Source organism: Musa acuminata, chromosome BXJ3-11 (genome assembly GCF_036884655.1).
Source record: "Musa acuminata AAA Group cultivar baxijiao chromosome BXJ3-11, Cavendish_Baxijiao_AAA, whole genome shotgun sequence".
NCBI classification, from domain to species: Eukaryota; Viridiplantae; Streptophyta; class Magnoliopsida; order Zingiberales; family Musaceae; genus Musa; species Musa acuminata.
Window position 1 is genome coordinate 19,823,593 of NC_088359.1, and position 144,179 is coordinate 19,967,771.

Sequence of the window (144,179 nt, forward strand, 5' to 3'; positions counted from 1 at the left end):
ACCGGTTCAGAACCATGTCCTAAAGATGATTGAGTGAATAGAGAAACTCATAGGTCTAGGAATTGTACTAGAGGATAACTTGTGTGTGGACATTGTGCTTCAGTCCCTACCAGATTCCTTTTCATAGTTCATAATGAATTTTAATATGAACAAGCTTGAGGTGACTCTCCCAGAGCTCCTCAATATGTTGAGGGAGGTAGAGAGTACTATTAAGAAAAAGAAGCCAGTTCTCTACACTAGTGAGACCAGAAAGAAAAGGAAAGCAGGAAAGTCCCGTAAGAAGGGAAAGGGCAAGGGCAGACCAGGTAAAGCAAAGGTTGCTAAGAAAGACCCAGCAAAGGACAAAGGCCAGTGCTTCCACTGTGGTAAAGATGGGCACTGGAAGAGGAACTGCAAATAGTACCTTGCAGAAAGGGTGAAACAAAAGCTTGATGAAGCTTTAGGTACATTTATGATCAGTCTCCCTTTGTCAGACTCATATGATAACACATGGGTATTGGATATCGGTAGTGCTTATCATATATGCAATTCGTTGCAGGTTCTGGCAAGGCCTAGGAGACTAGAGAGAGGCGAGATGGACCTCAAGATGGGTAATGGAGCAAAAGTTGTTGTAGTAGTTGTTGGCGAGGTCACCCTACATCTACTTAGTGGAGCTTTTATTGCATTAGATGCATGTTATTTTGTTCCTTCTATTATCAAAAATATTATCTTCATTTCATGACAGTTAGTGGATATAAATTAGTTTTTGAGAACAATGGTTATTCGATATTATTAGATGATAAGATCATCACGAAAGGAACATTGCATAATGGTTTATTTATATTAGACATTACTCCACATATCATGAATGTAAATATGTCCAAGAGGAAACGAGATGAGATGAACAGTGCATACCTGTGGCATTGTAGGCTAGGTCACATCCATGAAAGAATGATTCAAAAGTTGCTAAATGATGGATATCTAGATCCATTCGACTATGTCATATGCAATTTGCGAGCCTTGCCTTCGTGGAAAACTGACCAACTCTCCATTTAGTGAAACTGGAGAGAGAGCCACTGAGCTGTTGGAACTCATACATAGTGATGTATGTGGACCCATGTCAACTCATGCCATTGGTGGTTACTCCTACTTCATTACCTTTACTAATGATTTCTCAATGTATGGATATGTGTACTTAATGAAGTACAAGTCCAAGGCCTTCTAGAAATTCAAAGAGTATAAGAATGAGGTGGAGAACCAGACTGGAAAGAGTATCAAAACTCTTTGATCAGATCGAGGAGGTGAGTACTTAAGTACAGAGTTTACTCAGTTCCTTAAGGACCATGAGATATTATCCCAATGGACACCTCCTTATACACCTCAGCTCAATGGTGTCTCTGAAAGGAGAAATCGTACGCTATTCGACATGGTGCGGTCCATGATGAGTTTCGCTGACCTACCCATCTCATTCTGGGGATATGCCCTAAAAACCGCAGCTTACCTTCTGAACAGAGTTCCAACTAAGTCAATAGTGTCTACACCATATGAGATATAGAAAGAGAAGAAGCTTGATCTTAAGGTTGTTAAGATTTGGGGCTACCCTGCCCACGTTAAAAGACACAACCCCGATAAGTTAGAATCAAGGACAGAGCGATGCAAATTTGTGGGATACCCCAAGGAAACTTATGGGTATTTATTTCTATCATCTCGAGGACCAAAAGGTCTTTGTAGCTAAGAGAGCAGTGTTCCTTGAGAAGGAACACATTCTTAGCGGAGATAGTGGGAAAATGATAGAGTTGAGCGAGGTTGGAGAACCAAGCTCAAGCACCACTCTACAGCCCGAGTCTGTTCAGGTACCTAATACACAAGTTTCAACTTTACGTAGGTCTGATAGAGTATCTCATCCTCCTGAGAGATATGTGGGACATATTAGAGGAGATGATGTTGAGGATATTGATCCTCAGACCTATGAGGAGGCTATTATGAGTATAGACTCCAGAAAGTGGCAAGAAGCCATGAATTCTGAGATGGATTCTATGTACTCCAACAAGGTTTAGAACCTAGTTGATGCGCCCGAAGGTATTGTACTCATCGGTTGCAAGTGGATTTTTAAGAAAAAGATTGGAGTAGATGGAAAGGTAGAGACCTATAAAGCAAGACTAGTGGCTAAGGGGTATCGTCAAAGGCAAGGTGTTGACTACGATAAAACCTTCTCACCCATAGCAATACTAAAATCCATCAGAATTCTATTGGCTGTTGCAGCACACTATAATTATTAGATCTGACAGATGGATGTGAAAACTGCATTCCTCAATGGGAACCTCGATGAGGAGGTGTATATGATGCAACCTGAGAGATTCGTGTCCAAGAACTGCCCAGATAAGGTGTAGGTTGCTTAGATTCATTTATGGACTAAAGCAAGCTTCCCAAAGTTGGAACATAAGATTTGATGAGGCAATCAGATCTTATGACTTCGTTAAGAACAAAGATGAGCCTTGTGTGTACAGGAAGGTAAGTGGGAGTGCTATCACCTTTTTGGTGTTATATGTAGATGACATCCTGATCATTGGGAATGACGTCGGAATGCTATCCACAGTAAAGGCTTAGTTATCTAGACACTTCTCCATGAAGGACTTAGGGGAAGCATCCTATATCTTGGGGATTAGAATCTATAGAGATAGATCCAAGAGGATGCTTGGCTTGTCCCAGTCCAGGTACATAGAAACCATTATCAAAAGGTTTGGCATGAAAAATTCCAAGAGAGTTCTCATACCGATGAGACATGGGATATCACTTTCTACAAGTATGTCCCCAAAGACTCCAAAAGAAAGGGCGAACATGGATATGATACCTTATGCCTCATCAATAGGGTCTATCATTTATACCATGCTATGTACTAGGCCTGATATAGCGCATGCTCTGAGTGTCACGAGCAGGTATCAAGCGGATCCAGGCTTGGAGCATTAGAAAGCAGTAAAGTGTATCCTGAAGTACTTAAGAAGGACTAAGGATCTTTTACTAGTATATGGAGGTAATAGCCTTAAGGTTGAAGGTTACACAGACTCAAGTTTTCAGTCTGATGTCGATGATAGCAAGTCAAATTCGGGGTACGTGTACACCTTGAATGGAGGAGCAGTGTGCTGGAAGAGTTCCAAGTAAGATACTATTGCTGACTCGACCACAGAGGCAGAGTACATTACTGAATTAGATGCAGCAAAGGAGGGAGTCTGGTTGAAGAAGTTCATCATAGATTTGGGAGTCGTGCCGGGTAGCGAGGAGCCAATCTCCTTATATTGCGACAACAATTGGGCGATTACTTAAGCGAAGGAACCTAGGTCTCATCAGAAATCTAAGCATGTTCTGAGGAGGTTCCACCATATCAGAGAGATCATAACCCGAAGAGATGTAGTAGTGGAAAGAGTTCCATCCGAAGATAATATTGTAGTTCCACTGACAAAGTCGTTGTCTCATATTGTCTTTAAGTGTCACAGGGGTCTGATGGGGATCAGACATATACGTGATTGGCTTTTGGTCAAGTGGGAGATTGCTAGTCATAGGTGCCCAGCAAGCCAATCATGTGAGTGATGGTACGTGTGACTTAATACAGAATCTTTTTTACTTATTATATTTTAGCATATATTACTTTATAACTATTGCATATATGCATATATATATATTGTGATGTCCTTGGACTTGTGCAATGAGAATCGGAACATGATGAGATCACAAAAATAAGATCGATTCACCTTTAAACACATATCCTAAATAATCCCGGTCATAGGTTACTCGAGAGGGACATCATGATAACCAGACAGACTGGTATGTTGTATACCCGTCCATATGATGGATGCAGCTGGTCTCATAGCTGCTTGTATAGAGACACTAGGGATATAGTACAAGTGCTCATTGGAGAATGAGTTCACTGATTGATCCGCTTACGGAATGCTGGATGGTTGATGATGCCTAATTGTCAGACAGCGATTCCGTAGTCCTAGTGGTATATCTGGTCCTTAGACTTGAGACACCAAGGATGTCCTATATGAGTGCTCCACTCTTTGATACCAGACTTATAGGTTTGGCTGTCCCAGATCTAGTACAACTGGTCAATGGGAGTGGTAGTCGACCTTACGAGGGCTATTGTCAATAGAGGATCATCCACTCTCGGTGTCATGAGAGGAATATCCCATGTGTTCTTGCTCAGACAAATCCCTGTCCAGGGTCATTCGGGTTGAGAGAGAAAGAGTTCTCTAGGAGAATCCGATTAGAGTGAAACTCGAGTAGAAACCGTATGGGTCTGACAGCACCATGCTCGATATACGATCTCTGGGATATTAGATGGATGAGGGACTATACGTACACAGTAATTGAGGATAGACAGGTCTAACGGATTGGATTCCCCTATATCGTCTAGGGACTACGGCGTAGTGGCCTAGTACGTCCGTAGTCGATGAGTCAAGTGAATTATTATAGAGATAATAATTCACTGAGTTAGAAGGAGTTCTGATAGGTATGACTCATGGCTAGCTCGATATTGGGCCTAAAGGGTCACACACATATGGTAGGCATTGCGATGAGTAGAGGTTCGGATATGAGATATCCGACGGAGCCCTTGTCTTATTAGATATCCAATAAGCCCCTGAATTATTGGATCCCATGGACGAGATCCAATAAGATTCCATGAGAGATTATTGGATAGAGATCCACTAATCTAAATGGCTTGGGTTATTGGATGCAAATCCAATACCAAATAGGCGAGGATCCATTAGGGTTTGATAGGGGACCTCTATAAATATGAGGGATTCAGAGCCTCATAGGCTAGAGCCTTTGCTTGCCTCTCCTATTGTCCTTCCCCTCTCCACTTGAGAACAGGCATGGAGTTTTGAGGAGCGTCGTCGCAGCCCTGCTTTGTGGATCACCGCTAGAGAGGAGGACGCTTGACCTCCTTCACCCTCTCCTAAGGATCTACAAGGAAACAGGGATATACGATCTCCCTAGGTAACATAATCTATTCTATACGTAGTTTTTCAGTTTCGTGGATTTTACGCACTAATCTTCGCACGACGATGTACATCTCTTTGGGAATCGGGGATTTTGTTTTTCTTATTCTTCCGCTGTGCATGTGATGTCGCCCCCAAAGATTTTCCCAACACGACGAACCCTCGACGATGCTCCAGCGGACTTCCGGCAAACTCCTGGACTTGTGATGATCCACTTGGCGAGTTCCGACGAGCTTTTTTGGCAAGCTCCTGGACTTCTCGGATTTGTTCCCGTAGAACCTCCAACGATCGTTCGGACTTCCGTCGAACTCTCAAACCCCCAATGTGATCATGGTCTTGACTCTGGCGTAACTCCTACTGCATGTGTTACTGCCATCGTAGTTAATCCTACACATATAAAACAAACTTCAATCTAGACAATTAATACTAAGCATTAATCAAGTTGTCTGGCATGTCATTGGTCCCTCAACACTTCGTTTGATTCTTCGACGCATCATCATCTCCTGCGGCCTATTGCCCAATCGACCAGTTGACTCCGTAACTCCGATATCCTTGGCGCAATATCCGCTCTTCTTAGCCCGATGCCCGAATTCACGGCCCCAAGCCTTCTGTCGATACATCGACCGATCCACCGACCCAACGTCCAATCTTCTGACATGTTCCTCCGGCACAACATGATTTTCCTGCTTTAATTGTCTCATCCTGATCGAAGCATCCTGCGTCACTCAAAATACAGATTAAAACATAAATATATATTAATTGGTTTCATCATCAAAATACGAGATTCAACAAAAGAATCAAAAATTAATCTTTTGATACATAGTTTTGAATTATTTTAAACAGAACCAAGCGAAATCATTAGAGACATGTACACCCATTTTACGGATGTTATTAATGGTTTGAAAGCACTTGATAAAAGTTTTTTTAATTTTGAACTTGTTAACAAAATATAAGTTCCCTTCTAAAAAATTGGGATTCGAAAGTGACGACAATACAAATGACAAAGGACTTGAATAATTTCCATCTTTAATAACTTATCAGGTCTTTAATGACCTATGAAATGACTTGTATCGAATATGATAAACTTGAGAACAATCTTCCAAAGAACAGAAAAGATTCAACACTTAGAATAAATGAAGACCACTGGAGCGAAATCTCAAGTGATGATGACTTTGAACTCTTAATAATAAAGCTTAAAAAGTTCTTAAAATAAGAATCAAAGAATAAAAACTAACTTAAAAAGAAGAAGCTGTCAAAGAGAAGAAGAAAGCACTCAATATGACTTGGGATGAAACGAGTGCATCAAAAGACGAGGAGTAAAATAATAAATACAAAGTGGCGAACTACTCCTTAGTGGCTTGCGACAACAAGGTAAGTGACTCAACCAAAACCCCTTTTTTTTACTATGAAATTACTTGATGCATTTCATGAGTTGTTTTTAAATTAGTTAGTAAGAAATTAAAAAAATATTAAAAAATCATTCTTTTCTTTCTAGTGATTTTGAAAAATTAAAACTAAGCATAACAATTGCATGTTAACTCCTTATACTAAATGCAATGAGTTAAATTCACTGAAAAAGGAAAATGTATTACTACAACAAATAATAATAAAAGAAAGATCATTGGAATTAAAACGATTTTTAACAAATCGAATCTTTTGTTTGAAGATGCTATGTTAGTAGAAATAACTCTTTAAGTATTTATGAAATAAGTGATATAAATTTAAATCTAATGCTTGCATACCAAATAAAATTAATTCTATGAATGCTTAAATGTTTATCTTAATGATTTTCATGATGAAGCTTGTTTTTCGAGTTTAAACGATAATGCATGGTTTTGGCTTAGAAAACAATGGTATGCTTGTATGAAATCAATCACATAGAGGAATGCATTATTTTTCTTGAAAATGATTCTATCCCTAAAAACTTATTAAATTTTTCAATAAGTAGTTGATAAATCTATTTATGTCATTTTGGATTTCTTGAAAGTGATTTTCATGATTTGATGATTTAAATTTGAATGAGTTTTATCTATATCATGATCTTCAATTCTCGAAATTATAACTTGAGATTTTCTTTTATGAATCAAGATCTTTTACTTTTTATTCTCATATGATTCTTGGATTTTATTTAAGATTTTATATGAATCATGATTTTTCTCATAATTTCTCAAAATTCATGACTTAAAATTTCCTTTAAAGATTGTCTAGTATTTGATCTTCTATGTTTCTTTTTGCTATTTACAAAAGAAGTGATTTGTCAAAATGAATCATATCTCTTGGTATTCAAATAATCTTTGTTATTATATCTTTCATGTCATGATTTATTTATGATACTTCCTTGTATTCATAAAGTGTATACCTCATCATATTTGATTTAAATTTATCTTTATTATGATGTGAAAATTGATGTAAAGGAAAAATAATTACAAAATTATATTCTTCCCATCATTTTGACAATAACAAAGGGTGAGAAAGTAGTACTAGCTTACACATTTCAAGGAGAAAAACTTGTTAACTTGCACATTTCAAGGAGAAGAATTTGCTAGCTTGCTCATCTAAAAAAGGAAGCAAAGATTGCAAACTTGCACATCGTAAAGAGAGGAAAAACTTGCTAGCTTGCTCATCTCAAAAGAGAAGCAAGAAGTGCTATCTCGATCCACCGAAGGATTGAATCGAGGGATACACTAAAGGATCGTCAATGCAGTGAAAGCTCGCTAGAAGTTCATCGAGAGTTTGCCGAAAGCTCACCGGGAGTTTGCTGAAAGCTCGCCGGAAGATCGTCGGAAGTTCATTGAGAGTTCGGATAAACAATTGACATGCCGGACAACTAGGATTGCTTGCATTGTAATTGTCTAGCCTTAATTGTCGTAGTTAGGGTTTCAATTGTTGAATCTCGGATTTTGATGATGAAGTCAATTGATGGGTTAATTGATCTAATCCATATTATTGAGTTAAGTGTGCAGGATTAACTATAATTAATTGGCCATAGTTAGGTCATAATTGAGTTAGTTTTTGGTGTAACCATACTAACTCAATTAGGGGCTCATTGGGCCTGAGTTGGGATTGTTTTGGGCCAAGTGGAAGGCTCATTCGGTGACTCAAGGTTTGGAACCACCTGTGAGCTGGAAAAGTTAAGAGTACACTTTTTCATACTATCAGGCGATGGTACCACCAGACTGGGCTGTGGTACCGCCCAGTGTCAACGTGTCAGGCAATGGTACCGCCCAATGTTAGTGCTGCATGTAGTGGTACCGCCAATACCCGGGAAACCCTGGATGAAACCTTTTTTTGCTCTATTTTTTAAGTCATTTGGGGTCTATAAATACCCTAGTTATTTCTGCTTGGAAAAGTATAAAATTGAATAGAAAAGGGGGAAAATATACTTAAGAAAAAAGTATTGTAATCTCTTTAAAGTTAGTGAGTCTCTTCCTCCTAGAGTTAAAAGCTTTTTAAGGGATGAATGAGGTCTAAAAGAGAGAGGTGTAAAGGTTCTCTCGTGAGCTTGTGAAAAGGAGAAAGAGTTATAAGGGTAGTTGATCTTCGCCCGTTGGAAAGAAGATCGGTAGTGAAAGCTAGTGGCCTTGAGTAAAGAGGAATCGAGAGTGGACGTAGGTTGAGACGACCGAACCACTATAAAATATGGTTTGTATTTATTTTACGCTTTTTATTTACATTGCAAACTGATTTCTTACTCTTACTGCACTCGTTACACTTTCGTACATTTTTTAAGTTAAACATCTTTCCGATACAATTTTATTGAATGAAGTTTTACGAAAGCACTAATTCCCCCCTCCCCCCACTCTTAGTACCAATTTCGGTCCTAACAAAGGAAGCATCGACGATGAAGGCAATAGCTACGCTAGGGTTTATGGATTGAGGTCACACACGAGGTTACTTTGTTTGAACCAAGCGCTCAGCCGAGGTATCTAGTGCTTGGGTTCAAGCAAGCGCTTATGCGATGCTTCACTAAAGCGCGTCGCTTGGTCAAGCCTGAGACGCTCGAGCCTCTCCTTGCCTCACCCGAGCACCTAGGCGAGTACTCGAACACCTATTTAAACCCCTAGCAAGAACAACAAACAATCATCTTCTTCCAATTACAAAATTCATATGTTGAATCCAAAAGAAAAACTTATACTTTCCGATGATTGTGTTCAAAAATACAAGTATAATGTTTGTCTCGGCAAAAATCAAAATTTCAGCACCATTTCATGTAACAATATGTGTCAATATTGTGAAGGTTTAAGAGACAAGATCAGAGACAAAATTCGGCACCTTCTGGGCAATTACAGGAAGAATTAGTTAAATTGCCGGGGTGAACTGAATAATGAACCTGATTGATGGTCCCATTAGAGAATAAAATTGCTGGAGCATCTGGGACACTATTCGAGTGTTTGACGAGCTTTTCAACAGCAAACATGGCCCATCATCCTGCTGCATCACCATCTATGAGGGCATGGAACCATATGTCATGAAGAAGCAAGAGAAGAGTACTTCAAGACAAAATCTAACGATACAAAAGCAACAATATAACAAAACATCTTTCAGTCATATAAATTCCTGCTTGTGTGGGATTAACCACTCTGGAAACCTTACCTTGTTTCCCTTTTCACATCGACCAAAGATAGTGAGGAAGCTACCATGATATATTTGTTAGTTTATAAATTTAATAGATACCAACGGCAAAGTTCGTGTCATGCTCGTAAATCTTGTTCCATGCCCTTTGCGCAATAATTTTCAGTAATCACCAAGAGTCAACCACTTTGCAGAGGACCAATGTGACGGAACATGCATGTATATACTTCAAAAGCATTATCTACATGATATCAAAGTTCATCAAATTTGTCAGCTTCAGATCACACAGCTGTAAAAGATCTAATCAGATGGATTACCCTTGTCATCATCAACTTGGCAGTTCAAGTTGCCCTCCTTTATCTCAGGAACATACTGATCCAAAAACAACTGGATTGTTCTCCAGTATCTATCTCCACCAGAGAACCATGTATCCATATGCATGCCATTTGGAAATTCTACAAATCTGCAATCCCAATTATTTTCTACAGTTTTAGAATACAGCATCTGCATGTGTGAAGGGGGAACCAACTCATCTTGCAAACCAGATAGAAATAGAATCGGCCGCTTAATCTGCATCACAGAACAGAACAAGTAAGTAAATTCTGCAAGAGCCATGTATTAAAACAAGCACCTAGGTAAAAAATGGAAGTCCGATTTTTAAACATGAAAATATATGATCCAAAGACGAAGCTCTTTCTTGAAGGTGATGGAAACTATGGAGAGCTCTGGAATTGTTATAGATGATCACCAGGTTCCTGATTGAGAAGGATGGTTCATGTTCAGGAGGTCCCATAAATTTGATCTGAGAGATGTTGAACACTGGTGTCATGATGCAGGACAACTCGCAGCCAAGTCTTTGCCAGTTCAGTCTGTTTAAGTCTAAGATTATATCAAATTGTGTTCAGCTCAATTTTTCCTTTACTCAGGTAGATATTCATCCAATTATTGAGTTGTCATAAATATGTTGAGATTCATTGTCTGGGACAATCTCGCGAAGGTGCCTTATTGTGCAGTTTTTTAATTAGGACAATTTCTATTGAGAGTTCTTTATTAAGATTAGTCCTTAGGCTATGATTCTTACCTATTTGTAATACGTTTTGGATTAGATTAGAATTTGTTAATAAGATTATCCTTCAAATGATGAGTTTTGTTTAGGTTAGTTATTTCTTCCTGTATTTCTGTTCTCATCTCTTCCCTAACACCTTCCTATTCATCTGCTCGCTGAGATGCTGATCATGGTCTTATATAGAAAAATAAAGCCTCGATTGCTGATCATGGCTGGATTTACCAATCCAACAGTCAAATGGGACGTGGATCAGAAGATTTCATCTGGTTCAGTTTGATATGTGTTGTACTATTCAGTAAGCTCACCAGGCCAGGTTTACTAGACAGGTACCATACTGTACCAGATGATAAGATCACCATCCACTGCCAGTACCTTTTTCCTAATGTCCAACAGTTGTCACAACTTTCTTCATTTTTTTCCCCTTTTTTTTCCTTATTCTCTCGTCACAACTTTCTTTGTTTTTTTTTTTTTCTTTTTTCCCTTGTTCTCTCTCTGTCTCTCTCTCTCTCTCTCTCTCTCTTTATCTTGAGCATTTTCGCTCTCCTCCTCCTCATCCTTCCAACCTGTGGCATCATGGCAGCCGCCTCCTTCCTACTGTGTTTCCAACTACTTCAATGCCTCCTACTGTTCTTCCCCTTCTTTTCCACCGCCTCCTCCTATTTTTTCACTCCTTCCCAACCTCTCTCTAGAATTGACACCGCCCATATCAAAGGTTGAAATGTGAACCATACTAGCTAGTACCATATAGGTCTGGCCACTAGCAAGTATTCGTACGAGATTGAGATTTGAATCAATGATTGTTTTATTAAGTCATAAAAAGCTCATATTACTCTTTTTAATGGCAAAAGAAAATTTTTGCTAATATTAACAAAGTTCAATAAAGACTATTTTGTTATGGCTCTGTTCTTAATCTAGTGTCCTTGGAGCTGCATGCTGTTGCAGATCATGTGAACTCAAATGGTAACTTATTACAAATAACCAGTAAAATACAAATCATGAGATAATGGCAGTGTTATATCCAACACAGATAATCTCAATCCTTTCCAATTGATTACATCTTATTAACACATGAACATGTCGATATGGATATCAATGCAGCCAAACTTCACAGGTTCATATCTCGCAATAAGTAATATACACTACACTTCTAAACTGTATGATATCATGGCTGTCAAATAGTTATTAAAAGAGTTGCATTGAAAAACTGGTCCACTTGAGTTTAGATTTACTATTACTCCATTAGAAACATACAATTATTTCACAACATAGCTCCCAAATTATGGTCGGCACAAGATGAAGCAGTTTCTATCAGCTAATTGATTCCACATAAGGAGATAATGTGGTGAATATACCAAATTGAAATGGGTAAATTAGTGTATCAAGACCCTTGCAATATTACTTGCATTGCATCTGAAGGGTTACAAGAAGTAACACTTGGTTCTTATCTTCCAAATGGTACTTTTTCTTTTATGAAAAATGAAATGGATATAATTCTTTCATATGACTGCTTTCCTGTTGCTAAAATCTGCACTTTCTCAGCTTCTTTATCTGCTTCAATCTAAACCGGTTTTGAAGAATGAAACGTTATATTCTAACATATTGATAAACTACAATTTTAAATAAACAAAAGAAAAAATCTGTTATGATCAACTAAGACATCACAAAAAGCGAGTTATATTCAAACTAAATTAACATTCCAGGTATTAAGAAATTATGATTACTAACTCTAAGGACATATCACAAAAAGCAAGTTACATATAAATTAAATTAACATCCCAGATATTAAGAAAAACTCTTATTGCTGTTTTTATGCATAAAGCAATTTACATTTTCATATGGAAAGAAAAGTTAATCAGTTCAAGCTGATATAAGATGTTAACTAGTCTGCAATATGAATGGAATTTCTGAATGCTTAATCTACTATAAACACTCCCAGAGAAAGTGACAGTTTAAAACAAGATCCATGACCTAGCTCAGCAGAGTTTCCCATGGATATGGATACTTACCTTGCCGATGATATCAATGGTTCTCCATGGTGAGCGTACAATACAATTGAGAATCTTTGGACCTTTTGACCCACTGCAGCCAATAAACCATCTTAGGAAAGGGAACATAATGCCAGCCATGTCCAAGATAGACGTGAAAGTATTCTCCAATAGAAGAGAAGAAACCTGGAACGAGCATTAAATATTCAGACCATTATAGTCGAAAGCATACAATTTGCAAAACTACCAATAAATTCCATCAGAATATGTTCACAAAAAAAAAACATTTACAGACCATGTGCAGGCAATGAAGAGCTAAAAGGCATCTTAATGTGGTATTAAGGCATACATTTAGTGTAAAACCACTCTAAACTTTACAGAAACGATAACAAAAAAAAATGTTGAATAAGTCATCAATCTAGTCAAATACTACAGGATACACCATTAATAATCTTCTTTTTTTTTTCTCAATGATCAACAAAAGTTGGTCTTGCAAATCCTTTGTTATTAGATAAAGGTTCAAAAGAAAAACAGGACTATTAGTGTTAAAATTCGCCAGCATATTATCACGGACAAAACTGTAAACGGGGTGTTTAATGTAATGCTAATGTATGTCTGTGTCTCTTGGTTTGTTCATGCTAGGCATAGCATGTAGAGGGACAGTCGAAGGTTTAACAACCCCATTTTAGTTGAGTTTGGTGGTCGTCCTAGGCTTACAAACAAAAGTTATGTCATGTGAGCACTTATGGGAATTTCGATCTGTAGTGGACCATTTTGGATTATTTGTTGTGCAATCGTTCAGAGCTTGTGAAGTCTGTTTATAATTTGAATTGGTTATAAAGTATTTCCTGAAATAATTGTTTGTGGATCCTAAGTGAGGCACTTTCTCTAATCCGTTTTCTCTTTCGTAGGTCCTAAGGGACAATACGAGGTTTCAGAGATGTTGACCTTTGCGGACGGACATGCAAGGGTGTCGCACAGCTTAGGCAAAACCAGCTAAGTCCGTGACAGATGGTCTCAGAGCGAGACAAGCACTCATAAAAACACTTGGCATACAAACGTAGGGGACCTAGCGGGGCTGCGTTGAGGGCAGCTAGCACGGGCCACCGTTTAGGGGAAAGTGGGCATGGAGATGTAGGGAAAAGGAGTCGCTCAGAGAAGCGGGCATCTAAGATTGGCATTTAGAGGAATGGTCAACCCTTCACGCAAGAGGCATCACGAGGACCAGTAAGCTGGGAAGAATGTATAACGCACAAAGGTTGGGATGGCTGAGTTTGAGCTACAGCTCAGCGTTGGCAACCATACTTGATGGTGCTCAAGGCAAGCTAGGCGCTTGGTAAAGGATGAAACCATGTAAGGTGGCATAGGTTGTTCAGCGATTGAAAGAGTTGTGCAAAGCTCACAGAGGTGAGGGGAATTGCTAACTCGAAGAATTCAATACTCATGCAAAGGCTTGTATACGAACGATGGAGTGTTTGTGGCCATCCCAAGGCGACCGAAACTCGGCGCCATGGAGCATTGAAACTTTCTCTTTAGCATTAGAAGGATACGTCCGTAGGAGGCTGAAGTGTGCAGCGAGTTCAGCATGTTGCTAGGCCTTGAGGGGTGCAGCAGGGGCTATATTGACGTGGAGTCACAATCTAGCAAGTACGTTTGCGGGAGGCAGAACAATACACAATTTGTTTAGCAAGGCGGAGTAGTCCAAGGGGATGGTGGTCTCCGAAACTTTCAGAGAGAAGGAAGCGGAGAGAAAAGTTGCTCCAATGAGACAGATATCCAGGAGGGATAAGTCCCGACTCTCCAGAGGGAGAACCATGTGCAACGGACCGCACATGTTGAGGAGTACCTCAAAATAACTTCACAAAGATCAACGGACCGAACGAGAGACGAGCAGTCGTCGCATGATCTCGCTTGAGATAATGCATTAGGGAATGCATTGCGAGATCAAATGGGGGAGCGACCCAAGGCAACACAAGATGAAGGTACACTCAGAGTCGATATAGAGATCGGACTCAACGAAGGACTGACCCGTGGAATGGTGGGCACGAGGGCCACCATCAACCCAATGCAAATCGAGGAGCAGAGCAACTTGGGTGTAACTTGGCGAAGTACCTAAGCCGCATAAAGGGAGCCGGCATAGAAGATGGAACACAGAGCGGAGGCACAGAGCTTTCCTTGGATATAGGTCAAGGACATGAACTCTTGCAGAGGCAAGAGCAGGATCATGTCGTTTCATGGGTCCCTCATTCTGATGGAGCGGGCTCATCCTGCATTGTGCTAAAGACGAAGTGAGCTTCGAGGCACATGTACCTTTCCTCGAAGAAACAATTTGACAGAGGAACTAAGGCGACTTAACTTGCGAAGGCGAAGTTGGGTTCAGAAGGCCTTGGCACGGGGCAAGAGGACACGGAGGTGGGTACTCTTGAAGAATATGTCACGGTGCTGCCAATCAAGTTGCTATGAAGGAAATGGTGCGCAACAAAGATTATGCTGGTAGGGGCAAGGGCCTAGGATCCAGACAATGGTGCACCAATTTCAACGAAGTCGGTAGACTTCGAGAGTTACTATGCGACGAACTGTCCTAGAGCTGTGCTTCGTCTGAGTGTGACCCGAGAGCGGATGGACGAAGGTCGATTGCCAAAGGAGCGAACACAATCGAAGATGGAAGAGGCCACACATTGAGGGATCACAATCCGAATTCATCCCACAAGTATCAGAATGCAATGGAGATGTCACCAGGAAGTGACATGGTGCAGCGAATCATGGTGGAACAGTTTGTGGCAATGTGATACACACGAATCTAGTCCCGTGAGGGACTATATCATACGAAGGTATAATCGGGAGTTACTAGGAGCTCCACATCGGTGAACAATACGACGGCAAGAATGGCTATGAATTCAAGGAGTGAAAGCCATGGTACCACAAAGGCGAGTCTTCCGTGTGTGCATCGGATGAAAGCCTTGGTCATCAGCATATAAGGGCTGTGTACCACTGAGAGAAAAGTTCAAATGGAAGTACCAGTGAGTCCCATAGGAGGGACTTGATCATGCAATGGTATGATCGAGCGGCTGGAGAGTTGGACTGCTCCAAAGCCCATATTCGCTTAAGAGAGCCAGCCAAGTCAGAGGATAAAGCCAAGTAAGCGAACGTTGCTACCAAGGAAGCTAAGGAGAACAGAATCGATGCGAACCCTGCAACATGATGGTAGAGGCCATGCATGGGAGTTGTAGTCTATCTTACCATCGACCAAGGGGAACTACTTAGAGAACACAGAGGTATTGAAGCAGGGGGTCAAAAGGGGCGAAGAAATGACGACGAGTCCAGAGGAACTTAGCTACCCAAAACCAAGCATCGGTTAGAATGGAGGTGGACTCAGAGGAGTGCCACAAAGACAGATCTATTGATCGCGAAGAAATGGATGTAGATGTGAGGCGACGGATAGTAGGGCCATGGGCATGGCAGTGCCATGGTATCATAGAGACGGGATTTCCATGAAGTCATCGACCCCTTGCTCTCATGAGGGGAAAGGCTTGGTCATGAAAGAGGCCGAGGAAGTGGAGAATGCAAAGGCAAACTCCAAGTACCAAGATAAGGCTGAAGGGCAGAGGCCAGGGAACTTCGTAAGACCGGTGTCAACGAGCTTCTCGTCAAGATAGCTAAAAGTTGAGAACTTCGGGTCGATGCAAGAGTGTACGACCAAGGAACGAAGCAGGCAGTACGCGGTGTTGTACATTTGATACTCAGTGGAGTAGGCGACTGGGTTGATGGAGAAGACATTATAATCTCAGAGGCGACCAAAGCTATCAGAGACTTACTCTAAGTTGCGGTGAAAACTTCTTGCATTTCAAAAGTTCGATGGCATTGGAGAAGATGAATCACAGTAACTAACTAAACGCAAGGAGTGCAAACACTTCAAGTACTTCAGAAATGTGAGCAAAGAGTAGGCGAAGGCCAGTACAACCCTCGAGGAGGCGGGCGAAGTCAAGTAACCATTGTCTTCTTAACTCTTAAAAGAATGGGTGAAACTGAGTACCCCAAATCTCTTATCTATCCAGTAGAGGGGCTTTAAACATGTTCAAAGACCCTTCGAAGAAATCAAATTGAAGACAATAGTTGTCAAATCCTCACCAATTGTGATCAGTGCTACTGAGAGTAGATTATTCGCTTCATTTCTAAATAGAATGTCAATCAAAAGTGAAAGTGATACGAACCTACTTGAAAGTGACAACTAAGTGAAAGAAGAGTCGATAGGCAAATTTTATGGAGAAAGGACTCAAAAACTTCAAAAGTTTGCGAGGCGATGCTCGTTAAAGCTCCAACAAGCATCCACTCAGTTCAAGTAGCATGAGGCATTTGAGAGACTGGCACATGGTAAGGATGGTCTTTTCCTTCATCTAAATGATCCGCAGGAACCAACAGGGATCGACACAACTCAGCCAACCCTATACTAGAGTCAGAGTCATTGGCGAGTTGAAGCAGCATGGCGGATCAAAAGTTCGACCACTCAACAACAGCGGCGGAGAACAGCTGGGAGCCAGGAGGTGCATTGTAGCTGGAGCAGAAGATTGAAGATTCAGCAAAGGTGAGGAGTTACAACGTCGGCAAAGGCTTCGACGAGGACGTTGAAAAAATAAGTGAGGGAGAATGTCACGGACAAAACTGTAAACGAGGTGTTTAATGTAATGCTCATTTATGTCTGTGTCTCTTGGTTTGTTCATGCTCGGTACAGCATGTAGAGGGACGGTCGAAGGCTTAACAGCCCCATTTTAGTTGGGTTTGGTGGTCGTCCTAAGCTTACAAACAAAGGTTGTCATGTAGGCACTTGTGGGGATTTCGGTCTGTAGTGGACTATTTTGGATCCTTTGTTGTGCGACCGTTCAGAACTTGTGAAGTCTATTTGTAATTTGCATTGGTTATAAAGTGTTTCCTGAAATGATTTCTTGTGGATCCCGAGTGAGGCGCTTTCTCTAACCCGTTTTCTCTTTTGTAGGTCATAAGAGACCATAGGAGATTTCGAGGAGCCTAACCTTTGCGGACGGACACGCAAGGGTGCCGCACAACTTAGGCAAAACCAGCTAAGTCTGTGACAGTATGTCAGAATCCAGATGCTATATGAGCAATACAACCAAGGCAAGGACACATTTCCAAGTAAGGAAACTTACCTTATATTCTATGCATTTAAAACTCATACAAGCGAAAAAAGCAAACTAGACATCAAAAAAGAAAAAGGAGAAGATTTCAGGCATAACAGACAACAAATGGTAATTGTTGAACAATCATTCAAGAAGAACAATGACTTGATACTACAGTTCAATATTACAACTATAGCATCTAAAGCAACAACTACATAGCTTGCAGAAACAAATAGCTGGTTTTAAATATATACCTTATCAGGATTATTTTTTACAATCACTGCTCCAACTGCACCTCCTAAAGATCTCCCAAAGACAACTATTCTTGATGTGTCAATATCTTTTCTCTGTGTTAGATGATTTAATGCTGCCTAATAAGAAATAGAACCCCAGTTATCATAAATAATCCAATAACATGAGAAAACAAAACACACATCAACAAACCTGAGCATCCATGATAATGCCATGCTGTGATGGGTGACCATCACTTTCTCCATACCTGTTGTATCATGCATACATTTTTCATGGTTACACAAACACAAACATAAATGGCATACACTGTATTAATTGCCAAAATTCAGATAGCAACAATCAAGACACTGGTAAATCATGGGGCAAAAGAATACCCTCTGTATGAAAGCATGAATACATTGCATTGCAGCCTCTGCATCATTATCCGGACAAATTCAAGACGGTGAGCAATATCTAAGCAACTGGGTTTAAGGCCTCCAATATTGCAAAATCCAACAACAACTGAATTACAAGATATATCCTCCTAGAGATAAAAATTTTCAGGATACTGCCAGCATTTTCTTGGAAGAAGAGTATCGTTGGACCTGCAGAACAAGGATATGATAATCACAAAAGGGGAAGAGGTAATTGAAGTGCCAAAAGAATATATATGTCTTCTTGTTACACTGACTGAACTGCTGAGGGAAAAAAATTCAACAGGTTATTAACCTATTCATGAAGCCAAAACAAAAACCTATACTGAATAGGGCTCGAGCACAAGTTACTGCAGTGCCTCCACCATAGCAGGCGAAGTTTACACAGTGAGGATCCAACTAAGCTTATGCCAAAAAAGCAGCAATCTTATCCATCATTCTAGGTAGGTCATAGATACTATCCCAGTAATCATTACCAGGGAAAAGTCAAAATTGCAATCAAATGAAACTTGTTTGTATCATAAGTCATAACTCATAAAAATTAATATTTCACTCTTGAACTATGAGGCCAGTTAGTCAGAATAAAGAAAGACCGTAATTTCATGCATATAACTATCCCATGCAGCTTCACCTATAACACCTAATTTCTCAACCACTGCATAAGATGGCAGAGTCGCTAATGGATTAATCTTTCGATATCTACATCTCTGATATCTAATTAGTTGTTCTTTATATTTTGTTGTCTTCTTGATGCATATCAGGTCTTTCTCCAGCCATTTCAAGTAAAATTCTTCAATCAAGTGCTGATGCACAATGCTCAAGATAAATTTCATTCAGTCTTCCTGAAATACTTCCTGAGGCGATCTCCACACCATTCCACTCCTTTGTTCTTCATTTTCATCCACTATCAAACTTTTTTCTCTTAAACCAATACCTGTATTAAGTTGTTGTGATTGCACAAACCATTTTAATTTATCATAAAACAATATATGGTACAACAATTGATGTTCTTACAGCAGGCAATTATTAATGAAATCCTACATATCTATGCTACTCCAGTTGCATAACTAACATGTTAACTCTTTATCAGGTTACATGTTAAAATGAAACCATATTAATTGTTTATCATGGTACAACAACTGATGTTCTCCTTCATCATGTTAACTGTTTTAACACCAACAAACAAAAATTAAGTTTTTGATAAGATAATTCAACCATTGTTACGAAAAATCAACATAGCTGCAACGGTAATGTGAAAGAAAGTCATTCATTGCATTTCAAGATAATGGAAGTGATGGGACACAATTCAAATATATAGCAAAAAGTATTGTGGAAATTTGAAGAAGGCAATAAGCTTCATGCCCTCGTCAACAATAGTTGGACACTGGAATGGAGAGAAAGAACGGCGGTTCGTCACCAGATTCGGATATTAGTTAACAGAAAGCATAAACTATACGAATAATTACAACCTAAATATAGGTTAAACCCGAGAACATCATGTATGATACCCTGATCTTAACTTGCAAGACGCTGAACTACAAAAGAAAATTACCCAAGACATACAAGAAAGCAAGGGACTAATACTAATAAAAATTCTTCTCTTTTTTCCTCCTCGTTAAGATCAAGCACACAAGGAGACTCGGCGATCACAAGGAAACATAGAAATGAAGCAGGCACCTCCAAGGAACCTTACTAAAACTAGATCCGTCCGCCGAACAGTAGAAAACCCTGTTTTTTTTTTCGTTTCCTCGAAGATAAAAATTAAATTTCAGCATTGTTGAAGAGAAATCGTGCAATTCAAAAGGGGATCCACCGGTGTCCCAAGAAAAGAACAGCAAGAATCCTGATAGAGATCTGTAGAGAGATCAAGAAGGTTCCGGCACCCACCTGGCTTCGGAGGGGAGTGCTTGATGAACCAGGCGTGGAGGCGGACGCCGTCCGAGGCCCGGAGAAAGACGTCCTCGTAGTCAAGCCGGAGTCGGGCCGGGGTGAAGGGGTAGGCGCGGGCGAGTCCGGGGACCACCGGGACGTACACCAGTCGCTCCTGGAACGCCACCAGCGCCACCATCCCCACCACCGCCACGCCCCCCGCCCCGTAAACCAGCGCCTTCAGGAACGAAACCATCGTTGCTTCCGGGGAATTCCGTCGAACGGGTGGCCGGCAACAAGGAACGCGGTCCCAGGTCCGGAGACGCCGTCCTAGGGGATAGCGAAAGCGAGATTAACTCGCACGTGCGGGGGCGTCCAGTTTGACGGTAAAGATGCTCTGTCGCAAGCACATGCGAGCCTCTCTTTTGACCTCTCACCTTGCGCCACGAAACGGTTCGACTACTCCTGTCTAAGGCGTAGCAGGGAACAGGGTCATTCTTCGATAGCAAATGGTGGGCTCATGCATCGACTCAACGACACGGTTCGACCACTCCTGTCTCCTGTTTTTGGACTCGTTCAGGACAAGTGAGGTCCGCCTGTCTCTCCTTACCAGTAATCTTTCGCCACGTCAGTGAAAGAGGTGTCATGCCCTCTCGTTTTCCTATGGAGCTTACCTGTCTGGGACGATGCAGAAAACAGGGTCCTCCTTCGGTTCACGAAAGAAACCGACGGGGCCCACGAAATGACCCACCGGAAAGGTCGAGTCTCTCCAATTGGATGTTGAATTGAACGACAAATTCTGCGTCGAGTAAGACAGGTGATCCGCACCCGTTCCTACTGAAAGTCTTGACGGAGGAGGGTCATGGCCTCTAAAAAAACATCTGCTCCATCTGGATTGGTTTAGAAACTGTCATGGTGCAGGATTCTGAAGATCTACATTTCTGGTCTCAGACTACTTATCCAATTGTCTTCGATCTTCTCACGTGGAAGTTAAAATGAATTATTACAAGTAATATATATATATATATATATATATAAAGATTAATGATAAATTGTCAAGATGTTTATCGATTGCACTACCTAACACTTTCTTACCACTAATCTTTCTCATATAAGTTAAAATGAATTATTATAAGTAAACCATCATTACATCATCATTTTCTTTTATTCTTTTTTAGAGTAATAGTAGGTGTGATTTTGACAAAGAAAATTAAAATTTATTTAAGATAAATAAATATTAAAATTTAAAATTTAAAAAAATAATAAAGGCACAAAATATTGTTTTTAAAACAATATCTCATAGGAATTGATCAAAATTTTAGTCTCAAAATTCAACCGGTATCAACCATCTTGTCTTGTGAGTAGTGATTTAATATAAATCCTTTTTAGTGAACCGAATGGCAAGATAAAATTATATATTTGATTTTTAAAAAATTAAAAAAAAAAAAAGTGGAATTTATACTCATATTTAAATATTTGAACTGAGAATGTCTAGGAAAAATGATCAAAAGGTGCCTTGGAAGGGTATTGTTGCAAAGAATATATCCTTTTATTATGGGTGGTCATTATAACTATCCTAATTAATTAATTAATTAATTAAAATTTTCTGAGATTGAAAAGAACTCCAACAAAGACTGTGACAGCAATCTAATTAGATGAAGATTCAACATCAACAGAATGAATGATGGTTGGTGCAGAGTTCTACTTCCTTTAAGGTAGGTCTAGAACATGATGGACATGGGAAAGGGCTTTGTTGGATAACTTTTTCTGCAGGTGGTACTGAATCCTACAATCTCAAGCTATCTGCGGACAGAAGAACATGGGTCTCTGTCGTCTCTCTCTAATTGTTTGAGGTTGAAACATTGTAGCAGAGCTTTTTTTTGCAGTTGGTACCGAGTTCCACCATCCTCCGGTAGCTGTAGACATGCTGCTAGCTGTGGATAGAACTTGGATCTCAGTTGTCTCTATTTGGTTGTATGAGATTAGACTTTGTAACAGAGCTTTTTCTGTCGTTGGTACTGAGTTCTACATTCTTAGGAAGGTGTAGATATGTTTGTCTTTGAAAAGAACCCGGATCTCAGCAACTCTCTCTCTCTCTCTCTCTCTCTCTCTCTCTCTCGTCCTTTGAGATCGAGTGACACTGTAAGTGAGCTCCTTTACAACTTGCCGTGGAGAGTGACTGTCACATGCACTGCAGAAGAGTGGCCACCACATGTACCGAAGCAACCTTGTTCTTTCTTCTGCTTATCAAGATCTTGGTTGCTTACCCATTAATGAAGCAATCGTCAGCTTAATACTATGGAGTCGGTCCGACTGTTTATCCTAACATCTTCACGCTTGAAGTTAAGATGAAATTTACTTTAGGGTGAATTTTAGGCCGAAGCCATAAGATAGATGCTACTATCTATATTGAGTAAAACGATGAACTTGTACAAGTAGAAATAGTAACATCACAGATCATATTATTTTCATAATATAGAGAATAAAAAATAATTTACCAGTACCATTAATATAATATAAACTAGAGGAGTTTGACTTTCTACTTCCACCAGGATGGTTCTTGCAAAATTTGCATCGAGGATACATTGGGAAAGCTCCATCCGATATTCAAATTAGTTCTAAATAGAAAATAAAAATATACAAATAGTTTGAGAGTTCTAAATATAAAATATGCCTATAGATGTCCTCCTTTTATAGTACTCATTATACAATTATCAAAGGTTATAGAATAGTATATATATATATATATATATATATATATATATATATATATATATATATATATATATATATATATATATATATATATATATATATATATATATATATATATATATAACCTTAGTTGAATTTATGTTATTCGAAGAATAGGTACTTGGAGAATAAGATGAAAATATTTGTGATAGAAGGAAAGAAATTATTAAAAACTGAAGATTGATCATTCTATAAACATCTTATTTTCCTAAATGTTTTTGTATAAATTTGGAAGAAAATTACTATGTGTGTTCCTAAAATTTTCTCTGGTATATTTTTAAAAATTTAATTTGTTTAGATTTTATGCAAGAAAATATAAAAGGAGTTTTGAACTCAATTTGGATTAACTAAAGTGAATTCTCTTTCCTAAAATTTATTATTCTATTCTAGTAAGTAATTTTTTTGTGGACGTAGGCAAAAGAAATTAAACTATATAAATATTTTTGTCAATTATTTATTAATTTATATTTTAGTACTAATTTTTTTTATTTTAATTTTATCATCAAAGAAATTAATATATATATATATATATATATATATATATATACATTTATATAGTCATGAATTTTTAGTTTCGGAATCGATAGTTTCAGTTTTTTTAAATCAGGAATTGATGATTATAGTTCGATTTTGGTCATATTTTTTATATTTCTAATTAATTTTTTTAAAATATAAAAATTAAAGTTATTTTAAAAAAAATAATAATAAAATTATGGAAGCAACGATTTTGATTTTTAAAACCTAGGTACTAGAATCGAAATTTTTAGGGCCAATTTCGATTCAGTTCTAGTTTGATTCTGATTCGAAAAGAATTATGCTTAAACCTATATATGTGGACGAGAAATATATATATATATACATATATATATATATATATATACACATATATATATATATACATACACATACATATATATATATATACACATATATATATATATATACACATATATATATATATATATATATATATATACATATATATATATATATACATATATATATATATATATATACATATATATATATTTATATATATATGATAAAAGGATTGGCTATCAAGAACTTAGAGGAGGTAGGATGGACAGTTGGCCAGATCTAGTATGGATCGTACATGGACGATAGTTGGAGTCGACGGTTCTCCTAAGGTTCCCTCATCTGGGATCCTTGGGGAAGAGGATCAAGTTGACCCTTACGAATAGCTTGATGCACTATCTCCCTTCAATCCTTTAAACGAAATGTGGCAAAAAGAAGGAAAATCCATGGACCAACCCCATCGTCTCTATCCTGTAGGAACTACAAGATCATCGCAAGGACGCCTTCGGCATCCAAGGGTCACGGACCGACCATAAACCCTGTTCAATAATCAATAAGTAGAACACATTAGCTGTCCGCTCTCCGATTGGGCGGTAATATATATATATATATATATATATATATATATATATATATATATATATATATATATATATATATATATATATATATATATATATATGAGCTAAGTTTACTTTGATTCTTACATTGTATCAAGAATTTGAAACCTATATGCATCACCAATTTTTACTTGATCTAATCATGAAAAATATGCAAGTGGATGGCCTGAAATTACTTATGCTCAATCTAGAAATTGATTTAATAGCCATGATTTGTTTTGAATTTAAAAGGAGAATGTATTGATCGTTTAACTGCACATATAATGCAATAATTACTGAAATATGTACATAAAGTCCTTTTTATGTTGATATTATGCATATATAAGGAAGGAAATAAATGTCACAACCTTTAGAATTATGTACATGGAATGGGAACAGTTAAAGATGAATTATGATACCAGTTGACTTGCTCAAAGGCATACAAATTGAATCATTCGTGGCGCTTGTTCAACTACTGTTCATGATTCATCCAAGTTGATGTGGTACACATATCTTATTAGTTAACTTGTCTCCATCAGCACCTACACAACTTCTTCATCAAGCCACGTCCGATGGACCAGTTAGGTCTTGAGAACATGATACAACCCATTAACATATTAAATGTATAGATTAGGGTTGCACCTCATGTTATAGAATACGTCACCGACAAAGTTTTCAAGTGATGGGAAATTTTTAATTGGTTTCTTATCTTATTTTGTACAAATGACATCCACATATGAAGAAGAGTTTACTTGAATTGTGGTCGTTAAGGGGGGAAAAAAAGAAGGATTGACTTGTAAGATGAATAGAGTTGATATGAGAAGATTCTTGATTTTATAGAAAAAAAAAGAAGGGAAGAAAAAGATATAACCAATGGATGAAACGATTGTATTATATTATTATTATTATTATTATTAATTTATCTTTGTTGAGATGATCATTCAATTCAAGATATAAGGAGAAATCATATCGAATCCATCATTGTATATTTCTTTATTTTTTTCATGTTATCATTCTTTTGTAACACTCTGATGAGTAATATATTGTCATTTGAATTCGAACCAAAAAAAAAAAAAATCATAATGAAGGAATTTAGTTTTAAAAGTCATTAATGTATACTCTAATATGCCAAAGCCATAATCTTTGCGGAGTTCTACGAGAATAACTATTCCCATGCTATGGAAGATGGCGTGGAGTGATCTTGTGTAGATAGAGCACAGGAACCCTACAAGGGACCATGGAGCTAGCCTGTCGTGTGTGTACCTTTGTCCCCTTGCATGTCTCATCAAAAGCAATTCCACTCAAAATTAGTCATTCTTTCCTTCTTTATCGTCGTCTTCACCCATACAATTTAGTCATGATCTCATGAGTGTGGTGCAGAAAATTAACTTCAGCCTTTTCCTACACCCCACCATGTAAGGGTAAACACTCAACTTGTATCCTTTTTCCCCTTTTTCTTTTTCTTGCTTCCTTATCTTAAGGGGTCGTAATTACTGACCAAAATTTGATGATTATAAGCAAAATATACACATGTTGTTAAAGTCCCTCCCTAGCTATGTTCTTAACCATCGTATATACAAGGAAGGAGATTCGATTGAATAATTGGATGGCTAATCATGCTCGAAATGATAAAATAATAATAATAATAATAATAATAATAGTATTTTGGAAACAGAATTCCTTAGCTTTATAAATGTATTTTACTTGTTCATTTCGATACAAGGGGTGATTTTTGTATTCATTTATATTAGCAATGTTTATTTATTTATTTATGCCTTAGTGTGTATATTTTAATAAATATTTATTTTAATAAAGAAAAAAAATGAGTTGGACGGAGATTTAATAGTGTAACACAATTTACTAGATTGAATACATATTAAGAGTTTTATGATGGTATACGCAGCTCAATGTGTATGAAGTACATGTCAAGTAGCTGTTCCTGTACATGCGCGGTTTGCATGTGATAAGGTATACTTTGAGTCAAGAACACGTCACAATCGATGTCACGCCGCGCTATAGTCGGGTCAGCAAGGGGAGCACCCTCACACGCTCAGTTAGAATCCGTACCGAGGCACTGTTTAGCATGTCCCATCCCGGAAGCTCGAGGCGGTGCCGTCTGACATCGTCCCATACGCCCTGGAACAACAGCCGCACAGTACCGTCTCATCCCTCGAGGATCAGTCGCCACGCCAAACCCGTATGCGACCAACTCTCGTACAATAATATAAAAGCCTTAGCCGACATCCGGCTAGAGGAGGAGGAAAAAAAGGAAAGAGAAACACAACTATTGACTTGTTCGTCGGAGGGGCCAAAGTCGGGAATCATTAGATGAAGACCATTTTACATGCAAATGGCTACCCCCAAGCCACGAGCGTCTCGACCTGGGAATCACCGTTTGTTGAACGAAGGCGAGTTGCCAACCAGCTCGAGAACGGAGAGAGGCTGCTCAACGCAGACAGTGCCCGGATCGAGAAACGCTGATCAACACCCCGTCGCGAGGGCCCGACCTACCTCGGTATCCAATTCAGCCGACAGAAGACTCCCAACATCGACCCGTGGACCGATCTTGAGTCACCAACCACGATACATTTGTTCACCAACACGGTGAACACGTGACAAGCATACAAAATCTAAGGAGATAATAGAGAGAATCTAAGTCACCGACCGCTGTGATCTACCAATTAAACTATGGGATGAATCCTTGGATCCAATTAGTTTACCTGTCGGGTGGAACATGAAACCAACGGCCGTTTGTAGGTGGGGGTTGGGGTGGGGGTTCTCGAGCATGCAAGCCAGGCGAGCAGTGGGCATGAGTCATCGGCGAAATGCTTCGTGTGGTTGCTCTGGGGCAAGACGTTCGAGTGAGAGTGATACCGATGATATAGCACCAGTCTTGGGTAATTAGCCAAGGGCAAGATGACATTGGGTAGTCTTGGAAAGGAAGGGGCAGAGAAAGAGAGAGAGAGAGAGGGGGAGGCGGCTAAGTGTCTGGCGTTGGAAGTGGAGAAAGATTTGTTTATATCTTTACTGTTTTGAAGGATAAAGAAAGGTTGATAACGAGGCAGATGCTTTTGTATATTTGGCAAGTGAAAGCTTTACAGCATCCATAGGGGGTGAGAGAGAGAGAGAGAGAGAGAGAGAGAGGGGAGGCAGAAGGAGGAACGGGCATCAGGAAAGGGGACATGTTCCCTTCCTGAAGGTTACGCTCTTGACCCGATGACTTTGTTGTGACTTTTTTTTCTTCTTTTGATCATTCAGCCTCGACTCAGATGCCTTCATGACTGGAGGTGTCGCTTGTCAGCTGAAATTGTTTGATTTCTAAGGGCCTGTTCTTGACTCTGTTTGTGTACTGCTTTTTGGCGTTGGGATGTTTTGGAGAAGAGGTTTGTTTTGTAGCGGATATTTCAAAAGACTTTAGTTTTTATATGTATTTTTGTTTCATTGTAGAAAGAAGGAGATTGGTTTTCTGAAACCTGTTGGATTTGGGGTTGCATGTTCTTAGTAGGTGATTGTGGTGGGTGTATTTTGGTCTTATGGTGTTTGTTCTTTGGGAATCATTCATTACTTGGATTCTTGTTCTTTTCTTGTCAGAAGGAGATTATTTTTCTGAGACCTGTTGGGTTTAGGGGTGCATGCTATTAGGTTGTGGGTTCTTGGATGAGAGGTGATGTGGTTGGTATTTTTTGGTCTTCTGATGGTGTTTGTTCATTTGGAGTAGTTGACTTGGTTTCTTGTTCTTCTCTTGTTAGATGAAGACTATTCCTTCTGAAACCTGAAACCTGTTGGGTTTGAGAGTGCATGCAATTTGGTTGTTCCTGCTTGGATGAGAGGTGATGTGGTTAGTATTTTCTGGTCTTCTGATAGTGTTTGTTCATTTGGAAATTTTGATTAGTACGTTTCTTGTTCTTCTCTTGTTAGATGGAGAAGATTTCTTCTGAAACCTGTTAGGTTTAGGAGTACATGCCATTAGGTTGTGGGTTCTTGGACGAGAGGTGATTCGTGGGAAATCTTTTTGGTCTTCTTATGGTGTTTGTTCTTTCAGAAGTGTCGATTGCTGAATTTCTTTTTCTTTCTTGTCAGAAGGAGATTATTTTTCTGAAGCCTGTTGGGTTTGAGAGTGCATTCCATTAGGTTGTGGATTCTTGAATGGTAGGTGATGTGGTTGGTATCCTTTTCGGTCTGATGGTGATGTTTTTTCTTCTTAAATTGTTGATTACTCGGTTTCTTGTTCCTCTCTTTTCAAAATGAGTTTATCCCTTCTGAAACCTGTTTATTTTGGGGGTACACGCCATTTATTCGTGGGTTCGTGGTTGAGAGGTGATATATTGGTGTTTTTTTGGTCTTCTTATGGTGTTTGTCCATTTGGGGGTGTTGGTTGCTTGGTTTCTTGTTCTTTTCTTGTTGGAAGGAGATTCATTTTGTGAAACGTGTTGGGTTTGGAGCTGCATACGATTAGTTCGCTGGTTCTTGGATGAGAGGTGATGTGGTTGGTATTCTTGTGGTCATATGATGATGTTTGTTGTTTTAGGATCATTGATTGCATCGTTTCTTGTTCATTTCATGTCGAGAGGAGAATATTTCTTCTGAAACCTGTTGGTTTTGAGACGCATGCCATTAAATTATGGGTTCTTGGAAGAGAGGTGATAAGTTAGTATTCTTTTGGTCTTGTTATGGTGTTTGTTATTTGAAATCATTGATTACTTGGTTTCTTCTTCTTTTCTTGGTGAAAGTGAATATTTCTTCTGAAACCTGTTAGGTTTTGGGAGTGCATGCCATTAGGTTGTAGGTTCTTGGATGAGAAGCGGTGTTAGAAATCTTTTGATCTTTTGATGGTGTTTGTTCTTTATGGAGTTGTTGATTACTTGTTTACTTGGCATTACTTTTGTGATCTATTGATGAGGAAAATTATACAATTTTGTTATATGGATATGACATGATATTTTCTTTTCTTTGTCTCAAAAACCTGTCTAAGTAGTATTTTCTTCAATGATCCATTGTTGAAACGTTTAGTTTTGTGGTCTGGCTTGCATATTTTGAAGGCACACTTTTTCAGATGCTTGAATTGCATATATAGACAGATTATCCATTTTATTATAGCTGATTGATACTGTAGAGGTTCAACTCATGATTACGATCACCTTTTTAGTGATCAAGACCCTTCCACCTATGAAGAACAAATTGTCTGTAAATGGAAATAGGCATGCCAAATTCTTGGGCAAAGTGGGAGAAATAGATGCATTTAGTACTCATTCCCTCTTTTTGGGTGGACAAAATGTTCACCAAGATGTGAGTAAACTACACTATATTGATTTTCCAAATACTTATGGCTCTAAAACTCATCCTTTTGAATACTGTTGAATCTGGAGAACAGCAAGCCTTTCTTCCTACTAAGAGAATCTCGTCTATGTTAAATGCTTGCTCTTCTTCTGTTTATTCCTTTTATGTTATGACTGACATGAAAAGATTTGGGGGCTTGCTTCTGAATCTCGATGAATGAATATTCTTTAGAATGAACAAGTGAAGTTGATTGTAGTGGCAGATCAGTTGATTTTTGCACATTTACTGCTTTGCCAAAAATGAGAATCTCTGGCTTTCATGTAATTGTGAAGTGAAAAATTAGGGATCTAAAAGTTCTTTATTCTCTGTTTGTTTTGTTTTGTTTTTTTTTGACAGTTTTGTTTGTGTTTGAGTGACCTCAGATTGATTAAGAAATGCATATATTTTTTGTTTGCTGCAAGTGAAAGGAGGTAGTATAGATAAATGCATCTATCTTCATCTCGAAATGGCATGGAACCATTTTGACCAATGATGGAAGAACACCACACTTCATACTACATTTTGATGAATCTTAAGGTGAAAAATAAAGCTGAAGAAGATTTTGATCTTTATAGTTTTATTATAAAGCTGAACACCACATTTTATAGTTTTATTTTGTTACTAGATGGATTTTTCTAATCTTTTGTAAAAAGTATAAGAAGAAATCTGTGGAGTGGGGTGACTTTGAGTCTAGAAGATTGTGCAACATATTTAGTTGATATTCAAATAAGTTCTTTTTTCAATCCTTCTTTTTGTTTTTTGAATGTGGGATGGGGTTGGGAAAGTTGTTTAAGCAACCATAGATTTATCAAATAATGAACAAATATCTTGTATGACTAATGTGCAGCAAATGACGGACATTGTTTCCATCTTAGAATCATTATAATCATTGTTCAGATGTCATCATAAAATAGTGTGCCCTTGGAACTTGAGTTTCTATTTTTACAATGGTCCTAAATGCACACTTGTCACTTTTCTGGTAGATGATCATGTATGGTGCCAGGTCCCTGCATGAAGTGTATGTCATTAAAATTCATAACTATTTGCTATGGAGGCTGTGATTTTGATTGATCGAGGGCTATGCTGGAGAATATTACACTTTTTTTTTTCTGGAAGATGATGTTTGCTGCTAGATAATCTGAGAAAACTAATCAAGATGCATGGATATGTCAAAAGATACTTGTTCTTGGAAATTATAATGGACTTATTTGACATCCTCTGGTGATTGTTATTGGATGCTTAATGCTTTTCTAATTCGAACATGTTAAAGATCCTTGCTGTTGGTGCTTTATTTTAATGGAGATATGTATATTTTACTTAGCAATAATATTGTAGAAATGGATTAATGTGTAATTTACCTTGCTAGATCATCAACTAACCAGATTATAGTATTTCTTTAAACAGAATGCACATAAATGTAGGAATGAGTTTTCTACCTTCTAATCTGATACTATTTAGGGTATGTTTTGAAACATATTTGAAATGTGCATTGATAGCCCAATGCACATTTTAAATGTGAATTGGTGTTTGATAATTTTTTTAAATCGTATTTGGCCTGAGTGCTACATTATAAATGCTCAAATGTTGATTCTACGTTAGGGTAGCATTATCATTTCAACATTTGTGGGATGTTAATATTTTTTTAAAATTTTCCAAAGTACCCTATGACATTCTTAAAATTACAAGATTATCTCTCTATAATAGAAACCCCAACCCTCATTTTCCTCTCCCCTTCTCTCGATTTCTATCGTCGTTTACTCCTCTCACTTATTCGTCGTACCACTTGCTTGGTTGGGCGCTTGCTCTGCCAAGTCCAAGATTTACATCCAAACGTTGATTACAAAAGATCTAGCAATTTTATTTATTTATTTTAAATTTTTTTTACATTTATTTATTTATTATATATTTGGGCCATCAATTTTTTTTGTAAGATTACATAAATTTATTTATTATATATTTATTAATTTAAATAAGATATATTCACTTTTGAATAAATATTAAAAATGTTAGAAGAGTAAATTTGTCACATAATATTCAATGGACTTTTGAAATATAATCTTACCAAACAACACTCACGTCAATGCACATTTAAAAAACAACGTTAATCTATTGTTTATCAAGCACTCAAAACATTCCATAACTGCACATTCACTCAAACTTTTTTCTCCAAATGCACATTAAGATGCAAATATGTTCCCAAACCTATCCTTAGTTGTCACCTATTTATTTAATAACTTGGTAACTAGAAAACTTGCATATGTGCTGCATATTTTTTATAAGTTTTTTTCTATTGGTATCTACTGCTGCTTATGCGAAGATGTAAAGACTTGTTCCCTAGGTGTAAGAATGTCGGCAATAAGTACATTTAGTTAATTGTATAAAGCTACCTCAATATGACTAGGTGAATGAGCTTTTAATGTTAATTATAAAGAAGTTGGTAAGAGCTTGATGACATTTACCAAAGGGTACACACTAAATTTAGATACTACTACAAAACATGCACATGTTGGAATTAGAATTTACCACCACAAACTAGGAGGAAACTATTATAATATTTCACATGGTATGTAGTTCAAGAACACATTTCAAGGTTCTTCATAAGAGTTTGTGCTGGACATGGAAGCTGACCTCTGTCCTTAAGAGGAAGCATTCTATGGAATTGTATAAAGGCCTTTGGTGCTTGATCCATCTCTTAGTAAATTTAGATTGATATATGGGACTGCAAGTTTTTTTCTCATGTATTGTGAAGTTGCTTTCTCCAGAAGTTTGATGCACATGATGAATGGCATGTCTTTTCATAGTTTCTAGTAGATATTAAAATGTGAGAACCAAATATAGAATTAGATGAATCATGTCCTTTTGAACATTCAACTTGGTAGAAAGAAAATGCTATCTGTGACCATTGAGATTTCTCATATTTGATATGCTTGTAGTCACTAAAGTATTTTAAGAGCTCATAAATAAATATAAGATGCTTTGCTCTAGTCATTGGACATTCTTATGCTTGGGATATTCTTGAAGTTATAGATTCCGAAGCTATTAAAGAATATTGTAATTGAAGTAAAATTCTTAATTGTGCTTATTCATGGGATTGTTAGGTATGGACAACCTAAAATGCTTCATTTTTTAAGAGTTCGGAATAAACTTAAAATACCAAAGGTCCATAAAGGTTTCAAGAAAAGCAACTCTTCTATATTACAAAACTATCTTTTCTCAACCTGCTTCAAAAATTTTTCGTAACACTTGTAAAATGAAGGTTTTGGCAATCTATGTAGTGGTGATTAATGAAGTGCTGATCATATCCACATCAGCTATTATCATATTATGACGATGGGTATAATTGAGGAAGTCAACTACGATTAGAATGACTTGATATCTGGGGTATATCACTCAATTTGGTGGAAAATATGATATGCTTTTCATCCAAAATCTGATAGAAGCAAATTATTGGCATGGATCCAGTGTTGATCCTTTTGGATGCTTACCAGGGTAGCCAACACGTAATATGAATAAAATTATTGAAGGTTTCTGTAGATACTAACATCTCACTGCCTGTATGCTACTGTATGATCTGGCTTAGCTTTTGGGCTTAGATTGCCACCTACAGTCTTGTATCAGATATTCACAAATTGCTAGTGGTTTTCTTTTTTATTATTTTTATGTTCTCAGATTGTAGAATTAGCTCAACTTCAATCCTTTTGCCGTGTTAAACTTAATTTACACTTCAACCTATAAATATCAACCTTTTTTCTGACATGTGCAGCTATGCCAAGATGCGATGAAGTGCATGGTGATCATGTTCATGCAATCTACCATAAATACAGATTTGATGGAAAACATGACTTTATGTGAACTTAAAGTCAATTTTAAAAAGCTGGGTGCATTACATGGTTTTCGATGTGTACATAATGGTTATAGTTGTTTAAATATAATGTATACAGTGCATTATGGACGCTTGTCAATGACATGATAATGGAGTACAATAACTCCACAAGTCATGTATAAACTTTATACAACAAATTATTATTGTTACAACCAGTAATATCTCATTGTTATGCTTTCTTCTTTTATCCTTAAAATTGCTATGAGATAATTTTGAGAATTATTTACATGGTATATGCTTTGCTTTCAGGTGCTCCCATCTCTCTTTCAGCACATCGATAGCGATTATTGTTATTAGTCAATGTTAGCTAGGTCTTATAACTAGAAAGAGATTGTACTTGCTCCAGACTTGGTTATCTATGGAATTGAGATATGTATCTTGATGCAAATTCATCTGAAATGCAAGAATTGGCATTAAAAGTTCACAGAATAGTTCACTCTATTCAACATCTACTTGTGAGTTCGATCCTACTTGTTGGAATTCTAGTAGTGCAATTACTCCACAGTCTTCTTGTTCCAAGAACTTGAATATGAACATGGGTTTCTTGGCGAAAGATGGCAACCAAGTAAAGCAATTAAGCCATCCAATATCTGACCATGATTCATCAACTCAGTCCACTGGTCAATCCTGTCAAGAAGCATCAGGAACGAGTGAAGACAATGTTCATGAGCAACATATTTCAGTAAACTCTGGTATAAATTAAAATAATTTGAAGTCATTTTTTTACCATTAAAACATGCTATTTTGGGTAGTGTGAAAATCATATTATCAACATCAATTTAAGTTTGCTTTCCTTTGAGTTAATATTTTTATTTTGTTGCTGCATTATGTTACTTTAGAAAATCTTATTCGTTATGCCTTTCAAGGGATTCTCTTAAATGACCATATTGTTCTATAATTTATATTGAGCATTGGACTTGATGATTGTCTAATTTGTCAAAATAATCTAGAGGAAAAAAAACCTTTTCTTTGTGAAATGAGCTTGACCTTCTATGTTGCCAATGATTCATATGCTTATTCTGCCAGATTGAGTAGTTGCCTGATGGGTTCACTTTCATTTCTTTCCTGATGCAAATGTTTGACTCAGTTGCTAATGGTTCCTCTAGTCCACTATGGACATTCAGAGTCTAGATAGGGAGCTTGATAGTTGCCATTGACAGAGGTCTACTTGAGCTCTATAATGTTTTTGTGATTCAAAAGTGCTTCCCAACAGGTTTAACTGATCATAACTTTTACAAAATTTTAATATTGTTTTAATTATTGAATGTCTTATTTTCTTACTATAAGATTCTCTTCTACAGTTGGTATGTGTCTGTTTTATACACTTGAAAGAAATCAAAATGCTAACTGTAAACAGCTGAAAATTCCTGTGAAGTCAAAAATATCAAATGCAATATGATGCAGTATAATTCTTGGAAAACTGGTGTAGGAGGCATGTATATTATTACTATTTTCTTATAAGTTCGTTCTTGAATTTTGGTTGATTTTGTTATTAATTCGTTTCTTCTTTTTATCAAAGTGGTAGAGCTTTATGGGATAAAGTCTGGATTTCCAATTGAATGAAATTGTTACTACTTTTTCTTTATTATCATAAAAGAATTAGACAAGGTGAAGTCCATGAATATCCTACACATACTTTTGCATACTTATAGATGCCATATAAACTTCGGTTGTGCCACACTAGAGGTTGCTGCTGGACGCTAAAATAAAAAAACTATTTTCTAGTTATTGACAATGATTTTTATTGTGTCTATGTTACTTTGTATTATAAAAAGGTAGCAAAGCTAGTGAAGAAGATCCTTCCAATGCAAAGTCTAGAGAGAGTTGATATACATCGACGTAACTCTATAAATAGAAGACTATTTTCATAACTTGAATTTTGTTTACACAGGATGGAAATGAACAACCTTCCTGTTTCTCATTTTGAATGCATGTGTATATAACTATAAAAATAGATATATTTGCAATCTTAATGAGAGGGTTCTTTTTTCTTGATATGAATGCTTTTCAAATAGACACGTTACTATTTAACCTTCTAACATAGTTGTCCTTCATTAGGTGTTGGTAATACATACAAGAATTTGGTTGATGGTCATATGAAGCCCATTTTATCTCTGGGAACTTCAGAAACTGCATTTTCATTTCCAAAACTGGATTATAGCCAGTCTTTTGTAAGTTCCTATTCATAGTCTCGGAGCTCTTAGTGCAATATGGTACTTCAAACACTTTGTAATTGCATGTTTATTTGATCAATATGCTTCTGAGAAGTCCTCTTTCATGTGCAGGCTCATGTGCCTTACCCTTGTGCTGACCCATACTTTGGTGGTATCCTTGCGTTGTGCGGACCACATGCTATGGTAAATTCACCAATGGTATTTCTAGTTACATATTTGTTAATGTCTTGTTACCTTTATCTGCATTGCAGTTGAACATTCATGTGATTGCTCAACCATTTTGAACCTCAACTGTTTGGTTCATACCTGTTTCTGTATGCATTCAAAAGGGACTGTTTCTGTTTTAGCTAAAGTATTGGAATTTTGATAAAGAAATAAAATAAAGTGAAAGAAAAACAAGAGATAAATTAAAAACTATTGCACATTTTTTGTGGAGAATTTGTACCTATGTAGTAGAAATTTAGTAGTTACAAGTTGAGAGTCTTGAGATTATTATTGTGCATAGAATTCCTACATCATCCTGTGATCTATATTAAAATGTTTTTTGTATTCCTAGTTATTTCTCATAATTATATCATGTTTGGTTGCTGATTGAGGTTTTTTGTGGCATGGATTACACAAGTTTAATCCTGAAATGAAGGAATTATTGAAGTTGATATCTGCCCTCCATTACAATATATATTTTGTCTTGGTATGCTTAATTGTGGTTAGTTTTTTATTTTTTTCTTTTATTTTTTATTTTTTCTAGTAATTGTTTATCTTTTTTTTTCTTTCTATTATACAATGGTTATGTTAACTGGATTATATATTTGATAAAAGGTCTTATGTAGTTCAATATTCCTACAAATTTCTGAAATTTTTTGTTTCTTCTAAATTGTCCTGCATTTACTATATGATCTTGCAATTTTATTATTTTTGTTTTACTGTTAATTTTAGAAAGTCTATATTTCTTTATTATCTCCATGTTTCACTTACTTAAAAGGAATCTTTTTTTTCTTTGGACTGTTTTAAATAGTATCTCCAAATGTTACTTATATGCTTTTTTGTTATCTGAAAAGATTAAAATGTTATCAATGTAAAAAACAAATAAAGTTTCTGAACTTATTAAATATTTTATACTTGCTAGAATATTTTTAATTTAAAAAATATGATTGTCCATTCATATAGTGCTAAAAGTATATACTGAATGATTGTCTATTCATGCATTCTTATTTGCCTACATTCACTTTTTAAATCAAAATCTTAAAATATTTTAGCTCCACTTGTCATGTTTAATAGGTATTAGGTATATATCATTTTTTGCATTGTCATTCAACATTTTTATAAATTATTATCATTTTAAATTTTTAACATTTTATTTCTAAGTGATTTCTTGCTTTAGAGGTTATAAATTATTATCATTTTAACTTTACCACATTTTATTTCTGAGTGATTTCTCACCATAAAAAGTTGCTGATCTATGTCAACCTTTTATGGTGAGAAATCACTCAGAAATAAAAGATGAAAAAAGAGAATGATAATAAATTATGAAAAGTTAAATATAAAATATTTAGCAAAGCTACTATAATGCAAAGGTACTGATTATACATACATAATGCCTATTATACATACCTGTTACCTAACAAAGATACTATGATGATACATAAAAGGCTGATTGATACATACCTAAAACATGACAAGATACTATGATCCAAAGGACAAATAAGGCTGAAATATTTCGTAAATTTGATTTAGAAAAAGATTTTGGTAAGAAGAAATGGAAGATGGTACAGAATCAACGACATTTTGTACACTTTTACGACTATATGAATGAATAGTCATGCTTTTTATTAAAAAATATACCTGCAGAATTTTAATGAAAAGATGGATAAAATATTTAATAAATTCATAAATATTATTTGTGTTTAAATGTTCATTTAAATGTCAAAGACATTTAAATATTTAGAAGTACTAGATTATATAGTCAAAAAGATAATAGAAACGTTGGACAATTTAGAAAGAAATAGAAAACTTGTAGAAGTCAGTCAACATAAGCCTTATATAAAAAATTTAAAAAAATCAAGATAAAAGTATTTTAATTTAGAAGATAAAAAATTAATAAAATGTAAAAAAAATCTTACCACAATTAAGCATATCAAGACAATAATATATAAAAATTATAGAAACATACACTTTTGAAACTAAATAAAGAGCAATATTACTAAAAATAGAATATAGTGAAGAAATTTGTAGATGTAGCAGTAGGAAATAAAATACTAAAAATACTAACTTCAATAGATGCTGAAATCAGAGTCATACTAATTGTAATAAATACGTTTAAATATACTTATGAACTTTATAATAAGAACTGAATGTCATAAAATAGTGACATATTATAGTAAGAGTTGACTGTCATAACATTGATGGAGATAAGTGAAGGATAAAGATATACATGTGATATTATAATAAGAATTGACTGCCATATCATAATGACATATTATAGTAAGAGTTGATTGTCATAACATTGATGGAGATAAGTGAAGGATAAAGATATACATGTGAAAGTCAATAAATTTGGAATCCAAATATACAAACTAAAAGGAATAAGTTTTTTCTATTTTATATTAGAAATAACAAGTGAAAACATATTTTATGAGAGTCAAGAGAATGAAGAATAATATTTATATATAATGGACCTAGACATCAAAAAGAAAATAACCTTCAAATATGACAGAACAGAGAACAAAATACAAAATAATATAAATAATCAATATTATGCTTGTAGCAAAGAAGTCAGGGAGATAAAAGAAGTACATATATGACTAAAAACAAAAAAAATTAAAGACAAAATATCTTCAACGATAATGAAAATGGTATTTTGCAATAATAACAAATTAATAGCATCATATCAATGAAAAAACAATGAATTTTGCTATAATTATATCTTTCAGGAAATCATAATTATAGATGAAATTTAAGCGGTTCAAACTATTTAATCTCGAGAGTTTATAATCAAGATTAAGTTGTTTATTCATAAAGAAATTCCAAATAGATAATACTTTTTCAATTAGGAATCCTGGTCTCATCATCTCTAGTTCCAAGGTTATTGAACCAGTTCCTTTTTGCATTTTTTTTAATCCTGGGTTTAGGGTTTAGGTTTTTACAAGTTTAGTTAGTTAGGTCTAGGTTTTTAGGGTTTAGATTTTTACAAGTTTAGTTAGTTAGGTCTAGGTTTGGGGTTTAGGGTTTAGGTTTTTATAGGTTTAGTTAGTTAGGTCAAGGTTTTTAGGGTCTAGACTCTAGCTCCACACCTTGATGTGTCCCTGAGTAATCCTTTCCTACTCAAACTTTTCACCATGCCCAATATTAGGTCTGATATCAATTGTCATGACCTAACCTAATGTGATAACTAATCTACTAACTTCATTGAGTTTGAACCATTGACCCAAAATGCTTAAGCCAAATGTAACAGTAGTGCACCTATCAACCTCTTATAAGCCAATCTAATTCTTAATTTAGTTTTGATTTGAGACCAAATTAGGGTGTTACACTTCTTATATCTCATCCTTGCCACTAGAAATGGCAGCCTCACCAAGTTTACTAGTGTGAAGATAGAATTTTGTATGTTATTTATACTTTATTTAGTCTTTGGGAACCTTTTCATACAAAAAAATCAATTTTGTAGTTCAAGCTTACTAAGTAGATATTGGTTTCAAACCTCAGAATTTTCTCTCTTCTATTGTGCTGATTTTGTTTTTCTTTCTATTAACATATACTTCATACCTCCAGTAATTTCTTTAATGTAAGATATGAATTCATAGTGTCTTGTGTTACTCTAACTGCAGATTCATCCACAAATGGTGGGAATAGCGTCCTCTGGTAGAGTTCCACTGCCTCTTCAACCTGCAGCAGAAGAGCCACTTTATGTCAATGCGAAACAATATAATGCAATACTTCGAAGGAGGCAACTGCGAGCAAAGTTGGAGGCTCAAAATAAACTCATAAAGGCTAGAAAGGTATGCAGTTCTGTAATGAACATATCTTATAATTTCTTGTCCTTTTGGATTCAGATGGTGTGGTCTATTTGAAAATATCTTCGTTTTTGTTACACAAATAAGAAAATTTATATTGCACAAACAAGTTGATAGAAAGCTTAACTCTACATGGTTATATGACTAACAACCCTCACTAGCTATCAACAGGAACAATTTGGAAGCTTTCCACTCCACAGAAATGGAGCACAATATATTGAACTCTTAAACGCAAGCTATATCCTAGTCCAAACTTTCTCAGCATAATTGTAGGAAGGCACCGAGAACCAAAAATCCTTGTTGAACTTGGTGTCATCATCAACATACTGTCTTCAAAGTAAATATAGATTGCATCTATGCCATTCGACACTATGCTTTCACCAGCTACTTGCTAATCCCTGGCACCTCTAATTTCTTTTGGTCCGGAAAATGTATGCTACAGCTGCTGAAACCAATTGAACAGTTTGACAGTGTAGTGCTCTACATTTATCATTAAATCGATGCAAATTTTGTTCATGATTGTAGTTTTTCTGTGTTTTACAAACTTGTAATCATTCCAAACCTTGTGTTAGAAGCAATCAAAACATTAGCTTTTACTAATTTCATTGGCACAGTACTGACCAGTTCCTTTAAAAGCTAATCTGCCCGTATTTAGTAATAGTTTAAAGACAAAATCGATCTTACCTTCAAATAGAAGTGTTTTTGCTCATAAGCATAAGACCTCCTAAGTCCTAACAAGAAAGAAGAGGTGCTCTCCTCTCTTTTCATTTGGAAAGTGGCACATAGACAAAGCAGCCCTAAGCTGACAGGACTCTACCAAGTGTATTAGAAAACTTTCTTCCAATATGAAGTGTAGTTCCCTGAGCTAGGGGACCATCATTTGGGGCAGGGCGAAAACAAAGAGAACATAGGGTCATCTCTTGTTTCTTTTGTTTGTTTGTGTCCAATTCATTAAGTGTGATTGTTTTTAGGCTTATCTCATCTTCTGATCTTAAGTATGAACGAAAAGCTCGACTGAGAGGGATCCAGGGCAGGAAAATATTTTGGAAGTGAGCAAGATTCTTCTCTCTACTGTAGTCACATCAGTATTAAACCAGCGGTCAATTCTTGGTCCAGTTCGATGAAGAAGCAGAACTCCAGCAAACCCAGCAAACGGCAAACAAAGGCATCAAAGAAAAACAACCTAATTAGAGCTAGCAAATGGAGGCTGAAAAGCTGTACTGCAAATACATGCCCTGTAGTTTTGAAGCTTGCCTTCATTTCAATTTTATGACTCAGTGAAGGCAGAAGAGAAGAGTAGTGAGAAGATGACGTCTACTCTGTTCCGAGGGAAGAAAGTCAACATGATTGCATGTCTAGGAATTCTTATATTGAACTGCTTTACCTTAATCCATCAAGCCATAGATTCTCTATATCCTAATTTCAGTTGCCTCATTAATGCTGAATCCTTTAGCTTAATTTGGTATACAGAACTCCTGATCAGTGGTGTAATGTCTAATATTTCTTATCTCATCCTACAATGGTTCAGTAGCCACTGTATAGTTGGCAAGAACCATCTTTTGCTTGTAATGGAATCAGCAGCTTTAGATTGTACAGGAATATAATTTTCCACTATATGTTCCGCATCTCTGAGTATTAATGGGCCACCTGGATAACCGGTTGCCAACCAGATCACACATAGCTTTGCATGTTTAAGAATACGTTCTCTTATTTGCCTGATTTAGTGGTAATGGACGATAGAAACACAAGGTTGTTTTACTTCCAAGCAGCAGTTTTATATTTCTTCTCTTCAAATGCTGTGTTGCTTGTCATTAGTGACTTAAGTTTTTTATCTGGCTTTCAGAATACAAGCTGTAATCGTTATTCGCTTAACTAAGCAAAAAAAATGTTTTGCTACTTGCTTATGGCTTGCCCAAATCACCCATCTGCCTGGTGATGAAAAGGGCCATGTGAGACCCACATGTGGTGCAATTGCTTTCTCTCGTCACCGGGTTGGTATGTGGGATGGGTAAGCCATAAATCGGTATGAAAATTGTTGTTGTTCCAATCGGTAAATTTACAGCACAACAATTTTCAAGATATGAAATATTTATCAAGATTCTTCATGAATTTTTACATTCATTGTTCTTGTAATTCATGATCTAGGTCAAGCATGGTTTGTTTGTATGCAAACATTTGAATTAAATGTCGTCACTTTCATGATTGTATATCTGGATAATTGTACGTGCTTGGATGGCAAATTTTTTTCTTAAAGAATAAACAAAATCTGTTTTATTTGATGTACATCTGAGTAAATTGATGGTTGTTGACTTAGCTGAAATTTCAATTTTTTTCTATCAAGTGTTCTCTTTTTTACTCCAACTTTCTCTCAAGTGTTTGCTCTCTTTGACTCCAAACTTGTGTCTAATCTTATCTGTATCTTTCCAGCCATATCTTCATGAGTCTCGCCACCTTCATGCAATGAAGAGGGCAAGAGGATCTGGCGGACGGTTCCTCAACACAAAGCAGCTCCAGCAGCAGAAGCAGACCCAGACTTCGGCAATATCAGGTTGCCAGGATCACTCTGGCTCAAAGCTCTGCTCAGGAAGCGGCTCGATTGGTTCATCTGCCCCTTCGATCAACTCCAACATCAGAACTGCTTCTACGAACGGAAGCATGTTAACACAGCAGGATCACTTGAGCTTTCCATTTCCCGATTTCCATTCAAACGTCGGAGTGGGCACACAAGGCGGACATACCATGATGGGTGGTGTGGTTCAGAGCTTCAAGTCTTAGCGATGAGATAAAACTTGGGGCATGAACTGGCAAAATTCATCATGGTGGTTCCCTGGCAATTCATCCTTGGCTTTTGGTATCTCATCTCATTCGATACGGAATCGAACTTTAGTAGGAGTGTATCAGACCTTTGTTTAAATTGCATGAGTGGAAGAGATAACGGTGTGCATCAGATCATGATCTCAGCTGCTCAAACAAATGCATGGATCCTACCCTCGTTGTAACTTTATGGAGTGTTGACAATTTATTGGAAATCTTGTTCTTATCTTGACAGTTGAAAACATATCAGATTGCCATCAGAATGCATGTGTATATGTATCATAGGCGTTTATTTTCCATGTGTTGTGATAATCTTGCTAGAAATGGTGCAAGATGATTTGCTATTTCAACAGTTGTAGTGACGCAAACAGACGGAGATGAGTTTTGTTCGGCAGGATTATTTGTGGGCACTGCCCATCTCCATGGTAGAGTTTGATGCACTCAGGCACGTAGAAGGTGACATCGTAGCGGAGCCCTGCACCGGGCATCAGTCGGCAGTTGCCTTGGCCGCCATCTCATCTGCAAGATTTACCACAGTCACCTGTATCGGATGACAGTGTTGTAAGTTGGCAGGTGATACTCGTCTTAGCTCCTTGTGTTATGAAGGCAAAGATGAGAGGGGAGAGAGAGAGAGAGAGGAGGGAAGGAGATTGCACTACCATAGAAGAGGAGGAGGAGGAGGAGGAGCAAGACAAAGCAGGAAAACTTGGTCATTGTGTCCACTGTCTTCCTCAGTTTCAGTTCTCTATTGCCTCTTGGCTCAGTTGATCTCGAGGTTCTATGTTTTATACATGGATCAGAAGGGGCGTGAACACTGGCTTTTATGATGGTTTGGGTTCTCCATCACGCAAATGATGGTGCAAAATTACTGTATATCCCGTGTGTCTTTGATACCATATGACGAATCATGAGCTTGTCTCTTTATTATTATTATTATTATTATTATTATTATTATTATTATTATTATTATTATTATTATTATTATTATTTATATATATATTCAAATCGATCGAGTTGAATTCGAGTTTGATGAGCTACAAGCTTATGTAAATTATGAATTTTCACGAGCTAATTTTCAATTTTTTTTATTATTGCACTAGACATTGACGAGAGAGAGAGAGAGGCTTATGTAAATTATGAATTTTCACGAGCTAATTTTCAATTTTTTTTTTATTATTGCACTAGACATTGACGAGAGAGAGAGAGAGAGAGAGAGAGTCGGTCACCTGGAATAACAGGTGATTTTGGACATGTCAAATCACCCATAGTATGTTTGAGACAAAAGTATTTATTAGCTACGTATAGCCATTAACAGTTGCTACTTTTTACTTTCTATATGGCTCAAATTTGGTAATGTTTCGACTATTTAGATTGGATGAATGCTTTATCTTAAGTTGTTGTCTTATTAATATTAATTAAAAATTTATCGATAGTTAACACATGATCGTCATTCTAGAGAAACATAAATTTTCTTTTCATTCACTTCGGTAAGAAAGAGAAATATAATCTTTCTTTTGTTTATTTTTATAAGAAAGAGAAATACAAACTTCTTTAAGGATAATCATAAACTCTTTTACGATAAAAAGGATAATCTTATATCTCATTCTCCTTTTTTATTTTATGATAAAAAAAAGACAATCAGATACTTTCTTTCCCTCATTTAAAGGTATAAAGATATATTCTAAATAGGAAGAAAGATAACTCCATGAGCAAAGAGAACTACTCTATCTCACATTTCCATTTTAGATATATCCCAAAATCATCTTAAAATATGATATTTTTAATATTAGAGACACCTTAGGTATTTTTTTTACGTATATGAGTTTGGATCAATCAAGACATCAATCATATTTTTCCTAATAAATATCGATGAGGTTTATCATTGTGAAAGATAAATATAAATTTTGTATAGTGTATTAATATCCAAAATATCACCTCTAAAATATGTGAGATGATAAAGGAATTATCGGCTATCAGAAAATACAATATCTTAGAAAATTGGTGAAAAAATCTTGAAATTGATTCTTAAGATAGGGCAGTACTATAGAGTTCATTCTTTTAGTTACAATTTAAAAGGGCTGTAAATAAGAAAATAATGACTATTTAATATTAAAATAAAGAAATATCATCTATTCATTTAGATATATAAGATAAATAATATCTAAACAATTCTTTGAATGATCGATGACAAGGGATGATTTGATTTGAGTATCACTAGGTTTCAATTTATTACGTATTAAGTATAGATGAAAATTTGATATAAGTTTTTATTCTCATTTAAAGAATAAGATATTTAATTATTAATAAAATATGTATAGAAACATAAAATATATTTATTAAAATATTTATGAACATAAAATATAATTTTTCTCAAATATAAAATTTGGGGGTAATTATATATTATCCCATATAGTTAACTATGATTAGTATTCCGATCCCTATATTTTAAAAAGTAGTATTGGGATCCATATACTTATGAAGGTGAAACATTTAATTCAAATGCTCCTTACATCATTAACTTTGTCGATGGAAAAAATCATACGTGTTGTCACGTGCAAAAAAAAAAAAATGAATGGAAAGAATAAAAATATAATTTTTTATTTTTTTAAATTATTAATTTTATATAAACTTTACTGATTTTTTATTCTCCTCGTTCTAAAATGCTCTCCCGTAGCCTGCTTGCTGCACCTTCTTGCTTGCCCGTTGCACTTGCCGATCGTCAGTCGTCGCTCACCCACTATACCTGCTCGCCCGCTTAATAATAGTATAGCATGCAAATAAAGCAGGTGCGACGAGTGAGTAGGTGCAGTGAACAGGTGCGACGAGTGAGCAAGTGTGACGGACGAGCAACTGCGACGGGCAAATGGTGAGCAATAGGTGTGACGAGTGAGTAAAAGGTGAGACAAGTTACGGGCGAACAGTTTGGAAAGAGGAGGAGAAGAGGAAATAGGTAAAGTTTCTATAACATTAATAATTTAAAAGATAATAAAATTAAAATTTTATCCATGTAAATTTTTTACACTTGACAACACATGTAATTTTTTTTCATCAACGAAATGTTTTACCTTCGTAAGAATAAGGATCGAATGTTATTTTTTAAAGTATAAAAACGAAGGTAATCTATAATTTATCCCTCGAATTTGATATATGATCAAAACATCTATTATTTACGTGCAGATTAAATTCCAGCTGAAGCTTTATTTTGCTAGATTTCCTACATCGAGAGTTGGATTATGATTAGAAAATTGTTGAGGACAAGTCAAAGATTCACCTACCTAACTGTGTACAGGATTTTGCAAATATCGATGAGGGCATTTCAAACTTTCACCTACCAAACTGTACATAGAACTATGCAAAACATTTCACCTACTAAATCAAACACCGGAGAGGACAAAACACCATCTACATGCCTTTCATTTCACTGTTCTGAGATATGGAAATGTCTACTATCAATGGCACCAAGCTAATTAAGGTTGCTTTCTTTCTTTCTTTCTTTTCAATAACAAGTTAAAATAGTTGTTCGATAGCAAGGTTTCTTTTCAACCTTATGGACATAATATTTAATCTCAATTGTTAAGATTTGGTTTGATCGAATAATTATCCATTAAATTGATAAGCTTGACCGTTGATATTAACAATAGTACAAATCTAAGTAGGATGCGTGTGACGTTCTCTCAATAGTAGTAGCTCTATCCCTATTATCCTTTTTCTGAGACCTAACTCAATAGTACGATTGATATATTTACTTGATATATGTGAATCGATGATCTACGATGCTTAAGCCAGGAGGGCTAATGATGATAGTACAATTAATTTGATCTACTAAACTTAACTCAATTAATCTTACATATTTAATATGAGACTAAAAATGAGTGCCGTATAATCTCGATTCTGATTTACACAGTCAGATATGGTGGTAAACAACACAAGAGTAAAAGTCAGATTCTGATTTAAACAAGCAATCTATACATGTAGGTGCATCTTTCACAGTGGTATCGGAGACTGTCCAAAGTCAGATCATAACTCAGGTGTCAGGTCATGTCAACCTCATACGATGAGAGGAAGTCTATGGGGGCAGCAGATCCCCACACAAGCTGCATATAGGAGACCTAATTGTATCGAAGCTCCCCACGCAAGCATTCCCAGCGCACGGGGGAAGAAACACTGCATTACTCCCTCAGCTTCTTCTGGTCTCATGGACATGATCTTGGAGATGCCCTCTCGGCAGTGTAAATGAGATTGGATCTCTTCTCCAATAGTACTATCAGTTATATATGTTCCTTAGAGCATAACTAATGTCTGCAACATATATAACCATAAACTTTACGGTGAGGATAGATTTAGATGGTCCATCCGTCTAGCTAACGTGATTGAATTGTCGACGACTGGAGAAGTACTAAGGTATGCTTCTGAGGTGAGGCGAGTTGAGGTGGTGACAACTCACCAAGAAGAGCGCCTAAGCTTAAAGGATATAAGAAACATAGAAGGGACATAGAAAGATATATATAAGATGAAGAATTTAGGCACAGAAATTAATGAGAAGATTTCTTTTAACTTGTAAGGAAGGAGGTTGAAACCATAATGATTGTAACGTTAGTAAGACATTCTAAATTCTAATTATTATAATATATATATATATATATATTTATTTATTTATTTTTAAAGAAATTATTTTGTTTCGATTTGATAGAAATATAATAGATAAAATTTTTGAGAATGCGAACTAACATAATAGAAAATCTCATAAGGAAGTCTCCCTTAAGTATTAATAAAACAGTAATAATCACACGATTCAGGAAGACATTCTAAATCACAATGGTTGAAGATTCCTTTTAGATATTGATCATTTTGTATTGATTTGATAATAATAATAATAATAATAATAATAATAATAATACAATAATTGAGTTCAAAATCACATCCGATAAACTTTGAGGATGTCTAATCACCCGATCATTTTGTAAAGACTTTAATAGTCGATAACAATTTTTAGTGATTAAACAATTTTGTTCTTTACTTGTAGTGATCGATATGATTAATGGAGACACACATGATTACAACCCATTCGATGATGCCGTATGGTTTCTTGTCATCAACTTTAGTTGGTAGAGTTAGAAGAGAGGACGGTATCAATGAATGAATGAGACAGAGTATAGAGAAGAGCGAACACATAATTGACTGATTGGACTTGGCCTTCAAGCATCAAACAAACGTGATAGTCGTTTCACAGAAATGAAGTATATAAAGCAGATGGTATTCGCCGCATGTTTCCTATCCATGTACTCCACCGTAGGAGGTAACAATATAAAGAAGGAGGAGACGAGGAGTCACGTTCCCGGTACTGCTCCAGCCATTGAAGAAGCATCCAGTTTTAAGTACGAAGAACTAATCGCTTATAGCCTTAATCTGGTTGATAGATAGAAAGTCCGACATGATCTAACTTTTAATGGAAGTACGATAAGTTGGCACTCTAACACTGTAAAGATATCGCTTGCATTACGGACAACAGACTAATGCAAGGGTTTAAGGGTGTGTTATGGAAGAGAGATGTCATATTTTAGTGACTCAAGCAGCGTTGGTAGAGGAGCTGAATTTGCACTTAGATCGAGTGGTTGAATTAAGTGCGACGCGAATTTATACTTAGCGACCTGAATGAAACATCGTTCGAGTGACAATATATTAAACTCATTACGAAGGAACGAGAGTCGGAAACTTTATCCAATAAATTTACGAGTGCTAGTTAGCTTAGTTGACAAAATTTTATTAGATCATGAGACCAAAATCCCATTTTCATCGTTTATCATTTATTACATTTCTTTTTATTTTTAAGTATAATGAAGATGATATAATTGAATAAATATCGGTAAACGTTCTAAACAAAGAGGAATAGAATTTATAATTTTCTTGGATAGTTTGGTGAATAGAATTTCTTTATATTTATAGAGAAGTAAACACTGAGTGACAATAGGATTTGGATGGAGGAATGATATTCAATATATATGTATATATATATATATATGTATGTATGTATGTATGTATGTATGTATGTATGTTGGGTGTTTGGAGGAGTATTATATGATTTGTATAGATTGTGAAAAAAGAAAAAAAAATAAATTTTGTTAGCATATCAGTCATTTGGATATGTTATTTGGATTTATTGTGGTGAATGAAACACATGGGAGACGTAGAAGTACACTCCATTAAGTGGACCTCCAAACTACAAAAGCAGATGTTGATGCAGTGAGATGAACTTATTAGGGTTAGATTCAAGTTTCCAAGCTGGTCGATGACAACACAAGCTACAGGGAAGAATAAAGACGGTGACTGTGGGGTACTATAGCAAAATGGCTCAGGCATTCATGGAGATTGAAACAGATGTTGACAAAAGTTTAGGCCAGCAAAAAAACCTTTTAACTTTGGCTGTTTAATGTGGCAGGAGCCCTCTGTTCATAATTAACTTACTCTTATATATGGATATAATTTAATGATCTCATCCACAAAGATAAATGACATATTAATATGATTGGTTTGAAATACCTACGCATTCTAAAATCACCTGTTATGATATGATCCGATAACTGATCCTATCTATTAATTGAATATGTCTGAACCATTCATTATTCGAAGATATATAAACTCGAATTAATAGTAGTACACCCTCTTACATGTTGGATGAGACTAAACATAAGGTGTCATACTTTAAAATTCCAATAACAATATATCATTATACATACAATCCTCTCATATCTAGTTTCAATCGTTTAAGAATGGTAATATCCTTAACTAAATTAAGAGCCTTCATGTTTTCATTTTTAGTTTTTAGTTTTTTTTTTTTTGGATCTTTCTATGTGTCTCCTCATACTATAAGTAATAATTATTTAATATCTATAAATCTTCTTAACATTAATTCATATTATCTTAAATAATTTTTTTTTCCGTCTTATCCTCTATCTACATCCAAGTTACTATACACCCTAAAAAGAAAGAATAGAGAACATCCTCGCTGAATGATACTTATATCAACCTTACTATATAGGAGTATCAATTTAATTTAATTTGTTTTTTTAGGGTTCGTGACATGCAAGAAAGACAACAGCCTTTGGAAAACAATAATCCACAAAGAGATGGGTTTGCAAAGGAACAACAGCTAGAAAATGACAAGGGGGTCCTTTTTTTTGGTAGCTACATATTATTGTCAGAAATGACAAATATTGCTATCAATGGGGGGAGGAGGTGCATCGAACACCAGAATCTGAGTCCCACATGAATCAGCAGCACCTGTTACTATCTGAAGCATGAATCACTGATGTCACAGGGACAATGACATGTTGCTGATAGAAACAAGTGAGCAATTGCACAAACACAAACATGAGGGTTAGGAATTAGTTGTTGTCTTCTCTTCACCTAACATGATGCTTCATTCATCTCATAAAGACCACCTCCTCAACTATCATTACAAAGTGAAGCGGCTGTGGAGTTTCTCCATGACATTTGTCATACGAGTCTCTCGATTCAGAAATATGTCAAGAATTCAATGTCAATTTCTTGCATCATCAGATCATGAGTTGTTGTTAGCTTTTCAATCAGAAAATTTTAGTATTAATGGTTAAGATCATTACCGGCTAAACTGGTCGACATCCTAAAGGAAAAATAACCTAAGTTTTATGCAAAGATAACAAACTTAATCTTCCAAGCATAAAGTTTGGCTAGGGTTTCTAACTAAACATGCACGAAGTTGGAGAGGGAAAGTAGCTTAGCTCAAAATCTCATGACGTATGAGAGGATCTACCACTATTAAATCAATCACCTAACATGTTTTAGGACTTGGTTGTCCAATATAGACACTGGCTGATACGAACATAGAAACCAACAGCTAAAGCAAACAGTACCAAGGAGAGACGCACACTTTATAGAATAAGACTCACCATCACAAACATCAGAGCTTGTCAAGTTCCCTTCTCTCATTTTGACTCTTGGTGACACATGCATGAAAGCCAGAGAGAGAGAGAGAGAGAGAGAGAGAGAGATGGGGGTGATGTGATGCGTTGTTTACTGGCTTGTTAAAAGCACAGAAGATGAGATGATCCTAGTAGTGCTTCCCTCTTGTTCTGCTCTCTAAAATAATATCTGAAAAGAAGAAGAAAAATCCTTTCTCCAGCAATAAGAGTAGAGAGAGAGAGAGAGGTCTGTGCACCAACTGTTCTTGGTATACGACGCCAAAGGCCATTTAACTCGTCCACAACTCCAGGAGAGAGTTCTCCCTCGACAACAGGAGAGACATTTAACGAAAAAGACAAGATCTCAGTGCAAAGATCTATATATTCTCTCTCGCCCCACACCCCCCCCCCCCCCCCCAAAATCCTTAAGCCTATCACACACCTCCGACCAAGATGGATGAGCTCGCGACCTATGATCTTGCCGCCTGCAAGAAGCCTTCCTCCGCCGTCTCCGGCATCCGCCTCTTCGGCATCGACGTCTCCCGCGATCGCGGCGGCGACGGCGGCAGGAGCAAGAGCGGCCGCCGCTTCGGGTGCCACTACTGCTGCCGCCACTTCCCCACCTCTCAAGCCCTCGGCGGGCACCAGAACGCGCACAAGCGTGAGCGTCTGCGGACGAGGCATGTTCAGTTCGGTCCGGCCATGGAGACCGGTGGCCACAGTGTGTGCGGCCTCAGTGACTGCCTTCGTTTGCCTCACCACCCTTCATGGCGCGCTAGTGTCAGCGCCGGAGCTGGTTTCTTCGGTAGGCACGGTCCGGGGACGCAGCCGATGACCGGTAGGCCATTGCTACGGGGAGTTCCTGCAGTGGTGCGTGGTGGCACGGGCGTCGGCTTGATTTATTGTGATCGAATGATGCCATTACCTCTGATGCAAGGAGATGTGTGGAAAGCGGGTGGTGCCGGTAATGATGCAGTTTCTTGTGCTACTACTGCCACAAGTAACGAGTATGTATGTGAATCAATGTTGAGTGTCAGTGAGACCGTGAATTTGGATTTGCACTTATAATATATTTAAATCAAACTACTGTTTTATAATATATTTTAGATCGAACTATCTAATGGATGGTGTGTAGTGAGTCACCTCTCCAATTGCCTATCTTATTACAGGTTGGAAAACTCGGGGACATTACAATGCAAGGCCACCTTAATCTCCTCTCCTAAAATTGCATGATTGCATTGGATATCATATCAGGTGGAACTAGAAATCTTTTTGGGGAAAGAGAAATCACAGTGTATAGCAGCTCAGCCTAAATATATAATTATTTCTGACCAACAATGGAAATGAGTACAAATGTCTTTCCGAAAATAACAAGAGTCCAACAAAGTAACTCAATAACAATATGATAACATATACATCGTTGGATCTTATAACAATATGATCACATATATACGTCATCAGATATGTAGTACAACAATAGCAGAGATAAGTCCCTGATATTTAAAATACAATAAATAAATAAAAAGAAAAAAAAAATGGTAACAGAAGTACCAATAAAAATCTCAAGCTTTCAATCATACAAGTCGGGTACAATAATAACAACCCATCCAACTATTTTGGTTCAACTAATGTTTATGAGCAATAAGTTGATACATGAATACAATCTCTCACATATGAATGAAAATACATCAATAATTTCATTAGCAAATTGGATAGAATTTTTAATTGGTATCAGAAGAGAACATTAACCATGAACTCTAATCAAAAAGTGATTTATTGCTTGCTATATAATTGGAGTGATTACTTCATACAAAATAAGACATAAATTTGATTCATGAGACTCCGCAACGTACCTCATTTTTTCCCTAGATCACTTTTGGAGGATGTCATGTCCTCCAAGACTTTGTTCTAACAAATTGTGTTGTTCTTTGGCGACAGGCGTCAACAGATTGTGTTGCTCTCCAGGACTAGGCTCCAATGAGTTGATATGACAGTTTTCCGGTCTTGGTTCTTGCAGTGGCAATTGTTGACAGCAGCATGGAGTGGTTTGCAGAATTGGCTCCTGGAGGCTAGAATGCAGATTTAGTTCTTCAAAATTGAGTTGTGGAATTTGCATGTCTCATTTTCTTCAATCTTGTAAGATTTTGAGGCATAAAAATGAGAATGATACGAGTTCACAATGAGAATGGTTTCCCTCATCATGAAATGTAAATATTTTACTCAAATACGTATAAATATGTTGCCATACCTACATGGATGTGGATTAAACTATTAAGCATGCATTTAATACCCTGTTGTACAAAAAGATAATTTCATTGATATGAGAACATGCATGCATCAATATCTACTCATTATTTGTGTTTATTTAAAATTGAATAAGCCAAAGAAAGTTCAAATGCAAATTGAAAATATAATACTATGAAGTATATTAAAATACATTAGACTCTATTGTTTAGGGTGAATGAATCACCCATGAGATTCTTTAGGAGTGATGTAGCTTCTCTTACCCTGATGATTGGGGCTCATGTGTGTCCTCCACATCAGATCAATTAAGGCCATGTCCCCCGTAAAAGGTTTCAAGAATGTTTACTTCTGCCCAGAAAAACATTAACTGGCTAGTGGCCAGAGTGACTCCACCCTTTTGTGTGCATGGTATAGCAAACAATTTTGTACCCATACAACAATGGATAAATTATGAGAATAAGCAGAGACCGAGAGACAAGCAAGCCAGGTGGGATTTCGAAATTGAGTACCTGCGAAAGAGCAGGATGTGTTATGCCATTGGGCCAGCTTAAGACTTCAATGGTCTTCGTACCATCAATTTGGTTTTTGCCCAAGACTTTTGGAATGTGTTCCACACTGCTTCTCCGATCTCCCTGGATCATGTGGTAGAAGTCATTGCACTCTTTGAAGTATAGTTTCCGAAGGAAAGTTAGGAACTCAATAACTTTGGGGAAAATCATCAATTTCAGCAAGCCTTCCATTATTAGAACTCGCAGGTTGGCGATGGAACCTTTCTCTATTATGATCCTTTTGAGACATAAATGAAGTAGACGAAGCTCTTGAAGTTTAGGGAACCAGTCTGTGCTGAAGCATAGCTGCTCACCATCGTATGCCTTGTGAACATAGTGCACTGAAAAATAGTGAAGGTGGTAGAGAGCTGGAAGTGGATCTTCCTTCAGTCCACTCCAGCCTAAGCGCAGCTCCTGAAGATTTACTCCGAGAGCAGCAAAAGCCCAGGACTGCAATACAGAGCCATGGACATGGTGCCCATCCAAAATTGTACTGCCATTGACCCAACCCCCTCTACCCCTCCAGATGCATGCCATATCCCTGATTTGTGATTTCAGTCAGGCGATGATTAGTGATACAACAACCACACATGCCTTAAGCTGCCCGACGAGTCATCGTGCATGGAGTTGCTCCTTTACGACTGGTTCCACAAGTCTTTCCATGAAGATGGAGCTTTTCAAGATTCTTGAGGATGGGGCTGATATCTTGCAACCAGAGAACCCTCATACTCGTTGTAAGCAGTGATGCACAACTTGTAAAGGCATTTGCGATGTTGAGGCACTCAATTCTGGGCAGTCGATTCCTCAAACTTCAGATACGTTGAGCAATCTGAGATGGGTCAAGTTCCCAAGTCACTCCACTGACTCCTCATCTGCAGCAATGTCAATGTGTTGTAAGCTCATAAGATTTGCAGGCCATTTGGAACTTTTACATAGGCCAAGAAATGAAAAACATGACGGCTTTCCTCTTTCAAACTAAGAGCGAGCAGGTGCCATAGTTTCTATAATTGGGTAATTCCTTTTGGTAGCTTCTGTATTTGAGTGTAACAGAGATCCAAGGTTTGAAGATAAAGAAGCCGCCCTATGTAGTCTGGAACCTGTTTAACCTTTGTCTTCCTCAAACCCAAATAGTGCAGGTTAAATAGATCCATAAACACATCAGGAATTCTGTCAATATCTGCATTCTCTGGATCTATAACTCTCAGATATCTAGCATGACATGATATAGAGTATATCAAGCTGGTTAGAGATGAGTCACGCTTGAATACGAACAAAGACTGAATGCGAGAAAAATCCATCGGGATCAAGATGCTGTTAGTGGCACAGTTGTGAACCGACAATCGCCGAGATTCATCGCCCAGATGTGCTTATTCTGAATCTTTCCACGTGGTACTAAATTTTCTTTTGTGGCTGTTGATAGAGTTAAATCACACACAATATCATGCATTCAACATCGCCTCACCCTTGCAAAGCTATTCCTCTCTACGATGTGCAGCATGGACCGATGGATGAGTTCATTGAGAAATTCTTCTGCAACTTCTTCCAAAGTCTGTGTTGCTCTGTCTCGGACAAAACTTTCAGCTCCAAAGCCTGATCAACTTCTTTCTCTTGAGTTTATAATCCAGAAAGATGCTACAGTGTAAGATGCAATTCTTAAAATGACTTGGTAGATCACCATAGCTCACGTTCAGAACTTGCTATACACTGTCCAAGCTTGGGATGTTAGTGAACTCCCAACTTAGTTTCTCATAAACATGTTTCCATTCTGTCTCAGTTTTCCTTTTGAGTGACATGATTCTGGCTATGGCCACAACAGCTAGTGGTAGGCCTTGACACTTCTCAACAATCTTACCCTCATTCCTCTATATCATGCGGACAACTTTCGTCTTCTTTCCAAGATGCCTTTTGGCAGAATAGCTTCCATGCTTCACTTTGATAAAGTTTGCGAAGCACCATACAGCGCACCTGATCTGCTACTGAAGCCACCTCATTCAAACATGTAGTGATCACTATTCTGCTTCCATGATTGCTATCATGAAGAGCACTTTTCAAATCTAAAAATGCACCTGGATTCCATACATCATCAAGAATGCACAAGTACCTTCTCATGGTACTCTATCTCAAATTCTTTGCAACATTTTCTGTGAAACATTTGTTCAGAATAGAAACTAGATCATTCTTTATTTAGCTTTTCCAGTATATTAAATCTTATATGAATCACTATCCATCTCCCAAGAATTTTTTCCCCACTCACTTAAGTTCCTATGTGTAAATTATGTTAATTTTCCTTCAATAGTATTCATCCTTAAACCCATTCAAGTGTCACTATATTTCAAAATCCTAAAATAATCCTATGATCTGTGCTAACTCCTTTATTGATAGAAGTCAAATAAATTATGGCATGTAATAAATATAAAATTAACTTTCAACCTTTAAAAGGACGATGTATAAACATTTGACCCTAAAAATGTAAATCTAAACTACAGACTTCTGCTTTAACTAGAATGCTAGTGCAATCAGGAAATGTATTTTTTCCTAACTATATGTGCAGAATTTATATCAATGTATATTAATCACCTAACTTTCATGAGGATGAGGTTTTACACATAAACACAATTTGTGTAAACAAAGCACATGTAACCTATACTTTTTTTTCATAAATACATAAATGTTTTGTAGGTACCTAGAAACAAAGTCAAGACACAACTAAGTACTCTTGTAATTAATGTGAATTTCTAGCTTTCCACATAATATATTATCCTTGATTCTCAATTAATATAAAAATATTAGAAATGTAATGAACAAAGAACCCATTGTTTAATTTAATAAACAAATTTGCTTTTGGAAAGAAAAGGAAATTATCCCTTTATCTGAAATGAACAGCAATTCATTCTTGGATAGTTGGATTATAATCTCCTGCATAGATAATCTAACAAGAATCACTTTATTCTTCAAAGTAGCTGGGAAAACATAATGAAATAGAATTACTTGATACCCAAAGAGTGATTAGGAAAACAAAGGATAATGACACAAAGAGGGCATTCTTCGCATCTGATCTTTTATGCAATTATGAACTGAACCTATTTCCCAAGACCATCCCTCTGTATTTCGTGCTTTTTGAACAAAGGCAAGATGATGTAGAACTGGATGAGAGATAGAGAGAGAGCAAGAGAGGAGTGAGATTAAAGAGGAGAATAAGAGACTAGGAGAGAGAAGATGCAAGTTTATTTCATCAAAATCTGAAGTGTTTATGAAAAAAATATTAGGAAGTTTTCAAAAATTGCTAGGCATCGAGAGCCAAGTGATCCACCAATTCCATAGGGACAGTTCCCAAAATCCAACTCCACATGCAAGGGGTTGATGTTGAAGGTGCACGTATCTGTGAGTTTTTGCTGCTTGAAAGGCTCTGAAACCAACTGAAATAGAACAGGAAGAGAAATAGAGAGAAAACAAGAGAGGAGTGAGATTAAAGAGGAGAGTAAGCGACTAGGAGCGAGAAGATGCAATTTTTTTCATCTAAATATGAAGTGTTTTATCCATTGATATAGGGGTTTAGGAGCCTTAGTATAGATAATCAAATGAAGACAATGATTCCCAAGAGTAACCTCCCAAGAGTAACCTTATAGATTTTATCTTTTGGCTTTTAAGGAACTTGTATACGTTTTGGTCCTTCGGAAACCTAAAATGTGACTTCTAGGAGACCTAAGTAGCTTTAAAAAAACTTATCATAACTGAAAAGTAAAAAGTGCACTTAATATAAAAGTAGAGTCCCAAGGTCAACTCCTTAAAAGACCAAAAGACTTTTCATCTTTCCACACAACTCTTAAAGCTTCTAGGCCAACTAAGTAATGATTTTTGCTTATTTTTTTACCTAGAATAAACTCTTCTAAAATTCTTTATAAACCAAAATGGTTCTCCAGCTCACATTTCCACTTTCCCACTGACTCAATCAATCAAAGGAAACTCAATTCCTATACTTAGGAGTGGCAAGCAGTAGAAAGAGAGGTGTTTGCAACATGGCAATGAAAATTGTTCACGTTGCAAATGTTGTTTAGGTTAAACTAATAGCAACCATTTTTAATTCGCATAAAATTGTAAATTATAATACCCAGTTCTATACAATTCAATCTATATGTGTCTCAAAAACGCTGCATTATTTGTTAGAAAATTCAATGTTTAGTGAAGGAAAATAGACTTATAAATGTATCTGATTTCATAATACGGAGAATGTTACAAAACAGAACTTTTATTGTGTTTTAGATCTTAAATTACCCTTAAATTTTAGTTCACATTGGATACTATTTATGATGTCAAATGTCAATAGCACAAAAGTCACTATATTTGACATGATTCTCTTTATAGTTCATATAACTATTGAAATCTTAGTACAGTTTCCACCCATAAAGGAAGAGCGTCATGCCAATGGCCGACTTCACAACAGTCTTTCTGGTGGGACAAATTAAATTTGGATGACTTCTTTATTAAGAGAAATGATCTTTGAATGGCTCATCATTAGATGTTCTAATGCTTGTACTTATCATACAATGGACCGGGCAATCCTGGCCAAACCTTGATCACTGGATCACTAGTTGGATTGATGGGTCAATTGGTCAGACTGCATATTCAAGAATAAAGATATAAAATCATTAAGCTAATATATACGAAGAATATTTAAAACATATAGAAAGATTTTGTGAGTGTCAACCTGTTTGACCATATGATCAACTAAAAAAATCAGAAAATATAAAATTATATAAAAATAAAAAAAGAACAACATTAAAGAAAAAAATAAAATATCATATTTTACAAAAAATTGAAAAAAGAGAAAATTATTAAGCACTAAAAGGTATGCATCTAGCAATACATAAGATATCAACAATCAAAATTGTAAAGGTCTGTGTCATTAGGGCTAATTACATATTACCACATGTAGTTATACCTCTTTAGCATCCTGATCCCTAGACAAAAAATTTACATTGGATTCCCTATAGTTACAAAAATGAAACATCTAGCTTTATTTTTCCTAATACCAGCGATTTTATTGACGGAAGCACGAAAACGATGGGCAAAAAGATAATTTCAACGTCCCAGTTACGTTTTCGATGGTGGCGAAGGACAACACCATTGGGGTCACGAGTGGCTATTGGTGATAAGGAGAGTGGTGATGAGAGGTGACGCGCCGACGAAGATGCTGACGCTCTGCATCTGCATCGACGTCGCTCGACGATTGCATCGACGCCGACGCAATGTCACGGACTTAGCTGGTTTTGCCTAAGTCGTGCGGCACCCTTGCGTGTCCGTCCGCAAAGGCCAACCTCTCCGAAACCTCCCATGGTCCCTTAGGACCTACAAAAGAGAAAACGGGTTAGAGAAAACGCCTCACTCGGGATCCACAAGTAAACATTTCCGAAAATACTTCATAGCCAATGCAAATTACAAACACACTTTACAAGCTCTGAATGGTTACACAACAAATGGTCCACTACAGACTGAATATCTCTCACAAGTGTCCACATGACACAACCTTTATTTACAAGTCTAAAAAGGCCACCAAACTCAACTAAAATGGGGTTGTTAAGCCTTCGACCGTCCCTCTACATACTGTACAAAGCATGAACAAACCAAAAGAAACGGACATACATAAGCATTACATCAAACATCCTGTTTAGAATTTTGTCTGTGACATTCTCCCCTATTTTATTCCTTCGACGTCCTCGTCGAAGCCTTTGCCGACACTGCAACTCCTCGCCTTTGCTGAGTCTTTAATCTTCCGCTTCAGCTGCAATGCGCCTCTTAGCTCCTAGCTGCTCTCTGCTGTTGTTGTTAGGTAGTCGAACTTTTGATCCACCATGCTACTTCAACTCGCCAATGACTCCGACTCTAGTGTGGGGTTGGCTGAGTTGCATTGATCCCAGTTGGTCCTTGCGGATCCTTCAGATGAAGGAAAAGACCATCCTTACTATACGCCAGTCTCCCAAATGTCTCATTCTGCTTGAATTGGGTGGATGCTTGTTGGAGCTTTAACGAGCATCGCCTCGTAAACTTTTGAAGTTTTGGGTCCTTCCTCCACCAAATTTGTCCATCGACTCTTCTTTCACTTAGTTGTCACTTCCAAGTAGATTCACATCACTTCCGCTTTCGATTGTCATTCTGTTGGGAAATGAAGCGGATAATCTACTCTCAGTAGCACTAATCACCACCAGTGAAGATTTGACAACTATTGTCTTCCATTATCTTTGAAGGGTCTTTGAATTTATGCAGAGCTCTTCTGTTGGATAGATAAGAGAATTGGGGTACTCGGTTTCACCCATTCTCTTAAGAGTTGAGAAGGCAAAAGTTACTTGACTTCGCCCGCCTCCTCAAGGGTTGTACTTCATGCATCGAGCTGGTTACTAGCCTTCGTCTGCTCTTTGCGCACACTTCTGAAGAACTTGAAGTGTTTGCACTCCTTGCGTTGAGTTAGCTATTGTGATTCACCTTCTCAATGTCATCGAACTTCTGGAATGCAGAAAGTTTTCACCCAAACTTGGAGTAAGTCTCTAATAGTTTTGGTCGCCTTTAGGATTATACCGTCTTCTCTATCAACCCTACCGCCTACTCCACTAAGTAGCAAAGGTACAGCACCGCGTACTGCCTGCTTTGTTCCTTGGTCGTGCACTCTTGCACAACCTGAAGTCCTTCACTTTCGGCTATTTTGATGAGAAGCTCATTGACACCGGTCTTACAAAGTTCCTTGGCCTCTACCCTTCAGCCTTATCTTGATACTTAGAGTTTGCCTCAGCATGCTCCACCTTCTCGGCCCCTTTCATGACCAAACGTTCTCCCTCCATGAGAACAAGGGATCGATGACTTCACGGAAGTCCCGCCTCTACGGTACCATGGCGTTGTCATGCCCATGGCCCTACTATCCGTCGCCTCACATCTGCATCTCTTTCTTCACGATCGGTAGATCTGCCTATATGGCACTATGGCACTCCTCCGAGTCCACCTCCATTCTAACCGATGCTTGGTTTTTGGATAACTAAGTCCCTCTGGACTCGTCGTCGCATCCTCGCCCTTTTCGACCCTCTGCTTCAACACCTTTGTGCTCTCCAAGCAGTTCCCCTTAGTCGATGGAAAGACAGACTGCAACTCCCATGCGTGGTCTCTACCATCATGTTGCAGGGTTCACACCGATTCTGTTCTCCTTAGCTTCCTTAGTAGCAACGTTCGCTTACCCAACCTTGTCCTCTAATTTGTCGGGCTCCCTTAAACGAATATGGACTCTGGAGTAGTCCAACTCTCCAACTGCTTCGATCATATCTCTGCATGATCAAGTCCCTCCCATGGGACTCACTGGTACTCGCATTCGAACTTTTCCCTCGGTAGTACACAACCCTCATATGCTGATAATCAAGGCTTTCATCCAATGCAAAATTCGATGCACACACGGAAGACCCGCCTCTACGGTACCATTGCCTTCACTCCTTAAATCCATAGCTCTTCTTGTTGTCGTGTTATTCATCGAAGTGGAGCTCCCAGTAGCTCTCGATCATACCTCCGTATGATATAGTCCCTCACGGGACTGCAATCTGTGTGTATCGCATTGTCACGAACTATTCCACCACGATCCGCTGCACCATGTCGCCTCCTGGTGACATCTCCATTGCATTCTGATCATTGTGGGATGAACTCGGATTGCGATCCCTCTATGTGTGACCTCTGCCAACACATTCTCTTCCACCTTTGATTGTGTTCGCTTCTTTGGCAATTGATCTTCATCCACCCGCTCTTGGGTCACACCTAGATGAAACACCACTCTATGACAACATGTGCGGTCCATTGATCTTTGTGAAGTTGTTTTGAGGTACTCCTCAACATGTGCGGTCCGTTGCACATGGTTCTCCCTCAGGAGAGTCGGGACTTATCCCTCTTGAGTATCTATCCTGTTAGAGCAATATCTCTCTTCGTTTCCTTCCCTCTGAAAGTTTCGAAGATCACCATCCCCTTGGGCTACTCCGACTTGCTGAACAAACTGTGCATTATTCTGCCTCCTGCAAACGCACTTGCTAGATTGCGACTCTACGTCAATACAACCCCCGCTGCACCACTCAAGGCCTAGCAACATGTTAAACTCGCTGCACACTTCAGCCTCCTACGGACGTATCCTTCTCATGCCGAAGAGAAAGTTTCAATGCTCCATGGCGCCGAGTTTTAGTCGCCTTGGGATGGTCGCGAGCATTCCATCGTCCGCATACAAGCCCTTGCATGAGTACCGAATTCTTCGAATTAGCAATTCCCCTCACCTCTGTGAGCTTTGCACAACTCTTTTGGTCGCTGAACAACTCATTCCACCTTGTATGGTCTCATCCTTTACCAAGCGTCTCGCTTGCCTTGAGCACCATCAAGTATAGTTGTCAACATCGAGCCGTAGCTCGAACTCAGCCATCCCAACCTTTGTGAGCTACGCATTCTTCTAAGCTTGCTTATTCTCGTGGTGCCTCTTGCGCGAAGGATTGGCCATATCTCTGAATGTCAATCTCAGATGTCCGCTCCTCCGAGCGACTCCTTTTCCCTACATCTTCATGCCCATTTTCTCCTAAACGATCGCGCGTGCTGACTGCCCTCAACGCAGCCCAGTTAGGTCCCCACGTTTGCATGCCAAGTGTTTTTATAAGTGCTTGTCCTACTATGATATCATCTGTCACAGATTTAACTGGTTTTGCCTAAGTCGTGCGACACCCTTGCATGTCCGTCCGCAAAAGTCGGCCTCCTCAAAACCTCTTATGGTCCCTTAGGACCTACAAAAGAGAAAACGGGTTAAAGAAAACATCTCACTCGGGATCCACAAGCAAACATTTCCGAAAACACTTCATAGCCAATGCAAATTACAAACACACTTTACAAGCTCTGAATGGTTGCACAACAAAGGGTCAAAATAGTCCACTACAGACCGAATATCTCTCACAAGTGTCCACATGACACAACCTTTATTTACAAGCCAAAAAGGCCACCAAACCCAACTAAAATAGGGTTGTTAAGCCTTCGATCGTCCCTCTACATATTGTGCAAAGCATGAACAAACCAAAAGGCACGGACATACATAAGCATTACATCAAACATTCTATTTAGAATTTTGTCTGTGACAGCGGATGCAGAGCAGAGCTCTGGGTCGTCACCTCATCTCTTGTCGTTGCTCTCCCTCCTTATTTCAACAAGCACTTGCAACCCCAATGGTGTCGCCATCCTGTCACGAACGGTCATCGTGCACCCGTAACAACTTCGTTCAACGAACCATTCGTCGCTTTTGCATGCTTGTACAGAGACATGGCAACATGATTTGCCTTGGTTTTATATGTTTTTGCTTGGAAGATGTAAACAACGACAGTTTACAGCGCTATAGTGCGACCGCTCGTCGCGTCGGGCCGAATTGCCCCAAAATGGCTCCGTTTTCGCGTGCCACGGCTTGTTTTCTGCAAACCGCAATTGCACGCGAAACGTCAACCATCTCAGCACCCTGGAACCCCCCCGATGGCACAGGGCTGGATGGGGCTTCGATTTATTATCAGGTGTTGAACAATCTTCACAAGTTAGCACGCTAACTTGACGGGAACTTGCCTTTGCGCCTAGCACCCGGTGAGCAGTTGTTTGTGAACTTGCAACTGTTCGTTCTACCTTCTAAAGTCCTTGTTTTCTCCTTCATCTCTTTTCTCTCTTATACTCAAGGTGCTCGTTGAATTACTTGTAAAGTTTCTCTCTTCGCGAGATGTTGGGACTTGTCCGTCGTTTGTTTTCAATCTAATCAACTTTTTGTTTTACAGATCCTTCGGAACCTGTACGAGGTTGCAACTAGACTGCTCCTTTGCAGACGCATATGTTGCAAGGGCACCTCATGACTTAGGCAATCCCAACTAAGTCTGAAGAGTTGGCGTAATGGTGTTTCACGACTTAGGCAACTCCAGCTAAGTCCGTGACTTTACTGCAAGGGTACCTAACGACTTAGACAATTTCAGCTAAGTCAGTGACAATCCGTTATCATTAAAAACATAACTAAGATATTAAAATTATATTTTTACACATCGTTTTTATGCTTCTATAGGTAAAATCGACGGCATCAGATCAAATAAAACTAGATATTTCACTTTCGTATAGGGATTCTAATATAAATTATTTAAGTTGAGGGATCGGGGAGCTACAGAGGCGGGATAATCTATAATTAGCCCATGCCATTATACCTCTGAGGCTGAAAAAAGTTGTTGAACGGGGTTGATGGAACATAAACGAGTGGGGGTGGATGTTACGAGCATATCTAGCATCTTTATGTGCGTAGATGTTGGTCTTTGTATCACTAGTCGGCCAAAGATTACTCACTCATGCGCTAAAACTCACCGGTGCCGCCGTCGCTCGCCGCTCTCCTTGTGGTGCACCCCTCGCTGCTGTCTCCGCCTCCATCGCCTCGACTTCGGTTCCGACCCCGTCGCTGCTGCCTTCATCTCCTCCCATGCCCGCCCTCCACCTCGTCAAGAACGCCATCGCCACCGGGCACGGAGGCGGAGTGCGGAGGGCGGAGGACGGCGTAAGGTGGAGAGGAGGAGGGACATAGCTCGGATTTGGGCCCGAAGATTTAATTTATTTTATTATTCCCTAATCCTCAAAGGGATGGAAGCATTCGACAGCAAATAAATACATTTGAAGGCGAGGGTTACAAAACCGGACGGTGCACGCCCCTACAAACCCGCATGTGTCATTCGGTTTAATCTGGTTTTTTAGAGATCCATTTAGACCGGCCGGATTTGGATGCGGTTTGTTTACATATAACTATGCTTCTTGCACGATCCATGTATTAACTCGGCACCTCACGGACTTCTTATTCTCTTATGATCATCTTCTAAGTTGAGTCGAGAGAATGGATAATTGAAAAATTTTATATTACAAAATTATGTTATTAACGTCGTGGTTAGCCCAATATGATCCGGACCCGTATGCATAGGGTTTGACTCTGAAGTGAAAATGTCAAACTCTTAATATGTCATTTGCATAAAGACCGAGATCATGAAGTGAAAATGTCAAACTCTTAATATGTCATTTGCATAAAGACCGAGATCAAGAGACGTTTTTTTATTTATCTTCAAGTTAGTAACTCGAAATAGATGAATATGAACATAGATAGATCAAAATATAATTTTTTTTTATTTTTTTTATATTAAAGATGAATTTTTATATTTGATTATAAAATGACAGAATATTTGATAAAATATTATATGAGGATGTAGTTGCCTCTAACAATCTTTTGATCTTTTATTCACACGATGAAAATAAGGGGACAATGTTGATAAGTAGATAAGATTTCCTCAAGGCAGTTGAGGAAATCTCTAAGTAGTTGAGAAAAATCCTCCCAACTGAATGTGTATAACCTCCGTGCTGAGTGTGTATAAATAGCTATCAAGAGCTCACTATCAAATGTATTAGCCAATTACATCTTATACATTTCATAGTTTCTTTTATAATTTCTATCTGTCGTCTTCTCGCTGTTTGACTCCTCACAACTGCTTCCCGACCGGAGTCCACCGCCTCCCCTTGGGTCACAACCGCAGCCGCTCTACCATCCCTCTCGTGGCGATGTCTCCACCCCTCAGCCGTAGCCATTCACTGCAGCCTACTGCAGCACTTGCGGTTGCTAATATCAGATCCGTGGGCAACGCTCCTAAAGGAAGCACAATCACGACCTTTGTTTCTACCGCCGGCTGCTGCTCCCTTGCCAACCGAAGTCTTCCGCTGACAACTCCGTCGCTCTTCCGGCCACCAAACTCCAACACTGCATTACTGCAACTATCTCCAACCTTGCAGATTTCTCCAGCATCGCTGCAGAAATCGCTGCAAGCTGCAGAGATTTCTCCCACCTCGCTGCAACAATCTCTCCTGCATTCTGCATCGCGCTGCAGCCTCCTCTGCAGTTCATCACTGTAGCTTCATCACTGCAGCCTCCTCTACAGCGCATTGATCTGCTTTTCTCCTCCTCTCTCCCTCCTATATCTTTTATTATTTAAACCGCCACAAAATATCTGGGATGTCTTCATTTTCCCCTTCCGATATTCCTATCCCTGTTTCTGTAGGAATTCTGAGTACTTCTCAAAGTTTTATCACCATCAATGCTACAGCACTCATTCCCTTCAAATTATCCAAAGGCGGTAATTACGCATCTTGGCGGGCACAACTTTCTAATCTTCTATTTGGTTATGATCTCCTAGGTTACATTGATGGCTCTCTCCCGTGTCCACCTGACATGGTCAACATCCCAGGCGAACCCAGTCCAGTGCCAAATCCAGCCCACAAACTATGGTTACGTCAAGATCGCCTCATCCTCCAAGCTATTCAAGCTTCCGTTGCTGGATCCGTTGCCCCGCTGATATCCTCATGTACGACTGCTGTAGAAGCATGGTGCAAGTTACAAACAACTTTGGCAAATCGCTCACGTACTCGTATGCTCGGACTTCTCTCCAATCTGATGAAAACAAAATAAGAGGGAAGTACTATTGCTGATTATCTACAAACTATCAAAGTTATCATCGATGACTTGGCTTTGATAGGTCATTCTCTCAGTGATGAAGAAGTCCTAATCCATACCCTCAATGGCCTAGGAGGTGAGTACAAAGAACTGGCAGCAGCTCTTCGGGCACGCGACTCACCAATATCATTCGAAGAACTTTATGATAAGTTGATCGACTATGAGACATATTTGAAGCGTGATGATATGTTACTCGGACCACCTATTACAGCTCAGGTCAATCAAAAATCCAAGAGGAAGAATAACCAGTACAATAAGCACGTCAACAACAGTCTGGCTAAGCTGCCTCCCAGCCCTATGGCGCCCAGACCAAACCCCCCTCATCCATATCAAGGTGGTAACTTTCATAATCCTCAGTCGTCGCGTCCTGACTTCACAAGCCACCAACGAATTGTTTGCCAACTATGTGATAAAGTCGTACACTCTGTGAAAGTTTGACGATCTCGCCCCAGGCTCCCTGCTCCATCACAGTGGCCTCAGGCGAATTTCATGGCTACTCCAACTCCTACCCAACCTAATTGGATTGTGGACTCGGGCGCCTCTCATCACATCACCTCTGATCTTCAAAACTTGTCCATCCACAACAACTATGACGGAAATGAAGATATCATCATCGGTGACGGTAAAAGAATTCCTATTACTCATTCTGGTTCCTCAACGCTTAGTTCACTTACCACAACTTTTACACTCGATGATGTTTTGTGTGCACCTAACATTAAAAGAAACCTCATTTCTGTTTCTCAATTCTGTAAACAAAATAATACTTCAATTGAATTCTTTCCTAACTTTTTTCTTGTCAAGGATTTGAGCACGGGGGCATCCTTGGTTCAGGGCCAGAACAAAGATAACATTTATGAGTGGCCATCCGCTTCGCAAATTACCCTTCCTACTGCTCACTCTTCAGTCGCAGCTCCGGTTGATGTATGGCATCGTCGTCTTGGTCATCCCTCCCCTTTTATCCAGCAAAAATTACTTTCTCGTTATTCTCTTCCTACCTTGAAAATCAATAGCACTGTCAGTCATTGCGATGCTTGTCTTTGCAATAAAAGTCATAAACTGCCTTTTGGGACAACCTTTATTTCTTGCTCTAAACCATTTGAAATCATTTATACTGACGTATGGGGCCCTGCCCCAATTCCTTCTTTTGACAAGTTTCGTTTTTTATGTCATTTTTATAGATTATTTTACTAAGTACACATGGTTATATCCTCTCCACCATAAGTCTGATGTTTCCATAGTATTTACCAACTTTCGAAAGTTGGTCGAAAATTTTTTTCAATCTTCCATTAAAACGGTTTACTCTTATGGCGGAGGCGAATATCAAGCCCTCACATCTTGTCTCTCTGCTTGTGGTATACAACACCTCAAGTCACCTCCACATACTCCCCAATTGGTTGGCTCTGCCGAACGCAAACATCGGCATATTGTTGAAACTGGTCTCTCCCTTCTACATCAAGCATCCATGCCACCACCTTTTTGGTCAATAGTCTTTCAAACTGCAGTTTATCTCATTAATCGTATGCTCACTCCAGTCTTACAATACAAGTCACCATTTGAAAATTTATTCCACAAGCTTCCTAACCTTCATAAACTCAAAGTTTTTGGTTGTTTATGTTATCCATGGCTCCGTCCCTATGCGTCACATAAGTTAACACCACGATCTAAGCCTTGCACTTTTATAGGCTACTTCCTTGAACATAATGCTTTTCGATGTTATGAACCCCAAACTAAAAAAATCTTTATATCACGTCATGTTATTTTTGAGGAGTCTGTCTTTCCTTTTCAAAATAATCCTACCATGCAAGCTACTCCGATAAACATACATCACTGGAATATCCCTCCGATCTCTTCACACGAACCTCCAATGACACAGTCCAGTCCTTACCCTCAAGATCCGCATACTACTATTACTCCTGTTCAACAGCTTCTCACTCCCTCTATTTCTCCACTTCCTTCCTCACAAGTTTCCCCTATTAATGAGGTAATACCCTCGGCAATATTGCCACTAGCTTTACCTTCTCCTAGACCTAGTGATATTGTTGTGCCGACGGTTGGCCCGGTCCATGACAATGACTCGCCCTCGGCTATACCACCAACACAATCTACCACTTCCATTCCCCCTAGACATCCAATGACAACACGCTCCAAGAGTGGTATTTTCAAACCACGTCAGGTCCTTGACTTACATGCTATAACAAGTTCCTCCACTGAGGTTAGTGAACCCACTACAATCACTCAAGCCCAAAAATCTTCTCATTGGCGTAAAGCCATGTGTGACGAATATGATGCTCTCCTCCACAACTCTACATGGACCTTAGTACCCTTTCATCACACACAAAATATCATCGGGTGTAAATGGGTCTTTTGAATTAAGCGGAACCCAGACGGATCTGTTGCCAGATATAAAGCATGTCTAGTCGCCAAAGGGTTTCATCAACGACCTGGTGTCGACTTTACAGAGACATTTAGTCCCGTTGTTAAACCCATAACAATCCGTCTTATATTGAGTTTGGCCATCTCAAAGGGCTGTCACATACGACAATTGGATGTTAACAATGCCTTTTTACAGGGGTCACTTACTGAAGATGTCTTTATGCTGCTACCTCCTGGTTTCGTTCATCCTCAATATCCGAGGCATGTCTGCAAACTTCAAAAAGCTATTTATGGACTTCGTCAAGCTCCAAGGGCTTGGTATAACGAGCTTGGCTCGTTTTTGACCTCAATTGGCTTCATCAATTCCAAGTCTGATACCTCGTTATTCATTTGCCAGCAGAATGGAAGCATAATATATCTTTTAGTATATGTGGATGATATTATTGTCACAGGAAATGATCCTTTGAAGACTCAAGCATTTCTAAAGCGCTTGGCCGATCACTTCTCCCTCAAAGATCTAGGAACTTTAAGCTACTTTCTAGGAGTGGAAGCAACATTTACATCTTCAGGTCTCTTCCTATCACAAAGAAAGTATATTCAAGATTTATTATCAAAGACAAATATGCAGGATGCGAAAGAGGTTACAACTCCTCTCTCTACTAGTGAATCACTTAAATTATGTGATGGAAGTCCTGCTACAGATTCGACTCAATATCGACAAGTCCTTGGCTCCTTACAGTACTTGGCTCTCACGCATCCAGATATTTCATTTGCCGTCAATAAATTATCACAATTCATGCATCGACCATCTACTATGCATTGGTTTGCGGTCAAACGAATTTTGCAATATCTTAAAGGGACTCTTAATTATGGCATTTTTCTTCGCAAAAATACTTCACTCCATCTCCATGCCTTTACTGATGCTGATTGGGCAGGGAACTTTGATGATAGAACATCTACGTCAGGATACATTGTCTTCCTTGGAGCCACTCCAATCAGTTGGAGTTCTAAAAAACAAAAGACGGTTGCACGATCTACAACTGAAGCTGAATACCGTGCCATCGCCACCACCGTTGCTGAACTCAATTGGGTCACAAATCTGCTCAAGGAACTCAACGTCAACTCCATGGTTATTCCTACAATATATTGTGATAATATTGGCGCTACCTACTTATGTGCCAATCCAGTGTTCCATTCCCGCATGAAACACATTGCCATCGACTTCCACTTCGTGCGAGATCAAGTTGTCAGACATCAACTCCGTGTTTCTCACGTACATCAGCTGAAAAATCCTCCCTACTGTACGTGTATAACCTCCCTGCTGAGTGTGTATAAATAGCTATCAAGAGCTCACTATCAAATGTATTAGCCAATTACATCTTATACATATCATAGTTTCTTTTACAATTTCTATCTTTCTATCTTCTTCGTTTAATTCTTATCAAATCTACGGAGAGTGACTTTTGTCTTTTTCTTTTAATCTAGATACTATAAAGAAATCATGTATCGGATAACAATTGATATTCTTCCTATCACTCTACACCTTCGTTTTAGCATATTATCCCAAACTTATATGACATTTACGTTCTCACATCAATTTAACAACGCTCGGGAAGCATTAAATATTGAGGTCTATCCTCTCTCTCTCTCTCTCTCTCTCTCTCTCCATTAGGATTAGGAAATGAAATATGAAAATTATGATGTCATAATAGGGCATTGTTGAAAGGCTTAAACCACCTAAATTCAAAAGAGAAAGAATATATTCAATTAATCGATCCAAATGCTTAAGCCATCCTAAATTTGTTGAAAACGCTGAGACTTGATTTAAATGAATTTTGGATTTGCTAAGATAATCGTGCAACATATATTTATATCGTATCCCATCCCATCCGAGTTTGGAAACATATACTTCGAAATATGATTATTTGAAGCTTTGCAATTTTTGCCAAAATAAAACAAGAGAAGAGTGTGTTTATATTTATGAGCCGAAAATTAAAAACAAGAAATGTATATCTTATTGATCTTAACTCGGAAATATTTGTACCCGAAGAAATCTGGCTTGTGCTCTTGGACCTCCAATTACTAGTTGACTCCATTGCATCATCCTTAGGTCTCTTATATAGGAGGTGAGAGGCATCATGAGATGCCACTAGTGATTATATTTAGTGAAACTTGTGTTGCTACATCTTATTTATCGGTTAAGCTTCATCTGCTTATATTTGCACAAATCTCAAATCATCATTCGGTGACACCACATCAATTACTAGAGATGACGAAGCATTTGTAGGATATTCCACATCAACAAAGCATAAAAAGGAAATATTTCTTCATTAAACTGATAGATACATATTAACTTGATCGTTAAAAAAAAATTTTGATTGTGTTTGAAAGAATATTTATATTTTTTACATGTATTTTGAGAAAAGGATTTGAATGAATACGCAAAAATGAAAAGCTACTATTTGATAAACAATAGATGAAGACTATATTTTAAATGTGCAGTAATATAAGTATTATTTGGTAAAATTATATTTCAAAAGTCCAATTTATCTTTTCAAATATTTTTAATATTTATTCAAAATGAAATTAATGTTTTTATTTAAATTAATAAGTAAATAAATTAAATAAATGTATGTATGTAATCTTATTTAAAAAAAATTGTATGGCGTAGCCCAAAGACTCTCTCTCTCTCTCTCTCTCTCTCTCTCGACTTTAAATTAGTCTCACGAGGGGCTCTCAGTGATGAGGGCTTAGCCCAAGACAGTTTAAATATAATATTGCATATTTAATTCTTGCGATATCCAAATGGCAAATGGCGAATAAATATATGAACATAACATTCTTGCTTGATCGTCATGTTTGTCATCAAATCTCAAATTTATTCCCTTTTTTCAGGCAGTATCTGATCAGATAATAATGAATTATGTATTTCATATTCCTTCTCACGAGAACCTCATGAATATTCGTCTATTACGTACGTATGCTTGAACAACGCTATTCTTCAACATACTTCATTTGCGAGTTATAGTATATCATATAAGTTTACTTAACTCACCATAACCTTTCAAAAAAAAAAAAAAAAGTAAATATAGATAGTGATTTCATTATTATTATTTTTTTCCATAAAAGTGATTTTAGGAGTTTGTTGTGTTTTCATATTAATTAAGCATAACACATTTCATTTATAAGTGTAACATAATAGGGTTCATCCAAATCACCTAAATATTTTTCAATATAGCAGGAAAATATGATATAAAAAGTGATTCAATCAGTTAATATATTTTTAGATGATGTTAGGAAATTTTAAGTTGAATTCGGGTGGATTCACTTTCAAACCTCGTAATAATCCTTTTGCTGTCTTTATGGACGCCTACCAGTAAATTCTGAAAGGAGGATCACTCTTTGATTAAAAACTAATTGTGAATAATATATATATATATATATATATATATATATCATTTATTTATGCATGAAGAAATGATGAAAAGGCTCTTTTAATGCAATGTGATATGACTGCAGTGTGTCTTCCTCAATGCTCTAAAAAAAAAAACAAAACAAAAGTGTCTTTGCCGTGCAATTATTGCATGTAGTGATTTCAGTATCTACTTCTCCTAACTACAATTCTTTCATCTTTAGCCGCATGACTTGGGTTGATGCAGCTGCGTCATATGACCATAGCTTCAGATCACGTGACTGACAAGCATCTCGTGGCTTCTCCCTTTTGTTCTTCCATCATACCTCTCTCACATTCCTTCCTTCCAACGACACTGTCATCATGTCCTTTTCTCTCTCTCTCTCGATCTCGATCTCGATCTCCATGGCTGAAGAATTGTTGACAATTTCATGTGATCAAATATGCATGCCACATGCCATTCACCTGTTTCTCTTCTCCTCCTCATTCTCGGATGAGTGAAAGGTGTCTATCAGCCACTTTCCTCTCTCTTTCTCTTACTCTCACTCTCTTCTCATCTCCATGCATGGCAGTAGAAATGTCGATAATGTCATGTGACCAAATGTGCATACCATATACCATCCACCTCTCTCTTCTCTCTATCTTGTTCTCTCACATCCATGGCTGGAAAAGTGCCAATTCCTGATACTATCCACATATCTCTCTCTCTCTCTCTCTCTCTCTCTCTCATCTCCATGCATGGTCGTAGAAGTGTCAATAATGTCATGTGATTAAATACGCATACCATGCATATACCAACCACCTCTCTCTCTCTCTCTCTCTCTCTCTCTCTCTCTCTCAAAAATCCAAGCTAACTCTCTCTTGCTTTTCCAAGCAACAAGCAATAGCAGGACTTTTGCATGTGGGGGCAAGAACCTAAGAGGACATAAAGGGTGAGGTTCCACCAAGCTTTTCCTGCTGCTGCTTGGGCAAGTTTTGTGGACCTTCACCTAAAGCAACAAAGGCACATGTGTGTGACAACAATGGGGTTCCTTCCCCACCACACAGCAATGCAGATCCTTGGGCCACTGCTTGTTCCTCCTCCTTTGTGACTTTTAGGAACAAAGACCATTAGTTGAGACAATTATCTTCCACATGAATAATATTTCTTGGCTCTATCATTGCTCAACAAAAAGAAAGCAGCAGAAATATCAATCAACACGATATATTCAAAAAACTGTAATGGTTTTGATATGTAAATTGCATACGATTTATGATTAAAGGTTCAGAAAGGATTACCAAAGGCTTCATTAGTCAAATGTTATTGATGCAGAAAATAAATAAACATATTATTTTCTATATAAAAATAATAATAAAACAACTTATTGTTTAAATTCATTAATATATTTTTTGTGAAGAATATAAATGAAGTAGGAAAAAACAAAAACAAGGAACAGTATGAACTTCGATCTTTAATACCAAAGTATACTATCTGATGGGACAGTTTGCTGTCTGCAAAAGCTGTGTTCTTTAGCATCCTTGACAAAGATTTGACCCAAGCACATACCTATCGAGTGCAATATCTTCATGTTCTTGTTCAGAGCCGACAGGAGAAGTAATTTCTGGTGCTACAATTATATGTACTTCCAGGCTCGTAGCTTGTTCCTGCAAAAGTCCACCTCCAACCTCACAAAAATTGGAGGAAAAATTCCACCGCAGTTCGATTAATTGATCCTAAACACTAATATAGACAAATTCAAAGGGATTAAGAACGAACGAAACGTATGACTTGATCATGTACCATTTACTCGTAATAATATTATATAAAAAAAATTAATTGACATAGTAATATTCAGGGATCTGACAATTTAACATGCCATCAGAGTGGAAGGCTTTATGTTCAATTCTTTGATGGATTGGCGATGATTAAATGTTTCAATAAAAAGTGAATCTTTTGAAAGCTACAAAAAAAAAGAATAATTGAGTAGTTGTATGGAAAACCAACACCATTGGACATAACCCAAATCCCTAAATTATCTACAAACAACTATTATTCTTTTCCAGCATATTATTTTCATGCATCGTTTTAGTGGTAGGCTCAAACTTAATGATAGATTTTTTTTGTTATTTTCATGCATCTCTAAATTTTTGGTCTCTTTACATAATGCTCATTACCTAGATACTAGTATCTCTAAATTTTTGTTATTTTCATGCATCTCTAAATTTTTGGTCTCTTTACATAATGCTCATTACCTAGATACTAGTATCTCTAAAAACATGAAATGTGTCTGTGTGTGTGTATACTATGAACTCAAAACTCAAAACTCAATTCTTTGAAACCAATAAAGATCAGATTTGTTAAGCATAATCTCGTGATCAAAGGCTTTGAAGCGTGCATGATTTTCTTTTTGGCATATAAATAGTGATGCTTTCTAATATGTGCATCAAGAAAGATAAACAACACATACCCAAAACTTTTATTTCAAATGGACCAAAAATAGAGGAGCATTGAACAAGATAAGACTGTGTCCAAACATCTAGTAATGTTCAGAACATATTTAACGGCTTGGATCACTAAATGAAATGATCTAGATCATTGTTAATATGCACAAATATTATTCGCACCATTAATCTTTTATTGCATCGCCGATAAAGTACAATATGTTCAGATTACATAAATTTTGATTCTTTAAGCACCATCAATGATGATCAAAGTAGCTGATCTTGATTTCAGAAACATTAATCAAGTTTGAGTTGCTCGGGCCAAAACCTAATTATGTGAAATACTGGTCTTTCATGTGAACCATGTGGTCCTACTTTTCTTCTTCACAGGGAGAGTCCCATACAATGACCTCCCAAAAGGCAGCATTTGTCACATCCACTTTGATCCAGGAGGTGTGGGTGTGAATTGTGTGAAGGGAAAGACTTAAAAGATGTTTTGAGTGCCATAAGATTCCTTGCTTCCATTGATAGATGTGACAATTTGGACAACAAGATGCCTACAGTTCATCTCTCTTATACTAACCGGGTCTGGAGGCATATGTTCCCTCTCTTTTTCCTCTTTCTCTTCAGACAGTGAAACCAGGAAAAGGGCACTAAATAAGTTGTAGTTCCCCTTCAAATTCAAATTGCTAAGATGGCAGGTGTGCTGTCTTAGCTTTGCAACTTGCTATGTGGTGACAATGAAGTCCCTTTATTCTTCTTATTTATTCTTTCTTTATATTTCTTTTCTCGAAGAACCTAATCAAAATGCAGCATCTACTGCTCAAGTTTTAGTACAGGATATAGTGACCTGGTCCGTCACATCTCCATTGTCTGCTGGTCTTATGAGTCAGATAGACCACAATTTTATGTCATTATCATATGTTCGTTCATACGATCATATTTAGGTGCAACCTTGAGACTTTAATCCTGCTACTAAACCCCAAAGTATACTTCTTATTCATGTCCTCAATAGCCTCTAATTAAAGGTTTATTATCCCCTATAACTCAGTAAACTCAGCTGCTACTTAATTAATTCTTCTACCTGGAAAGCGTGCAGCTTATTTCTATTTTGCATGAGACATCTTTAGATACATGCTCTGAGAGAAGGACAACATGAAGTGTCAAATCCAAGTTTAGGGACCACATTACAATCTGGCATTGATTAGCAGAATTTAGGAACACTTGTGATCTAAATTAGCATTCATCTTTTGTTAGACATCATAAAACGAATGAAACCAGTGATGCATAATCCATGTCATTGAGTTCAAAGCAGGCATTGATGTACTCCTTGTGCACCATAAATGCTCTTTGCACAGAGTTAAGATGTCGAAGAGGAGGTAGCAGCATTGTTTAGCAGTCCAGAGTCGTATCAAATTGAACTTTAAGAATCTCTATATATGTTTGTAAATGTGGGTTTTGGAGGAACCTTTGATCAGTCATCCACTTCCAATAAAAAAAAAAACATTACATGTACTATGTATGTTAGTTTGACCTCGATACAATCTAGGGTTTGGGAAATTTATTGTACAGTCAGTCATATGGACATGAATTGGTCCAAGATTAGAAAGGAATACTTGAGGGCACGAAGAGGGATTAGAACTAGAAGGTTTGGAGTAAAGTGCTTTGATCATGGAATTGAATATTTCGATATCGGAAGGCGAAAAAGGCTCCGAAATCTTTGAACAGCTCCATTGTCTAGACCTAACCGAGGGTCTTAATCTCTCTGATGTTGATATCAGTGGATTTAGTCAGAAGAAGAAAAAGCCTGTGCAAGCCAAGATCCAATGGCATCAAATTAATGTGTAGTTTTCTGGCATGAAGAACCTTGATTATTGGTGAAATGACATCATTCAAGGAATGAAGCGAAACATTAGTTTTAGATAAAGCTTGTTTTAAAATGACCTCTTAGGAGGTTTACATCAGGCAAACTTGCAGGTTAAGTTACTTTTGAGAGAGGATGAATTGAAGTCATCAGATGTGGGTTGTTTTAGGCATCCTCGCTGTTGCAGTACTATAATAGAGAAGAAGAATTAGGAGCAGTGTGAGACTAAAAGGAGCCTATAAAACAGCCTTGTGCAACTATATATATCTCTCTCTCTCTCTCTCTAACTTTCCTTTATTCTTTTGAGCTTATAGAAATGAGTCAGTGTACGCTTGGTAGGAAGGTGATGAGGTAACTTCTCAGGGTAAGGAGCCTCAAAGCCATGCATTACTTAAACCTGTTTTGACCATATATTCCTTTATATCTCTCTTTATTAAGAAAGCAGGAGAGAAGAGATCCCATTTGCCTTCCATTCCACTTCCTTTTCCCTTGTCTATCTTCCATATGTCCATTTGTGCTTCGTAGATAACAGCACAAGGATGGAAGAAGACGGAGTCTTGTAAGCAGTGGAGCTTCTTCTTCCCACTTTTGGAACAAAACACCATTTCCCAGCTTCAACTATAAGCTGTGAGTGGCAAAGGCCGTGATCATAGGATGTCACTGCAAGAGATAGTCTCTGAGACCAACCCTACAGCCTCGCCCGATCTATCTTTACACATCGGGCCTCCATGCGTCGTCCCTTCTTCGCTCTCCAACGCAGACAGCGTCTCCCGAGTCTCTTCGGAGGCCAACATCCATCAGAGGTTTCGAGGACCGCCACCACAGGTTAACGACGATCGCAATCCTAAGTCTGGACTCGTTCAGCAAGGGTTTTCCTCCTTCCTTTCATCATCATCATCTTCTTCTAATGGCTATTCGAACAATGTATACCTGATGGGTTCCTACTTGCAACCACCCAACGGGAGCCAACCTTCAGTCTCGTCTTACCAGTGGACGCCTCAGCTACCACCACCGACATGGATTGCAGGGTTATACCGCCACCTCCCTTGTGGTGTAGGATCTTTGTCGAGATCAGGGTTTATGCCGAGATATCCGACGAAGCGGAGCACGAGGGCGCCAAGGATGCGGTGGACCAGCAGCCTGCATGCTCGCTTTGTCCATGCCGTCGAGCTCCTCGGCGGCCACGAGAGTATGCCTCCTGATCTTGCACCCACTATTACCACCTTTGTGTAGTGTGATCTTACATTTTTTGTGCTTATGACTGTTTGATCTGTGCATATATGTTGCTTTTGTGGTGGTTTGGCACCAGGAGCTACGCCAAAGTCGATTCTGGAGCTCATGGACGTGAAAGATCTTACTCTCGCCCATGTCAAGAGCCACTTGCAGGTATTCTTTTTGAACTACCTTTCATCTCTCTCTCTCTCTCTCTCTCTCTCTCTCTCTCTCTCGTTGTGCAGAGTAGCCAATTGATGCAGTGAACGAGTAAATGAATGGGTGAACGCGTCGTGAGTTGGTTTCTCCACAGACAGGAAGACTGAGACAAAAATAAGCTATCATTCCACAATAATAAGAAGAAGATATAAACAATTCTCAACGGAAGCATCAACCTCGTTGGTAATCTAATAAACAAAGGAAAACAAAGGACGAGAAGCTCTAATTGTTTCATGCGTATATGGATTTTAGCTGAGTTCACCTGGATCATTTCCATTCTCTCTCTCTCTCTCTCTCTCTCTCTCTCTCTACTGTAGTAGCATCACTTCACTGCCATCTTCCACTAATTTTCCTCGCGCTCTCGGTCTCTCTTTAATGGCCTTGGTGAACCTTTCCTCTTCTTTCTTTTTGTCCTTGCAGATGTACAGAACTATTAAGTCGACTGACAAGCCTGCAGCTTCCTCAGGTAAACTATGTTGTTCACTACATCTCTGTACTGATCTGATGGCTACAAGTAATCTGTTCCATCTTTTCTCAAGGCCAATCTGATGGCTCTGGTGAAGAAGATTTGGTACCTGGTGACGGTCATCTACCGATAATGGATCACAAGGTCTCCGATGCACCAAAGCAAGTCCATCCTTTGGACTCTGACATCGGATGGATCAACTCATCCAGGTAAAGACGTACACAGACAATCCTTCTCTCAGTGCGTACAGGTTTTTTCTTCATCAGCAGAACAGATTTCTTTGTTTCACTGATGCTTTTAAGCTTAATTAGGTTAGAAACATCGGCTCCACCTCCATTCAAATTCTATCATGGCAGCTTTTACTTTTATGTCTCCTTTTATGCTCTGTGATATCTTGCAGGCAGATTTAAAGCAAAAGACTCATGAAAAACACCGAATCCGCTAGCTAGTCGAAAAGTCGATCAGAGCCCATACTTTGTGAATTAGGATATCATGTTCTTTTTACAGTGATGTTTATGATAAAAAGTAGAATAAAAAAGCTGACATCCTCTCACTAAGCGCTACTAAGTTGTTAAAGCATGTCATGTTTTTTTGGCTTCATTCATTTGCTTCTTATGCAGCATTTGATTTGGGTTACGGATGGATTAATTTGTTGATTAGTGGTTTAACAATATTGGGTTAGAAAGTACCTTGTTCCTCCTGACCATATCATGGGACTGACGCTGACACAAGGTCACATAAGCTTCAACACACTGCATGTTAGAGCCAACTCCTGTTCCATTATTCATCATCATGGATACCTAACATAGGTTGTATCTCGATTACATTAATGCTCAAAATCCTTGCTCTTAACTCTTTACACTACTTATCATACTTCATCTGGTGCCTTCTATACCCCTCATTAAGACTGGCTAAAGAAGAAAGAGAGAAAGAAACACAGCAAATAAGATACAACAGTTCTAGGGTTTCGCTATATTGGAATAAGACTACTACAACCTAAAAGGCAACTACAACAAACTTCTCTCCTCACGATAGCAACCTTTTACATATTTTTAGAACTATCTAATAGAAAAGAAACACTTGCACTAGAAAAGAAAGACTCGTAGATCTTTCTTTGATACCTGGATTGAAAGATTTAGAGTCCAAATGCATGGCCAGTTTTCTGTTGAAACCGACCTTGTGAATTCTGTAAAATTGAGATTTGTTCTTTGATCTTGGGTTACTAAATCTATTGTAACTCTTTGTTGGAAACTTCGATTCATATGAGACTTATTCTATCTGAAAGTAAGTTGAAATATCTTTCCAATGATACATTTCTGAGTAAATTGGAGCACGATTGATAGTTTGAATCATTTATTCAATGTGCCTCTTGAATTCTACCAGATATCGAGCTTTGGTCGATTTCGCATATTCTGGTTTCGTACCTTTGGAAATTGATATCCTTTAGCTATCTTATTCAATTGAGCTTTATATTACTGCTTTGAATTCTTGTATGCTCTCGTCCTTAAAATTATTTGCATTCTTGAAAACTATTGTGTAATGTTTATGCTATATCGTATTGACTCATATAGGCACATGTATATCTCATTGTTCCGCATTTGCTTTCGATATATGCCTATTCCAGTTTCATTCCTTTGAACATTGAATTCATCTAACCTTCTTATTTGAATTGAGTTATATGTGATTGCTTGGAATCCTTGAATGCTCTTGCTTTCATTTCCTTTTAAATCTGAATACAATTGTGAAAGATTATTGCTTACTTCGCATTGACTCGTAAAGGCACATGTACGTTTTGTTGTTCCGCGTGTGCTTCCGATATGTGGTAGATTTGCTGGCATTCTTCTTCATACGTAGTTGCATAACATGCCTTGCAACTTCATGTAACAATATTGTATCATTTTCCTTGATATTCATCTTAAAAATCCTAAAATCTCATTCAATGAAACTCATTCGACCGACTTCTATTAAATTTCAGCAGACAAGAATGGATGCAAATCAACTCAAATGGCATCAACTCTGCTGTGCTTCGATCGACTTCTCTCTCATCACAAATTGAGGTACTTGTAACATTTCATTCTTAATCGATTCCATTCAAATGCATGTCTCTAACTCTATATATATTGTACTTCTCATTAAAATTTGTATCCGATTCATGTACATCAAATTTAGAAGATGTGGGGATGACATTGTCGTATTCTTACCTTGAACAGGATGGTTATTGTAGATCAAGTAGCACAGATGATTCTTGTCAAGAACACCAAATCCCTAGCTTGGAGTTCACCTTGGGGAGATCAGATTGGCATTCAAAGTAGCATGCATGAGTTGCATGCTTAAAGCCCCTGCAACAGCTGTTTAAATTCTTTGAGACATCTGATTCAACAGGGATGAGACAAAAGAGGTGCATATGAACAATGAGAAGCTGATCGAGCTACTTGCTTATATATTGAGCATTTGTTTTGGTTCTTTCTTTTCTACCTTGTTTGTACACGTTGTAATATTTTGTTAATTCGTGTAGGTATATTATTATTCTTCTTCCTGTACCTATAGATGGATTATGCAACCAAGATGGAATTAGATGTGATGTAAGAAATTAAATAAAGTGTGAACATTATGGAGAATGGCTATGGTCCATGTCTCTTATTTTCTTACATTTTTCTTTTCGATTTCATAGTTTTTCCCCCTACAATATTTCAGTACTTCCTCTTTATAATATTTTCCTTTTGTTGTGATATTTTTATTCGTAGGTTTCAGGAAACGACGTAGATAAGAGATGAAACTATTGGATAGCTCATTTAAGTGTAGCAAAATGTAGAACTCAATTGTATGTGTATCCTAAACACTTTTGGGGCTTCTTTGTTAACCACGTCCCCTATATAAGTTGATTAATCAACAGCACAGTATTTGATACTATGTGGTGGAGTTCAAGAAAAAAAATTAAATGAATTTTTTAACACTAATAGTGCGAGAAATAGAAGATATTTCACCACTTTTTTTTTTTTTTTTTTTAAAGCTTTTGTTAGATTACCCTCCTAGAATGTTAGATCTCCTAAAAAATCACTTTGGATAAATTTAAATAAAAAACAAATAAAAAAAATTTGAAAAGTAATTATCACTAGTAAATTATATAACCTTTTGTATTCAACTAAGAATATTATATAAAAAGTTAATTGACATAATAATATTCAGGGAGTACCATGAAGAATTGGGATATTAAGATTTGTTAATATTCATTGTCAAATGATATCGAAAGAATTGTTTTTTACTCTCTCTCTCTCTCTCTCTCTTGTTACTAATGATGAGAGGCCCATAAAGTCTTGGCACAAGACATAATAAATATAATACAAAAGTGCCTTGACTAGAAAAAAGAAAGAAAAAAAAAAACAAAGGGAAGAAAGAAAGCATACAAACATATAACTAATGTAATATTTGTAGTCTCTATAAATTACAAATATAAAAACATAAAGATTCGAGCAGGAGGATTCATTAAGAATGATTCACTTTGGTAAGTACCATACAAATTTAGTCTTTTGGTGGATCAAAATGACATTTTTCATATTAGAAATGACTAGGTTTTATAATGTGATGTTAAATATGCTTATCATCGTTTCTTATTTCATTAAAAAGTGATCTCCGTCGCCTCTTCTCTAACCTGCTCCCATTCTAAATGACAAACACGCACCGCCCGCGCGTTCGGCCTCCTTGCTGAATAGTTTAAGGAACACCACGTCGACGAGGCAGCTGACCAGGCACGTTAAACAGCTACCTACCCCGTCATTCACACGGCGTTCTTACCTTACTTCTGGCGTGTCGTTTCTGTGGGTCCCCCACGTAACAGTTCCACGTCACGGGATTATCTGCTGGTGGCCGCCAAGCATCCTATTCTTACCCTTCGGGAGTTACGCGAACCAACTTCCGCGGCTTGGTCGGCTGATGTGTTGTGTGGGACCCAGTAGAGCACCTGCTTCTGGCAACAACGTATCCTTCTCTTACCCTTCGTGAGTTACCTAAACGGGATTTGTCGTTTTCTGTGGGACCCATTATATCATCGAGGAGTCCGAAAACCGAAGTGCGCCACCCCCGTTTTACCTTGTCTGTGATTCGTGCTCCACGCGGGACCCACTTGTACCAGCTCCACGTCTCGCGATCACCCGGCGTTTTCATCGCCAAATATGCTTTTCTTACCCTTCGCGGCTCCCCTCCACACGACTTTCCCAGCCCGTGGTTTGGTACCGTCCTTGGGTTGGTAAACCCCCATCCCTCCACCATCGCATGATAACTCTACGGGTCGACCGGTAACCTTTATGATTGGATAACATTCTCGTTGCCTACTACGGGTACGGGTCGGTCCTTCCCCCCTGCCTTCGTCCACCGCTCTCGTGTCTCCCGCCTGCACGCCACTTCCACCTCCTATAAAACCTGGCCGACCCCGTCGACCAGCCCCACATTCTCCACCGAATCAGTACTTCCTTCCATTGCCCTTGTCTCTCTTCTCTCGATTTGTCAGAGCCATGGCCGGCGTCGCGCTCGAGACCACGGCTCTGTCCCTCGTCCTCCTTGCCGTAGCGACGGTGATGCCAGCCCTCCTCCCTTGCTCCGCGGAGCTGCCGCGGTTTGAGCGCCCGGCCAAGGCCGACGGGTCCCTCAGCCTCTTGGTTGTCGGAGACTGGGGAAGGAAAGGGCAATTCAATCAATCGCAAGTCGCGGCTCAGGCAAACCTCGTCTTCTCAGCTTTTTTTTTTGTTCGTCTCCAATATCTTAAAAAATGCCATTCTCTTCATAGTTCGATCGCCCCTTTCACAAAACAAACCAAAAGATCCCTTTTCGCCCCCTACCTTCCCTCAAAGAATCTACTTTTCAGAGTAGTTTATTTCTATTTTGCCTTCCAAGTGAAGAAAGATGAGATGGAAAGGTCTCATTATGTCGAACAAGGTAATGGCAATTGGGGAGGATCGAAATTTTAGCTGGTGGAAGTCCATTTTGTTGATTGTTCATGGAATGTGCCCTTCTAGTTCAGTAATGGATCATTTCAAGCTTAACTTGTTCGCATGGTAAAAGATGTTGCAGGTTATAATTCATTTGTTTACAAGGCCATTTTATGTGTATGTATATGTACGTAGATGGGAAAGATCGGAGAGGAGATGGATATAGATTTGGTCATATCCACCGGAGATAATTTCTATGATAATGGCCTCAAAGATGTCCGAGATAAGGCATTTGAGGAGTCATTCACCAACGTATACACTGCAAAGAGCCTGCAAAAGCAATGGTACAGCGGTAAGCCAATCAGATGGATAACAATGTGTTCATTCTGCTTTACCTATTTGATCAATCTTTTCTGGTGTGTGTTTCTAGTTTTGGGCAATCATGACTACAGAGGTGATGTGTTAGCAGAGTTGAGCCCTCTTCTCCAAAAGATCGATAGCCGATGGCTTTGCTTGAGATCCTTCATCCTTAATGCAGGTGAAATTTGTTCGGCCTCACGACTATTTGATCCTAGTATCTTTCTCATGGTTGTTTCTGTGTGGCCAGAAATTGTGGACTTCTTCTTTGTGGACACCACTCCCTTTGTGGAATCTTATTGGACCAACCCAGAGAATGATCACTATGACTGGAGAGATGTGGCACCTCGTGAAACATACATCTCAGATCTCTTAAAGGTGTATTTGCATGCATCTTCAAGCATCCTATTTAGTCAAATATATGAGGAAGTTTAATGGCGAAGAACACAAGACTAAACAATCTTATTGTCATTAGGATTTGGATGCTGCACTGGAAGCATCTACGGCACCATGGAAGATTGTTGTTGGACACCATACGATGAGAAGTGCCAGTCATCATGGAGACACAGCTGAGCTTCTCAGTTTGCTTCTGCCGATTCTTAAGGTAATCCAATTCCTAGACCTTGTGCAAAGGACAACTTCTTGGTTATCCAGATCTTGATCCTGATAAAGCCACAGGCAAATGGTGTTGATCTATACATCAATGGACATGATCATTGCCTGCAGCACATCAGCAGCAATGACAGGTGAAGTATCTGCTGGATTTTCGATACGGATTGTTTTTGGAGATTCCATCAATCTGAAAATAATTCTTCATTGGCAGTAAAATCCAGTATCTGACAAGCGGCGGCGGTTCGATGGCATGGAGAGGAGTCTTCACTCCAACCTCCGACAAGCTTCGATTCTTCTACGATGGTCAAGGTTTCATGTCGCTGCAGCTAACAAGGACAGCTGCTGACATTGTGTTCTACGATGTGTTTGGCCATGTTCTTCATGAATGGAGTGCGAGCAAACACCTCCACCCTGCAGTGTAGGACATGACAAGATTTGCGTGGGTCACTCGTGGATATGTTGCCATTGAAGAAGTTAGGATTGGGATGCCTCTGCCCTTGGAATTGGGTACCTTAAGCGTCTGCTAGTTAAGATGATACTGTGGCACTGTACAAGAGAGAATTCAAGGATCATTCATACAGTTATACTGAAAGTTACATGATAATGAAAATTATATTGCCTATGATTGATCTTCTGTGACTGTTTCCACTACATTTGCCTTCAATTTTGGTGTCCAATCTTTCCTTTCCTTTTCCTGAACAGAAGATGCTAGTTATGCTTCTTGACTCTGAGGCACAATGTGAGTCTTACATAGGGACAATAAGAGAAGAGATTTCACTTGTAAGGTTGGTTTTTTCTCAGTCTCTTGCACATCTAAGAGACCATGAAGATGAAGACAAAAATGAGTCGATAGCACATTGGATTTAAAGTCAAGCAGAGCAGCCAAATAAAAGGGCACATACATGAAAGAAAGCTTATGCAAGTATATGACAGCCGATGTAGGCTGATGAAATTGTGAAAGAAAATGCCCTGAGATGATACTTGTATTCGTCTCAATTGAAAAGACTAGCTAAGTTTGTAATGCCAAAGATAGATTTGCTTGCAGTTGTATTTGGTACCAATCAACCAGATGGATCAGTAATCCAAACATGCAAGCCGAATCCTATCTCCATCAGTGACTTCCTATAATGTGTTACGATCGGAGCGGCACTAAGAGAGAGAGGGTCTTCATCAGTGACTTCCTATAATGTGTTACGATCGGAGCGGCACTAAGAGAGAGGGGATGAATTAGTGCAGTGGATTAAAACTCGTAAGTTTGAAAACGATTTCGTAAATGCGTAGAGATTTTGATTCGACAATGAATGACTCGGTGAAAGTAGCTCGAGTAAAGTGAGAAGATAAAAACCGAAAGCTTGCTGTTATATAAATAACGGTTTAAGGAAGGTAAACACTCACACATTCAAGGAACACACCAATTTAAAGTGGTTCGGCCAAAATAACCTACATCCACTTACGAAGCCTTCTTTGATGAGGCTCCCAACTTTCACTAGCAAATCACTTTGAAGGGGAAGGACAAATACTTCTCTTACAATCTTTTACAAGTGGTTCACACTCTTACAGATTTTCAAAGAGAAAGAGGGAGGTGAACACTTAAGCTATTGACAACAAGACTTGCTAAAGACTTTGCTAAGGCTTTATCTCAATCTCTAACTTCTCAAAGGTTGTATTCTCTGCTGAGAATTGAGGGGTATTTATAAACCCTAAGAGGATTCAAATTTGGGTTCCAAATTTTGAATTCTCTTGGGTTCCCGATGCTGGCGGTGCCACTGCTTGTTAGTGGCGGTGCCACCGCCTGTTAGTTTCTGACAGATAGTGTATTGGTGGTGCCACCGCCTAGTCTAGCGGTGCCACCGCTGGACCTCTTGGATCCTGGGCGGTGCCATCGGCCAGCCTAACGGTACCACCGCCCGACCCTATGGGTCACTAGATGGGCTTCAAATCTGGCCCAAACTAGGTAATATCGGGCTCAGTTGGCCCCTAACCAGGATATAGGATTATCCCTTAATCCTAACCATAATTATATGCAAACTACGTGACTGAAAATATAATCCTAAGCAAGTTTTTAACCGGCAAACGTCGAGTCTCCTTTCGGCGATCTTCCGACGGACTTCCGATACACCCTTAGATTTCTTCCGGTGGACTCCCAACGGGCTCCCGATCTTGTGGCGAGTTCAGCGAGTAGCCAAGCCTTCTCGGTGATCTCTGCGAACCTCCAACGATCTCTTCGGCGGACTTCCGAAAACTCCAATAAGTCCCCGATTTCTTCTCGGTTGGTTTCGGCAGCATCTCTGACGAATCTTCGGACTCTCGAACACCCATCGAACTTGACTCCGGTAGACTTGCTTTATGTCTTCAAGCTATCGTAGTTAATCCTGCACATGTAAAATAAAAGTTCGATCTAGATAATTACTCCTAAGCAATTAATTAAGTTGTCCGGCATGTCATTGGTCCCTCGACGCTTTGTCCGATTATTCGGCGCATCATCCTCTCTTGCGGCCTATTGCCCAATTGGCTAGTTGACTCTGCAACTCCGATATCCTTGGCACAATACCCACTCTTCTTGGCCTGATGCTCGAATCCACGGCCCGAAGCCTTCTATCGATACGTCGACCGATCCACCGGCCCGACGTCCAATCTTCTGACATGTTCCTCTGGCACAACATGATTTTCCTGCTTTAATTGTCTCATCCTGATCGAAGCATCCTGCGTCACTCAAAACGCAGATTAAATCATAAACACATAGCAAGTGGTTTCATCATCAAAATACGAGATTCAACAATCTCTCCTTTTTTAATGATGACAACCACTTGATGACGGAGTTAACCTTAATTCCCGAAGTTTAAACAAACTCCCCCTATCAATATGCCATATTGATAGAATCTTGAATTCAAGCCGAATTCAAGTTATTGTAAATATTCATCATGAATATTTACAATACGTCATCATGCATAACATGATCATACTTCTCCCCCTTTGTCATGAATAAAAAAGAGAAGTGTCACTTTCTATGTGTTTGAGATATAAAGTTCAATACATTGCATGAAAAAATATAGTGTTAAATTTTATCATCATGCAATCGAGCAATTAAAGATGTGCAAGTTTAGCATGTTTGCTTTTCTTGAGATAGCAACTGTTTACTTCTCTTTAGACTACCAGCTAGCAATTTTTATGATATGTAAGTTTTGCTACATGCAAGCTAGCAAAAAAAAAAAAAATCAAAAGCAAATGCAAGATAGCTTTCTTGTGTAAGCTCATGATTATTGCTTCCTATTGCAATGTGCAAGTTGTAAGTTTTTGAAATATCCAAGTTCAACACATTGTATAATTAATATAATCTCTTAGTTTTATCATCATGCAATTGTGCTATTATCATCGATATGCAAGGTAGTATGATAGCAATTACTACAACATACAAGCTAGCAAATTTTACAACACTTTTAGAACATGCAAGCTAGCAGTTTTGAGATGTTCAAGAAAGCATCCCTTGCTTCTTGAAATACACAAGTTTGCTAGATGTGCAAGTTAGCATGTTTTGATTCTTGAGATAGGTAAGATTGCACATTTGGTATGCAAATTTATAGTATGCAAGTTATCAACTTTTACACATAAAAAGTTAGCAAAAAGATGTGCAAGATGAATTATTTTGCCTCTTTTCAAAATATGTAACTCGGCACATATTGCTTCTTTGAGATTTGCAAGATAACACTTTTGCTTGAAACTACAAGATAGTATTTCTTGCTTTTGAGTTGAGCAAACTAATAAGTTTTGTTCCTTTTTGCGATATGTACATTTGTAATTTTTGCTTCTCTTGTCTTGTGCAAGCTAGCTATCTCCTCCTTTGTCATTGTCAAAAAGAAGGAAAGACCCTTTACATCAATTTCTAAATCATGATAAAGGTAAGTATCAATCTTATTTGTTCATCATTATATTTTCAAATTAAAATATGCACAACTTCAAAACTTTACATTTGTATCCTTACTTCATGCATTATACAAATAAATTAATCACTATGGGCATATCATATATGATACATCATTTTGGTAATAAATCATAGCATTTATCAATATTTTAATCATGATACAAAGCATTCATCATTTAGAGCATTCATGATGCACATTATATGCATATATCATCATAATAAAAAGTAATTGCATGCATAATTTTAAATCATAAATATTTTAAATCATGATGATATTAATTTATCAAATTGCATCCTACCATGCATGATCAAAACTTCTCCCCATTTGTATTTCATGCATAATTTCATTTCATCACATTAGGAGTATCAAGAGAAATTAATTGGGTGATGAGATAAATATTTCATGAATACATGGAATTGTATAAAAAATCATATCATAAGTGTTTCATGCATTCATATATCACATGAAGGAATATAAACAAAAATTGGTGATGAAACATTACTTCATGAATGCAATAAAATTTATATAGCATATCATGGTTTATTAGAACTAGTCTTCTTTTTGGTGAATAGAAAAAATAGTAGGAGAGCAAGATCTCAATTCATGCATATCAAATATTCAATCATCAAAATCATGATTCATCTAGAAAATGCTCATCTTTAAATATTCAAAGAGAGATCTTAGGAGATCAAATAATAAGATATTTTCAAATAAAATTTTAAGTTAAGAATTAAGAAAAAAAGATATTCTCTTTAGTAAATCACAAAAGAAAACGTAGGAGAAAAAAATTTCAATTTATATATAAGAACTCTTATGATTCATATTGAAAATTTTCTCAAAATGTAAGAGAATAAAGAGTAAGAAATCTTGATTCATAAAGGATTTCATGTTATAAATTTCAAGAGATCATATCATAATTTCGATAAAAAATTATTCAAATTTAAATAATCAAAATCATTATCAAAATCCAAGATATTCACAAAGATGATACAAATGGATTCATCAAAATCAATAAGATAGAGCAAAATATTTTTCAAGAAGAATGTTTTCCTCTTTTTGGTTGTTTCAAAACATATGATTTTGTTTCATTTATGCCAAATAAAAACATGTATCATGTTTAAAACCGAAAGTGTAAGATTTATTATAACAAAGATCAATAAGACACTTTCATTATGGTAAAAATCAATAATCCGTAAATCGCAAGATTCATCATGCATAATTTCAAAATTTATTAAGCATGATCATTATGCATGATACTAAAACATGGTTTCAAAATGTTTAATATTTTCATTACACAATTTCATCATTATGCATTATCATATTTTCAAATTCGAACATGCACAATTTCAAAACTATATCTTTCATTTTTCGATACAAATAACTCAATCATCATTATGAGCATATTATATATGATATTCAAGCATTCATGATACGTCATTTTGGCAACATAATCATAGCTTTTCAAATGATGGTATCTAAATGTCAAAGTTCATTACATCCTATCATGCATGATCATTAACTTCTCATTTGTATTTCATATATTATTCAAAATATCAAGAGAATTTTGGTGATGAAATATACATTTCATGAATGCAAGAAATTTTACATAATAAAATTCAAGTCATAAATTAGCAAGATGTCGAGTAACATAGGTTAATTTGAATAATCATTTTTAGTGAATACCAAGAAGAATCACATCATGAAAGAATTTTGATTCATGGAAAAATTTCATGTATCGAGAAATCAAGATGATAATTTATAAAAAAATTTTACAAGTTATATTGAAGAGAAAAATAATCATTCATTTTCAACTCATTCAATTTGTCAAATCAATTTCATGATTTTGATATAACTCATTTCAAATTCAAATCATCAAATCAAAATCATTTTCAAGAGATTCATATAAATCAATAAGATAGAGAAAAATAATTTTCAAGAACAATGCTTTTCTCTTTCTAGTTATTTAAATTCATGTCATTTATTTCATTTATGCTAGATAAATATGTGCATCAATATTTAGGATCGAAAAATGAATTTTATCATAAAAACCATCAATATCAATAAACCACAAAAATTATTATGTATAACTTTACAATCTCATGCATAAAATCATCAAATCATAGTATCAAAATTTCAATATTTTCATTCCATCATTTTGTATTGGTTTCATTGAACATAATTTTGAATGATTCTTACATATACTAAAACTTCTTTAGTTTTAATTTATGTGATTGACTTTATATTAGCATTCTCAAATTTTGTTCTTAAGTCAAAACCATACATCATGTTTGACAACCAAAGACAAAGTTCAAAAAAAAGATCATCAAGTCTTCTATTCAAAAGCCATGCATCATTATTAAGCATGATATTAAACTTCTCAATATTTTCATTAAGACATCAAGCATGGTTTCAATTAAAATCGTAAATCATCAAAATACACATTCTTACTTCTCAAACACATACATAATATTTATATTTAAAATTTTATTATATTTTTATTTTTAAATATTAAATTATTAAACATATAATTTTTAAGAAAATTAATCCTAAACTAAATTAAAAATAACTCATTAAAGTATTATGTAATTTCAAAATAAATTAGGGGGATTTCGATTACCTCTTCGTTGAAAGCGGTTAAGGCGTAGTTTGCCACCTCGCCTTTCTAGATTTTCTCCTCATCTTCGGAGGAGCTCGATTCATCCCAATTTGTGTTCTTCTTCTTGTGTTCAAAGCAAGTAGTTCCGTTCTTTTTGCTTTTTAATTTTTGTTTCATTTGTAGTTTAAGTTCACCATCACTTGAGCTTATGCTCGAGTGGTCTTCATGTGTTCTATGTCCCAAATCCTTCATGTCCTTTGGAAGGTTGTTCTCGAGTTCTCTTTTTGTCATATTATTCATTTCATAAGTCATTAAAGACCCAATTAGTTCTTCGAGAGGAAATGTCTTAAGGTCCTTGGCCTCTTGAATGATCGTAACTTTTGGATCCCAACTTTTTGGAAGGGATCTTAAGATTTTAGTTACTAGTTCAAAGTTAGAAAAACTTTTACTAAGAGTTTTGAGTCCATTGATGACATCCGTGAAATGGGTGTACATGTCTTCGATGGACTCACTATTCGGAAAAGTTCGTAAGAGTGCACAAGAATGTTAATTTTGGACTCTTTCACTCGGCTAGTGCCTTCATGAGTGACCTTAAGAGTTCTCCAAATATCAAAAGCCGAATCACAAATCGAAACGCGATTAAATTCATTTTTGTTAAGTGCACAATATAAGGTATTCATAGCCTTTGCGTTTAAAGAAGAAACTTTCTTCTCCAATTCATCGCATTCACTCATTGGAAGAGAAGATTTTTGAAATCCATTTTTGACAATATTCCAAAGCTCGAGATTCAATGAAAGTAAGAAAACTCTCATTCGAGTTTTCCAATAAGTGTAGTCCATCCCATTGAAAAAGGAAGGACGAATGAGAGAGTGACCCTCTTGAAAGCCATAAAGAATCATTTCTATTTGGGTGTTAAACCAAAGTAGAAAATCGTGGCTCTAATACAAATTGTTAGGATTGGAGCGGCACTAAGAGGGGGGGGTGTGAATTAGTGCAGCGGATTAAAACTCGTAAGTTTGAAAACGATTTTATAAATACGTAGAGATTTCGATTCGACAATGAATGACTTGGTGAAAGTAGCTCGAATAAAGTGAGAAGATAAAAACCGAAAGCTTGCTGCTATAGTAATAATGGTTTAAGAAAGGTAAACACTCACACATTCAAGGAACACACCAATATGAAAACAAGACTTGCTAAAGACTTTACTAAGGCTTTATCTTAATCTCTAACTTCTTAAAGGTTGTATTCTCTGTTGAGAATTGAGGGGTATTTATAGACCATAAGAGGATTTAAATTTGGGCTCCAAATTTTGAATTCTCTTGAGTTCCCGATGCTGGCGGTGCCACCGCCTGTTAGTTTCTAATAGACAGTGTACTGGCGGTGCCACCGCCCAGTCCGACGGTGCCACCGCCCAGTCCGACGGTGCCACCGCTAGACCTCTCGGATCCTGGGCGGTGCCACCGCCCAGCCCGACGGTACCACCACCCAATCCTCAGGTTCTGGGCGGTGCCACCGCTCGGTCCGGCGGTTCCACCGCCCGACCCTATGGGTCACTAGATAGGCTTCAAATTTGGCCCAAATTAGGTAATATTGGGCCCAGTTGGCCCCTAACCAGGATATAGTCCTAAGTAAGTTTTCAACCGGTAAACGTCGAGTCTCCTTCCGGTGAGCTTTCTGGCAATCTTCCGGCGGACTTCCGATACACCCTCGGATTTCTTCCGGCGGGCGCCTATCAGGCTCTTGATCTTGTGGCGAGTTCAGTGAGTAGCCGAGCCTTTTCAGTGATCTCCGCGAACCTCTGATGATCTCTTCGGCGGACTTCCGAAGACTCTGACAAATCCCCGATTTCTTCTTGGTTGGTTCCGGCAACATCTCCGACGAATCTTCAGACTCTCGAACACCCATCGAACTTGACTCCGATAGACTTGCTTTATGTCTTCAAGCTATCGTAGTTAATCCTACATATGTAAAACACAAGTTCGATCTAGACAATTACTCCTAAGCAATTAATCAAGTTGTCCGGTATGTCATTGGTCCCTCGACGCTTCGTCTGATTTTTCGATGCATTGTCCTTTCTTGCGGACTATTGCCCAATCGGCCAGTTGACTCCGCAACTTCGATATCCTTGGCGCAATACCCGCTCTTCTTGGTCTGATGCCTGAATCCATGGCCCGAAGCCTTCTGTCGATACGTCGACCAATCCACCGGCCTAATGTCTATTCTTCTGACATGTTCCTCCGGCACAACATGATTTTTCTACTTTAATTATCTTATCCTGATCAAAATATCCTACGTCACTCAAAATACAGATTAAATCATAAACACATAGTAAGTAATTTTATCACGTAATGAACCTTCAATACTTAATGCAACCAATCCTGTCTCTATCACATACTACTTTTAAGTAATTATAACGGCTTTAGAGGGTCATAAAGTATTCATCATTCCTCCACACTAGAATAGTGCCTTAGGTACCACAGACAAATGATGGAATGGAAAGGTGAAGCTTGTTTGTTACATATGTTGGAATGGAAAACAAGGAACTGTTTGAAAATAAAAAAAATTGCATTAGGAGATCATCAGGATTTACATATAATACAATTTATAATTTACTCGGTAAAGAATATTATTCTATCCTTCGAGGCTAATAGAAGTTTCCGGAACGAGGCACGAAGTATTGGGCTGGATTTGGGCTGTTAGGGCGTTCGAATGGGAACCAACTCGGTGATGCAAGCGAGCATCGAGCTGCGTCGCGACGCCTTCACACCAAGAGCGGCCGCACTCTTTTGTCCTTCTCTCGCACGTCACCTTATCTCGGCCTTCTTGCTTTCCGCCCAAACCCAGAGCGAAAGAAATCACCTCCGCTTCGGATCGCCTCCCCGTCCCCTCCCCTGCTTCGGGGTTTCGGGTCGGTTGGTACCTGATCTCCAGTGGTAAGCCCTTACCTTCCTCTCTTCTCTTCTACAGGCAATTTCATCCCCAAATATCTGATTGTTTGTAATTACTTCCAATTTCTTGAGGGTTTGTTGTTAGTGCTAGTGCTATGGCCTGTTTTGTGGATGTCCTGGAATTAGTGTTTTCCTTCTTCTATTTGACTCTTAGTCTTTTTCTTCATCGAAGCCGTAACCCCTTTTTACCAATGTCGTCATTGAGTAGGCTGAGACGATATGACGGCGCAAGTGACTCGTGAATGGACTGGAATCCAGCAGTTTCCTGCTGCTACGCAGAACAAATTGCATGAATTGTTAGGGAAATTGAAGCAAGAGGTCTGCTTTATTTTCTTTTGTTTGGATACTTAGGAGTCCATTTCAATTAATTTTGGTATAATACTTCTTTCTTTAGAATGTGAGCACATTGACAATTCTGGTGATGGGAAAGGGTGGAGTCGGGAAGTCATCCACAGTCAACTCCATTTTAGGGGAGAGGGTGGCTTCTGTCAGTGCTTTTCAGGTTTTCTACCCCAGATTAGTGAATTATGGGCATTAAATTTTCTGGCCAAAAAAAAGTATATTTGTGATGTGTTGTTAGTTGATCATTGCTTGTTGCAGTCGGAGGGGTTGAGACCCATAATGTGCTCCCGGACTCGAGCAGGATTCACATTGAACATCATAGACACTCCAGGGCTTGTGGAAGGTGGATATGTCAATGAGCAGGCTATTGAAATTATAAAAAGGTATTTACGTCTATTAAAATTATTTACTTGAAGATCTAGTTGGTGTTTTAATTATGGTTTGTGTTTTGAACTGTTTATTGAAAGTCACACTTTAATGTTGATTTGAGAAGAAGAGATCTCATGAAATTATTGGAATGCTCCTAAGCTGCGATGACATTTTACATTGCATAGGTGCCAAAGGCAGATGAAGTTGAAGGTCATGAAATAGTGTTCAATTGATATGGCATAAGAATCATAGCATGTGACATGCTTATGTCTTAAATAGTGATTTAAAAAGATGCTCGGGCGCTTGCCTAGGCACTCAAGGGAGGTGAGGCTCGACCACCTCGCGCAGAAGCCAGGCGACGTGCTTCATTGAAGCATCGCTTAGGCTGTCACCTGAACCCAGGCGTCGGGCACCTCGGGTGAGCGCCCGGTTGAAGGTGAGCAATCGAACTAGATGATCAAATCTGGTTCGATTAAACAATACCTAGTTGGTTTGATTGAACCAATTAAACATTACAGTAAACCCTTTTGCACGAAACCCCCAAACTCTACTTTGTCACCCCAACTCACCTTTGGTTCGTCGCCGATGCCTGTGCTCAATCCACTATCGCTGCTGTCGTCGTCCGAAGGTTCCTCCATCATCGTCGGCCTCTTCTGGTCCTACATTTTACCGTTGATGACTACTTCCTTACTACTGTTATGACTACATCTCAAGTGTTAGAGAATTACAGACATACAAGACAAATGATGAAGGCAAAAATGAGTGCAAAAGTCTCAAGTTCATCTCCTGCTATTGTTGAAGAGGAGGAAACTTATTTTGATGAAAATAGACGAGAGGAAGAGAAATATGATAATAAGTTTGAGAATGACGATGTTGATTATGATGATGATTGAATTTGATGTAAAGTTTTATTGTTTTAAGCCTTTTAACATTTTTGTTATTAGAAGATGGATAATGTGACTTGGTACTTTAGATCTTTTCAATTTAATATCATATTTTTATTTATATAATTATATTTATCAATTATATAATATATATTTATATTTTAATATTTTAGATTGTTTTGCTTCACTCGAGCGAGCGCCTAGCGTCTTGAGCGTTTTGGGATCTTAGCGCTTTTTAGTGCCTAACGCTTTTAAAAACACTGGTCTTAAAGAAGTCTGCTGTCAGCATTGGTGCTTGTAATTGCGAAAATGTCTTACCAAAGTATAGATAATAAAGTAAATATTTGGGTTCCATAATTTAGTTGTGCATCTACCAACATGTTAGATTTTTCCACTAGCTATTTGTTAATATTGGCAAACAATGACATGTAGATTCTAATACCTTGAAGGACCTGTTAGCAGTACAAGTATTATTTAAATGCATATATATAGTTCCATTGTCTAGAATCCTGATTGCCCAACAACAGATGATGAAGTTAGCTACTTAGGTTCCATAATTTAGTTGATCTTGTTAAAAGATTTGATAAGATTGTTAGAAGGTTCTTCCTGCTAGGTTATTGGCTTTTTGCATGTTCATTTTGCTTATTAGCATGTTTTGTTGTGGTTGTTAGCATGTTTAGTCACTGGCTAGGTATTACCATCTCTAACAAAAAATTCATTTATCCTATGATAAGACTATAGATGTTCTTCTATATGTGGACCCATTGGATGCGGATATGTTGAATGTTCTGGAAAGGCAGGTCATCAAAGTCTTCACTGGCACATTTAGCAAAAGAATATGGCACAAATCTTTGGTTGTTTTAACTCATCACCAATAGGACCACCAAAATCATGATTAAATGTGGACTTGAAAAAAGAGAAGAAGTCTCAGGAAGTGATTAAAATTCTTGTAAGTTGTGATGACATTTTAGAATGTCTAGGTGACAAAGGCAGATGGAAATCAAGGGTCATGAAACAGTGCTGAAATAATATGGCATTAGAACCATAGCATGTGACATGCTAATATCTTGGAGATGCCTGTTATCAACATAAGTATTAATCAAATACATATGCATCATTATATTGTAATTTTTCGTAAGTGCTGACGAATATATCATTTAATTGTGTTTATGTTTAATATTTTGATAGCACATATTGTTAAATTGTCTTATATTATTGCTAGCTATTTGTTAATTTGTCAACGGAACCATAACATGTGGCTTTCTAATATCTTGAAAAATCTGTTAACAGTATAAATATATTTTAAATGCATATATGTATATGTATAGTTGCCACAGAGAAAATGATGTTATTTGTGGCTAATGATTTAGTTGTTTATTTTGTCAAAAATATTGATATGATCATTGGAAGGCCCTTCCTGCATGGTTGTTGGCTTTTTGCATGTCCATTTTGGTTGTTAGCATGTTTAATCTCACTGGCTGGATACTATCATCTCTAACAAAAATTCCAGGTTTCTTCTGAACAAGACTATAGATGTTCTTCTATATGTGGACCGCTTGGATGCATATAGGATGGATAGTTTGGATAGGCAGGTCATCAAAGCCATCACCGACACATTCAGCAAAAGAATATGGCAGAGATCTTTGGTTGTTTTGACTCATGCTCAGTTATCTCCACCAGATGGATTGAACTATGATGATTTCTTTGCCAAACGGTCAGAAGCACTTATGAGATATGTTCGCTTGGGTGCTCGAATCAGGAAACAGGATTTTGAGGTATGAAGTTCATTCTCTTATGTATGAGATTGTTGTTTTTCTTTTATGTATTTCCTGTTTACCCTTTCCTCCATACTTTCTGTTGTATGCTACCTTGATAGTTAGTTTTACAAAATTTTGCCTTCCTGAGGAATATTAGTGGAAATGAGGCTTGTACATGATTTATGGATTTATTCCTTCTTTGCATTGTAAAGATAACAGGCACGGTAAAGATCACAGGCATGGTAAACTAGGTGCAATTTCTTTACTTTTTAATTGTGCTTGACTTGAAAGTATTTTACAGCTTTTTAGTCTCATTTGAGAAAACTTTTGATGTATTGGTCATCTTATGTGGATCCTTGGGCTAAGTGTACAGAAATCAATCATTTGTTATCTTAAATTTATATTTTTCTGGAGAAAGAGGCTTATGCATTTAACATTTGTTAACCATTACATTTATAATTATTATATTCTTTAGCTTATAATCTAGCAAATGTGATATATTTGGTTATTTAGTTATTGTAGATTGTTTTTTATGTTTTCCAATGTGAGCAGCCGTGTTGTCACGAACTTAGCTGGTTTTGCCTAAGTCGTGCGGCACCCTGGCGTGTCCGTCCGCAAAGGTCAGCCTCCTCGAAGCCTCCCATATCCCTTAGGACCCACAAAAGAGAGAACATGTTAGAGAAAACGCCTCATTCGGGATCCACAAGCAAACATTTCCGAAAACACTTCATAGACAATGCAAATTACAAACAGACTTTACAAGCTCTGAACAGTTGCATAACAAAGGGTAAAATGGTTCATTATAGATTGAAAATCTCTCGTACGTGTCCACATTGCACAACCTTTATTTTACAAGCCTAAAGCGGCCACCAACCTAACTAAAATGAGACTATTAAGCCTTCGGCCGTCCCTCTACATGTTGTGTAGAGCATGAACATACCAAAAGACACGGACATACATAAGCATTACATCAAACATCATGTTTAGAAGTTTGTCCGTGACATTCTCCCCCACTTATTCCTTCGACGTCCTCGTCGAAGCCTTTATCGACACTGCAACTCCTCGCCTTTGCTGAGTCTTTAATCTTCTGCTCCAGCTGCAATGCGTCTCTTGGCTCCCAACTGCTCTCCGCTGCTGTTTTTGAGTAGTCGAACCTTTGATCCGCCATTCTGCTTTAACTCGCCAATGACTCTGACTCTAGTGTGGGGTTGGCTGAGTTGTGTTGATCCCTGTTGGTTCCTGCGGATCCTCCAGATGAAGGAAAAGACCATCCTTACTACGCCAGTCTCTCAAATGCCTCATGTTGCTTGAACTGGGTGGATGCTTGTTGGAGCTTTAACGAGCATCGTCTCGTAAACTTATGAAGTTTTGGGTCTTTCCTTCACAAAATTTGCTCATTGACTCTTCTTTCACTTAGTTGTCACATCCAAGTAGGTTCGCATCACTTCTGCTTTCGATTGGCATTTCGTTGGGAAATGAAGCGGACAATCTACTCTCAGTAACACTGATCACCGTTGGTGAGGATTTGACAACTATTTTCTTCCATTATCTTCGAAGGGTCTTTGAACATATGCAGAGCTCCTCTGCTGGATAGATAAGAGAATTGGGGTACTCGGTTTCACCCATTCTCTTAAGAGTTGAGAAGGCAAAGGTTACTTGATTTCGCCCGCCTCCTCGAGGTTGTACTCCATGCATCGAGCTGGTTACTGGCCTTCGCCTGCTCTTTGCTCACACTTCTGAAGCACTTGAAGTGTTTGCACTCCTTGCGTTGAGTTAGCTACTATGATTCACCTTCTCAATGCCATTGAACTTTTGGAATGCAGGAAGTTTTTATCCCAACTTGAAGTAATTCTCTAATAGATTTGGTCGCCTCTGGGATTGTACCGCCTTCTCTATCAACCCTGCCGCCTACTCCCCTAAGTAGCAAAGGTACAGCACCGCGTACTACCTGCTTCGTTCCTTGGTCGTGCACTCTTGCATGACCCGAAGTCCTTCACTTTCGGCTATCTTGATAAGAAGCTCGTTGACACCGGTCTTACGAAGTTCCTTGGCCTCTGCCCTTCAGCCTTGTCTCGGTACTTGGAGTTTGCCTCTACATGCTCCACCTCCTCGGCCCCTTTCACGACCAAGCACTCTCCCTCCATGAGAGCAAGGGATCAATGACTTTCACGGAAGTCCCGCCTCTACGGTACCATGGCGCTGCTATGCCCATGGCACTACTATCCGTCGTCTCGTATCTGCATTCCTTTTCTTCACAATTAGTAGATATGCCTCTGTGGCACTCCTCCGAGTCCACCTCCATTCTAACTGATGCTTGATTTTGGGTAGCTAAGTCCCTCTGGACTCGTCGTCGCTTCCTCGCCCCTTTCGACCCCCTGCTTCAACACCTCTGTGTTCTCAAAGCAGCTCCCTTTGGTCGATGGAAAGACAGACTACAACTCTCATGCATGGCCTCTGCCATCACGTTGTAGGGTTTGCACCGATTCTGTTTTCCTTAGCTTCCTTGGTAGCAACGTTCGCTTACTCGACCTTGTCCTCTGACTTGCCGGGCTCCCTTAAGCGAATATGAGCTTTAGAGCAGTCTAACTCTCCAGTTGCTTCGATCATACCTCTGTATGACCAAATCCCTCCCATGGGACTCACTGGTACTTGCATTCGAACTTTTCCCTTGGTGGAACCCAGCCCCCATATGCTGACGACCAAGGTTTTCATCCGATGCAACCTTCGATGCACGCACGGAAGGCCCGCCTCTGCGGTACCATGGCCTTCACTCCTTGAATCCATAGCCCTTCTTGCCGTCGCGTTGTTCACCGAAGTAGAGCTTCCAGTAGCTCCTGATCATACCTTTGTATGATCTAGTCCCTCACGGGACTAGATTGTGTGTATCGCATTGCCACGAACTGTTCCACCACGATCCGCTGCACCATGTCGCCTCCTGGTGGCATCTTTATTACATTCTGATCCTTGTGGGATGAACTCGAATTGTGAACCCTTCATGTGTGGCCTCTGCCAATACATCGCAGGGTCTCTTCCACATTCGATTTTGTTCGCTCCTTTGGCAATCGACCTTCATCCACCCACTCTTGGGTCACACCTAGATGAAGCACCGCTCTAGGACAGTCCGTCGCCTAGTAGCTCCCAAAGTCCCCCGACTTCGTTGCAATTAGTGCACCATTGTCTGGATCCTGGGCCTCTATCCCTACCAGTACAATCTTCGCTATGCACCGCTTCCTTTATAGCAACTTGAATGACAACACTGTGGCATATTCTTCAAGAGTACCTGCCTCTGCATCCTTTTGCCTCGTGCTAAGGCCTTCTGAACCCAACTTCGCCTCCGCAAATTGAGTCGCCTTAGTTCCTCATTAAAATGCTCCTCCGAGATAAGGTGCATGTGCCCAGAAGCTCCCTTCGTCTTTGTCACCATGCAAGATGAGTCCGCTCCGTCAGAATGAATGACCCATGGAACAATATGATCCTGCTCTTGCCTCTGCAAGAGTTCATGTCCTTGACCTCTGTCCAAGGAAAGCACTATGCCTCTGCTCTATATTCCATCTTCTATACTGGCTCCCTTCATGCGGCTTGGGTACTTCGCCAAGTTACACCCAAGTTGCTCCGCTCCTCGTTTTTGCATTGAGTTGATGGTGGCCCTCGCGCCCACCATTCCACGGGTCAGCTCTCCCTTGAGTCCGATCTCCATATCGACTCCAAGTGTGCCTTCATTTGTGTTGCTTTGGGTCGCTCCCCCACTTGATCTCGCAATGCATCCACCAATGCATTCTCTCAAGCGAGATCATGTGACGACTCCTCGCCGCTTGCTCAGTCCATTGAGCTTCATAGGGTTGTTGTTTGTTGATGTACTCCTCCTCAACTTGTGAGGTCCGTCCCACATGATTCTCCCTCTGGAGAGCCGGGACTTATCCCTCCTGGATAACTATCCCGTTGGAGCAACATCTCTCTTCGTTTCGGAGACCACCATCCCCTTGGACTACTCCGATCTGCTGAACAAACTGTGCATTGTTCTGCCTCCTGCAAACACACTTGTTAGATTGCGACTCCACGTTAATACAGCCCCCGCTGCACCACTCAAGGCCTAGCAATATGCTGAACTCGTTGCACACTTCAGCCTCCTACGGACGTATCCTTCACATGCCGAAGAGAAAGTTTCAATGCTCCATGGCGCCGAGTTTCGGTCGCCTTGGGATGGCCGCGAACATTCCATCGTCCGTATACAAGCCCATGCATGAGTACCGAATTCTTCGAGTTAGCAATTCCCCTCACCTCTGTGAGCTTTGCACAACTCTTTCGATCGCTGAGCAACTCAATCTACCTTGGATGGTCTCATCCTTTACCAAGCGCCTCGCTTGCCTTGAGCACCATCAGGTATGGTTGTCAACGTTGAGCCGTAGCTCAAACTCAGCCATCCCAACCTTTGTGCGCTCCGCATTCTTCCAAGCTTGTCTGTTCTCGTGGTGCCTCTTGCGCGAAGGGTTGGCCATTCCTCTGAATGCCAATCTCAGATGCCCGCTCCTCCGAGCGACTCCTTTTCCCTACATCTCCATGCTCGTTTTCCCCCAAACGGTCGCGCGTGTGCTGACTGCCCTCAACGCAGCCCCGTTAGGTCCCCCAAGTTTGCATGCTAAGTGTTTCTATGAGTGCTTGTCCCGCTCTGATACCATCTGTCACGGACTTAGCTGGTTTTGCCTAAGTCGTGTGGCACCCTAGCATGTCCGTTCGTAAAGGTCAGCCTCCCCGAAGCCTCCCATGTCCCTTAGGACCCACAAAAGAGAGAACATGTTAGAGAAAACGCCTCATTCGGGATCCACAAGCAAACATTTCCGAAAACACTTCATAGACAATGCAAATTACAAACAAACTTTACAAGCTCTGAACAGTTGCACAACAAAGGGTAAAATGGTCCATTATAGATCGAAAATCTCTCGCATGTGTCCACATTGCACAACCTTTATTTTATAAGCCTAAAGCTGCCACCAACCTAACTAAAATGAGACTATTAAGCCTTCGACCGTCCCTCTACATGCTGTGTAGAGCATGAACATACCAAAAGACACGGACATACATAAGCATTACATCAAACATCTTGTTTAGAAGTTTGCCTGTGACAGTGTGCTTCAAGCATCATCACACTATCACCATTTTGAGATGCTTAGAATAGCTGTAGAAATGATTTTTTCAGATTACTTCTCACTGTTTCCAGTTAATTTAGGTAAGAGACCCAACTTAGCTTTTTTAAGCTTTTTTTATTGATCCCAGCAGTTATATACAATTTCCTCTATTGTTTTTGTTTATTTCAGAACTCTTTGTTTGGTTCTCGATCTCTATGCTCCAATTTGATTGATATGAACTATGATGTTTGGTGTGGTTCTTCTATTGCATCTGACACTCCAACTTTCATGGTTTATGAAACTCTTCTAGGATGGTCAAGTTCTCTTTTCTAGGTCCTCATCATTTGCTAGTTGTCTTGATTATTCTAAAACTAGATCGGTCAATTCAATGAGATCAATAGACTTGTATGAGTCAACTCAATTGGGTTTTAAAAGAAATAAAAAATAGCATTGTCTTTAAGGCTCCATGTTGTCATCGACAGTCATTGCACGTCGGCAACACCTTTGTCAATGGATTATTCGTTGCTCATGTTTGTACTTTGTACAACTTGTACAGTTGTTTGACATTATGTTTTGCTTAGTTTTTGTAAGCCTATATGGTTCATAAGCCAGTTCGGATCGATATGATAGTCCCAAGTCGGTCGACTAATGGAAGATAAGAATTCGTGTAGCACCTACAAGTAGTCATGGCGGATCTCACGACAAGAATTACAATGTTCATGAGAGCCCTACATGCGGGAGAGGGTAACACCCATGTCACGACCACAAAATTCAAAGGCATTCGAGCCACACTGCCATGATGGTGCTAGAGATGCAAAGGAACTAAAAAAATTTCTGTTCAACATGGAGCAATAATTTTGGGCAATGGTACTCAATTATGAAGAAAACAAAGTGTCGATCATGACCATATATTTGAATAGGGACACGAAGCTCCGGTGGTACACTCGATGGGAAGAAATCTAACAAGGGTGTGCCGGATAGACACATGGGAGGATTTGAAGCGTGAATTGCGAACTTAGTTCCTGCCCGAGAATATTGAGTTTATTGTTTGTCAGAAGTTGAGGAATCTTTGTTAAACCACCTCCTTTTGAGACTATGTGAAGTAGTTCTCGACATTGATGTTGGACATAGATAGTTAGTGAAAGAAAAATTGTTCAGCTTTCTCGATGGCCTGAAGTCGTAAGTGCAATAAGAATTGTATTGGCGGAATGTTTTCGATCTGGTTGGGGCAATCACAGCTGTAGAAAGGCTTACCGGCTTTATTTCCTTGGAGGACTCGGGAAGAAGCAAGCTTTTGGGGAATCGACCATGTAAGTATTCTTGAGAAAAAGAGCCTACCACCAAACAAAAGACGAAGAGTTCACCACAAGGGTTGAGTTCGAAAGGCAAAACCCAAAAAACCCGTAAACCCGTGGATGCTTTTTGTGTGGAGGGCTGCACATGGTGATGTCTGACATTTATAATGAGAAAGAACATGAAAAACATTTAAAAATTTATTTGAAATAGCCAAAAGAGAAGAATTCGTCTTGAAGGAGAAAAAAATAGAAATAAGTAAAAGAAATATAGATTTTTAGAACTCACAGTAGAGCTAGGAAGACTAAAAGTACAAGAACACAGTAAAAAAAATGGTAGAAACACGATAACTTAGAAGAAACAAAGAACTTACAGAAAATCTTAGGAATACTGAATTATGTGAAACCCTTTATTAAAAATATGAGCCAATTAACACTACCATTATATAATAAACTAAAAAAGTCGGGACAAAAGCACTTTAATATGGAAGATAAAAAATTAGTAAAAAAATAAAATAAAAAATAAAAAGCTTACCACAATTAGGAGCTGTATTATAAAAATTAGAAGACAAAGAAGAAATTTGTAGATACAGTGGTGGAAAATATGATAAAAAGATATTAACTTCAACAAATGCTGAGATAGAGACAATAATAAATGCAATTAATACTTTTAGAATGTACCTAGGTAAAGAGTTTATAATAAGAACAGATTTTCATAGAATGGTAGTTTGTTATAATAAAACTCACAAAAATACTAGTGCAAAGGAGATGGTATAGATTTGTAAATTACATTACTGGAAATGGATATAAGCCACAATTCCAACATATCAATGGAAAAGATATCACTGACTATTTAAGCAGATAATTAATAAGGCCAATTAGAGATGATATTTACTATCTAGAATCAATACAAAAATTCATATGACATAATCTTTAGATATAATGCATATTTATTCGAAGAAACTGAAGAAGCAAGTTTTACTATTTACAATTTTGGACAATAATAACTTGGTGCAAAATGAAAGAAAAAGAAATATTTATATGCCAAGCATGGTGTACTGATTATGATTATGAATGTAACATAAATAATATACCATATGCATGTAGTAAAGAGGCAATAAAAATAAAAGAAGTACTTGTGGGATTAGAATAATTAGCTCTAAAAAGAAAGTTCAAAAACTGAGTGTACGCAACAATGATAGATATATCATAAAGAAAATAGTAGATTATTCCTACGAAAAAGATAGGGACAGAGATTTTGAAGAAAATTATGTTTTCCAGGAAGATGTCCTCCCAAGGTTTCAAACCATTTAGAACTGTGTTCTTCCTTCCATTTGAAGATCAGACCATAATAAATGACATTTTCAACTACTCATACTTCAGTCAACATAGATTAGTTATCAGATGTCTGCATAGATTAGCTGCAAGAATAAATGGGTATAACAACAGTTTGGTAGAAGCACAGAACAGGATAAGTAATAGTCTTGTAGAATTCCAGCAGTATATGAATGTAGATATCGACCAGAATCGGTTATTATTAAAAAGGATTAGTGAATTAGAAGTCAAAAACCAAAAAGTAAAAAAAATTATCTAGAGGAGCATCAAGAGTTAGAAGAGACAGTGTGGCATAGAAAAAGGTATGAAAAAGAAGAAGAGCTATGTGTTAATCATGTTGCTCGACAATTTGTGAAAGAGTTCAGAATGAAGAAATTACCACCAGAGATTTAAATTTATATATGGGAAATTGCTAAAACCAAAGATATGAAGGAGCTTACGCAATTCCAAGATGAGCTTCATGAACTATTCTTCTTACAAGTTCAAGTACCAGAATCTCCACCTAGAGGACCTGGTGTACCTTGTTCATGAACAATTACTCCAGTGATTCAAAAGGAATATTATGAAAGTAATTATGTTAACCCTGAATATGAGAACATGATTATAGCAGACTACTTTGGTTAAGAAGTTAAAAATTAAATACTCAGAATGGTATAATGAACAATGGAGCAAGCTCAAAAAAGGTAGAGACCTATCATATTTTCTAGAAAGAGGATTGGTTGGAGGAATCATTTTCTGTTGTTTACACTCAAAAAACATCGAAAAGGACATCCCATACAAGCTCAAAATGGTTGTACTTTCAATACTAAATCGACATAACTTTGATAATGTTAAAGTCCACTCCTGCCTTGCTGAATAGACGTTCAATGACCAGATGATTCCAGGATATTTTCAGTTTCTGATCCATTCTTCAAACTATTATATAATGACCTTTAATCTGATATAATCAATAAGAAAACCAACTGAAGACTCTCTCAGAAAGTATCAAGCTAAATATATTATGGACAATGGATATCAAAGTGGAACTAGACTTATTGCTCAAGGTCTTTGGTACGAAGTATATTTTGATCAATTTATGCCTTTGATGCAATTTATACATAGAACCGAGGAAGTTAATCAAGAAATTATGTTTGAAACTGAGAATGCATCATGAAGGAGAGACACCTAGGTACACTACCCCTTGGGAATGGGGAAGTGATGTAAATAACGAAGAAAATAATGAAGACTGAGGAAGGCGATTTGGATGAAGAAGACAATCTAGCAAATGAAAATAAGGAAGATTTTTTTAAAAATCTTGATCAATACCATGATGAGTTACGAGCTCTAGATGATCGTCACTGAGATGACGGATAAAAGCCACATGTAACTACAGAAACCACCACATGTATAGTCTTGCTGACGCAAAATGACAAAACTCAATCGGATTGACGTTCAAAGGTAAGATCTCAGATTCGTCGATGCAAACAAACAACCAACTCATCAAAGTAAGGATGATAGCTATCTAGTACAAAAAATGTGTAACCATCTTGAGTCTTTTGTAAACTCTATAAATATCCCACAACCTTGAGTTATAAGGGCATTGACAAGCAACAACCATACTTTGGTTATTAATAGCTCGTTGGTGCTCTTAAGAGTCTTTGTCTAAGAAGTCCGTGTCTAAGTCTTAGTCACCGTAAGTCTTACTTTAGTCTAAAAACTTAGTAATCTTGTTTGTAAAGTTCTTTTTTGATACACGTTTTAGTACCTGCGTCTTCTATGTAAGACCATTGGTCTATTTTGCACGAATTTTGAATGGATCAGGCAGTAGTATTGCTTTATAGCATATTGGAAAAATTATTTATTACATATCCAAGTTTGCTTAGTTCTTCCATACTATAGTAAGATCTTTTAGAAACGAAAAGCTTAGAAGCAGAATTTACGAAAATGAAAAAGCTTCGAAATAAAAATGGAAAAGCTTAGAAATAGAAACGAAAAAAGTTTAGAAACAAAAGCGAAAAAGCTTAGAAACAAAAGAAAAAAAAAACTTAGAAACAGAAACGAAAACGTTTAAAAACAAAAAAAGTTTAGAAACAAAAGGCTTAGAAACATTAGAAACCCCTAGCTCCATTGCCCATATTTATCACATTTCTTAGAAACAGAACTTACGGAAATGAAAAAGCTTCGAAATAAAAATGGAAAAGCTTAGAAACATAAACAAAAAAAGTTTAGAAACAAAAATGAAAAAGTTTAGAGATAAAAACGAAAATGCTTAGAAACAAAAGCAAAAAAAGATAGAAACAAAAACGAAAACATTTAAAAACAAAAAAGTTTAGCAAAAGGTTTAGAAACATCAGAAATCTCTGGTTCCATTGCCCAGATTTATTACATTTCTTTCTAATTTTCGTAAGTTTTTCTAGATTCGAGGGTTTAGGGTATAAAAGGGTCCTTTTTAGGGTTTAGATGACCACGAATGACAAGTTCGTGGTCATCTATCTATACGGTATTATTATATGCAACCAAACTATGTAGGAGCATGCTAAGCACATTCCAACAATATTTAAGATTCTCATGTAGAATACTTCGTTCATGAAAAGGGAGAAATGTCACTTGAATAGACAAATTTTATTCTTGGGGCACTGAGTCGGTGAAGAGTTGATTTGGATGGACAAGTGAAAAGTGCACGTTGTGGTGGAATGACAAACACTAAAGAAGGTGCCTAAACTGAGATCCTTTGTCAACTATTATTGATGCTTCATCTCGGGGTATTCAAAGCACAGTTCTATCAACAGAGTTGCCGAAGAAGGAACAACCTCGGCAATGGTCAGAAAAATGCGAAGCAACGTTCTAAGACTTAGAGGCTATTGTGTTAGAAGAACCATTGCTCTTATGAATGGACTATAATAAACCTTTTGAAGTTTGCACGGATGCTTCGGATTTTGTTATTGGAGTTCTTATGCAAGAAGGTCACTCCGTGGCCTACGAGAGCCTCAAGCTCAATAAGATCGAGCGATGGTACCCTGTGCTTGAGAAGGAGATAGCAACAATGGTTCATTGTCTACGAGTGCGAAGGCACCCCCTTCTTGAAACATGATTTGTGCTAAGGACGGACTATCGCATTGAGTTTCTTCCAGACTTAGATGAAAGCTCCCCCCAAAATAAGCACGATGGTAGGACTTTCTAGCTAAATTTGACAAGGTAATAGAGTACAAACCCAAACGAGCAAACGTCATGGTTGATGCCTTGAGCAGAAAGGTGGAGTTGGTGAATGCAGTGCAATTGGACAACGGAGGCCAAGGGAGTCAATTACAATCCAACTTTGTTTCCAGGATTAGGGATGAACTATATCATGAAACCTAAGTAGCAATCCTAATGCAACTGATGAAAGAAAGCAAATGATTTTAGTTCTCAGAAGGATTTGTCTATACCAACGGGAATAGAGTTTATGTTTCACGAGCAGACAATTGAAGGCGTGAACTCTTAAAACTGTGATAATTCTCTTTGGGTCGGGCATCAACTTTGCCTCTCATGGTGAGGGTATTCTATTTGCCAACGATGGGGATTGATGTCGAGGAATATGTTCGAACGTGCTTCATATGCCAATAAGACAATGTGGAGTAATGAAAGTTTGTGGATCTTATAGTGCCCTTGCTTGGACCAAAGAGGTCGTGAGAGAGCATTTCCTTGGACTTCATATTGAGCTTGTTGACTGTAAGAGAACTTGTGTCGATAATGGTGGTAGTTGATCAATTCTTGAAGTCAGCGGAGGAGGTGACGAAGCTAGTAATGAAGAATGTAGTGAAGTATTGGAGAGTTTTACACAATATTATCAACGATCGAGATGTGCGGTTCTTGGGATGGTTTTGGACCGAGTTGTTTAAGTTATTGGGATCCAAACTATACTTCTCCATAAGTCTCCACCTTGGACAGATGACCAAATTAAACGATTAAGCTTGGGAGCAATATCTCGTGCATACGTGGGTGCAAACCAACGAGATTGGGTGATGCTCATAGACATATAACCCAATTCTCTTACAACTTGTAGCGGAGCTTTGAGTCAAATAAGTGCCCCTTCAAGATCACTATCGGACATGCCAACTCTCCACACTTTGATGATCTATATTTGAAATAGCTTGACAGTATATCGCTTTGCAAATGAATGACACTGAAATGTAAGTATTGCATGGGCATACCTGGAGAAAGCGATCAAAACGATGAAGAAGTTAGTAAATTTGGGAAGGCGACTAGATGAATTCAAGGTCGGCGACTGGGATGGCGAAGCTCTAACCAGCATCTCAGTTCTTTAGGCAAATAGTGCACAAGGGATTGGTGTGCCAATACGAAGGGCCCTTCCCAATCATTTGCAGGGTAGGCAATGCCTCCTATAAGTAACAACTTTCGACATGGTTCAAAATTTACAATATTTTCCAACTTAAAAAGCATACCACTCAAATAGACAAGATGCTTCTAGAAATATTTCAACTTGTCCACCCCCCACCCGTGCGTCTTATGAAAAGCAACTTGAAGTCATTCTAGCTGATCACAAGACAAAACCAGTCGGGAGTTAGAAGACGCCTTGCGACATGAAGAATCAAGCACCAAAGCCTACCAGCGAGTATCCACGAGGGCAACCTACCGGTCATTCAATGGCATTGATTGTCACTTCCTATCTCACAGCCCATAGGTATGGTTCCTTTCTCTCCTCCCCTCTCTTCCCATCTTGTCAACTCTCTTCTTTTTGATCTTCTCCCATCTCCTCTCCTCTCCTTACTATCTCGCAGAAGCATGACCGCTTGAGGTTTTAAGTATTTTCAGAAAAAATACTTGACAGTATAAATCTTTTCTTCTTTCTCTTTTCTGTTTCTAAAAAGCAACTTATCTTTCTACTGTGGCACTGCCCTTGTATAATTTAGACTAAAAAGTCTTATTAATTTGGTAAAGAGTAAAGTTCAAGTACTGCCTGCTTCAGCAGATTAATTTTTCTACTTGCCTTGTATCATTTAGCATTAAAAATCACATTAATTTGATAAAAGTAAGGTTCAAGTACTGTAATGCATGGTTGTCTAGCAAACTTGTAATGGCTCTAGTGTAGATTGTAGATCTCTCCTTTTTTCTTCTTTATGTTCTATAATAAATGTTTATCATTATGCTCGTTTGGTAGCCAATGTCAAAATTTGCTGTAGTGCACATGATTTATTTATTTATTTATATTTAGTTTGTAGGATCTTACGATCCTACTATCCTATTCTATGAACCAAGTTTATGGACCCTCTTCTGATCCAAGGTAGGAAAGCGAGTTTGAAAACATTGATCCTGATGGCCATCTGATTAATCTTCTTGTGATTGTGCCATGCCAAATGATGGTAACTTTAACACACTGGGTAGCTTTCCCTTTCCACCCAATTTAATAAGCCTTTTCACACTCTTATTCCTTGGCAAACTATATCCTGTGTGATTAGAACAATCTTGGTGTTGTTTCTTGACTAGGAATTACTAACGATGTCATTTTTGTTATTGTTGACATTGTAACTGCATTGAACATCAATTGTTGTCATCCTTCAATCTGGGTTATACTTTAAATACTTTTATGTCCTAGTTTCATGTCAAATGGCAGAGTTCTTCAAGTGTTCTAATTAGTAAGTCCATATGAGTTATAGGATGATGCAGTTTAAGATTTTGTCAACTTGATTCCTGTTTGAGTTCTAAATTTTAAGTAGGACAAGATTTGATTTATTGTGGGTCTGTTTGAGCCTTTGAGGTACATTTATTGATAACAATCTCTGTGTTGTTTTTTTTAATCCCTTCTTTTAGGACTGATTATTCCTTTCAGTAAGCCAATGAAATAACCCATATTAAAGTTTTATTTTTAGCTGAATTAAGTTTGATCATGACAAGCTTGCAAGGTTCCCTACTCTACTATCAGTGCTCCTAATTATTTTAGGCATAGAACTTGGATCTTATTTTAATTTTCTACATAGACAAAAGAGAGTGGGTCATGATTAGCTTGAGTTATCTTTTGTTGGTTCCAAGCAGTGTTCCACCTGTGACAAATTTTTTTTTTTCTCTTTTTGCTTCCTAGTATTAATTTTGGGAAAATAGAACCAGTGACTATTGCTTCTGTATGATCCTAAATTAATCTCATGCCAGTTAGATTACTGCTTCTTTTGGTGTATGTTTAAATTATGAAGGATGAATATGGAAATGGCAATAATACAGACTTGACAATATGGCAAATCACTTCACTTCACATAAAATAATTGTTTAAATGTCCAAAATTACAAGCATGTTTCCAGCTTTTACCTGTCTTGAAGCCTTGTATACTGGAGTGTCATACATATGTGCACTAACATAATAGCAGATATTTTTAAAGTACTAGTGTTTTTTGAAGTACTTGACATGTATCAGGAAGTATCCAACAAGTGTTGGTGTTTAATACTAATACAAAGCAAGCTTGACAAGTTTTTGAGATGTCCTTTTGTTATAGCCTCTGGATATCTAGTTGACGTTTATATATTTATATCAAAACAAATTAAAACTAATCCATAACACAGTCCTGGGCAATTTGGGTGGAAGTACTGTATATTGGAATCAGGAAAATGTTCTTGATGGAATATTTGTTCAGATGTTGTTTCCATTGAATTTAATTTCTATTATCAAGGTTTGTTGAGAGACACATGTTATATATTATTCTCTCGGGAAGTGAAGAGATTCTCACATTTGAAGCATGACTAGAAAATGTTGAGAGATAAATTTAGATGTTGGGAATGCTCAATTGCTATGGAACTATGATCAAAGAAAGTTGCTGCCCATGAAATGTGTTAACATAGGTGGAAATATATTGTCTCCTATTTCTGGTAGCATAGTGTAGTGTCCTAGATCTAATTTTTCATGCACTATTATTAGAAATTGCAAAAAATGTTCCTCTTATTATTTCTCAAACCTAGACCTAAACTAGAACTAAAATATATCCAATTTGAACTAGGATTACATTACGTTGGAACGTCCTTTATGCTATGGAGCCCTAGGAACCAAAATATTTGAACATCAAGAGCATGGTGCTTGCATGTGCAATAATTCTAGTGGTGTTAATTATCAATGAGCTAGATGAAATTATGCTTCTAAGTTGCAAAGTGATGTAGAATTTTGTGCCTTTGAAATTTAGTCTTTTAGTATGCATCAGTTTTTACTGGAATTCACAACTAATTATTGTGAAAAACCATATGATATCGTAAGCATTACTCACATATCTACATTGGATGTGGGTAATTTGCTTTAACTTATGCTCTAACATGGACTTAGTGCTTGTTCTCAGAACCAAGGTTCTCAATTTCGATGTGTATCGTCCGGAACGGGCGGTACGTACTAGTCCGAGAAGATATTGGTACGTGGATCGTCCTCTACGAGGCGGTACTAGTGTTTGATCGGTATCGACGCATACCGACTGGTACCACTCTCGATTTCGATCATTACCAAGGCATACCGGTTGGTATGCCCTAGCATAATAGATGGAGGTATTTTTAAGATTTTAGGGTGTACCATCAGTATACCCTGACATACTGATGGTACATATCGGTACGTATCGTATTGAGCAGAGCTCGGTATGTCGGTATGGACCGGTATTCAAAACCTTGCTCAGAATTATGGTTCTTTTGTTGAACGAGATATCTTTGTTTCCTGGAACTGTCATTGCAATGCTGATTATATTGTACCTTTTAATGAGGTTTTGTAATATGATATTTATTGATATGGGACTAGAGTATTCCTATGACATTCGTTAATATTTTTTATCATCTTAGGAATCTTCCATTCCTGTGGTCCTGGTTGAAAACAGTGGGAGATGCAAGACCAACAGTGGTGGGGAAAAGGTATGTTAAGTTTTCTTTCTCGTCTCTTGCTGCTCTTTTATCAGAAGTGTCGCCTCTCAAGAAATTAACTAGGTATGATTTCTAAGAGCAGATTCTTCCTGATGGTACGCCATGGATTCCAAATTTGGTGGAAGTAATCACAACAGTTATCGCTAATGGGAGCAAGCCTATTACGGTGGACCAGAAGTTGATCGAGGGCCCCAATCCAAATGACAGGGGAAAGTTCTTCATACCCCTTATCCTGGCATTCCAGGTCAGTTTTGTATATTATGCCATTTTGAACTTGATGGACGAAATTTATTCTGGAAATTTGAAACAATCTATTTGTGCTTTGTACTTTCAGTATTTTTTCGTGGTTAAGGGGATTCAACGTGCGATTAAGCAAGACATTAAACAGGAACGTAAGCCGCTCTGGGAGCTTCGCGACATGGGCTTGGCAAATCGCAAATTCTAACATTTCCAGTATCGATGATGCTTGTTCTGTTTTTTGTTTTCGATGCGTCAAACTATCCTCGATTATCTTTTTGTTACTTACTGAATCAGATGATAGAACTCATTTTTCTATCAGAGAATGAGTTCTTTAGTTCTTCCAGCAGCATTTTTTAACATAATTCGCATTTTGGAAATGATGTTGCTTTGCAATGGATTCTCTTTATTAGTTGAATAGCAAACTGATTCTTATGGTATTTCCTTTTGTTTATAACTATTACTCGTAATATAACCTTGGGTTACAAGCACGCAAACACCATTTAGTAATTAAGTTCGATGTCATTTTAAGTAGGGAAAAAAAGCTTTAATCAGAAGCCATCATTAGGTAAACTAAAAGTTCATTGCCTTGTTTTATGAAACTGTCCTTTAACATGTATCATGCTTTATTCTCTTTATGGGTACCATGCAAGATTTGGGGAATGAGTTGAATCCATAAATATTATGACTATTTTTCTACACGCTCATATTAAGAATAACATTCACTCTTTAATAGCATGGACGCATATAATTTATGTTGTGGCCAAAAAGGAAAAAAAAGATATAATAGGAAACTATAATCAATTAAATGTTGAAAGGTAGCAGTACTTGGAAGATATAATGCAACAAAGCTATCAAAAATATGAGCAAGCTTACTCTCTTTTTTTTACTATTGATAATATCTTGTTATTGATAATTATTCTAAAAATAATAAAATATTATTTTTATTATTTATAATTTTAATGTTATTGATATTATTATTATTATTATTATTATTATTATTTTCTCTTCATCCCATCGATGTTGTTGTGGTTTGTTGCGGTTATCGCTTGTCATCCTTTTCAATGCCTCTCAATTTGTTGTCGGTGTTGTTTGATGTTATCAAATTTAGACGTTGTCCTTCCAAGAGAAAGAAGAAGAGTATGAAGAATTTAAAATATGAAGAAGGAGGAGAAAAAAAAGAAAAAGAAAAAAAAGAAGAGGGGAGGATATTTTTAAGTCTATTTACCAAAGAGTAATTTAAAAATATTAAAAAAATAAAATAAATTTAATTGAGCAAATAATAGTAATCTACATAATAAGGCCCTAATTAAGCACAACTAAAGTAAAAAGAAAAAAAAATCACTATAAATTTAACTGAAGATATAATGGAGCCTTATATCATAGAAAACTATCAAAAAGAGTATTCTAGAAAAAATAATTATAATGTTGAATGGACTACGAGAAGAAAGAAAAATCGCTTAATTATGAATAAGTTCTGGTACGTAAACGTGCCATGTCAACTTAGTTTTTTTTATGTGATACATGCCATTAAGTCACACGTAAATTATAATATTGTCTATCAACTTGACATGTTAAATTAATTCTAATCAAGCACCGATGAACCATAAATCAAGACCTCTCTCCTCCGCTCTGAATGCCTTGTGATGCGGGAAGCCTTCTTCCGTACGACCAATGAAGGCTTCAACAAGCTCTCAAGTAAAAAATCATACTCTGGCAACTCATTTATCCCATCCCGAGGTCGATATTGAACATTTTGACTATTAAGTGTCGAACGTGTCAGAATTATTATATAAATTAATCATCTCAGACATGTGAGAACTCAAAACAAACTTATGACACTCGTGAATACTTAAACATCGAGAGATTTTTTATCGAACAAACCTCTAATATAGTCTTTTGCAGCAACAAGTGGGGCACAATATACAATTATCTTCTGCACTCCAACTAAAGAGGAGAAGGGTAAGAGACACAAGATACAAACATCTCATGCTTTCATAAAAAAGATCGAATCTCTTCTTTCGAACGTGATAGTATCTAAAACATGAGATAGGTTGAATCGATTTTGTCAAGTCAAATTGACAACCAAATTTTACCTTATCAAACTAGTGCTAGAACGACAGGCCTTAAGACAATATCATAAAAAACTCGAATTACAAATGTACCATAAGAATATGTTAGTGAAAAGACTCCCCTCTTAGACTTTAGTTACAACTATTCGCATCATGCAAAAGACCTTTACCTCCGCCTTCACAAGAATATGTAACTCAATCCTAGAATCACATTACCAATAACGAGTATCAGATTACATTCGAAAGTATAAATTAGCTTAGTTGGTAAGGACTTTGATAGTATATCGTAAGGTCTTAGGATTGTATCCCACCTTCGCCTTATACCATTTGCACAAGAAAAAAAAAAGAAACTATCATAGATTTATTCCCTAATTGAAAATCTAGTTGAAGTTATCATTCCTACTAAGACCTCACCCAAAATAAGATGAAGCCTTGATCGGAATGGCGCAACGCAGATGCACACTATCGTACCTCTTCTCTCATAATTGGCATAACTAGAAGCAACGTACAATCCAATTATTCATCAACCGCACCAAGTTCCTCAACCGGGACAAGTTCCAACTCCCACAAGGAACTCTAGATCGGTCATCTCATCAATCGAACTAATGCCTGAAGCCCCTTCTCAAGCGTCGTAATCACTTGCTAAGAGGCAGATCCAACATAGCCCTAACTATTTCAACTTCAATCTAAAGCATAGTCCACTGACAAGACAAGTCTTATTATGCATCAACAATTGCAAGAAAGACAAGCACCTCAATGGCATTAGGTATAAAATTTGATAAGGGAAAGAGCCCGGCCAAGTGGGGCTGCACAACTAACCTCCTTTCACTCATTAGATTCAAGACAAACTCCTCATAGAATAATGCTGTGTTTCGAATGCAAATGACCTTTTATACCATCTGTTGGTGAACTGATGCGTCGTGGCTGATGAGTCAGCATGGCCTGGTCCATGGGTCAATGTCAGGAGTCTTCGGTCGGTTGAGCTGGTTGCCGAGGTCGGTTAAGCCCTCGAGATAGGGTGTTGGCGTCGGAACGTTGATTGGCGTCTCTCGGTCCGGACGCCGGTTAGCGGCTCGTCGTCGGGATGCTAGGTGACAACTCCAAGGTCGGAATGCTCGTAGCTCGAGGTTGGCTGCTTTCTTGTAAGGATGGCCCTCGTCGGGTGATTACCGACTTTGGCCCCTCCGACGAGCAAGTAAGTGGTAGGTTGATTTATTTTACCTTCCCCCTGGACCGAATGCTAGTCAGGGGCTTTTATACTACTATATGAGGGTCGGTCGTACGTAGGTTTTGCATGGTGGCCGATCATCGAGGGGTGAGATGGTACCTTCGTGCAGCTGACATCCCAGGACGCGCGGAACGGTGCTATGCGGCACCGTCCCGAGCTTTCCGGGATAGGATGTATTGAGCAACGCCTTGGTATGGATTCTAGCTCAGCGCGTGGGGATGCTCCTCTTGCTTACTTGGATGTAGCATGGCGTGGCATTGATCATGACGTGACCTGGACCCAAAATATACCTTATCACTTTTGTCCCCCCATCGAGGCGTGCCGTGGGGTCCTTGCGAGAGGGCGAGGGGCGCGCCTGGGTCGGAGTGCCATAGATGTGTTGATTGCTTGCGAGGGAAAGTTGGATTGGCTCATTGTGAGGCAGTTCGAGGGGCGGTGCCTTGTGCTTTGGGAAGGGTTGGCACCGTTGGTCGGGTGGCTGGGCCCAGGCATGATGATATTGGTGAGTCGTTGGTCAGGAGACCAAGCTGTGTGACTCCGGAAGAGATTGGACCTACTGGCCAAGTAACTGATCTCGGGCTTAGGTTTGAGACTAGCGAGTCGCAAGTCGGGGGACCGATCTAGAGCAACTCAGATAAAGACTAGCGAGTCATAAGTCGGGGGACCGATCTGGCGTGACTCGGATAAAGACTAGGCCTGTGGGCCGAGGGACTATACTCGGGCTCAGGCAGGACTGACGAGCCGCAAGTCGGGGACTGATATAGCATGACTCGGGAAAAGACTAGGCCTATGGGTTGAGGAACTGTACTCGGGTTAGGCAGGACTGACGAGTCACAAGTCGGGGACCGATTTGGCGTGACTCGGGAAAAGACTGGCAAGTCGCAAGTCGAGGGACTGATCTGGTGTGACTCAGGAAAGGACTAAGCCTGTGGGCAGAGGGATTGTACTCGGGCTGAGGCAGGACTGGCGAGTCGCAAGTCGGGGGACCGATCTGGCGTGACTCGGATGAAGACTAGGCCTGTGGGCCGAGGGTCTGCACTCGGGCTCAGGCATGAGACTGGCAAATTGCAAGTCGAGGACCGATCTGGCATGACTTGGATGAAGACTGAGCCTGTGGGCCGAGGGTCTGCACTCGGGCTCAGGCATGAAGACTGATGAGTCGCAAGTCAGGAGACCGATTTGGCGCAACTCGGATGAAGACTGGGCCTGTGGGCCGAGGGTCTGCACTCGGGTTCAGGCATGAGGACTGATGAGTCACAAGTCAGGGACCGATCTAGCACAACTAGGATGAAGACTGGGCTTGTGAGCCGAGGGTTTGCACTCGGGTTCAGGCATGAGGACTGACGAGTCGCAAGTCGGGGACCAATCTGGCGTGACTTAGATGAAGACTAGGCTTGTGGGCAAGTATAAGGACCGATGAGTCACAAGTGGGGGACCGATCTGGCATGACTTGGATGAAGACTAGGCTTGTGGGCAAGCATGAGGACTAACGAGTTGCAAGTGGGGGACCGATCTGGCGTGACTAGGATGAAGACTAGCGAGTCGCAAGTCGGGGAATCGATCTGGCGCGACTCGGATGAAGACTGGGCTTGTGGGCCGAGGGTCTGCACTCGGGCTCAAGCATGAAGACTGACGAGTCACAAGTCGGGGGACTGACCTGGCGCGACTCGGATGAAGACTAGGCCTATGGGCCGAGGGTCTGCACTCAGGTTCAAGCATGAGGACTGACGAGTCGCAAGTCGGGGACCGATCTGGTGCGACTTGGATGAAGACTAGGCCTGTGGGTCGAGGGTCTGCACTTGAGCTCAGTTATGAGGATTGACGAGTCGCAAGTCGGGGACCGATCTGGCGCGACTAGGATGAAGACTGAGCTTATTGGCTGAGGGTCTGCACTTGGGTTTAGACATGAAGACTGACGAGTTGCAAGTTGGGGGACCGATCTGGCGTGACTCGGATGAAGGCTGGAGGGCGTCATTGGGCAGCACGTTGGGGTTTGCTCGGGTGCCACTGCACCACATGGCGTGCCTAGTGGAGCTGCGTAGGGCCTAACGGGAAACTTCCTGTCACGGATGGCTTATAGCGGGAAATTTTTGGTGGTGAGGTACCTCTGGTGGGAGCTTCGAGACCGACGAATCTAGAGAATTCGAGGAGTTATGATGGGTTTTAAATGCTACGACCATCTCTCTCCTCGGGAAGCCCAATCGTCGCCTTGCGGTGGATTATCCTACTCTTTATAAGCTTCTTCCAGAATAGTTGCCATAACTTTGCTCAGTCCTTCGTCCTGCGCACTGGCTCCTTCCTTCCAACCTTGAGGTCGGGATGTCTCTGTCTTCCTCTTCGTCTTCTTCTTCCTCATCATCTTCTTCCTTGTCTTTCTCTTCTTTGTTTTCTTCTTCTGGGGGCTCGTGGGCTGAGGTTGTCAGTTTATACTCGGTTGGCGTGCCTTTGGAGGCCACAGGGTGTTCTGTCGTGTTTGAAAACCTCAAGTCGTGGCATGATGTAGACTCAGTGGTGACCAAGGAACTTTTGGGTGTACTTCGGGATCTCTATTGCATCTCGAAGTGCTATGGTGTTCATGCCCCTCGGCTTGGTCAGCGGCTATATGATCAGTTTCCCGACGAGTTTGGGCTGATCGTAGGTGCCCTCAAGGCGGGACTTCGGTTCCTGCTGCATCCCGTTATCGAGGAGTGCCTCCGTAAGTGGGGAATATTACCATCCCAAATGGCGCCAAACTCTTGGCGCTATCTAGTGGCTTTTCTTGGGGATTGTTGGGGAGCAGGGATCGAGCCGACCAGGACCCTCTTCCTGGCATGCTTCCATATGTGTAGGGGGCGAGGCGGGTACTACCTAACTGCCTGCACCGGTTTTAAGATCAGCGGTGCTCCTTCCAACAACAAAGGTTGGAAGAGTCGCTTCTTCTTTGTTAGTTGTAGTCAGGGTGGGGTTTCAATACTGGATGGACTTCCCGAACCATCGACAATGTCCCCCCGTTTCTTTCTATCGGAGAAACAGCGGACGTGAATCAACCAAGGGGCATCTTATCCTCTTCTCGGGCAATCAGGGAGATGACCGAGGAGTGGTTGGTTGAGGCGGGACTGAGCCCAACCACTGGCGGTATGGTCATTCACATGTTATGGATCATCCGCTCATCCCGAGCTAGCTGACCGACCGGGCTTTTGCTTGTAGAGATGGTGGACCTCTAGTCGGTGAAGAGAATGCCTCATGCCAAGGCCGCCACACCACCGTCTCAGGGTGGCGAGGGTTCTGGAGCTGGGGGTGCCTCATAGAAGGGCACACTAAGGAGGATGCTGGGTTCTTTGGAGGCAAGTCGCCCTCAGAAGAAGGCGAAAACTGTGGTTCGAAAGACGTATGCGAGCTCGGCTGCTCGCGAGAGTGCCGTCCTAGAGTCGTCTGGGGCTTCTCCCCAAGGCGAGGGCTCAGGGAGCGTGAGAGGAAAGGGGGTGGCCGGATCATCTAGCAGTGACCCCTCGAGGAGGCCTTCGGTGTGCCCAAAGTCGATGCAGGACTTGTGTCGCATCCGCTCTCGACCCGAAGGCGAGTAGTACTAGGCCCTGAGCATGGCCGACCTCCATACTGGGGAGCCGAGAACCCCCTATGCCTCTCGGTGGGTGAACCTCAAGGCCGACAATCGCATCTGGGCCGACGGGTCGAACGCCCAGGAGTTTATCCGGGGGGTGCTCCACTTGGTGATGGCAAAGGAGCTCTATTGCTCCTCCTTGGAGCTGCTGATGGATCGGGAAGCCAAGTCGTTCGTCTGGGTAAGTAGTGCTACTTTTCCCTTGTTCAGTCCTTCCTTCTGCGCGTGGATTCTGACTCCGACCTTCGCGCAGGGCCAGCATTATACCATGGCGCTGATTGATCGCGTCCGAGATGCCAGAAGGGTGATCGAGCGCCTCTCGGACTCCAACTCCGCTCTTCGTATGGAGATCTTGGAGCTGAAGGCTAGGATAGGCTCGAAGGCCATCGTTGTAGTCGAACAACGTGCCTTGGCTCTGAGCGAGGAGGTGACTCGCCTAAAGGCCGAGCTGGAGGAAAGTCGAGCGCGCGTTCGGACGCTCGATGGTGAGCTGCATACCCTCTCCCGGGACGTTGAATCCACCATATATTCTACTTGGGCTGCCAAGGAGGTTCTGACAGAGGAGCGACTGGTGCTGCCTAAGAAGATAAAGGGGGCGATTGCTGAATACGAGTCATCCCTCGAGTTCGAGCATGACCTGGTGAGGTCGGGGCGGGTGACGTACGAGTTCGGATATCGGGTGGCTTACCCTTGTTTTCGAGCTAGGTACCCGGACCTAGAACTGGAGTTAGACCCGTTTGCCGACCAACCCGAGGATCAAAACATCGATATGCTGGTGAGCATCCCTTTTGACGATGGGCCCAAGACTCCTCTGACGAGCTGAGAGCTGTATTTTCTCTTTTTTTTTTTGCTTTGGTTGGGTCAAATTTTGAGATTGTATTGCCCGATCACAATGTGTATTCCTTCTCATCAATGAAAAACTGTCATTTCAGCATCCTGAATTCTTGTCTTGCCCACTCGTGGATGTGTATGCTTCTTTTGATCAATGAAACATGTCTTTTCGGCATCTTGACCTTTTGTCTTTACGGATATAATTTCTTTAAATTCGTTGCATTCCATGTCCTTGGCAGAGGGTTTCCCTCCATAGTCTTGAGGTTGTAGGTACCTTCTTGGATCACATCGTAGACCCGATAGGGGCCTTCCCAATTTGGCGTGAGTTTTCCCCTTGCTCGGGTTGGGTCGCTCATCTCAGCTTTTCGAAGGACGAGGTCTCGGACCTTGATCGGTCGCGAGTGAACTTTGCGGTTGTACATCTGAGCCGTAGCCTTTTTGTATGCCAAAGTATGGAGATGTGCCTTAATTCTTCTTTCTTCAAGGAGGTCTAGGTTTGCTCGAAGGCTCTCCTTGGAGTTGTCTTGCTCGTAGACAGTGGTGCACAAGGTCAGGAACACCATTTCAGGTGGGAGGATTGCTTCGGTCCCGAATGCTAGGCTGAACAGAGACTCCCCCGAGGCAATTTTGGGAGTTGTTTGCATTGCCCATAGGACGCTAGGGAGCTCATCCACCCATGCTCTGCGCGACCGAGTTGAACCTCAATTGTATCCCATATGATTGGCAATAGGCCTTGAAGTTAGTGTTGTTGAATTGAGCTCCGTTGTCGGTGATGATAGCCCTCGGGATTCCGAATCGGGTAATAATGTTCTTCCATGTGAAGCTTTGAACTTGCTTCTCGATGATGGAGGCTAAGGGTTCAGCTTCAACCCACTTCGTGAAGTAGTCGACCCCGACTATAAGGAAGCACCGTTGTCCTGAAGCTGGAGGAAAAGGCCCGAGGAGGTCAAGTCCCCATTGGGCAAAGGGCCAGGCCGCATTCATCAGGGTAAGAGGCACCGCCGGCTAGTGTTGCAGCCTGGCGTGCCTTTGACATTGTTGGCACCGTTGCATATATGATATGGCATCCTGGTACATGGTCGGCCAGTAGTACCCTTGTTTGAGGGTCTTGAAGGCCAAGGTTCATCCCTCGATGTGCTTCCCACAAATCCCTTTGTGGAGTTCGGCGAGGATTGTTTCAGCTTCTGATGGCATGAGACAATGCAAGAGAGGTTGAGAGAAAGCCCTGCGGTACAGCTTTCCACCGACCACATAGTACCAGGCTTGGGTCCACCTCAGTCGTCTTGTGACCGTCAAGTTGTCGGACTGCGTCTCATCCTCCTTGAAGTGGAGGATTTCTTCCATCCAGTTCGGCAAGACCTCTATTTCAGCAACGCCATGAGTTGGTATTGTTGGTGCCGTTATGGATACAGTTGCCAGGGTTCTGACCAGGCTGCGAGCAGAGGTCGATCTGGCCAATGCATCGGCCAGCGTGTTCTGCGCCCGAGGTACTCTAGTGACCAAGAGGCGGTTGAAGCGATGGGTGAGCCGTTTCGCTTCCGTCATATATAATGCCATTGTCGGGTCCCGAGCTTCGTATCTCCCATTGACGTGTCCCATCACCAGCTGGGAGTCGTTGAAGACCTTGAGGTTGCCCACATTCATTTGCAGGGTGAGGCGCAGGCCATGGAGTAATGCCTCGTACTCGACCTCATTGTTGGTGGCCTAGAATTGTAATCGAAGCGATCTCTTGTAGGTTTCTTCGGATGGGCTTTTAAGGATAAGTCCGACCTCGACTGCTTCGGCAGTGGCCGAGCCATCCATGTGCAGGGTCCATGTGCTCTCGTTGTGCCCCTGTCTAATAGCATGATCTTCAGGAGTTAACTCGAAGATGAAGTCAGCCAGTACTTGGGCTTTGATGATGGTTCTGGGGGAGTATTGAATGTAGAATTCGTCGAGCTCGACCGACCACCGCCGCATTCGACCTGACGTGTCGAATTTGGAAAGGATTTGCCGCAATGGTTGGTTGGTTATCACTTTGATCATGTGAGCTTGGAAATATGGTCACAGCTTTCGGGCCATCTTCATTAGTGCGAGGGTCAGCTTCTCGATCGAGGAATACTTGTTAGGATCAAGAGTCGACACTAAGAGGGAGGGGGGGGGGGGGGGGGGGGGGGTGGTTTGAATTAGTGCAGTGGTAAGATAATGACGGTTTAAAAACTATCGTACGATAAAACCATTTCCAACGTAAAACCGTTTTTGGAAACTTAACTTGAAAGCGAATTCGTAAAAGTATTGAAGGCAGTAGCACTTAAAGAGGTTTGCAATAAAGATAAATTGCACAAATGTAAATGCAAACCATATTTTAGAGTGGTTCGATCAACGTGACCTACATCTACTTTCGGCTTCCTCCTCCGACGAGGTCACCGGTGTCCACTAGAGGCCTTCCTTCAATAGACGAAGGTCAATCACCTTTTACACCCCTCTTCTCCTTTTACCAGGTTTAGGAGACAACCCTTACAAGCACTTACTCTCCTTTCTTGAATAGAATTCTAACACTTAGAGTGGAGGAGGGAATTCTAGAGATTACAACAGCGTTTTCTCACTTTTGAATACTCTGTGCTTGTGTGTTTTATCCAGGGATGAGAGGGGTATTTATAGGCTTCAAGTTGATTCAAACTTGGAGCCTAAAACTTTCCCATCTCGGGTTCCACAGGCACAGGCGGTACCATCGCCTGTGCTGGGCGGTACCACCGCCCAGTGTCAGTCTGACTGACACTGCCCTGGGCGGTACCACCGCCTAGGTCAGGTGGTACCACCGCTTGGCACCTTGCTAGGGGTGGTACAACCGCCAGACTGGTGGTAACATTGCTTGACATAGTCTCGAAGACTGTGCCACGATGGTGATGCTAGTCATAGGTGCCCAGCAAGCCAATCACGTGAGTGATGGCACATGTGACTTAATACAGAATCTTTTTATTTATTATATTTTGGCGTATATCACTTTATAACTATTGTATATATAAATATAATATATATATATATATATATATATATATATATATATATATATATATATATATATATATATATATATATATATATATATATATATATATATATATATATATATATATATATATATATATATATATATATATATATATATATATATTGTGATGTCCTTCGATTTGTGCAATGGGAATCGGATCGTGATGAGATCACGATAATGAGATCGATTCACCTTTAAACATATATCCTAAATAATCCCGGTCATAAGTTACTCGAGAGGGACATTGTGATAACCGGACAGACTGGTGTGCTGTATACCCGTCCATATGATGGATGCAGCTGGTCTCATAGCTGCTCGTGTAGGGACACTAAGGATACAGTACAGGTGCTCATTGGAGAATGAGTTCACTGATTAATCCGCTTATGGAATGCTGGATGGTTGATGATGCCTTATTGTCAGACAGCGATTCCGTAGTCCTAGTGGTATATCTGGTCCTTAGACTTGAGACACCAAGAATGTCCTGTATGAGTGCTCCACTCTTTGAAACCAAACTTATAGGTTTGGCTGTCCTAGATCTAGTACAACTGGTCATTGGGAGTAGTAGTTGACCTTGTTAGGATCGGAGCGGCACTAAGAGGGGGGGGTGAATTAGTGCAGCGGTAAAGTGCGATAAACTTTTGACGATTTAAACACTTTCGGAAACTTCATACGATAAAAGCAACGTTTTCGTTTGAAACTGTTTCGATTGCGTTTTAACTTGAAGAGATAAGTAAGACGGAGACAAAGAAGTAGAGCATTAAAGTGCAAATGGTTTGCAGTAATATAAATGACAATAAGAAAATGCAAACCAGAGATCACGCCGATTTTATAATGGTTCGGTCAAATGACCTACATCCACTTGCGAGGCCCCTCTTCGATGAGGCTCCCACCTTCCACTAGCAAATCTCTTGAAGGCGAAGGGTAAATACCCCTCTTACAACTTTTTACAAGCGGTTCACTCTCTTACAGATTTTCAGCAAGAAAGAAGGAGGTGAACACTAACAAATTGAAAACAAGACTAGCTAAGACTTTTCTAAGGCCTTTCTCTCAAACAACTGCTTCTCAAAAAGTTATAATCTCAGCTGAGATTTGAGGGGTATTTATAGGCCTCAAGAGGATTCAAATTTGGGCTCCAAAATTTGAATTCTCTTTGGATTCCCGATGCTGGCGGTGCCACCGCCTGTCAGTGTCTGACATTGACAGTGCTGGGCGGTGCAACCGCCTAGTCTGGCGGTGCCACCGCCAAACCCTTCGGTTCACTGGTTGGGCTTAAAATTTAGCCCAAACCACATCTAATTTTGGCCCAGTTGGCCCCTAACCAGGATCTAGGATTATCTCTTAATCCTAATCCTAATTACAAGTGAACTACATAACTAAAAACATCCTAAGCAAGTTTTCAACCGTGAACGTCGAGTCTTGTTCCGGCGAGCTTTCCGACTAACTTCTTCCGACAGACTCCCAGCAAGCTCCCGAACTTGTGATGACTTTAACGAGTAGTCGAGCCTTCTCGGTGATCTTCGTGAACCTCCGACGATCTCTTCTGCGAACTTCCGAAAATTTCGACAGGTTCCCGATTTCTTCTCGGTTGGTTCCGGTAGCATCTCCGATGATTCTTCGGACTCTTAAATGTCCATCGAACTTGACTCCGGTATTCTTGCTTTGTATTTTCTGGTTATCGTAGTTAATCCTGTACACTTAACTCAATAATATGGATTAGATCAATTAACCCATTAATTGATTTTATCATCAAAATCTAAGATTTAACAATCTCCCAATTTTTGATGATGACAATCAATTGATGACGGAGTTAAACATAACTCCCCTTATCTATATGCCATATTATGAGAAGATAAAAACACTTGAATTCTATCCCATTGAATTCAAGCATAAACCGATAAGTTCTAACCGTAGAACTTATCGTTATTCTCATTAAGCATAAGTAAATGCGAAACTTCGATGAAAATCATTTTCAAGTCGAATGATAAGAGACAATTTTTACTACGACAAGAGATAAAGATTTTCAACATGAATTTCATGATATACATGTTAGACATGCTTTCAATATGATCAATAAATCTTGCGATATTCTCAAAGATTTTGCAAGGCATATAAGACATTAATATCACACAAGCTTTTGTAATTCATATAAGTCATGCTATCAAAATGGTACAAGTCATCACTTTTCTCCCCCTTTGTCATCAACAAAAAGGGAATGAGACTTGAAGCATATAGTTTGTGATTATAACATCAGGAATTTAGCATTGATCATACAAAAATTCATCATCCAAAATTAAGTATACTAAAATATTTACGCAGAGTTCATTATAAAGGAAAATTCAGCATTCATCCATTTTATCAAATCTCTTTTTTCTATAAATAACAAAAATTGTAGGTGTACAAGGAAGAGATTGTGATTAAAAAAAAATTCAAGTAGAAACTCCAATAAGTCAAGATCATAATTCGAATACAAACTCATTCAAATTCAAATTGTCAACTTGAAACTCATAATCAAGCCATCAAAATCAATTTTGAGATTCACAAAATATCATAAAATCATTAATCTTGATCAGATGGGAGCGGTGTTTGACTCAAGATAGAATAAGATAATTTAACATGTCATTTAGAATCGAAAGAGAAGGATTAGATTCACCGAGGAACGGAGAGAGGATGAAAAACTTTACGGAAAATCCATTCAAACAAGTTTATTCTTAGGGACAATTTAACATACCTAATTCCCTTCTAATGAATTCAAATTGGTCTTCATTCAAAGCTTTTGTAAATATATCTGCTAATTGATGCTTTGTGTCAATGAATTCTAGAACAACATCATTGTTAAGGACATGATCGCGTATAAAATGATGCCTAACGTCAATGTGCTTAGTTCTAGAGTGCTGAATTGGATTTTTAGTAAGATATATGGCACTAATATTATCACATTTTATGGGAATATTTTTAAAGTGAATTCCATAGTCTTCTAATGTATTTATCATCCAAACAACTTATGCATAGCATGCACTTGCAGCAATGTACTCGGCTTCTGCCGTAGATAGTGCAACTGAATTTTGTTTCTTGGAAGTCCAAGAAACAAGTGCGTGTCCTAAAAATTGGCATGTTCCGGATGTACTTTTTCTATCTATCCTGCATCCGCCAAAATCGGCATCTGCATAAGCTATTAAATCGAATTTTTCAGATTTTGGATACCACAATCCTAGATTTGGAGTTCCTTTAAGATACCTAAATATTCTTTTAACACTTTTAAGATGAGATAATTTACGATTTGATTGAAACCTAGCGCAAAGTCCTACACTAAACATAATATCCGGTCTAGTCGCGGTGAGGTAGAGTAGACTACCTATCATTCTCCTATATGTTTTTTGATCAAAATTTTCACTATTTTCATCCATATCTAACTTAGTCGCAGTATTGATAGGAGTGTTTATTGCTTTTGAATTATCCATGTTAAATCTTTTTAACAATTCTAATGTATATTTAGATTGGTTAAGAAATATACCAACCCTAAGTTGTTTGATTTGTAATCATAAAAAGAAAGTTAATTCACCCATTAAACTCATTTCAAATTCATGACTCATACATTTGGCAAATGATTCACATAGTGATTCATCCGAAGAGCCAAAAATAATATTGTCAACATAAATTTACACAATAAGAAAATTATTTTCAAAATATTTAATAAACAATGTAGTATCAACCTTGCCTTTGGTAAAATTATTTAAAATAAGAAAGGAACTAAGTCTTTCATACCAAGCTCTAGGAGCTTGTTTCAAGCCATAGAGAGCCTTAGTCAATTTGAATACATGATTAGGAAGAAGAGAATTTTCAAATCCGGGAGGTTGTTCGACATATACTTCTTTGGAAATAAAACCATTCAAGAAGGCACTTTTGACATCCATTTGAAATAGTTTAAAATTATTACTACTAGCATAGGCAAGGAGCATCCTTATGGCTTCTAATCGAGTCACGGGAGCGAAGGTTTCTTCGTAATCGATACCTTCTTCTTGGTTGAAACCTTTGGCCACTAATCTAGCCTTGTTTCTAACCACGATACCATTTTCGTCTTGCTTGTTTCTAAAGACCCATTTAGTACCAATGACTAAATGGTCACTAGGTCTAGGAACAAACTTCCATACCTTATTCCTCTCAAATTGATTCAATTCCTCTTGCATTGCAATAACCCAAAAATCATCTTTTATGGCCTCGTCAATGCATTTAGGTTCGATTTGAGAAAGGAAGGTGGCGTTAGCACAAAAATTCTTGAAAGAGGAACGAGTTTGAACCCCTTTTGATGTATCTCCTATAATTAGCTCCTTTGGATGAGCATCTATATACTTCCATTCCTTGGGTAAGGAAATTTCGGAAGAAGGTGCATCCAAGTTGCTATTTTGAGGAGGGGGTTCATTTAAATTCAAATTATCAAAACCAAGATCACCATCAAAATCATTTTTCTTTAAATTAGAAATTTCATTAAAAACTACATGAATAGACTCTTCTATTACTAAGGTTCTTTTGTTAAAAACTCGAAAAGCCTTAGAAACAGAAGAGTAACCAAGAAAGATGCCTTCATCAGATTTAGCATTAAATTTTCCTAAGGCATCCCTTTCATTCAAAATAAAGCATTTACAACCGAAAACTTTAAAATAGGAAATATTTGGTTTTTTGTTATTCCATAATTCATAGGGAGTTTTTGATTGGGATGGTCTTATTAGGACCCTATTCATGATGTAGCAAGCCGTATTTATGGCTTCGGCCCAAAAATACTTTGGTAGACTATGTTCATTTAACATCGTTCTTGCCATTTCTTGTAGGTTTCTATTTTTTCTTTCAACTACTCCATTTTGTTGGGGATTCCTCGGAGTGGAGAAGTTGTGATTATATCCATTAACTTCACAAAAATTTTGAAAGTCACGGTTTTGAAATTCGCCGCCGTGATCACTCCGAATTGATGAAATCATGAAACCTTTTTTGTTTTGAGTGAGTTTACAAAATTTAGAGAAACACTTGAAACAATCACTTTTGATAGCTAAGAAATAGGTCCAAGTGTATCTAGTATAGTCATCCACAATAACAAACGCATATTTGCTTCCTCCTAGACTTGTCGTGTCAATTGGTCCAAATAAGTCCAAATGAATCAATTGTAATGGTCTAATGGTGCTAATTTGAGTTTTTGGTTTGAAACTAGTTTTTATTTGTTTACCTAGTTGACATGCATCGTATACTTTGTCCTTAATAAACTTTATATTTGGAATTCCTCGCACTAATTCTCTAGATGAGATCTTAGATATTAGTTTCAAGCTTGCATGGCCTAGTCTCCTATGCCAAAGCCAAGCATCATCATTTAGTTCATCAAGGTTGATGGTGTAGACATTATTTTGTTTTAATGCAATCATAGTTATGTTATGGTTTGGTTTTTCAATAATACACACATTTGATTCAAATCTAACGATATAACCTTTATCGCATAATTGACTAACACTCAAGAGATTATGTTTCAATCCATCAACTAGTAAGACATCATCAATGAAAAAATTTAATTTGTTACCTATGGTTCCCTTGCCAATGATTTTGCTTTGGTTGTTGTCTCCGAAATGAGATGGATCTCCAGTCATATGTCTTGAGCATCCACTATCTAGATACCATCTCTTGCTCCTAGCTTGTGATGATGTATGTTTCTACAAGAGGGATTATTTTTAGGTACCCATTTTCTTTTGGGTACCTTAAAAACTGATTTAACTTGTTCATCATATTGCATAGAATTGATCATGGTTCCTTTAGGAACCCAAATTAGTTTGTTCGGACTAATTTTCTTAAATGGACATTTATAAGTTTTATGTCCATATTTGCAACAAAAGTTGCAATTGCTTTGGTGCCGAACATGTAAGACATGGCCTTTAATGAAGGTGGTTAGATTTTGGTGAGGACTTCTCACAAATCCGATTCCACTTCTTTTAGGAACGTGACCCTTATTTGTAAGGATCATATTCAAAGATTTGCTACCAACCTCGAATTTCTTCAATGTGTCCTTAAGTAGCAAGTTCTCATTTTGGAGAGATTCTAGATCATGGCATTTTATACATGGAGCTAAACTATCATGATATTCAGTTTTTAATTTATCTATATCACAAGTGAGACTATCATGCTCCTTTTTTTAGCAATTTGTATTTTCTACTAATTGTCTTACATTCATCGAATAGCTCATGGAAAGCATTTAATAATTCATGATAAGGTAAATGTGCATCAATTAAATCCGTTACCTCTTCTCCGATGGCCATTAGGGCGTAATGAGCAACTTGCTCGGTGTTGGACTCCTCTTCTTCGGACGTGCTTGAATCATCCCACTTTGCCCTGAGCGCCTTCTTCTTTGATGTTCTCTTTTTGGCTTAAGGATAATCGTTCTTGTTGTGTCTCGGTTTTTTGCACTCATAGCAAATCACTTGGTCCTTCTCGTGTTCAAATTTATTTTTTGTATTATTTTTAAATTTATTCTTTATTAAATATATTTTACATTTTTGAGTCAAAAGTGCAATGTCATTGTCACTGTCCTCATCACTTGATGTTCCTTTCAAGTGGTCTTCTTGTGATGTGAGTGCCATATCCTTCCTGTTCTTTGGAAGGGGGTTCTCGAGCTCGTTATGAGCTTGACATGTCATTTCGTAGGTCATTAGAGACCCAATAATTTCTTCAAGAGGGAATATTTTAAGGTCTTTAGCCTCTAGAATTGCCGTAACTTTTGGATCTCAACTTTTAGGGAGGGATCTTAAGATTTTAGTTACTAGTTCAAAGTTAGTAAAATCTTTACCAAGAGCTTTGAGTCCATTGATGACATCCGTAAACCGGGTATACATGTCTCCGATGGACTCACTTGGTTTCATTCGGAAAAGTTCGTAAGAGTGCGTGATGTCTAATATCAATATGTTTTGTTCTTGAGTGTTGAATGAGATTCTTTGTTAAACATATTACACTTGTGTTATCACATTTAATGGGAATGTTTTTAAGATGGACTTTATAATCTTCTAAAGTGATTTTCATCCATACAACTTGTGCATAGTATGTACTAACTGCAATATACTCAGCTTCGGTTGTTGATAGTGCAACCGAGTTTTGTTTCTTAGATGACCAGGAAATAAGGGAATATCCCAAAAATTGACATGTTCCTGATGTACTTTTTCTATCTAGTCTATACCTAGCAAAATCTGCATCAGCATAAGCAATTAACTCAAAATTCTCAGTTTTTGGATACCATAATCCTAGATTTGTGGTACCTTTAAGATATCTAAGTATTCTTTTAACCGCTTTGAGATAAGATATCTTAGGGTTCGATTGAAACCTAGCACATAGTCCTACACTGAATATGATATCTGATCTAGTTGCAGTGAGGTAAAATAAACTTCCTATCATACCCCTATAAGTTTTTTGATCGAAGCTTTCTCCACTTTCATCATCTTCTAACTTAGTGGAGGTGCTCATAGGAGTGTTAATAGCTTTTGAGCTATCCATATTAAATCTTTTCAACAGATCTAAAGCATATTTAGTTTGACTAATAAAGATGCCATTGCTTAGTTACTTAATTTAAAATTCTAAGAAAAAGGTTAATGTTGAATCTCAGATTTTGATGATGAAGTCAATTGTCATTTGTTATCTAATCTATATGTTGTGATAAGTGTGCAGGATTAACTACGATGAAAGTAAGACATGCAGCAGGAGTTGCGCCGGAGTCAAGACAATGATTACGTTGGGAGTTCGAAAGTTCGACGGAAGTTCGGACAGTCGTCGGAGGTTCTGCGGGAACAAATCCGAGAAGTCCATGAGCTTGCCAAAGAAGCTCGTTGGAACTCGCCAAGTGGATCGTTGCAAGTCCAGGAGTTTGCCGGAAGTCCGCAGGAGCATCATCGAGGGTTCATCGGATGATCGACGGAAGTTCGCCGGAAGAAGCGATTGACGCACCGGAGCAAGTTGCAGTAAATGTCTTAGGAAATATCGTAGTTAGCACAATGATTAAGTTGGAAATGGGAGGTGATCCCATTAACTTAATCTAGGGGCAATTGGGCCCCTGAAAAAACCAAATTGGGCCGAATGGATCAACCCATTCAGACCCTGATTTCTGCCAGGCGGTTGAACCGCCCTAGCCAGGCGGTGGCACCGCCTGGGCTCAGTCTCCGAGCGAGACTGGACGGTGCAACCGCCCCTGATAGGAGGTGGCACCGCTTGAGCTCGGTCTTCGAGCTCTGGCAAGAGGTGCAACCGCCTTAGTTAGGAGGTGGCACCACTTGAGCTCGGTCTTCGAGCTCTGGCAGGAGGTGCAACCGCCCCTAACAGGAGGTGGCACCGCCCAGAGGCTCAGTCTTCGAGCTTTGCCAGGCGGTGCAACCGCCAGATCCCGGAATTCCGGGAATTGACAGTTTTGAGCTCGGAATTCAAACTGGGTTAGGGCCTATAAATACCCCACCCTTTCAGCACTGAAAGGGCACTCAAACACACCGAAATCCTGATCTTATTCTATGATTTTTAGAGCTCAAAATTGTTGTAAAAGCCAAAAGTTCTTCTCCTTCTTTTCTTCCAAGTTCTGATCTTTAAAGAGAGGAGAGAAAATTCTGTAAGGGTTGTCTCCTAAGCCCGTCAAAAGGAGTGAAACTGTAAAAGGGTGGTTGGCCTTCGCCTATTGAAGGAAGGCCTCTAGTGGACGTCGGTGACCTCGTCGGTGGAGGAAGCCAAAAGTGGATGTAGGTCAAGATTGACCGAACCACTCTAAATCTCGGTTTGCATTTACTTTGAGCATATTATCTTTACTGCAAACCTCCTCAAAAGCTTACTGCTTTCTGCACATATACGATTGAGTTTCAAGCTTTGCACTTTCCGAATCGACGTTTAGACGTAAATCAGTTTTATCGTACGATCATCATATTTCAGTTTGCGTTTACATTTTGATTTCTATCATAACTGCAAACTGCCTTTATATCCTTGCTTTAACTGCATCTCGCTTAATCAAGTGATTTACGAATCAGCATTTATACGTAAATTAGTTTTTTCGTATGAATATCATATTTCAGTTTGCGCCTACTATCTGATTTGAACCATAACTGCAAACTGCATTTATATCATTGCTGCATCTCGCTTAATCAAAAGTTAAAGTGATTTATGAATCGACTTTCTTATTGAAATCACTTTTATCAAACGAACGTAGTTTTTTTTAATCGTAGAAGGTTTTTCGCTGCACTAATTCACCCCCCCCCCTCTTAGTGAGTGCTCTTGATCCTAACAATTGGTATCAGAGCGGGGTTAACTCTCAAATGGATTAAAACCCAAGAGAGATGGCATACGTCGGAAACCAAGAGGGCCATTCTATTACACGTCCACCCATGTTCAATGGGACGGACTACACCTATTGGAAGACCCGAATGAGGATCTTTCTTATTTCTATGGATTTTGAACTTTGGAATCTTGTCGAAAATGGATTTTCGAAGTCTTCTCTTCCAATGATCGATTGGAATGAATTGGAGAAGAAGGCTTTCGCTCTTAATGCAAAGGCTATGAATGTCTTATTTTGTGCACTTGATAAAAACGAGTTCAACCGTGTTTCGGTTTGTGAAACCGCATTTGATATTTGGCACACACTCGAAGTGACTCACGAAGGCACAAGTAGAGTGAAAGAGTCAAAAATCAATCTTTTGATACATTCTTTTGAACTTTTCCGGATGAAACCGAGTGAGACTATTGGCGACATGTTTACCCGTTTCACGGATGTCGTCAACGGTCTAAAGGACTCGGAAAAAGTTTTTTGGATTTTGAGCTCGTAAATAAGATACTAAGATCCCTTCCTAAGAGTTGGGATCCTAAAGTCACTGCTATTCAAGAGGCAAAAGATCTGCGAAATTTCCCTCTTGAAGAACTAATCGGGTCATTAATGACCTACGAGATGACTTGCAAAGCTCATGAAGAGCAAGAAGACATCCTTCCAAAGAACAGGAAGGATATGGCACTCAGAACTTTAGAAGACCACTTGAGAGAAAACTCAAGTGATGAGGACTATGACGATAACGTGGCACTTCTAACAAGAAAATTTAAAAAATTCATTAAAAGAAACAAGTTTAAGAATGACAAAAAAAATTAAACTTGAACCCAAGAAGGACCAAGTTATTTGCTACGAGTGCAGAAAGCCGGGACACTACAAAAGTGATTATCCCCAAGTCAAAAAGAGAACATCAAAGAAGAAGGCGCTCAAAGCAACGTGGGATGACTCGAGCGCGTCCGAAGAAGAGGAGTCCAACACCGAGCAAGTTGCTCATTACGCCTTAATGGCCATCGGAGAGGAGGTAACGAATTTAATAGATGCATATTTATCATTTGATGAATTATTAAATGCCTTCCATGACTTATTTGATGAATTCAAGATTATTAGCAGAAAATATAAATTGCTAAAAAAGGAGCATGATAGTCTTACTTGTAATTTCGATAAGTTAAAAACTGAATATCATGATAGTTTAGGTTCATGCATAAAATGCCATAATCTAGAAACTCTCCAAAAGGAAAACTTGCTACTTAAAGACACCTTGAAAAAATTCGAGGTTGGTAGTAAGTCTTTGAACATGATCCTTGCAAACAAGGGTCACGTTCCCAAAAGAAGTGGAATCGGATTTGTGAGAAGTCCTCACCAAAATCCAACCACCTTCATAAAAGGCCCCATCTTACATGTTCGACACCAAAGCAAATGCAACTTTTGTTGCAAACTTGGACACAAAACGCATTATTATCCATTCAAGAAAATTAGTCCGAATAGATTAATTTGGGTTCCTAAAAGAACCATGATAAATTCTATGCAACATGATAAAAAATGTAGATCTATTTTTGAGGCACCCAAAAGCAAATGGGTACCTAAAGATCATCCTTTCTTGTAAAAACATAAAACATCATAAGCTGGGAGCAAGAAATAATATCCTGCTCTTTGAATTCTCGATATTCATGACCCGAGATCCAAAAAGAACTCGCGATGCTCTCTAGCCTAAATAACAGAAGAGGATTAGAAAATTAAAATTACAAAAGCGATATAGATACAATCCTATTTGATCCCTCAGAATTGGAAACCCATGATTCTCAATTCACATATCCTCTGGATTTTCGAACCCATTGATGTCATCCATTCGTTACTTTCGAATCCAACTATATCATGAACTTACTAAGTTTGTCATGAACTTGCAAGGCTTACCAACTTGAACAACCTGTCACAAACATGTGTACGACATTTAGAGTATGCACGTCACAAGATCTATCTTGATCATGCAAAATTTCTTATCTTACAATGAAAATTCTTACGTAATTACGTAAGTAAAGTTGGTTGCTCTAAATGAAAATTCTTCTTAAGTCAAAAACATTCAAATCAGATCACACTGTAGTCAGAACAAGTGCTCACCGCCTGCAGGCGGTGGCACCGCCCTAGTTGGAGGTAGCACCTCCGGCTGTCACGTGTTGCAAGCGGTTGCACCGCCCCAGCCAGTGGTGCAACTACCCGTAATTCTGCCTCTTTTTAACCCGAGCTAGGGCTGGCGGTGGAACCGACCCCAACTCACTCCCTTCCCCTCTTTACTCTTCCAAAGCTTCACCACCTCTATTTCACCCCTCATAGCATCCCAAATATTCCTCATTTTGAAGCAAAAGATCAACAATCTCTCATTCTATTGAAGATCTCACTAAGTAGTTATGGGGTCTAGAAGATCCTCAAGGGACAAAGGGAAGAGGAGATTAGTGGAAGATTTTGATCTTACCCTTTTCGATTCAAAATATCATGCTGAAAAGTTTTCCTCTTTCGAACTTAGGAGTGTCAATAAGGGAAAACATGTAGATTTAAATGAACTAAGAGACTTATAGACAATCCAATGGTTTGCAAACTTAGATCTACTCCCTATTTTACAAATTAGTGAACCCATCTATCCAAGACTTGTTAGACTATTTTACAACAATATACAAGTAGATGAAGAAGAACAAATGCCTACCTATCTCTTAGGACAACACATCTCCATTACGGATAAATTCATTTGCGACATGATAGGCATTCCCCTAAAAAATAGAGGACTTTATTTTAGAGGATCATGGGATGATGAAACTGTTGGGACAACATATGTTGAAGTCTTAGGAACAATTTTCGCCAATCCCAACTTAGCATTTGTTCCTAAAAGTTGTGAACATCTACTACCACTAAACACTAAGGTACTTCATCATATCCTAACTAGCATCATTCTCCCTAAACAATACCATCATGATGAAGTAAGCCAAATAGAATTAGGAACTATGTATTTGATCATGAAAGGACATGACATCTGTCTTGGTTATCTTATCCAACAAAACATGTTAGAACTATCTAAGAAAGACATGATGCTTCCATATGGTGGTATAATCACTAGAATACTGAAAGCATACGATATTCCAATACCACCGGAAGAAGAAGTAATAAAAGTAGATTGGTTTAGCATAATAAATAAAAATCTACTTCACCGATTAAGATGTGTTTATAGAAACGGTAACTGGGTTAGAATAACTAGAAGAATCGATCCCCCCCAACCTGAACCGGAACTGAAAACACCAGTCTTTAGGGGTTTCAATCTCCTCCGATCTGTCCCTTTGAGGAAACACATTCATTTGAGCAAGCTACTGCATCACCTGTCGAAGATATTGGGATTCAGATGGACCGATTTGAACAAAGACAAGAATGACTTGAACATCGACAAGATCAAATCCTATCTGAGCTGCAGCAAATTCATCGACAATTTGACTCTTTATTTAGGCACTTTAATTTTCCACCTCCTGAATGAGCTTGTATGTGAACACAATCACCTAGTGTTATTGTAAACTCTTTATGTTACTCACCATGATGCTCTTTGCCTTGATCCTTGATATGGTTACCTGATGTATTTATTTGTGAGCATATGCAGAGTTACAAACATCTCTCATTGTTTAATCTCATTATTCATTGTCGGATTTTACATTGAAACTAAATGTTTTTATAACTACTTTGAAAACCTTGTGCCTTGGTTTCCATGATAAATATGATTTGAGAAAATGATATACCAATGCAGTTGATGAGTCATGACATTGTCATGATATTATTATTGCCATAACACTAAACATCAACTAGTTGATATTTTTACAAAATCTCTAAGTGAAGAACAATTTGATTTCATAAGAAGAGAATTAGGAATGTTGATGTGTCCGAATTCATAAACTTATTGAAATTATTTTTTGGACTTTATTGATTGATTGATCAATTTCACTTAATTGCTATGATGATTTTACACAATTACATGTTAGAAATTATGTGTATGAATATAAAAATTTCCATGATGATAAGCATGTTTTGTCTTCATGATCATATTTGAAAATCAATAGCACAGTCTCGTCCGAATGCATGAAAGTCTTAATTTCGTTTTCGGATTCTCTTAAAAATCGGAGTTTCTCGATACATTATCCTCTTCCGGACTTAATAAAGCATATGTCATAACGAGTTTAATTCTCATCATTGTTGACATATGAAATACATCTCTCATACACCTATGTGAAGAATATTCTTTAAAGAAATAGATTTAATAAAATGATTCCTGATTATATGAATGATAGTGTTTTTACTAACAAGGATTCGTTTCTAATACATATCTTGATCCTTATGAAAATGAAGCAAGATTTAATCTCTCATCAATTTTAACTTCATTTAAAGTAAACTCACAAATAGATGGTGGAGATGCGGGGTAAAAACAGAATTGATATCTCCATGTCATGGTTGCATAATTGACTCACTATTGAAAATGACATGAACCTAGTAAAGGCATCACACTTATGCTTAAAATTCACTTATATTGTTCTCCTGGTATCACAATTACCATGCTTTTTGTTGATGACAAAGGGGGAGAAATATATGAGTATTAATACTATGCTTGCATCACCAAGAGATATATGAATTGCTATGCTATGATGCTTGCATCACCAAGAGATATATGAATTGCTATGCTATGATTGCTATAAGTTGTACTATTACCATCATTCAAACTTGTAATGTAAAATTTGAAAATGAATGTCAAGCCTTGACATCATCTTTAGAGAGATACATCATGATGAGAATCATGATGGGAGTATTGATAAGTTTAAATGATTTTAACTTATCAATATGTCTCTTGAATTCAAAGGTTTTGAATTCAAGAATGACTTGTCTCAAGTATGGCATATAGACAGAGGGAGTTAAGGTTAACTCCATTATCAATTGATTGTCATCATCAAAAAGGGGGAGATTATTGAATCTCAGATTTTGATGATGAAGTCAATTGTCGTTTGTTATCTAATCTATATGTTAAGATAAGTGTACAGGATTAACTACGATGAAAGTAAGATATGCAGCAGGAGTTGCGCCGGAGTCAAGACAATGATCACGTTGGGAGTTCGAGAGTTCGACGGAAGTTCGGACAGTCGTCGGAGGTTCGACGGAAACAAATCCGAGAAGTCCATGAGCTTGCCAAAGAAGCTCGTTGGAACTCGCCAAGTGGATCGTCGCAAGTCCAGGAGTTTGCCGGTAGTCCGCAGGAGCATCACCGAGGGTTCATCGGATGATTGACGGAAGTTCACCGGAAGAAGCGATTGACGCACCGGAGCAAGTTACAGTAAATGTCTTAGGAAATATCGTAGTTAGCACAATGATTAAGTTGGAAATGGGAGGTGATCCCATTAACTTAATCTTGGGGCAATTGGGCCCCTGAAAAACCCAAATTGGGCCAAATAGATCAACCCATTCGGACCCTGATTTCTGCTAGGCGGTTAAACCACCCCAGCCAGGCGGTGGCACCGCCTGGGCTCAATCTCTGAGCGAGACTGGGTGGTGCAATCGCCCCTGAAAAGAGGTGGCACCGCCTGAGCTCGGTCTTCGAGCACTAGCAGGAGGTGCAACCGCCTCAGTCAGGAGGTGGCACCGCCTAAGCTCGGTCTTCGAGCTCTGGCAGGAGGTGCAACCGCCTCAGTCAGGCGGTGGCACCGCCTGAGCTTGGTCTTCGAGCTCTGGCAGGAGGTGCAACCGCCCCTGACAAGAGGTGGCACCGCCCAGAGGCTCAGTCTTCGAGCTCTGCTAGGCGGTGCAACTGCCTCAGTCAGGCGGTGCAACCGCCAGATCCCGAAATTCCAGGAATTGACAGTTTTGAGCTTAGAATTCAAACTGGGTTGGGGCCTATAAATACGCCATCCTTTCAGCATTGAAAGGGCACTCAAACACACCGAAATCCTGATCTTATTCTGTGATTTTTAGAGCTCAAAATTGTTGTAAAAGCCAAAAGTTCTTCTCCCTCTTTTCTTCCAAGTTCTGATCTTTAAAGAGAGGAGAGAAAATTCTATAAGGGTTGTCTCCTAAGCCCGTCAAAAGGAGTGAAACTGTAAAATGGTGGTTGGCCTTCGCGTATTGAAGGAAGGCCTCTAGTGGATGTCAGTGACCTCGTCGGTGGAGGAAGCCAAAAGTGGATGTAGGTCAAGATTGACCGAACCACTCTAAATCTCGATTTGCATTTACTTTGAGCATATTATCTTTACTGTAAACCTCCTCAAAAGCTTATTGCTTTCTGCGCATATACGATTGGGTTTCAAGCTTTGCACTTTCCGAATCGGCGTTTAGACGTAAATCAGTTTTATCATACGATCATCATATTTCAATTTGCGTTTACGTTTTGATTTCTATCATAACTGCAAACTGCCTTTATATCCTTACTTTAACTACATCTCGCTTAATCAAGTGATTTACGAATCAACATTTTGACGTAAATCAGTTTTTTCATACGAATATCATATTTCAGTTTGCGCCTACTATCTGATTTGAACCATAACTGCAAACTGCATTTATATCTTTGCTGCATCTCGTTTAATCAAAAGTTAAAGTGATTTATGAATCGACTTTCTTACTGAAATCACTTTTATCGAACGAACGCAGTTTGTTTTTAATCGTAGAAGGTTTTCCGCTGCACTAATTCACCCCCCCCCCCTTCTTAGTGCTCTTGATCCTAATAGTTAATTCTCCCATCAAACTCATTTCAAATTCGAGACTCATGGTTTTAGCAAAAAATTCATAAAGAGATTCATTCGTAGAACCGAAGATAATATCATCAACATAAATATGAACAATGAGAAAATTATTTTTAAAATTCTTGATAAACAATGTAGTATCGACCTTGCCTTTTGTGAAATTATTTTCAATAAGAAAAGTACTAAGTCTCTTATACCAAGCTCTTGGGGCTTGTTTTATGCCAAGCTTTAGTTAATTTAAATACATGATTATGGAGGCTATTATTTTCAAATTCAGGAGGTTGTTCAACATAAACTTCTTCAGAAATAAAGCCATTAAGAAAAGCACTTTTAACATCCATTTGAAATAATTTAAAATTATTATTACTAGCGCAAGGAGCATCTGTTAGGATCGGAGCGGCACTAAGAGGGGGGGGGGGGGTTGAATTAGTGCAGCGGATTAAAACTTTCGTTTCGACAAATCTTTTGATACGATAATAACCGAACTTGAAAAGCTTAACTTGAACGCGGGTTCGTAAAGATATGCAGCAAAGGTAATGAGGAAATGAAGCATTTAAGAAGGTTTGTAGTAATGTAAATAGTAATAAGAAAATGCAAACCAGAGATCACGCCGATTTTAGAGTGGTTCGGTCAAATGACCTACATCCACTTGCGAGGCCCTCTTCGATGAGGCTCCCACCTTCCACTAGCAAATCTCTTGAAGGGGAAGGGCAAATACCCCTCTTACAACCTTTTACAAGCGGTTCACACTCTTACAAATTTTCAGCAAGAAAGAAGGAGGTGAACACTCTAGCAAATTGAAAATAAGACTTGCTAAGACTTTTCTAAGACCTTTCTCTTAATCAATTGCTTATAAAAAAGTTGTAATCTCAACTGAGAATTGAGGGGTATTTATAGGCCTCAAGAGGATTCAAATTTGGGCTCCAAAATTTGAATTCTCTTTGGTTCCCGATGCTGCCACCGCCTGTCAGTGTCTGACACTAACAGTGGACTGGCGGTGCCACCGCCCAGCCAAGCGGTGCCACCGCGTGGCTCTCGGGTGCTGGGCGGTGCCACCGCCAGACCCTTCGGTTCACAGGTTGGGCTTTAATTTCAGCCCAAACCAAGTCTAATTGTGGGCCCAGTTGGCCCCTAACCAGGATATAGGATTATCTTTTAATCCTAATCCTAATTACATGTGAACTACATAACTAAAAATATCCCAAGCAAGTTTTCAACGTCAAGTCTTGTCCCGACAAGATTTCCGATGAACTTCCGACGGACTTTCGATATGCTCTCAGGTTTCTTCCGACGGACTCCCAGCAGGCTCCCGATCTTGTGACGACTTCAACGAGTAGCCGAGCCTTCTCGGTGATCTCCGTGAACCTCCGACGATCTCTTCGGTGAACTTCCGAAAATTTTGACAAGTTCCTGATTTCTTCTCGGTTGGTTCCGGCAACATCTCCGACGATTCTTCGAACTCTTAAATGTCCATCGAACTTGACTCCGGTATTCTTGCTTTATGTTTTCTAGTTATCGTAGTTAATCCTGCATGCTTAACTCAATAATATGGATTAGATCAATTAACCCATCAATTGATTTTATCATCAAAATCCGAGATTCAACAATCTCCCCCTTTTGATGATGACAATCAATTGATGACGGAGTTAAACATAACTCCCCCTATCTATATGCCATATTATGAGAAGATAAAAACACTTGAATTCCATCCCATTGAATTCAAGCATAAACCGATAAGTTCTAATCGTAGAACTTATCGTTATTCTCATTAAGCAATAGTAAATACGAAACTTCGATGAAAATCATTTTCAAGTCAAATGACAAGGGACGATTTTTACTACGACAGGAGATAAAGATTTTCAACATGAATTTCATGATATAGATGTAAGGCATGATTTCATATGATTAACCAATCTAAATACTTACGATATACTCAAGGATTTTGCAAGGCATATAAGATATTTGTATTATACAAGCTCTTGTAATTCATATAAGTCATGTTATCGATGCGCATAAGATATTTTCATTAAGTCATGCTATCGAAATGGTATAAGTCATCACTTCTCCCCCTTCGTCATCAACAAAAAGGGAATGAGACTTGAAGCACATAATTTGTGATTATAACATCAGGAATTCAGCATTGATCATACAAAAATTCATCATTCAAAATTAAGTAAGCTAAAATATTTACGCAGAGTTCATCTTAAAGGAAAATTCAGCATTCATCCATTTTATCAAATCTCTTCTTTCTATAAATACCAAAAATTATAGGTGTACAAAGAAGAGATTGTGATTAAAAAAAAATTCAAGTAGTAACTCCAATAAGTCAAGATCATAATTCGAATACAAACTCATTCAAATTCAAATCGTCAACTTGAAACTCATAATCAAGCCATCAAAATCAATTTCGAGATTCATAAAATATCATAAAATCATTAATCTTGATCAGATGGGAGCGGTGTTTGACTCAAGATAGGATAAGATAATTTAACGTGTCATTTAGAATCGAAAGAGAAGGATCAAATTCACCGAGGAACGGAGAGAGGATGAAAAACTTTACGGAAAGTCCATTCAAACAAGTTTATTCTTAGGGACAATTTAACATACCTAATTCCCTTCTAATGAATTCAAATTGGTCTTCATTTAAAGCTTTTGTAAATATATCTGCTAATTGATGCTTTGTGTCAATGAATTCTAGAACAACATTATTGTTAAGGACATGATCGCGTATGAAATGATACCGAACGTCGATGTGCTTAGTTCTAGAGTGCTGAATTGGATTTTTAGTAAGACATATGACACTAGTATTATCACATTTTATGGGAACATTTTTAAAGTGAATTCCATAGTCTTCTAATGTATTTTTCATCCAAACGACTTATGCACAGCATGCACTTGCAGTAATATATTCGGCTTCCGCCGTAGATAGTGCAACTGAATTTTGTTTCTTGGAAGTCCAAGAAACAAGTGCATGTCCTAAAAATTGGCATGTTCCGGATGTACTTTTTCTATCTATCCTGTATCCGCCAAAATCGACATCTGCATAAGCTACTAAATCGAATTTTTCAGATTTTGGATACCACAATCCTAGATTTGGAGTTCCTTTAAGATACCTAAATATTCTTTTAACACTCTTAAGATGAGATAATTTAGGATTAGATCGAAACCTAGCGCAAAGTCCTACACTAAATATAATATCCGGTCTAGTTGTAGTGATGTAGAGTAGACTACCTATCATTCCCCTATATGTTTTTTGATCGAAATTTTCACTATTTTCATCCATATCTAACTTAGTCGCAGTACTCATAGGGGTGTTTATTGCTTTTGAGTTATCCATGTTAAATCATTTTAACAATTCTAATGTATATTTAGATTGGTTAAGAAATATACCATCACTAAGTTGTTTGATTTGTAATCCTAAAAAGAAAGTTAATTCACCCATTAAACTCATTTCAAATTCATGACTCATACATTTGGCAAATGATTTACATAGTGATTCATCCGAAGAGCCAAAAATAATATCGTCAACATAAATTTGCACAATAAGAAAATTATTTTCAAAATGTTTGATAAACAATATAGTATCAACCTTGCATTTGGTAAAATTATTTAAAATAAGAAAGGAACTAAGCCTTTCATACCAAGATCTAGGAGCTTGTTTCAAGCCATAGAGAGCCTTAGTCAATTTGAATACATGATTAGGAAGAAGAGAATTTTCAAATCCGGGAGGTTGTTCGACATATACTTCTTCGGAAATAAAACCATTCAAGAAGGCACTTTTGACATCCATTTGAAACAGTTTAAAATTATTACTACTAGCATAGGCAAGGAGCATCCTAATGGCTTCTAATCTTGCCATAGGAGCGAAGGTTTCTTCGTAGTCGATTCCTTCTTCTTGGTTGAAACCTTTGGCCACTAATCTAGCCTTGTTTCTAACTATGATACCATTTTCATCTTGCTTGTTTCTAAAGACCCATTTAGTACCAATGACTAAATGGTCACTGGGTCTAGGAACAAGCTTCCATACCTTATTCCTCTCAAATTGATTTAATTCCTCTTGCATTGCAATTACCCAAAAATCATCTTTTAAAGCCTCATCAATGCATTTAGGTTCGATTTGAGAAAGGAAGGCGGTGTTAGCACAAAAATTCTTGAAAGAAGAATGAGTTTGAACCCCTTTTGATGTTTCTCCTATAATTAGCTCCTTTGGATGAGCATCTATATACTTCCATTCCTTGGGTAAGGAAATTTCGGAAGAAGGTGCATCCAAGTTGCTATTTTGAGGAGGGGGTTCATTTAAATTCAAATTATCAAAACCAAGATCATCATTAAAATCAATTTTCTTTAAATTAGAAATTTCATTAAAAACTACATGAATAGATTCTTCTATTACTAAGGTTCTTTTATTAAAAACCTGAAAAGCCTTAGAAACAGAAGAGTAACCAAGAAAGATGCCTTCATCGGATTTAGCATCAAATTTTCCTAAGGCTAACCAAGAAAGATGCCTTTCATTCAAAATAAAGCATTTACAAACGAAAACTTTAAAATAGGAAATATTTGATTTTTTATTATTCCATAATTCATAGGGAGTTTTTGATAGGAATGGTCTTATTAGGACCCTATTCATGATGTAGCAAGCTGTATTCACGGCTTCGACCCAAAAATACTTGGGTAGACTATGTTCATTTAACATCGTTCTTGACATTTCTTGTAGGTTTCTATTTTTTCTTTCAACTACTCCATTTTGTTGAGGATTTATCGGAGTGGAGAAGTTGTGATTGTATCCATTAACTTCACAAAAATTTTGAAAGTCACGGTTTTGAAATTCGCCACCGTGATCACTCCGAATTGATGAAATCATGAAGCCTTTTTCGTTTTGAGTGAGTTTAAAAAATTTAGAGAAACACTTGAAACAATCACTTTTGTGAGCTAAGAAATAGGTCCAAGTGTATCTATT

General features: G+C 38.5%; 6 protein-coding genes and 1 pseudogene across 17 annotated transcripts; 5 read left to right on the plus strand and 2 right to left on the minus strand.

The window, feature by feature from the left end:
- Positions 1–9,086: 9,086 nt before the first annotated feature.
- On the minus strand, positions 9,087–20,643 carry LOC103974054 (alpha/beta hydrolase domain-containing protein WAV2). 2 transcript variants are annotated; one of them, XM_009388793.3, is made up of 8 exons: positions 20,284–20,642; positions 18,532–18,567; positions 18,358–18,436; positions 18,176–18,230; positions 17,986–18,102; positions 12,621–12,785; positions 9,866–10,118; positions 9,087–9,419 (listed from the first exon to the last, which is right to left on the minus strand). In XM_009388793.3, exons 1-8 carry the CDS (start codon positions 20,519–20,521, stop codon positions 9,400–9,402), a joined length of 963 nt encoding a protein of 320 aa, XP_009387068.1. In that variant the 5' UTR covers positions 20,522–20,642; the 3' UTR covers positions 9,087–9,399. The 2 variants fall into 2 exon arrangements, with proteins under 2 accessions (XP_009387068.1, XP_065028972.1); XM_065172900.1 differs by lacking the exon at positions 9,087–9,419 and adding an exon at positions 9,482–9,789 and having other exon boundaries at positions 20,284–20,643.
- A 6,559-nt stretch (positions 20,644–27,202) lies between these two features.
- LOC135582032 (nuclear transcription factor Y subunit A-3-like) lies at positions 27,203–42,923 on the plus strand. Of its 9 annotated transcripts, XM_065174754.1 has the most exons (8): positions 27,205–27,633; positions 28,184–28,272; positions 28,515–29,074; positions 33,883–34,325; positions 35,692–35,804; positions 35,919–35,990; positions 39,632–39,802; positions 42,245–42,923. In XM_065174754.1, the coding sequence occupies exons 4-8, from the start codon at positions 34,163–34,165 to the stop codon at positions 42,590–42,592; spliced, it is 867 nt and encodes a 288-aa protein (XP_065030826.1). In that variant the 5' UTR covers positions 27,205–27,633; positions 28,184–28,272; positions 28,515–29,074; positions 33,883–34,162; the 3' UTR covers positions 42,593–42,923. The 9 variants fall into 9 exon arrangements, with proteins under 9 accessions (XP_065030829.1, XP_065030830.1, XP_065030831.1 ...); XM_065174757.1 differs by having other exon boundaries at positions 27,203–28,272; XM_065174753.1 differs by having other exon boundaries at positions 27,205–28,272; positions 28,515–28,583.
- Positions 42,924–51,021: 8,098 nt separating this feature from the next.
- LOC103974061 (zinc finger protein 8-like) lies at positions 51,022–52,641 on the plus strand. The gene is made up of 2 exons (XM_009388806.3): positions 51,022–51,568; positions 52,586–52,641. The coding sequence occupies exons 1-2, from the start codon at positions 51,022–51,024 to the stop codon at positions 52,639–52,641; spliced, it is 603 nt and encodes a 200-aa protein (XP_009387081.2).
- On the minus strand, positions 52,157–63,978 carry LOC103974057 (disease resistance protein RPM1-like; annotated as a pseudogene).
- A 12,485-nt stretch (positions 63,979–76,463) lies between these two features.
- LOC103974058 (probable transcription factor RL9) lies at positions 76,464–80,489 on the plus strand. 3 transcript variants are annotated; one of them, XM_009388803.3, is made up of 7 exons: positions 76,464–76,799; positions 76,951–77,163; positions 77,284–77,360; positions 77,826–77,871; positions 77,945–78,080; positions 79,847–79,928; positions 80,082–80,489. In XM_009388803.3, exons 1-7 carry the CDS (start codon positions 76,703–76,705, stop codon positions 80,181–80,183), a joined length of 753 nt encoding a protein of 250 aa, XP_009387078.1. In that variant the 5' UTR covers positions 76,464–76,702; the 3' UTR covers positions 80,184–80,489. The 3 variants fall into 3 exon arrangements, with proteins under 3 accessions (XP_009387078.1, XP_009387077.1, XP_018677228.1); XM_009388802.3 differs by having other exon boundaries at positions 76,464–77,163; XM_018821683.2 differs by having other exon boundaries at positions 76,494–77,163; positions 79,850–79,928; positions 80,082–80,320.
- A 1,746-nt stretch (positions 80,490–82,235) lies between these two features.
- Positions 82,236–84,384, plus strand: LOC103974059 (purple acid phosphatase 17). The gene is made up of 7 exons (XM_009388804.3): positions 82,236–82,580; positions 82,989–83,145; positions 83,224–83,331; positions 83,401–83,528; positions 83,626–83,754; positions 83,829–83,896; positions 83,974–84,384. The coding sequence occupies exons 1-7, from the start codon at positions 82,380–82,382 to the stop codon at positions 84,182–84,184; spliced, it is 1,002 nt and encodes a 333-aa protein (XP_009387079.2). The 5' UTR covers positions 82,236–82,379; the 3' UTR covers positions 84,185–84,384.
- An 8,647-nt stretch (positions 84,385–93,031) lies between these two features.
- LOC103974060 (translocase of chloroplast 34, chloroplastic) lies at positions 93,032–112,855 on the plus strand. The gene is made up of 8 exons (XM_009388805.3): positions 93,032–93,211; positions 93,435–93,544; positions 93,621–93,728; positions 93,827–93,951; positions 96,332–96,596; positions 112,101–112,169; positions 112,261–112,422; positions 112,513–112,855. Exons 2-8 carry the CDS (start codon positions 93,446–93,448, stop codon positions 112,621–112,623), a joined length of 939 nt encoding a protein of 312 aa, XP_009387080.1. The 5' UTR covers positions 93,032–93,211; positions 93,435–93,445; the 3' UTR covers positions 112,624–112,855.
- The last annotated feature ends 31,324 nt before the right edge of the window (positions 112,856–144,179 follow it).

Coding starts and splice junctions, on each gene's coding strand:
- LOC103974054 (XM_065172900.1), bottom strand. CDS start 20,521: ATGGTTTCGTTCCTGAAGGCGCTGGTTTACGGGGCGGGGGGCGTGGCG. Junction 18,437..18,531: donor CTTCCAAGAAAATGCTGGCA/GTATCCTGAAAA, acceptor CCAGTTGCTTAG/ATATTGCTCACCGTCTTGAA. Junction 9,790..9,865: donor CCAAGTTGATGATGACAAGG/GTAATCCATCTG, acceptor GATATCATGTAG/ATAATGCTTTTGAAGTATAT.
- LOC103974058 (XM_009388802.3), top strand. CDS start 76,629: ATGTCACTGCAAGAGATAGTCTCTGAGACCAACCCTACAGCCTCGCCC. Junction 77,872..77,944: donor CAAGCCTGCAGCTTCCTCAG/GTAAACTATGTT, acceptor TCTTTTCTCAAG/GCCAATCTGATGGCTCTGGT. Junction 79,929..80,081: donor CTCTCTCATCACAAATTGAG/GTACTTGTAACA, acceptor TACCTTGAACAG/GATGGTTATTGTAGATCAAG.
- LOC135582032 (XM_065174757.1), top strand. CDS start 34,163: ATGAACATGGGTTTCTTGGCGAAAGATGGCAACCAAGTAAAGCAATTA. Junction 34,326..35,691: donor ACATATTTCAGTAAACTCTG/GTATAAATTAAA, acceptor GTCCTTCATTAG/GTGTTGGTAATACATACAAG. Junction 35,805..35,918: donor TGGATTATAGCCAGTCTTTT/GTAAGTTCCTAT, acceptor TTTCATGTGCAG/GCTCATGTGCCTTACCCTTG.
- LOC103974060 (XM_009388805.3), top strand. CDS start 93,446: ATGACGGCGCAAGTGACTCGTGAATGGACTGGAATCCAGCAGTTTCCT. Junction 93,952..96,331: donor GCTATTGAAATTATAAAAAG/GTATTTACGTCT, acceptor CAAAAATTCCAG/GTTTCTTCTGAACAAGACTA. Junction 112,170..112,260: donor CCAACAGTGGTGGGGAAAAG/GTATGTTAAGTT, acceptor TTCTAAGAGCAG/ATTCTTCCTGATGGTACGCC.
- LOC103974061 (XM_009388806.3), top strand. CDS start 51,022: ATGGATGAGCTCGCGACCTATGATCTTGCCGCCTGCAAGAAGCCTTCC. Junction 51,569..52,585: donor TTGTGCTACTACTGCCACAA/GTAACGAGTATG, acceptor TGGTTCTTGCAG/TGGCAATTGTTGACAGCAGC.
- LOC103974059 (XM_009388804.3), top strand. CDS start 82,380: ATGGCCGGCGTCGCGCTCGAGACCACGGCTCTGTCCCTCGTCCTCCTT. Junction 83,755..83,828: donor TGCTTCTGCCGATTCTTAAG/GTAATCCAATTC, acceptor ATAAAGCCACAG/GCAAATGGTGTTGATCTATA. Junction 83,897..83,973: donor CACATCAGCAGCAATGACAG/GTGAAGTATCTG, acceptor CTTCATTGGCAG/TAAAATCCAGTATCTGACAA.